The sequence below is a fragment of the Gopherus evgoodei genome, chromosome 5 (genome assembly GCF_007399415.2).
Source record: "Gopherus evgoodei ecotype Sinaloan lineage chromosome 5, rGopEvg1_v1.p, whole genome shotgun sequence".
NCBI lineage: Eukaryota > Metazoa > Chordata > Testudines > Testudinidae > Gopherus > Gopherus evgoodei.
In genome coordinates, this window is record NC_044326.1 from 111,741,720 (window position 1) to 111,863,615 (window position 121,896).

General features: G+C 41.7%; 1 protein-coding gene across 1 annotated transcript; it reads left to right on the top strand.

The window, feature by feature from the left end:
- The first annotated feature begins 19,113 nt into the window (after window positions 1–19,113).
- On the top strand, window positions 19,114–115,319 carry TET2 (tet methylcytosine dioxygenase 2). Its single transcript, XM_030564492.1, has 10 exons — window positions 19,114–19,405; window positions 76,713–80,121; window positions 82,019–82,109; window positions 97,203–97,296; window positions 98,619–98,827; window positions 100,402–100,552; window positions 103,076–103,165; window positions 104,538–104,675; window positions 106,491–106,851; window positions 110,604–115,319. The coding sequence occupies exons 2-10, from the start codon at window positions 76,758–76,760 to the stop codon at window positions 112,004–112,006; spliced, it is 5,901 nt and encodes a 1,966-aa protein (XP_030420352.1). The 5' UTR covers window positions 19,114–19,405; window positions 76,713–76,757; the 3' UTR covers window positions 112,007–115,319.
- The last annotated feature ends 6,577 nt before the right edge of the window (window positions 115,320–121,896 follow it).

Genomic DNA, 121,896 nt, shown 5'->3' on the forward strand with positions numbered 1-121,896 from the left:
TCATTTTTAAAAATTACAGTGACTTAAGAGTTATTTCTGACTGTGCCCAATAGCGATGCCAAGAGACATACTCAGTTCAAGACTGTGAAACTATGTAACACTTCTGACTGACTGAATACTAGAAACTCACATTCTTTTAATGCAAGTACAATTTTGGCAATAGAAGTGCATTTGAGTCTCGATCCAATGCCCAGTGAAATCAATGGGAGTACCCACATGAGCCCCATGTGGCTGAAAATGCAAGATTTAGGGTCCCATCCTACAGAGTGCTTGAACCCCTTTCATGGGATGGGGTGGGGGCATGGATCAGTGCTCATATCGCACACCCCGTCAGTACCTGTCCCAGGCCAGGGAAACTAATGATCCAACCAGTGGGCCAAATTCAATGATAAATCCTGGTCACGTGCCACCTGAGGCACATTGCACATACTATAAGAGGACGGGATGGTGAACTCCCTTAATTCTTATTAGATAGAGGTTAAAGGAAGGGGGTGCTCAGAAAGCACACCTCCCCTTCCTCTGCTAAAGCTGGTATAGTGCTCCCCTGACTTTTCCCTTCCTAGGCTTGGGAAGTTCCCCCTCTTTCTGCCTATTCACTGACAGGAGAATTGAACTGGGAGCAACAGATGGACCAGGTGATGTCTTCCTGAGGAATTAATGGGACTTATGGCCTTTCCCACTAGCAGATGGAGCAGCACTGGCGCCTTATGGGAGAAGAGCTGTCAAATCTGAGAGTCTTTCTTATCTGTCTTCTTTTCTGTCCCCCTGCTGGTTCCCCCAGTGAGTCCAGAGAGACAAAGAGGGAAAGCTCCCGCTCTCTCCTGATTTCAGCTGAAAAGGGAGACCATACAGCCATTCATCCACCACCCCGGCCCTAGCAGATTCAAGAGGATACAAAATGGTCCTGCCAATTCTTTCTCCCCTCTGGGCATTCCATTGTGTGTGTGTGTGTTGGGGGGGGAAGGTGGGGTGGCAATACAAAGATGTTCCCTTGCTCAACTTTACATCATTTGTGCAAATAGGCTATGAAACTATGGGCCTGCCTGGGACATGGACACCTTGCTGAGATATTTATTCCCTTATTTCCATTCTCTTTCCTGTGCCAAATCCTGCCTTGCAAAATGATCCAAAAGTCACTTTTCTGGTGGGAAAGGCCCTTAATTAAATAACACATCTGAAAATCAGCTGCAAATGTCCCATAACTGCTTGTCCAGCTGTGATTATCTTTAGGGAACACGAGAGAGACAAGATGGGTGAGGTAATATCTTTTAGTTTTAATGAACCAATTTCTGTTGGTGGAAGAGACAAGCTTTCAAGCACTACAGAGCCCTTCTGCAGGTCTGGGAAAAGAACTGGGAATACGGAATAGGGAATATGGCATTTATATCTGGCACATTTCTCACCATTACTCATCTGCTCCCCATTTTCAACCATATACTATTGTGGGAGCATATCCAAGAAAAATGAAGTGGAATAGACTGACATGGCTCTGCCTACTACCCAAACTCCTCTGCTCTCCATCCCCAGCAACTCCCTGCTCAGTTGCTCCTGAGGGAACGAGCTAGGATGCAGCCTCTACACTCCCCTGATGAAATCTCATAAGCTGTGAATTTAGGAAGCCTTGCTGAGGTACACAACAAGGTGGGAGGAAACTTTACTCCCTATTGCACCTTTACACAGCAGAGTCAAATAGGGCACAATATAACCCCATATCTTGTGTAGATTTTGCCCATTCAATAAGATCTTTATTACATATAACAGTGCTCCTGTTCCTATTTCAGTGACTCCTCTCTGTCCTTAGGAACCAGTATAGCTGTAATTCTGAACTCACACACACACAAACAAATAGAAAAGGATCAGGGGGAAAGACACATTAAATTTTGAATAAAGGCTACCAACTAATCAGCAATCAAAGGGCAGGTAGCACTGAGCCAAGAACTTGAATTAGAGTCTGATAAAAGAAAGTGTGCAGTGATATATTACCTATATGAAATATTGAACTAACATGTCAGCCTGACCACATTTGCTTGTATGCATTGTTTTCCTTTTTCCCATCACTTTGTTATTTGTCTCTTTGGGTTGTATGCAGGGCAGGAAATGTGTCTTCCTGGATATCTGTAAAGTGCAAAGCAGAACTGGGTACTGCTATCATACAGATAATAAATTATTAGAACGATAATATTATTTCCAGTGTCTTGTCCTTCAGAAGTGAAAACATAGCTCAGGTCCTGACACTGTCAGCTAGTGCTATTTGTGATGTGAATACCTCTATAAATGAAACTAGTCGCAGATCACCAATTCCTTTCCCATGGGCCATTAAACTGCTTACATGTGGTAACCACTTCAAAACTCTGCTGACCTGGAGACCTAGAAGTGAAAGGCTAGAGAGCCCATTGCCAATTTCTAGAGCCATCTTTTTCTATTTATTTTATGCTGGTATAGAATTTGCTTGCTGTAAGGTCTAGGGCTAAGGTGCCACTGTACGAAAGAGAGTGAAAAGACTGGGGTTGTTTATCTTAGAAAGGAGACAAATAAGAGGGAGATAAAAGTATATAAAATAATGCATGCTCTAGAGAAGATAGAATGGGAACTTCTGTTCTGCCTGCTCATAACACAAGGACAAGGGAACATTCAATTGAATTGAATGTTGGGAATTCAAAACTGATAAAAGGAAATTCTGTTTCACGCAATGTACAATTGAGCCATGGAACTCATTACCACATGAAGTCATTGAGGCCAAGAATTTAAACAGGATTCAAAAAGAGATTAGATATTTATATGGATAATGAGACTATCCAGAAACACAATTAATGGCAATAAAATTTTTGAAAGGGATATTAAACCTCATGCTTAGGTCTCAAACCAATCCCTAACTATCAGAGATCAACATGAGAACTAATGGGGGGGAGCAGATTATTTCACATCACCCTACTCTTATACCCTCCTCCAAAACATGGTTCCGATCACTGCTGGAAACAGGATACTGAACTGGATGGATGTGAGCCAATCTGGCAATTCCTACATTCCTACAATGGCACAGAATACAGAGGATGCGCCAGACCTGAGGTTATTAATACCTGAATGAAGAAAAAGATGGGAGGTTTTTAGATAATATGCTCTATCTCCCTCCTGCCCTGGCTACTGAGAGCATTCTGTATGTATTGGTGGTTACTGGAGTTTGATCATTTGCTTTTGCATGTTTCATTGCTCACCATTACCCAATTTTGTCAATCAGTTTTGTCAATCAATTTTGTCAGTCAATTTTGTCTTATTATTCCTATGGTCCTGTTAAATTGTGTCTGTTTCATGAAAGGAAGCATGACATTTCTGTGCAACTCTAGTGTAATAAGCTGCCTAACTGACTCTGGTATGGTTGTTACCAAGTATCTGTGGGTATTACATCTGCTTTACTGGCCATGGCCTATTTTCTGTATTGTGATTTTCATTTTTCATTAAATAAAATACCTCAATCACTGATACAAAACAAGACAATTTTTATTTCTTTATCCTTTCTGGGGTCAGATATGTTAAAACTAGAGGATAAAACCTCAGATCCAGCTTCCCTGCCCCCTGAACTCTGGAGAAGTTTGAACTCAGATCCAGTTCCAGACTTCATAGCTAACTGAGTTAAGTCACTATCTCAGGTCCAACACTCTGAGTTTTGAGGAAGTTCAGATCCAAATCCAGATATGAATGTTTTGTCCAATGTCCATTTTTAATTAAAACAAAGTAAAGATCTTGAGAGGGGGAAAAGTCATTTAAATACATGTTATATTTTAGATTTTGGTGACCTTGTTGTTCTCTATCATATTAAACAAAAATGGCTTTCACTCTCTCAGGTGTTTTTCAGGGGGAAAATAACTAAGAACTGTGTTTCTTATATTTCCTTATCTGCTCTCTAACTGCCCTGGAGGGATATAGCAACACCCAAGAATCACTTGTTTACCTGCTATTCAAGATCTCTCTTTTATTTAAGCTAAAAGTCTCATAAAATTCTCCCCTGGTAATATTCACCTCTTGCTAAATTCCCCACCCCTCTGTCCTTTTGTTAAACTACAATTAAACTCCCTCACCTGTCAGTCGTTTTCTCAGTTCAGTGAGCTTCTTATTAGTTTAATATTTTCACACTTGCTCTTGAAAATCCTGAATTCATCAATCTCCTTACTTGCCCTCCTGTGTTTTCTATACAGGAGCTTGAGCTGCTCCTAGGCAGCCTCTGATGAACCTGCTGGAAATGGACACTTTCTTTAGACAGGGTTGTTTCTTGTAGACAATCTATTAGAACAAATTATTAAACAAAAGCTCCCATGGAAACTAAAGGCAAAGCTTCCAATGACTTCAAAGGAAGTAAAATTGGGTCCAAAGTTTGTTCTTTCTTGCCATAAAAATCATAAACTAAAACAAAAACAACCCTCCACCAAAAGTCATTGTTAGTCACAATAGAGAGGGATTGGATGGGGTTGTTCTGACAGACTAACAATCTCTGCTTTAAAAAAAAATTAATATATACCCACAACTTACGCTAAAGATAATTTTCACTTTGGCTTGTGAGTATAAAACAATCATGCTGGAGGATTTAAGCAGTCTCCTTGGCTAACTATGGTTTCATTCTGTAAGATGGTGATACTACAAGCACACATCTTAGAATTAGTCTTACTTTCAGAGGGGCTCATGGCACATAATTCTGCACTCCGCTACATGAGTTTGACACTGAGGTAACTTCATTGATTACAATAGTTACAACTGTATAAAAATTGTGTGAATAAGTGGTGGATCAGTTCCAAAGTTCGGACACATGCAAACTCTCCCAGGTTCTGGTGTGTTTTGGATTTTGTCTTGACACATTATTAGAGATCGGAGCCAAAAACAATGTTTATTTCTAGACCTGGATCTGGTATATGCAAAAAGAAAGTTTGAAATAGAAATGCTCTGTTATAGAATGGAATATTGATGCTATGTCATAATGAGGTGATGCTTATGCATGAAGCTAAATTAGTTTAAGCAGAATACAAACAGGTTTAATTTTGTCTATATTGGGATTTTGAACCTAATGAAATAAATGATTTTAGTTCTAGCAGCGCAAGATTTCTAATGTAGACAAAACCAGAGAGAGCAAGAGAGAAAGGGGGAGAGGTGCTATCAACTCCTCTTTTCAGGTTTTTAATTCCGATTGCACAGGGAGAAAGGAAAAACAACCAACAAAATTCCCAGTAGTTTGTTAAAGGAATTATATTTGCATTTGAATTGATAATCTGGAGGTGAAAGGCAAAGCCCATTACCAATCCCTAGAGCCAGTCAGAGCTCCTTTTCCAGAGCTCCTATGTCTCTGGGCTCTACTCTCAAGACACCCTGCAAAACAAACAATAAAACTAACAAGAGGGCTTACAAAATCCCCACAGACTTATAGCTGAGATTTCTTCAAATGCCAGTAATTATCTGAAAAAACAACGCTGGAGATGTACCCCATCATAGGTCTCTCTGTCTCATTCATCTCTTCTTGCTTATCCTGTTCAGTTTTTCTTTTGCTAGCTGTTCTCTAACTCTGCTACAGGAACTAGTCTTCAAATCTGCCAGGAAGTCATAGGTTGTGTTGTAACTAGTGGCACGTGCCATATATTCTTGTCACTTCTCTCTAAATGTCAAGCCTTTTTATTTCCAGCCTTAGTACATGTGTGGCAAATTGTTTACTATGACCAACATTTAAATCCTGGGTCTTAATCTATATTTAGGGAACTAAATAAAAGTGACTTTCAGATGTGGTAGGCACCTGCAAGTCTTCACTGGGATTAGTAGGGGTTCAGTACCTCTGAAAATAAAGCCACTTTTTAGCTGGGTGTGTGAATATAGATTTAGGAGCCTAACTTTAGTCACCTAAGTTTGCAAATATGGCCATATGAGAACAATGCTAAATCACACCTTTGTTTTCTATTCGTATTTTCAATATTAGCATAAATCAATTTTCAAAGAAAACCACCTAGAACAAGTTAGGAAAGTAAGAGACTCTCAATATAGGACTGCTAAAAAAAGTCAGTTTTAGAACCGTAAGTCTTAACAGTTTCCCTTTTATTTTGCATCTGGCTGAAAAGTGACATTCAGGTTCAGAGAATAGAATGACACTTTAAAGTCCCACCATCAACACCACATACACATACACACAATTTGATTTAAATTAATATAGCTAAAGTATATGTAGGGGCTAACAGATATAAATGTCATACTGAAGTTCATATTCAAAACCCAAGTGCCATGGATCTCCCACTTAAATGCATCCTACTTCTCATGTATATTCCCATCTGTTTCTCACTGAGTTTGTTTATACAGCCATAGAGAACAAATATGCAATGTGTTATTTATTTTGTAGAGGCAGGAGAGTGCGGTGCAAAAAGCAAAGAAGGCATCCTGAATCAAACACCCACAACTCCTCAAGACTTCATCAGTACATCTAATAATGGAAAAGCCACACCCACATGACCATCATAAAAAAAGGCAATGACCGCTAATAAAGAGATTCCTGGAAAACAATGCTGAGTTATAAAGAAAGTATGAGCACCCATCCTAAAATACAGCAACCTTCTCTTCTGGCAATTGCACAAGTACTTCATTCAAGTAAAACCAGTGTGTCAATCTCTCCTCACAATGCATATGGGTCTGCTGATTGATAATGTTAAATTGAAGAGATGATGGGGTTAAGCCATGGTGAGAGCTGCCAGTTTCTCATGGCAAATTATGGAGAAAGTCATGGAGAAGTCATAGTGACAATAGTTCATGGAAATAATGGCAACATTCTGATAAATCAGATATGTATTATAGTACCTGAACTGTCTTTGCAGAACCAGAGTGCTATATTTTCCCCTTATATAGGGGCATGGCTGTCATTTCTTGCCCTATATTTGACTAAGATGCACCATAATGGTTGTCCAGTGCTGGGAAACTTCCACGTGTGTACACCAATAGGGTCCCTTATTTTCTTGCAACATTGTCACCAATCCCCTGCTCTCTAATAGCTTTCTAAATATTATTCCAAGATTACAGGAGTGGTGTAGAGACATGAAGCCAGGAGCAATCAAGACAGAAGCTAGATTGGGCATGATGCAAAGAGTAGAAGAGAACAAAGGAGGAGATGAGGACAAAGATGAAGGCAGTAGCTGAGTTATGGAAAGCTTTAAAGTTGAGGAGAAAGAGCCTGAATTTTAAAGAAGAAGGTTCCCAGTACCCAGTTCCCAGGAAGGTAGGAGACATGGTGAAAGTGGCACTAAAAGGAAGATGATCTTGGACATAGTTTTGAACTACAGGTTATGTTCTCAACACTGTGAATACAGTTGTTGGCCTTCTCATTTCCCCCAAGCACCTACTTCCTCACCCACACATCCATCAGTAAAAATTTCCAGATGTCAAAAATCATGGGCAGACTTTTAAATAGTCTAAAAATAATGCAGTTCATGACTGACACAACAAATTGATCCAATATCAGAGCCATTCAGTAGTAGTCACACACTAAGTTTCTCTCAAAGAGCCCTACAGACAAAAGGCCACTTATATTCAATGTACATCAAGAGAAGATGGGCCAGATCTGACATAAATCTATCCATGTGACACTTGCACTAGTTACATTGTGGGGCACTGATAACATGGATTCTGTAAAAGGTTCTTTAGAAGATCAGTGATTGTGTAGCTCGTCAGTGATGATTAATGTCTAAATGAACTGAACTGAAGGTGATATATGCCACTAACTTTTACTAGTGCAAGCTGTTGAGGATAGGCCATCATTAGGCCTCTTCAGGAGGGACAGAGTTTCTCATGGAACAACCTCTAGCAGCCCACTTCGTCGTCTGGGAGCAGATATTCTGGCAGCCTGCTCCACCTTTCTTTCATTAACTGCTTGCTCCTTACTCGGACAGCAAAGGTCCTTGCAAGATTCTAAGCGGTTCGAGGAAAAGGTAGTTCTCAGAAAGTCTGGAAGATTCCATGAGATTCTACAAAATTCTAGGAGGTTAGTGATAAATGAATCCACATACGGAATACCTGAAACATTTTACTTCAAACGTTCTATTTTCTCTTTTATCGCTACCAACAACGACAGCATCCTGAGCCCGACACTACCCAGGCCCGGCAGCCCCAGTGGTCACCTGGGTGTTCTGCACCTAACTCAGGTCTTGAGCATGGGTATGTCGCCTTCAGCTGCAGTGTAGATATACCCTCTGAGTAAAAGAGAGAGATAAAGGGGAGTGTGAGAATGTAAAGGCCTGCTGATTTGTATTTGTTAATTTTCTAGATTCCAGGGAATAAAATGATTAGATGACATAAGTGCTGGAACTCAGGGTGCTGGGGTTGCTGCCACACCCCCTGGCTTAAAGTGATTTCCATCATATACAGGATTTACAGTTTAGTTCAGTAGCTTTCAGCACGCCCCACTGTACGAATTATTCCAGCACTCCTGTTAGGTGAGACAGAACATGAGTATTTTCTGGTTAATTTAATCCTCCCTCCCTACTCAAACTCTTTATTATTCTAAATAACACATTAATAGACTCATGAACACAACAATGGCCATAGGCTGAGTAAGGGTATAAATACAATGAACAAAATTCAGTTCTGACATAAATCCTGTGCAACTTCACTGGAGTCAAAGGGGTTTGCACTGAAGTTTAAGAAGAGTAGAATTTGGTCTTGCATGCTGTATACAGTTAAAATAAGCCACGTTTTACATTAACATAGGATACAGTGTGACAAAGAATTCACTTCATATAACTCATTATCTCCTCTTACCTAAGTAACAAACAGATACACTAGGACCCACCCTGGAGCAGTCCACAGCATGACAGGCAGGTCTGCCTCAGTTTCCCCTTTCAGGTAACCCCAGGATTCTACACTGACTCTCTTGCTTGAATAATACGCCTCCTGGGAGCCACTTCACTACAAAACATATGCTAATCAACCCATAACAAGAGAACCAAAACATAGTCCCTATTACCTCCAGGGCACATAGTCCTTAAAACCCCACTCTTCCCAGCGGGAAACACCCCCAGCCTCTCTGCTGGGAGTGCATTCCCACCATCCTCTAGTGTTTTCCCCCACTTCTAGTCTATCTCCTTCCATTCTTTTGCCATGACAGCCACCCAAGACTTTCCAGCTGCAGTGCAATCCTGCTCTTCACAGCCTCTCTGCTGAGAGATCATCTTTACCAGGGAAACAGTGCCATAATGAGGGCAAGGTGAAAGAGGCACTTGCCTTGGGTGTGGAAGGTGAGGGGCACAGAAAGTCTCTCTTCGGCGGCAATTCGCCCGCAAGGCCTTCCCTCCGAGAGTGACTGAGGGACCCTCTGCCGAATTGCCACTGGTTGTCGGCAAGGGAGAAAGGTGGCATGTCCAGCTCTTCGGCAGAAATTCGGCGGTGGATCCCCCAGTCCCTCTCAGAGGGAAGGACCTGCTGCCGAAAGGAACCCACCACCGAAGAGCCAAACTTACTGCCCCCATCCCTTGCCTCGGGCACAAAAATCCCTAGTTACAGCTCTGCAGGGAAACATCCCTCACTCCCCATGGCCCTGGCACTGTTCCTCAGGATTCAGCTCTCCACCTCTAGAAATGTCTGTTGGTAAGACCCTTATTTGCTCCCAGTATTTCAGCCCTCTCCAAACCTGGAGTCCAGTTCTCCAGCTCAGAGTCAGCAGGTAACGCCTTCTGCTGCTGCAGTCACTGCCACCTTCAACCTGGGCTCTTCATCTCGTGTTGCTTTTCTTGCCTTCATCTTTCCCCCAGGAAATGCTTTCTGCCTCCTTCCAGAACTGCCTCCTGGTCTCACGCAGCTCATACCTGCCCCTGACTGAACCAATCTGCTTTGACTCACTAGGACTTCCTTTGTCTAGGTCTCTCTGTGATCCTTTATAACTTCACCCTCTTAACTGGACACTGCACATGGGACCATCTGTCCTGGACACTAGATCTAATTCATTTGCTGGTGCCAATCTCCCTTTGACAGCATCCTTTCAACAAATTAGAGCCTGGTTTGCTCACTAACATTTTGGAAGAGCCTGGGGAACTTTGGGCCTTGACTCGCAATTTGGATCTCTTTCAAACTGCTTTGACATCCTTCACAAACATTGCCATTCATAAAACAATAGAAATGAGAATGACACTGAGGGTTGGATCAGAGATTTACAAATAATACTACCTAGCACTTATAGAACACCTTTCATCAGCAAATCTCAAAGCAGGGCAGTATCATTACCCCCATTTTACTGATGGGAAAACTGAGCCACAAAAAGGAGAGACTTTCCCAAGGTCAGCCAGCAGCAAAGCTGAGAATAGGAGACAGCCATCTCACATCCCTGTTTAGCGCACCATTTACTAGGCCACACTTATTCACCTAATATGTACCTGCAATTACTTCAATTGTATAGGCAAATGTCATACTCAGACATGCAAATTGCCAATAATGCTTCTGATCTTCTGTGCATGCAGTTTTCCAGTTTGCACATATAACTATGGTAGCAGCTTGTCCAAACTGAGCATACACTCTCACAGTTGAGCACACAGTTTTAAAATGCTACCCTAAAAATTACTTGCCCAAGGCCACAGAATTATTAAATCTCAGTGCCACAATAGCCCACGGAACTTTCTAGTTTCTAGTCCTGTGCTCAGGCCATTAGACCACATTTTTTTCTGAAAAGTCACATTGTCAAATTCATTGTGTCCCAAAATGAATAAAAGATGTTCCTAACCACTACAACAGTGTATGTATAGATATTGCTTTTTCTGTAGGAATTACAAGAAGCCATACGTTTAATTATTTGCATTTCACACAACTGCAAGGATCAATTTTTTAGAAGAAAAAGATGGCTCAAAAAATAGGCCTAAAGAAAGGCAGAACAAACAATTTTTGAGCTAAGCGAATTTCAAGACCTAGTAAAATTGGGTGTCCTTTTTAAAAAAACAAAACCTTGTTTGAAAAATATTCATCACAATTTTTTTTATAACTTCAGGCTAGAACTTTATGCGCACACTGTAAAAGTTTAATGAGGAGGGAGTGTTTTCTTTAAAAATAACTTTTCCGAGACCTCCCGCATTTCTGCTGAGTTTAACATGCTCTTTAACTCTGCAAGCACTGCTGCCATCAGACAAAAGAAACAAGCAGGTCTGGCATCCTTCACAACAACTACTGATGTACTGTACAGAGGTCACTTACCCCACAAATATGTGGCATATGTTTTAGTCTTTTGTTCTTCAGGAATCAGCATTTGGAAGCTAGGAATGGATGCAAATACATTGCATCATGATTTCAATTTTCATTTTCAAGTCTAGGAACTGGCTACCAGTTGTGACTTTGTTTTGTTTTTCCTTCCTATCTAATTTGGCTTTTAAAAGGTCAGCCATCACCGTGCTATCTGAGCATTTTAATTGGAGCATTTTTCCCATTTTATAAGCGGAGATAGATCGACACATGCGTCAGATTTTCTGTGTGTAAATCCATTGAAGTCACTGGAATGACTCCAGGAGAGAATTTTGGCTCTATGTGCCTCCTATTAGGCTGCTAATAGAAGTCAAGAGATTTGCATTGTAAAGCAAGCTGCACTTGACAGCTGCACGTGTAATGGACAGCAGTAGATTTGAAAGCCAAAAGATAGCTGCTGTCTATCAACATGTGACAGGGGCACTGGGTCAGCCAGGAGGTCTGCAGGTCTAAAGGTAGTTTAGAACAGCAGAACTGAGCAGGGGATAGTGTGGGTTACATTTTGTGGAGAAAGAAAATGCTGCTGTTTCATCAGAAGCACTGATCCTGACTTTATCAAGTCTGTGAGGAACTCGATTATAACAGACTGCTGTAAAAGCAGTAAATTATCTTTTACACACACACAAATAAAAAAAGAGCAAAAGCAGTTAACCACACCTATAAGAGGAAGCATTTTAAGAATGCACCCATTTACTGAAACTAGCTTTGGGAGTAGGTCGTGTGTGCCTTGTCTTTTGCTTTTCTTTTGCCCTAACTGCATAGACAGAAAAATAAATCCAAATTCATTATGCAGAACCTGCTGTTTTCTTTGTAAACTTCAAGTTATCCATGTTTGCAGTTGCTTGCTAGCGTGGAGGAAAAGAGGGGATGTGTTCTCCTTTTTTTAAATCAACAAATGTCATAGTGGAAGTAAGGGGTGGGTGGGGGGAGAGAGTTGGCAAGAAAGGCCAGGCTTGTTTCCAAGCTGGGTGCGAGCCAGAGAAGATTTCAGGCCGACAAGAACCACCTGTTACAACAGAGAAGGACGTGGAAGAAGGTGGGGAGAGATTTCAAAGATGAAATGAAAAAGAGGTGACCTTAAGGATCATTTTACCAAACATAATGCAAACACCAAAGAACAATGCAGATAGAAATGCTTGAAGAAGAGCTCTATGTAAGCTTGAAAGCTTGTCTCTCAAGCAACAGAAGTTGGTCCAAATTACCTCACCCATCTTGCCTCCCTAATTTAAACTTGTAAATGTTGTATCTTCATTAGGCAAACTGAGAGATACAAAAGATACAGTCCTAGAACCACAACTGGTATAAAATCAGCTTAGCTCCATTGAATTCAATGAAGTGACACCAGTGTTCACCAGCTAGCCTGTAGCCTGTCAGATAGTTCTCTTCTTTGTATCATTTGCCTCATAAAGATAACAGGAAGGGGAAAACCTCTCTGTTTTATTAAATATGTAGAATTTAAACAGCCTGAAATACTGGTGTAAGACTGGTAGATGCTAGGCAAATGCAGCTTGCAGTGAAAGGACAAAACCTGCTGGCAAACAAAACGAAAAACTTCTATCTTCAGATAAACTAGTCTGCAGAGAGCCTCATTCTGATATCTATCACTAACATCAGTTTAAACTGTGTGAAACTCAACTGAAGTTAATTATCTCATACCACTATAAAACCAGTGTGAGAGGAGAATCCTGTCCAGGCTTTGAAAACAAAAAGATCTCACTGTCCAGGAAATTTTCTTTCCATACCACACAGAACTAAGAATTCTAGCTTTTTTTTTTTTTTTTTTGCTGGTTCTGGTTTGAAAAGAAAACTTTAAAAAAAGAAACTGACATACTGTTCTGACATGGTTTAAACAAACCATTTCAGTTTGATAACTATCATCATCATACTGCTTAGAAGCCCCAGTCATAGCCCAGGATTCCATTGCACTAGATGTTATACAAACACAGAACAAAAATGGTGATACATTGGACAAGTCCCTCCTTGTTATTAAGAAAAAAATTTCTTCATCATTCTTTTCTTTTCTTCTCTCTTTTACCTTTCACTACATACATTTTCACATTGCAGAAATGTTTTTAAAAATCAATTAAAGTACCAAGCAATGAGCTTGTGACAAGGGCTGGCTTTCAATAGATCACAGTGACAAAGCTGCTCTGCTACATATGAAACCCTGACCCAGAATCAGGTTGTCTATGAATGATTTAGCACCATATTCCCCATGAACATGTGGTGCACTGTGGGTGAGAGGCAGCTCCCTTCTATGCATGTTCCGGACCCCAGAGAACAAGCAATAAAATTATTTGTTATGTAATAATTTATTGCCAAAATAACCTCTAAATTGTTCTTCACTGAAATTACTGAGCCAGATCTTCTGTCCTGATAAATTCCTTGTGGATTTTTCCATGCTTATAGCCTAACAGGACAGATAAGGGCTTTCTGTCTACTATAGCTGGCTCTAAGCCACCCCTTTCTGTTCTCACTGGTGTGGTAAGCACCTCTGGATATGAGAGGGCTTGGCCAAGAATACTGCTTTATTCCAACAACCATTAGCTATGTAACAGCCCTTAGGGACCATGATTAGCCAGGATGGGTTAGAGCAACCCTGAGACCCCAAGATAAGGGGTGAAAAGGTGCCTTTCCTCTCCTTTGAGTCCTGCACTGGATATTGAGTAGCCAACCTGAGGATCTAGACCTCTATTTGAAAGCTAGGCCTTTATGGTGTGAACACTAAAGGCCTGATTGCAATCCTCACGTACAAATATAAGTAACTACTCACATGGAGTCCAAGTTCTCATGTGAGTAAAGTTGCTTACATGCATACGTGTTTGCAGGATTGAGCCCTGAAGTAACCAGTGACTTTTTATTTTTAAAAAGAAAATACTCAAGGGCCAAATTCCATTTTTGAGTACTCCTGTAGAAGCCCATTGATGTAAGTGGGATTACACAAGTGTAACCAAAGCAGAATTTAGCTCCAAGACTCAAGCAATCAGTGCACATGGAATCATTTCCTCTAGCAGAGAAAAATAAAGTCATCGTTTCAGAGTGCTCTAGTGAGTCTTGCTCACAAAGAAAGCAACCAAAGTCACTTGTGTAACCCAGTTACAGATTTTAGAGATGTGTGAAAGTGACTGGTTATCTAGCCCATGTCGCCAGAGGTCTAGTTTTCTCTGTTTTTTAATTATCTCCAGATCCATTGCTTCAGCACATGGACTGAAATGCTGAGAACACAGGATTTTTTGTTGAAGAGGCTAGGTACCATATAATCCATTATTATTATTGTGGTCACAAAATGTTTAAGTAGAAAGTCAGAGGAAGACTAAAGTTAAAGTTCTGTTTTGTGCAAAGTGACTGTCATGCTCTCTCTGCAGCTCACATGGCCAGAATAAACAGGAGGTGGGCATCGGCTAGTGGGGGGGGGGGAAATGATGACTCAATTACTTTTAAAGGTCGAGAACCAACCACATCAATATTCATAAAGCTCCTTTGACATCTGTTCTCATCTGGCATTATTTTGGAGGCTGTACAGTGGATGAGCAAGACTAGGACAGGGCTGCCCTAAAGACAAGGGCTTGGATAGTTCGCCTTGAGAGGTGGTTTTTTTGGTGGTGGTGGTAGTGTTGTTTAATGTTTTGCTCACTCCGCTGCACTGCAGCTATACTGTGGCGATGACTGTGGAGAAAGTCCTGTGTCAGCTCCCTCCTTCTGGCACTCAAAAAAGGCACATCACTTGCCGCAGAAGAATTTTCTTCTGTTGGCATTCTAGATCACGCATATACTCATGTTTTAATTAGGATTATCCCACTTTCACAATTCCTTGCCATCCTTATTTCATCTCAGCAAGAAATCCCTCCCCCAAATTTCCATATGCAATTCCCTTCCAGCACCCATTGGTCACAAGCATGAGCAGTGTGCTTGGTTTTAATAGGTGGCTAAAGGTCCTGCCACTTGGGACACAAGGGTGAGGAAATGAAAAGTGTGGTGCACGAGTGTGTACAAATATGTCCTTGGTGCAGTCCAGAAGTGAACCGGCTGCAAATTGCATAGCCGACTCAGGTTACAGGGAGGAGGAGACTGAGGGAGGTGGGGACTCGCAGGGCAGGGACCCAATAAAAAGGTCCGAAGGGCCATGGGTAAGGGGCAAGCAGGAACACCCTCCCACATATCCACTAAAGGAAAGCCAGAGAGGCAGGCAGTAAGGTTGCCCTCACCTCCTGGAGTACGCGCTAGTGAGTATGAGGGATGTAGTGTCCCATGCACCAACCAAGTGCCAGGGGGTCCCTTCAGCCCCATCCCCAGTGGTAGTCCAGGAGGTCTCTGATTCTGGTGGCTCCTGCCAGGGACTAACCTCTGGCACACCGAGGGGGACTCCACCACCTGCACACCAAGCTGAAGGTTGCGTGGCAGCGGCTCCATGAGGATATCTACTCCCTCAGTGACCACCATGGAGCTGGTCACTGAGACCAGCTTCCAAGTCAGGAGGAGGTCCTGGTAGAAGACCAGCAGCTTGGAGAGGACTCATGGAAAACTTCTCGGATGAAGAAAAAAGAGCTGCTGCTTATATCAGAGCCTCCAGGGGAAGACTCAATGTCCAGAGTATACAGCTGGCCTGACTGCACACAGCCTTGACGCAGCCCTCGTCCGAAGCTGACAGGTTTGGTCAGGGTCCAGTTGAGCTTGACCCAACACTCCACGGAAGCATATAGCACCTGGAGAAAACCCACAAATCGGGGTCTGAAGCCAAATGCCTACAGAGTGCCCAGGAGATATGAGTGGTTCACTCTGTCAAACACCTTCTTCTTGTCCAGGAACAGGAGGGCAAACAACAGACCATCTCTATTACCAAGCTCTAGGAGGTCCCAGAGCAGATAAAGGTTATCAAAGATGGTACGGCCTAGGACAGTGTAGGTCTGGTCAGGGTGAACCACATCTGCCAGCACGGATCCCAGCACAGCAGGATGGCCTTTGCTATAATGAGGAGTGAGGTGAAACATCATTTCCTAAGGCCACAGAGGTTCCCCTTCTTTGGCTGCAAGGCGAGCACAGCTCGCTTATATGACAGGGGAAGCACTCCACTCTCTAAAGATTTGGTCACCATGCCCAGTGACAACTTAGTTGATGAACATTAGATGAACTGCAGGTTGGGAGAGGCTAACCCTCAGCCTGCTCCCCCCCACCCAAGGATCTGCTCACTTCCCCCGCTGGAGCCCCCCATCCCCTTGGCCACCAGCTCCCTCATTCCCTGAGCCCAGGGTGGGCAGTCACCACTGGTCCCCCCCCCAAACACAGGGCTGGCAGCACCTGCACCTCCCCACTCAAGCGCTAAGCAGAGCAACCCAGGGCCGGGAGCCCCCCAGCATTGAGCGGCCCCAGCCATCCCAAGTCCCGGCCACTCTAGTCCTATCCCCAGCCCTAGCACACCACTTCCCTGAACAGAAGCAGCTGCTTGGGCTGGGGCCAAGGGGGAAAGGCAAGCAGGGCTTTGGGGAGGAGCATGGGCCATGCCAGGCTGTTTGGGGAGGCACTGCCTTCCCCAGCCTATGTGATGCACCACCCATGTTAGTGGACATGAGACGGAGGGCTTCTGAGAACTTGACCAGAGTGAGAGGTAGCTCCAGCCAAGCTGGTCCTGGTTGCCTGCGCTGACCATTGGGAATCTATGCCAGAGCACCCTGCAGGCATCAGCATCAGTCGGATCCAGGGAGAAAAGGCTGGTGCAGAAGGCCCTGGCTCTCCTGCGCATCTCCACAAGATCCGTGAGAAGGATGCAGTCCTCTGCCAAAAGGCAGTGACATGCTTCTTAGCCCCCCTCTTTTTCTCCAGGGCATGGAAGAAGCGGGAGCCACAATCCATCTCCCAAAGGAGACAGATGCAGGGTTGAACAAAAGGATGTAGGTGTAGTGCTTCATAGAAGGCTTGAGTAGCCAACTTTAATTTGTGTGATTTTAAAATCTAATAAAATGGCCATGAAACATTTTTCACTTTTTACTATTCACCCTCACAGTCTTCACCCTCACAGACTCACCCCTCATCAGTCCTGACCCCCTCCCCTGTAATTTGAACACCCCTGCTATTTCAATTCCTGGGGAAAACACTCTCCCCTTCCATGCCAAGTGGGAGGTGCTTGTGGGAGGTGCTGAGACCATGCTTTCCACTTGTTGCACTTCCCTGGGACAGGCACACCTCTCCCCAAGATGGTTTGACCAGCATGGGTGGGTCCAGGGGGCAAGGCTGATGGTATGGGGGGGGTGTCTGGGAGGCAAGGGTGGGACAACTGGGGGAAGGGGAATCTCCTCCTGGGGCGGGCCCTTTCCTGGTGACAGCTCTGCTGCCCTCTCCTCTGCAGGCCCTAACTGACTATGCACAGTGGTAGTGGGGCCTGCCTGCTCATCTGGGTGCAATGGGGGGGCTACCCCCAGGGGCTGAGCAGAAGCGACAATGAGCAAAGGAGAAGGAGAGGTGGTTACGGAGACCAAGGAGTCAGGGTTGCCAGTGGTAACGGGGCTGGCACCCTCCCAGATCTTGGGGGTTCCTAGAGCCCCTCCATGCTGGGTTCCAGATGTGCCCCATTGCCTGGCAGAGGAAACCTCAAGCCCACCTGAGGAATAATGTACCAAGTACTGGGCCCCCTGATGGCACCAGGAAGGATCCCTCGAGTTCCTTTCCATCACACACCACTGGCAGCAGCTGGATTTGCACCTGCTGGTGGAACAAGAGAGTGTGGCGGAGGGCAGGGTCCTTGCAGCCCAACGGGAGAGGGCTGATGACAGATAAAGGCTTCCCCAGGGAAGAAAGGAATGGCAATAGGGCAGCACTGTGGAGGAAGAGTGGGACAGAGGTGAAAACCTCCCTACACCCAGGTACTCCAGGGTTCAAGGGGAACATAGATGCCTCCATCATAAGGTCCTTCTTCTCCGCCTCTTGGGCAGTGGCTTCCAATGCCAGGAAGAAGACAACCTTCCCGTACATCTTGGAGGTTGCCACAATGGCTGTGGGCCCCACCACCCATGCCAATGCCCTCATGTAGGTCTCCATGTGGGACAAGGTGGACACCAGGAGGCAATGGACGCCATGCTTCCTGGTCTGGGTGGGAAAAGGGCCCCGGCCACCAAAAGATGGAACTAGGGCAGGGGCCGATGACAGGGCGGGCAGGACTGTGGCCACCTGGGCGTACGGTCTGGGGGCTGGAGGATAGGTGACCCCAGAGCTTGTGGAGGGAAAAGAGGGAACGGAAGCTGTGGCAGAAAGTGGGGCTGCTGCAGGGGGAGCAGGACCCGCTACGGGGGGCTTTGCCTTCCAGGTGGGGCTCTTGCCATCTTCTCCCCCTGGCCCTTTCTTCTGGCTGAGGAGCTCCCTTGAGTGTGATAGAGGTGGAAGCCATGGCAGCAGCGAAGTCCCTACCCATGACCGCCGCTGCCGGTGTCCTAGTGAGGGCGCTGGCAATGGACCCAGCAGCAGCCAAGTAGTAGCCACAAGGATGGATAGGAGAGAAAGCCGGGGAGGGGGGAATCTCCTATACTCTCCCGTCATCCAAGGAGAAGGGACAGAGATGGGGGAGCAGATAACCACTCCTCCCCATTGGGCTGCAGGCCGGGGAGGAGGGTGCCAACGGCGAGGGGGAATCATAGGGATGCCAAATAAGGCGTGGGGGGAGGGCAAGCGTGCCAGCTCCTCTGGCTGCACTGGGTTGCAAAGGGCCTGTCAACGAACAGGGGAATCAACAACAAAAAGAAGCGACACACACACACACAGCCACACACACCCCGAACCATCCAGGCCCTTCTCTTTTCGGACTCCACTCCACAGCTTCGGGGCAGCCCTGTCCTGTCCTGCCCGTCCATTGTACAGCCCCCCAAACATTGCCAGGCTTTGTGTGGGGAGCCTGGGAGGGAGTTGGAGCGCCCGAGCGAGCCAGGAGGTGTGGTGCCGCAGCAGCACCCACGGCGCGGTGGAGCCAGTTCACATGCGAGTCACGCCCGCTGCCGGGAGCCGGAGAACAGCAACACTGGGGCTTCACCAAGTGATGAGAACAGACGTCAAAGGGGCCTTATGAATATTGATGTGGAGGCTCGGGTTGCTTTCGTAAAGGAGCAGAAGGAAGCAAGATGGCTGCCCTTTAGGATTTGGTAGCAAGGGGAGCAGGCTGCATTTGCTGGATTGCCGCAAGGCTGAGGGACATAAAGAGGTCAGAGCGGTTATCTTAATGCCACGAAACTCTCCCTTTCCTTCAGCGGGGCTTGGCTAGCGTGCTGCTGGGGGCTGGGATGCCGGGCTCCGCTGCCTGATCTACAAGTAGAAAGAGGGGAACGAATTTTTTCTGAAGCTTCTCCAACATGGCTGACAAATATAGTTTTAAAAATGTTTAAAAACTAGTGAGCTGGTAGCTTTCCTCCGCTGGGCCGGGCTGGGCTGCTGCTCTCATCTCAAACTTTGCTTTTCAGCTCCTCTCAGCACCTCGGGCTGGCTGGTGTATTTATTTAGCTTTATAATGCAGGGAAGCGTGTTCATCATTTCTTTTTTTTCTTTAAAGACTTCATGATTCTTAGTATCAGTTGTTGCTGTTATTGCCCCACTTTCCTCCGTTTCAGTGGGTTTCCTTCTGTTCCTGCGCCGAGTCTGTCATCGCATTTTATTGTGTTCTTTAAAGAGCCCCGGGAGGTGCTTTAAAACTGCAGTGGATTCCTGTTTTCTTTTTCCACTTCAGGAGGATTTTTCTGATTGAATGTGATAGCTGGTGGGATTTTCTGCATCTAGCTTTCATGTATTGTTGTTTTATTTGATGCAAAAAGGGTGTCTGGTGCTATGGGGGAGAACGGGAGGAGCAGGAGAGGAATAGTTTCTTTGGACAAAAAGAAAACTCTTCCTTTCTGATAAAGACAGATCCGGTGCCTACAGCCTGGGCGTTCGGGCTAGTTTGGGGGAATATCTGTGAGAGAATTTGTACGTGGAAAGTCTGTTTTCTGGCTTTGTGCTTCTCATGAATCAGCTTTCATTTGGTTTGCTGGTGAGTGACAGACACACACAAAGGCAGGCGCAGTAAAGGGGGAGAAGAGGGGGGGGAAGGATTGTGGAGTTTAAGGACTACAAGGTCAGGGGCACTGAAGGAAAAAAAAACCCCAATCCTAGGGGAGAAAGAGAGAAATGGAGAAGAGATTTGTAGCAAGGCCTTCCTTTTTCTTGATGATCTTTGTCATCCTTGTTAAATCCTGTGATCTAGGTGACTTACACAATGTGACTAAAAAAAATGCTTTATAATGCATATTAGTTTTAAAATGCCTTTAGCCAGGTAAGGCATGTACCTACAGTCTGACTGGAAAAAAATCCAAAACATGATTTTCAAACCTGACATCACTGTATCCTGATATTGTGTTTTTATTAGCATTAAACTATTCCTCCAGCCTTTGCAGTCATTTTCATACCCTGGGTAAAAAGGAGGCTTTTTTGTATGCTCTTTGATTCTTGGAAATTCAGCTAGTCCTTGTTCTGCTTAGCTGTTTTCCTTTTCAAAGTGTGAAGTGGGGGGAGAAAAGTGATGTGGTATAGTAGGCTTCCACTGAAATGTTTCAACCAAAGGTCTCATTATGAGATTTTTTTCCACGATGGAGAGTATGCAAATGAACACTGTGATAGAACTACATGATAAGCAACTGAGAAAAGGAACAGTGAATTGCAGTGTGGCCGTATAATTTGTCTTTAAACCAGAAATGTAGGAATTTCAGAGATGAGTTATTAGCTTCAGTAAAAGCAGGTGAGTGGGTGTTGTTTACTGGATAATGAGGCCATTATATTTGCATTATAATGGCAGGTTGACTTACTGCAGTGGAAGGGATAACATGTATATTCATTTGTGTATTTGCATGTGTATTCCATAATGGCACTTGTATTGGAGGCTGTGAATTGCAAAATAGGGCATGTTTGTAAAAGAAATTCAACGGAGAGGTGTTAACAGTCAAGAGTCATGAATAAGTTTCAGTTAGAAGGTGATGTGGATGATCAAAAGGTGAAGAAACCCACACCACAAAGCATACACAACCCTTTTAAATTACACCCCAAAAAACTATTTGTTGAACATTTCACTTGTAAATCATTCTTCTACTTATCTTTGAGGAGTTAGGCAAATTTGCTTTAAACAGTGAGTGTCCATCACATGAGCTGCGTTGGCAGATTAAAGGGACACTTTACTCATGTCTCCAGAAGATAAGCACAGTTCATTGGCCAGTCCTTATGGCTACTTACAATGATCGTTCTATTTTTTTTAATGGGTATTTCCCCCTCTTAAATAACACCTATCACCTATCAGAAGTTACAACCCATTTTGTTATTTAGACATTACTATTTGTAAATCACGTCGCATGTATAACCCATCTAATGTCATAAAGAAACACTTCCTTTCAGCTCTTCCTTGCTCAGACCTGTAACATTTTAATGTGCTCTCTTCTCGTCTTGAAAGCTTTCTACCATTGTGGATTATTTCCCTTCACTTCTGTGTTACTAAAGTATCTAATTTTCAAAGGATTGCACAAATTTAAACATTCATATCCATAGAGTCTCGATAAATCTTAGTTGAGAGAGTTGGATTTATTCCTACTCCGTCAAGCAAATAAAGCTTTTCCCGTTATTTTGTGTAGTCTATTATAATAACATGCAGCAGCTACATACTAGAACTATTTAGTGTATCATATAGTTTATGCTGTTATTAACACTGTTACCTTTTACTTGTTCTATGGGAAAGTAACAGTTTGGAGCCAAATAGTTCTCCAATAGGCAATACATTGACTCTCTTCCTTAGTTGCTCAGGAAATATAACGTAGTACCAAAGAAACCCTGTCAGAGAAGTCCATGCAAAAGTTTAAATCCAGCAGCTGGGCTGGGGTAAATTTAGTGATTGGTTCATTGAATTAGTTCTTTATTTTCTTGTTCTTCATTGCATGTGAACAGTCTTTCAGTGGAAAACAATTTTGTTTGGAGAAGAGTTCCTCAGAATTATCTCAGTGGTTCCAAGGACCTCTGAGATTAGTTGTGTGTTACCCCTTTTAGAACCTTTCACATACTGAACTAATCATTAATAAATATTGGCAAGAAGGGGTGGAAGGGAAGGGAGGCATTTTCGTTACTTAGATTCATAAATCTGCCAAATTGTTGTTAGTAGTAAGACTTTTGAACTAGGACTTTGGCATTCTATTGGTTCCTGGCCAAGAGCCAAGGGAAATGGTATTGTTTTGATATAGTGGCATGGTCCTAGACTTTGGCATGTCAACATTGTTTAAAGAATAAGGAAAGGGTGCCTTCTGAGGCATTGTTATGATGGACAGATTTCCAAGAGCTCTCGTGTCACTGTTACTGCATTATGTAACAGAAATAGGTGGCCATAAATGTGTGGTTTCAGTGTGATGACTCCGGGCACTTTTACAGATCTGGAATTTTCAGCTGTCACAACTAGAAGGGGCTATTTTCCCTTAATCTGAGCAGTTGCTGTAAGACGTACTACAGCTTCTTGCACTCCTGGGATTTATCCCCCTACCTGATCATTTACAAATATTAGTGACATCTAAATGGTCCTAAAAACAAAGCATGTTTCAAAATAAATGTGCTCAGATTTTCAGTGGATGTTTTACTGGTAGTGCTAATGTTACCAAAATTTTCTGGGAGCTATGAGGAATGTTTCATGTTCAATTTTTTTCTAAATTATTTTTGTTTAAATGGTAGTAGAGTGGTTTTCCATGAGAGTGTCTAAATAGTCACTTTAAATAATTTGCTCAGTTAAACGCTAAGTGGTATATTTGTTTTTACAAAAGCAAAGAGGATCTCTTATTAAAGCATGTATTTTTCAAGCTGAAACTTTGGATGAGCTCAAATTCTGGCTTATCAAACTAACCCTCTTCCGCTGTCATTTGACTGCAACACAGTAGCATTAAGTGTGGTAGTAGCAGCAAAACCAGCAGCGAAACTTCTTGCAAGCCAGCTTTACAATTGGAACCCTAAAGTGGTTGAATAAAGTTGCCAAGTTTCAAGTAAAGTTGGTGGTTATCTTGGAAACTGCTGCAGAACACAACCACAAGCGATTTTGCCAAATAATATACAGTATTTACGTAGTCCAGCTCTCCAATTTGTTGTTAAGGCACTCTGCCAGCAATCAGTGTCGTGACATCATTTAGAAAGGCTGTGTGCTTGATCTGCTGATTCTGAAATGGAATGGGATGTACTATGATTCAAAAGGGGAGGGGAAATAAAAGACTATAGTCTGAACCAGAGATAAAGCATATGACTGCATCATGGCCGGAAGCCAAACAGGAATTATGTGTATCAATCATTTTCAGCATTATTCTGATCCTGTACAGTACATTACAGCAAACACCCACCTATCCATTTAACTTGTTTCTGGAAGAAATGTCCTTTTATACACTGAATGAATTTGGTGAGAACTGAACAAACCATCATGGCTTGATTTAGTATGTTTTTCAGATTATCAGTGAGTTCATATTTACCTAGTATATTGCAGACACAAAGAACTAAAATTAAAAAGTACTACGAATAATGGTCTTCTCAGTGGCCCATGTGGGTAGAGATCGGGTGAGAGATTGGATATCAGAAAGATGACCGCATTAAGTCAATTACCATAGTTCCAGGGAATTGCTCAATGCATACAGACATCTGAGGTCAAGTAAGGAGAATATGAACTTGAAATATCGACTGGGCTAATTCCAAGGGTAATCAAAGACCCGCTGACTAGAAATAAAGAGCTGTTCAGTTTCAGAAGATTGAACATGTGTCTTGTGGTGTGAGGATAGGCAAGTGAAGGAGGGCAGAGGAAATAAGTTTCTTAAAGTTTTGATTTGTTTCAAGACTTTCACCTCTAAAAACTCAGTTCAGGTCATTTGGAAAGAGAAGAGATGTTTGGCTCACATTTTAAAAAACTGCACTGATTTAAAAGAGAAAGAAAGCCCAACTAATCACTCATAATGAAGAATTTTAAACTTTAAACCCTTAAAATGCACTTAAGTCTGATGCTTTAAAGCTCCCTTTAACATACGGTTCTTTAACACAGACTTGGGTGTTCTGAGGCAACATCTAGATTTGTTCCTTTCAAAGTCTGGCACATACTTCTTTCCATGCATTTTCCAAAAACTTATCAATCCAAATAGACTTCAGGACCTTTTTGAAAAGTGTTCTGCGGGGATGTGAATTCGGAGTTAAAAATTCAGATGCTATGTTGTAGCAGTGTGTGGAATGGCCACCATGATGAGGCCTTCTGTAATGCGATAGTTTTTACTCATGCAAGTCCCAGCAAAGTCGAGACACAAGTAATAGTTTGCAGGATTGGGCCTTCAGTTTGATCTTAAATATAAAGAAAAATCATTTCATTTCCATTGCTCCATGTGCAACGTAACAGGCCTGTCATATGCTCAGGTTTAGCTGGAAATTAAAATTAAGCACCTTAAATGGTATTTCAGCATTTTCAGAAGTGTGTATTAATGTGTGCTTTAAGAGGGCACCTCCATGTACGGATACTATAAATGTAATGCATGGAAGGTGTGCTTATTTCGTAGACCTTGTTGAAGAGCAAAGAGATGAGTAAAATTTCCATAATGAGAGATAAATTAATGCTTTACCAGTTCTCCACTGCAGTGTCTTACACCTCCACTTACTGGAAAATCTTTCTGGATTTTTACTATCAAAAGCATAATTTTGCATATTAAGGCACTTCGGTCTTGGGTGGGTGCCTCAGAGGTGCCTAGCTAAAAAGTGAGCTGTGGAGGATGAGTTTACAAAAAAGTCTGCTGTGTATGGGAAGAGTATTCTGTGCTCTTCTTGTGTGATGTAAAACAAGAAGTGAGGCAGTGAGTGTGTTAGATAACTTTACAAAGTGGACTTTAATAAGGCGCTCAACAAGACAGTTTTCCACACATACAGGTCAGCCATCTTAAAGTTTTTCAAACAACTAAGTTGATGTAATCTAATTGTAAGAAAAAGTATCTTTCTTGTATAATACCACTACTAAGCTTGCATCATTTTAGAAACCAGCGTGAGACCTTGAAAACTTGTGCTTCACCAGAGAAACATCCTAGAGGACTCCTCAAGTTTAAACATGAATTTTTCATTGGCATGTAAGAAAAGGATAATTATCTCAACATTGCCTATGTATTCTTTACTGTGCACATGAAACACATTACACATACTATTACATTTTGGTTCTTAAGATTAAAATGACTTGTCCCCTTATAATGCTTAAGCACTCAAGAGTTCTGTCTGTCTTCCAAATGTTTTGGCATGCGACACTATAAGTAGAATAATGGATACTGGTTTAGCTTCAATATAATAACACTGATGTCACGGTTTTCCAGGTGGCTACATGTTTAAGGTCAGGATGATGACTCTCCATGTGGTTGTATGCACGTGGTTTTAGTGTTTACAAATGCTATCCCAGAATTCCTAGTAACTGCCATGGCATAGTTAGTTAGTGCAGACTAGAGGGAACGTCCTTGCTTCTCACAGGGAAATGATTGTGAATTTTGGGATCTGTGGGGGCAGAAGGGGGATGCAATAGGTTGGTTTTGGCTGAATTTTCTGCATTTTTGTTATGTTAGCGACTTTGTCAAATAATGCTTTTTCCCCCCCTTGTCCTGATTGCATTCATGCTCTGCAAGCACACTTGCTTGGGGTTGACTGATATTTAGATTCAGGAGGCAAGGCCAGCCTTAGGCCTATTCCACCAATTCCCCTGACTCGGGTCCCGTGCCTAAGAGGGCCCCGCGCCCAGTGAGAATCCCTTTCCTGGCTAGAGGCGCCTTTTTAATTTTTACTCACCCGGCGGCGCCCCAGGTCTTTGGCAGCTCTTCAGCGGCGGGTACTTCGCTCACTCTGGGTCTTTGGTGGCCCTTCGGCAGTGGGTCCTTCAGTGCCACCGAAGACCTGGATTGAGTGCAGGACCTGCCACCGAAGTGCCGCCGAGGTGAGTACAAGCGCCACGTGGTGTTGTTTTTTTTAAGTCATCCCTGGCAGGGCCCTGTCGAAACTGTTCGAATTGGGCCCCGCACTTCCTAAAGCCGGCCCTGTCAGGAGGGGTTAAATAAATGTTGTAAAGGTGTTTGATATGAGGCTACTTTTTTCCCCCTCTTCTTTGAAAATTCCATCACCAAAAGCTTTCACCACAAGCTGCTTTTAACAATACAAGGATCCCACAGTAACTTATATTTTCTTCCTTAATTTGGAATTACTCATTGCTTCTGAATACCGTAACAGTCCCATCTTTACCAAACAACAATGAAATCCTCAATCATACCAACTTTATAAATAAAATCAAATTTTTTGGAAGGAGTTATTACTTAATGAGACATGTTGACACACACAGAGGCGTTATTGTTGCGAAAGCGAATACCACTGTAAGGCAAGTTTCAGTTCTCAGTAAAGCATAAGAAGCTCTGTAGACATCTCCCTGTTTGCTCAACAAAAGAACAATGCCTTCAATCTGTTTCAAAGGAGGTGGTAATCATATTGTTGATTTGCCAGGCTGGTTACCGGAAGAGCAGATGAAAATAAATCTGTTGGAAGCACCCCAACTGACAATTTAGTTCATACTTCATTGTGAATTTGACAAAAAGTTGCCAAATAGGTTATGGTATAAGGAAGAGTAGAGAGGCATTTTGGCTACACCATGCATATTGTTAGACCTTTAGGAACCTCGGCCAAAAAGTATTATTCATCCTGAAAACATTAGCTCCAGGTTAAAGCAGGGTTTTAGTTTTTGCTGTCTGATAAAATTCTAAAGCCTTTACAACCACTTTCCACAGGCAAGTACTCGGGGAACGGCAATGCATATTGCATGCTTTGGGAAATGAATCCAGGGTACGTGGTTATTTTCTTGTGGACAGGAAAGCAATTGATGCTTGAACCTCAGCAGAATCCTTCTGCATATTTAGATTTCATCCAGATGTGTCTCGGTATTGCTGTCATAAAACAGACTGTGTATAATAATCCATGTGCCATGTTGTATGCATTTCTGCTGCTATTTAGTGACATGTCCTCATTTGTTTCATGCTGCTTCCATCTTGCATTAATTTAATTACAGTGGTTGTGCTTTACCATTACATACTGATGGGTTCTTTTTGATCTATCACTTTATTTCCTTGGTGCAGTTGTCTGCGTAGCATCCAACTTCTGGTTCTGTTTCATTCAGACTCTTCACAATGCCTTGTTTTCTTTTTGGAGTTTTTCTTGAGCCAAGATTAGTTTTGGAGCAGCTGACTAGAAAAGTAAGGAAGTCAGGAATAAAGGTTATGGAGGAGAGCAGATGTTTAAAAACGGTTCTTCTGAGCTTGCATTGCCTTTTTATTCCTCCTCTTGGGCCACTAGTTCAGAGAGAGGCAAAAAAGAATACACCATGTTAATACTGGGCCTGATCTTGATATTAGAGGGCATTGCCCTTGACTTTAAGGCCTAATCCAGTTCCATTATTACTGGTGTTCTTTCTCTAGTTAGCACCAGAGGTAGCAACTACTCCTGGATCACACCCCTTTTTCTTGCGCCTGCTACTTCTTTTTTTTTTTTTAATCTTTGTTTAATCTGTGTGTTCTTTCAGTACCCTTTCATTTTTGTTTGAAGTCTCATACTTTGAAGTTATACCATATTTATACTTGCCAGAGCACACACAGCTCTTTCAGCTGTTATGTAAGCAAAAAGAAAAGAATGAGTGCATATTTCTTCTTGTGTAAAAATTGCTTTACTTCCCTTTTGTGTGGCAATGACTACCATGAGGAAAATGTTCTGTTATTGCACTAAAACCAGAAGTTGCTCCCCTCCTTGCCACACCCCAAAAAAGAGTCACAGCATCATGACAGCTTGTAAGTTTTTTAAAATACATGCAGAATTTAGAGCGAATGCACTTCCACTCTTGAAAGGCAACCTGCAAAAGATTAAGATAAATTGGATTTTGCCTTTCCCTTAGTCCTTATTAGCATATTAAAGAAGGCTTGAAAAATGTTTCTTTAAATTAACTAAGTTTTTGTTTTGTTTTTCTTGCTATTTTTAAAAACTTCAGAAATTAAGATCTTGTCTGTCAAGAAAGCTAACGGAGTTATTGAAATGACAACATCAGGGAAAGTCAAGAAAGTGAAAGCTGAGTAAGTGAGAGGGAAAGGGGTTATAAATTAGGCCCTTTTTTAACACCTATTTAACTTGTATGACTAAGACATTTTGGGGAAAGGAAGTCTTTGTTAAATGTTCAGCACTCTGCCCATTAAGTTGATGTGTGCGAGCATTTCCTCTGAGACATCCAGGAGGTCAGCCACCAAAAATAGGAAAGATCAGACTTGCATTTCTCCTCTTTAGGAATATCAATGAGAGTGAACAAAATAAAACCCTTTGCAGGCCACCATACATCCTGAAAAGGTAAAAAGTTACAAAGTTGTGCCCTTCTTATTTGTATATCACCTTGGTCATAGTAAGGAAGATTATGGAGAGGGGAAGGGAATGAGGAAGAAGAGCAAATCATCAACAGCACCTAATGATGTCCATATAATGGGACAGGACACCTTCAACTTAACCGTACTTCTTTCTGAATCTTTTCTGCCTACAATTGCTACGAGTCACATCTGAGAACTGTAACTGAAAGAGATTAGAGGAAAAAGTGTATTTTTGTATTTCTCAGCACTCTGTGGCAGTTCTGCTGTCTCTTGTGTATAGTCAGGCTGTGATCCTGCATATTACTCTGTGCTAGCAAACCATGCTGCTTACATAGAACCCCATCGGCTCAAGAGGGGCTCCACAGTGACAAAAGGGCCTGTGCGCACAGAGCAGTTTGGAGAATTGAGGCATTATTTAGTCTTATATTCTTCAGCAATGGGGGCAGGGTGGGAGAAAAAATGTTACTTTGTTTTTGGTTAAAAAAGGGAGGAAATGTAGCTGTTAAACCATGAAAATGGGCAGAAGGATTCGGGGGCAGGTGTAGTAGCTGAAACTACTTGTAATACTTTTTAAAATTTTGACTAGATTTCAAGTTAATGATTTCCCTTTAAAAATACACCCTGTAGCTAATGAGGATTGTGAAGAAACTTTCCCTGTGCACAGGTTAGTCTATAACTACCTGCTGCAATTGTTTTTCAATTTTTTTTTTTTAATCTTCCTCTGGAGCATCTGGTATGGAATACTAAAGGGTCAGACACCAGATATAGGAGTAGATGGATCACTGGTGTAATTTGATAGTGGCAGTCTTGATGTTCTTAAATATAAGCAGAATGGATAGTGAATGACTATTTATCATTTGCATTCTAGTAGCACTTTGGACTCCAGTCAAGGACCAGGGGTCCTTATGCCTAGAGCCTTACCAGCATAAAATAAGGCAATCCCTGTCCCACTTAATGCAGCAAAGTAGATTGTCAAAAAGTAAGACGGTGCAGTAGTAGTAGCTTGCTTTCAGAACTCAACAACAGAAGCTGTGCTACAGAGGGAGACTTAGAAATCCCTTTCTTGAATAATTTTCAAAAACAAAGTAAAATTACTTGATGTTTGTAATACAGGAGGCCTAGAAATCCCAACCAACATCACAAAAGAAAGTTTCTGCCTTAAAATGCTACCTTATGAATTGACAAGAAAGACAAGAAGTGGGAGGAAGGGATACAATTTATAGGCAATGGTTGGGACTCAAGGTACAGATATGTTAAGGTGTTGATGCAAAGCGGCATTGAAGCCAGTGAGAGTCTTTCCATTTGCTTGAGTAATCTTTGGATCAAACTCACAATGGCTTACCCAAGTACACACAGGAAGTTTGTGGCAGAGGTGGAACAGAACCCTGAGTCCCAGTGCCTTAACCCTCTTTCCTGTCCAAGCAGACTTTAGCAGATAACTGGCTGCTCTTACTGAGATAACAGAAGTAGCAATGTTAGGAAATGGAAACTAGAAGCAGAAACAAATGGCTTTTCACTTATTTCCAAGGCAAATTTTTATTAGTGTTTTCCGTCTATGAACAAGTACAACCTCCTTTGGTGAACAAGTGCTGTAGTTTTAAGCTGGCACCACTCAAACAAAATGACACAAGTTGTATTTAAATATCGTTTTTCATTTGGTGGAAAGGGTCGCTGATGAATATTACTTGGGTAGCAAAATAGCTTCAGTTGAAATGGGAATAATGGATGGGGGGAGGGAGAGGAAAGGAAACTATCACAATTTCACTGCCAACACCAGTTCTTCTGCACACCTCTAACAAAAAAACGCTCTCACAATGAGCTAATTGGAGTTTAAAATAGCATGTTGTGTCAGCTAATTGCAGTGTATGGGAGCGGGGTGTATAGTATCAGCTCAATGAGCAAGGTACTCCGATCATTCCCATTAACCTTTAATGCCCTAAATCCTCCCATCAAGATGAGATCTCCCACAATCTGCAAACTGTTCCCATGAATTTGCTCAAAGCTACCATGTGAATGACAGTTTGACTTGGCTTATCAGTTTTAAGGCCAACTGGAGCTCATGAACCCTCACACAAATGTCATACATAGCAGTTGAGCTCATCAAAAGAGCAAGTTCCATTTGTTGTCAAAAATGTTCCCTGTTGCAGGAGGTAGCGTACATATATCTGGTTAGGAGTGAGAGGAGGGTTCTGTAACATAATTCTAAAAGCACTAATGGCCTTTAAATGTCATCTGTTATTTCTGAAACCTGAATCAAACAGGGTAAACTTTTTTCTCTCTCTTCATTCCACTGATCGTTTCACATTGATACTTGGCTCTTTCTTTAGTTTTTATTTGAGAATATCCCTGCTCTGTGAAATCTTGGTTAATCTAATCTGTAAACTTCAGTTTGCAGTGCATTTACTTGAGGCTGTACCAGGAATTATGGAATATTATAATTAATCTTGAAATGTACTCTAAAGCAAAATAAAAATGGTCTTGTTTCTTCAGGATTTAAACAGTTTTCATATAGAGACTGAGTTTCATACAGCTAGTGCTAGAAATGCTGTCCAAGGCAATGGTCACTAGAGTATAAGGAATTTTTTTTGGGGGGAGGGGTCATATTTAGGATTCCAGTTCTGCTGTCAACACCTTTGGAAAGGGATTGAGAGAAACACACTTAAACTTTTCTCTCCCTTTCTTCCACACCGTTTCTTCTCATTAAGAGTTTTCAGATCCAGTGAGACTCGAGTCACCACGTGGGTTGCGCGCACATGGCTGCACTGTTTACAAACATGGTCCTAGAATTCCCAGGGCTGTTATGTAACAGTCGGGAGAGTGCAATATTTCAAGCATCAGCTGTGTTCACTGAGATTACCAAAATCCATATTTCCAGTTCAGGTTTCCAATTACGGATAGCCACCATTGCAAATTACGGGGCTGACTGGTCAGGGTATTTCATGAACAAATTCTGTTCTAATCTCCCTTGTGTTACGATTAAGCGATATTCAGCACTAGAGCTTAGAATGAGGTCATCTGTGGTGAACTAAAAATAGAAGCTTTCTTGCTTGACAGAGAACTGGAGCTGGACAGCGTTAGTTGAACTTGCGTATGATAGCGAGTAAAATTATTTTCTGCTTGCCACAAAGGCTACTAGGAATTCCAGTAACATTTCACTATTTGGCAAGATTTCAAAAACATTCTAAAACCAATGGATACTTTTTCTCATTTCCATCTAATTAGCAAACTGGGGAGCGTTTTCTATTCAGGCTGAAGTGATGAGCCTCAGCACAATGTAAATAGTTTGACGCCGCTAATATTTGATGCTAACATTTGGCGCCACAATCTCATTATTGCTAGGGGAGAAATGCCATCATCTTGGTTTATTTTAGCAGGCCATTGGAATATAGCACACAAGAGGTTTAAATAGCTATATGTCACTGGATTAAATTGCCTCCTATAGCCTAGGCAGAAAAGACAAAGCACTCTTATTCCCAGTCACTCAGCTAAAATTGTATTGACTTTTTGCAGCTCTCCTTAGGAGTTCATGGTTCAAGGACTCATTTATCTACTGTACCTTGCATTAAGATAACAAGATATAACTACTCAGGATAAAAAAATTCACTTTTTGTACTCCCCCCCCTTGTTTTGGTTTGGGGCGTGATTTATTTATTTTTCTTCCTTTCCCTCACACCCACGGAAGCTTAAATGTCCTGGGAAGTGCAAACTCAGCAGGGATTAGTAACAGTTTAACTCTTTGTCCTATTCTCAGTTCTCATAGCAAAGGTCAACAGCAAATGAGATTCACAGCTGCACTTGAAACAGAATCACTATAGATGGACAGGGACACTGCTTATTTTCCCTCCTTTTCCTGCGGTATTTATTGGAACACATAGAGCACATGGTTAGGGCCCAAAAAACTTTCTTTGGGTGGTTGTAATTTCTAATCTTGTGTTAAGAGGAAATGAAAGACTTGTGACTTTTATTTGTACTGGTCATATCTATAGCTTCTTGCAACTTCTGCTGATAAACAGAAATAATTCAGAGGCTACTTCCTCAAACGCCTGAACTGTGGTCTTAATTTCAACAGCACAGAGCCAGCATTATACTACAGACTTGGTACCTGTGTTCTGTGTGTCCAAAGTTGATTTGCGAAAAGGACAGGAGTACTTGTGGCACTGGAAACTCTGGTTACGCACCCTTTCAAAATCATGAATGTTGGGGGATTTGGGGTAGTGTGGGGGGGGCATATTTTGTTATTTCAAAGGGCTGTATTACAGGGACCCGCAGGCTCAAAGTTTCATTGTCTTTCTGGGAGCAGAAATAAGTATTTCTTAGGTTTTCAAGGAAAATAATGAAATATTCAGCACTGTTAATTTGTTTACATCTGAGGAGGGGGCCTATCTTGACACAAACAAATGTAACATACATTCACATGTGCTGTATGGAAGCAAAAAAATCACTTTCCCCTTCAAATAACCTCCTGCTCTGCTTCACGCGGCTGCAATGGGAGTACACTGAAGAGAGAGTTAAAAAGAGTTAGTTGGCTTAGTTACATTAGTATTGGCGCCAGGGTTTACCTCTCAAGTAGGAGTTCCAGGTCATTCTGATGCCTCGCCACGTGGCCGCGCGCACATGGTTACAGTGTTTACAAACATGATCCCAGAATTCGTAAGGTCTGTTATGAAACAGCCAGCAAGTGCCATATCTCGCAAGCTATGGTGACCTGCATTGTGAGTGCTGGAGAGAATATTGAGACGCTTGTACAAAACACAAACTGGAGAATACATTGGGCGTTTGAGCAGATAATTTTACTTCTGAGTTGTTTGGAAATATCACTGGCATCAGAAGAGAATTTTCCACTGTAGATTTAAAATAGCAGGTATTAACTAGTACCAGTGAGCAAGTGTTTTAGCAATGCAGGGACAAAAGTGACTGTGTTCTTAAGCACTGTAATTTTGTTTCTTAATCAACCTAACTCAGAAAATATTTTAAAAAGACAAAGCAATGTAAAGCTACTGTCACACTCTCACTGCATTAAAAAAAATGAACCCTGTGTGATCTTGTGACCCCAGTCTCCCTGTTCCTTTTTATTCCTTATTAAAACATTTCCTCAGACATTTTGTGCATGTTCTGTAGAAAACTTCCTGCTTTAAAATTCAGTTGTGGAAAGATGAAAACTCTCAGTATTCTAAAGTAACGTACGTAGGTGTGCAGAATAGGAATACTGCTTAAGGACTCAACTGTAAGTTCACCAAGATGCTTGGGAAAAGGGTGCTGCATAGTCATGTTGCCCCAGGAACAAACCAAGAATCAGAATTAATTTCCTGCATGCTCCATATTCTGTTGCAGTGAAAGTTCACTGATATTTGGGTACATTAAATATGCCAAAGTTAACTTTAAAAAACTGTTTAAGTTCCATTAAGGCAGTAGTCTTGCTAGAAATTAGCAGTTCATTAGAAACTGCAAGCAAACCATCAGAAAATTAACTTTGACATAGATTCCACTGATGGGTTGGAGGATCTAGAAAATACATCATTTAGGAGAAGATGCTATTTTGTATCTGGAAAAAAGAAACATAAATGTGACAGATTGCCAGAGATGGACAGGCCTTTCCTGAAAATGCTGCTAAATTAACTGAAAACAATCCATGCCCTTTAATAAACCACTTCTTGATTTCAGTTTTGGAATTTAAACTATTTGTAAAAACCAATTATTTGATGAAGGACTTTCTTTTCCCCAAAGTAGTAAAGATTACTAGTTTCCTCTTCTGCTTAGTCATAAAAAATATATCAAATCTAGAATCAGATACAACTGGCTCACACCTTTTTGCATGCTTCCTACACTACATGACTCAAGTTAATGTCATTATGGTATTTAATAATAATTCTCCTTCTCCATTTTGAATTTACATAGTCCAGAGTGGTTAGGTGTTACTATCATCTAGAATAACAAACTGCATAATTATTGTAGGGTTTGCTTAGCCATAAATAATTCTACAAGTGTAGATTAATATGTACATATTTTAAAAATAAATTGAGGATCTAGTAAGAAGTTATAACTAAATCCGTATACTTTAAGAGTTACATGTTATGCTCTCTATATATTTGATTAACCCTTTATTATCTTTAAAAGGACATTAGTACTTACAAAAAGTGCCGGACTGAAAGCCCTAGAGAATTAATTCCTCAATAAAGATTCAGTACAATCTTCCTCACACCACCCTGTCAATATACCTCCAAACAGGGGCAGCTCCAGGCACCAGCACGCCAAGCACGTGCCTGGGGCGGCAAGCCTCAGGGGGCACTCTGCCAGTCGCTGCAAGGGTGGTAGGCAGGTTGCCTTCAGTGGCATGCCTGCGGAGGGTCTGCTGGTCCCGTGGCTTCAGCGGACCTCCTGCAGGCGTGCCGCCGAATCCGCGGGACCGGGGACCTCCCGCAGGCAAGCCACCAAAGGTAGCCTGCCTGCCGTGCTTGGGGCGGCAAAAAACCTAGGGCCGCCCCTGCCTCCAAATTACCGCTGGAAGAACCATTTATAAGTATGAGGGTAGTTCATTTTCTGTATGTTTTTCCCATTCATTTTCCGTATGTTTTTCCCATTCATTTTCAATCTCTTGCTTCCATGCGTGTTCAAACCTTGGCACTTCTGCTCTGTCTACCAACATCTGTATCAACTATGGTAATTTTTTATGTAGACACATGCCAGTACTGAACTAACCACTAATTCATTTCATATGGGCTACCAAATAGTTATCAGATAACTGCAGCAGGAGGAGAAATGCTCTGACTTGACCCTGGATGCACCCAGCCTCTTCATTTGGCTAACTTTAAATTGTATTCAGCATGTGAGAACAAAGGTATTTGCACTGGTTATTGATAGGGCCCTTCCAAATTCACTGTCTATTTTGGTCAGTTTCATGGCCATAGGATTTTTAACACTGTAAATTTCATGGTTTCAGATATTAAATCTGAACTGTCATAGTTCTGTAACCATGGGGGTCTCAACCAAAAAGGAGGTTCTCGGGGGAGAGGGGTCGCAAGGCTATTGTAGGGGGGGCCACGGTATTGCCATCATTAGTTCTGCATTGCTGCTGGTGGCGGCACTGCCTTTAGAGCAGGGCTCCCAACCAGCAGCTGCAGAGCTACCTGCAGCCGGGGGAGGTTCCCAAAGATGGGTCAGATCCAGCTCAAGATCAGAACATCCTTTCCCTCCCCATCCCGGCTGGGACCAGCATCTGGAGACAGGCACACGGTAAGAGTCCCCAGCCCTGCCCCTCCCCTACACTAGCCAGATTTCAGAGGTAAGACCAGGTTTCACAAGGGAGATCAGAATTCATGGTCCATGATACGTTTTTCACAGCTGTGAATTTGGTAGGGCCCTAATTACTGATGTCTTCTTACTGAAGGGTGTTGTAAGTGTTCTTTACACTATATATAGGAGATCTAGAAATTAGTTGCTCTTTTAAAAAAACAGCACTATTGAAAATGAATAACTCCTGTCTACCCATTTAAAGAATTCCTCATAGTCACTCTGCATGTATCACTGCACAGCACTTAGACGTTATTGTGAATCTCTAGCTATAGACAAATAGGATGGAAGGTAAAGTAGGGTGCTGGTATTAAAAACCTCTCAAATATAATAGTAGGTTTTTACTGTGCACATTCTGCACTAGAATTCTCATCAAGAGTAATACTGGAACATTTTTTTCCAGAAAAGCTGAAAGCATTCTGAAAATGCTCAGAAACCAAAAGACTTGTTTATATGAAACAAAAAGTTGCCTTTTACTCATTATTAGTGTTAATGACTCCCACAGTATTTTGTTTGCAGTGGAATTTCACACTTAACTTATAAGATCCACATAGGTAGAGGTGAGGTGAACATGCAGACTGTAATTAACATATCTGTAGTGCATATTTAACTTAGTGTTTTTTTTAAAAACCGATTCTGATGACACCAGAAACTTACCTGGTGACATTTTTCTCATAGTAATTTTCATTGTAAAAGAATATCTTTAAGTTGCTCCTTAAAGCAGGTGTAATCAAAGAGCTGTTACTGCTTATGAAAATTAACTTCTTTGCACTGGAGGTGGGAGGGGTGTGAAAGAGAGTGGTGTGAGGATTAGCTTTGAGTGGTAAAAAGTAAGTACTGATATTGTGTCAGTTTAGATGAATATCTCAAAATGCAGACTCTGTCATGGGTCTGTCATCTAGATAAAAAGGGTAAAGGAAATCCTGTCTAACAAGTTTAGCAAATGCCACACCTAAAGTCCAATTATGGCCTCAGATACACGGGCACAGTTCCTACTGAAGTGAATGAGTTGCACCCAGGTATCTGAGAGCAGAATTGGAACCCTCCTCTAATTTCTGTTACATGTAGAAAATCTGCTGGTTGATAGTCACGTGACTTGGAGAAAGCATTTCTTGACACAATAAATAATTAGATCTAGGAACAGTTGATTTTTGGAGCATGCCAGTGGAGGGGACACTGATATCATAACCTCCCAGAAGATCATGTTAAAATCCCACAGAGAGGTGAAGCAGACTTACGTATCTATCTTTTGGACCACCCACTGAATTCTACCCTTGAGAGACAGGAGTTATGGCCTTGTGGATGTGGTATGAGGTATGTCCACTAAAACCTGTGGAGCTTAGTGATTCACAAGAAGAAGCTGCTCCTCCATGGATCTGATGGAGAGCATCTACTTAATCCATGTTGCTCTTGGGTCGCCTTTACCCATTGTTCCCTCAACAGAACATGGGTTGTACCACTTGTACAGCCTATTTCCTCTTTCAGTGGACAGAACAAAGGAGAAATTATGCAATGAGCCTGACGGAGAGCTAATTAAAATATATGGAAAAAGACTTCTATAGATGGCAGACAGCTGTAGATCAGACCCTGCGGTCTGGGCAACACTACATTTTGATGGGTTTTTCTTGTAGTAGTTTGACTGTTATTGAAGAGAAGGGTGCCACAATCCTGCAAATCCCGCAAGAATCGATACAAAAGCATACCAGCAAACCAACCTGAACATTACTTATGTATTTGCATGAAGATTTGACCATGGGAAAACAGGGTTTGATTAAAACAGGATCTTTTTGAACTTCAAGGCTTATGACCTGAGAAACCACAAATTTGATTAGAACCAAACTTGGAGGAGTTCCCAAGGAAGATGCGAATAGTAAGAATTCCCCATGTATCAGTGCTGGGACCAATAATGAGGAAGATGGTGTGATTACTGAGTGAGGTGGCAAGATCTGCTGATGAGATACAATATTTAAGTTAGGAGTACAAGAAACTCCAGAAGCAGCTAAGAAAACATCAGACTGCATGAGAACAGATTAAGTCAATGTTGGCAAGTACAAAGAAGCGTATATTGGATGAAACTTTAAAGTATATGAAACGCTGAGTTCTGAATTTGTTGTAATCTGTGTTTTTTTCTGGGATTAAAACTAGACTGTAAACTCCTTGGGGAAAGGACCATGTATTTAAGTCTGTATGAGGCTGAGTACACTGTTGGCACTCAGTATATAATAAAAAATAACCTCTCAAGGAAAAAGATCTAGACACTACTTCAGATAGCTAAATGAAACCATCTTGCTCAATTTTTAGCAATGATCAAGCCCCCCCCCCCAGATGTGAGGTTGAATTAAGCAGAGGTTAGAGTACAATACTGAAATTATCACCATATTAATGTACTGATCTGTCTATATGTATTACTGACCTCTACTGGATGGAATTAGAACTGCTTGACAGTGCTGATGGCCATATACTACTAAAAGATTTTTCTTTAGCTCAAGTGGCAGAGGCCTGTGCTGCTGCAGTAGGAGGATATGAATTCTGTCCCCCTTGTTACCATGAAGTTCCAAGCTACCACAGAAAAGTCCGAGATGGCCATGTACATCATCACTTTGCATACCGTATACAAGTTTGGGTCACATCATTTCATAAAGTAGAGAGCAGAAATAGAAAAGATCAAGTAAAGGGCAATGAAAGCAACTGGGGGACGGAATGATATAGAAGAACAAGAGCAGATATAGTAGGATAGAAGTATATATGGCCAGCCAGGCATTTGCATTTACTCATTCCCATAGTATGCTATGAGAAAAAGAGAGGCCACTTGGTAAAATTAAAAAGGCAATACACTTCAACTGGATAAAAGGAAATGAATACAAACTAGTGCAATCACACAAGGAACTTGCTGTCACAGGATATTACTGAGGTAAGTCATTTAGTAGGTAAGTAGTGACATTAGTGGACATTTACATGAAATAAGAACAATCCCTGCCATTACACTAACCAGGATAAAAGTTATAGAGGTGTTCAGTTTTTATGCTTCAGGATGTAAGCTGATCTCTAGAAGTAATCAGAAAGAAAACAATATTGCTAACTTGATAGGTACATTAATGTGGGACCATATACCTTTCACTGAAGGATGTGCACTGTACAGACTATAACTAAATGGACAATAGTTCTGCTTCAATATAGCACTTCACATATACATGAGAAGTGTATCCCTGTGTGTCCAAGCCCCCAAAACATTCTCCACTTCAGTATTCAGAAAACTACTACTATGAAATCATGGTACATAAAATTGATTATGACAAAGAAATATATGCAAATGAATCACTCATTAAACTGTATTCTTCATTCATTTGGTGAGTATCTAAAAATTATGCTGAAGCTTTAGAGACATGACCTAGCATAGTCATCTATACTATTCTTTGGAACAAAGTCTAAAATTGTTTAACTTTTAAAGGCAACAAACAGCTTTTTTTTTTTTTAAAGAGAAAATTCAAGGAACAGGAAAGCTCTCTCCTCCAGCCCTTTGTTTCTAGTTTTAATATTTAATGAACATGTGATATTGTTTTAAAGCCAGTCCTGATGGTCTTGTGAAGTTAATATTTAAAGCAGATGGCTGCTGTGCTTTAATAAGATGGTTACTATAGAAACACAGCACTATGAAAGCAATACTTTCTACAGTGCTTGGTCTCCTCACTAAACAACTTAAATGCCCTTGATCTTTGTGAAGTGAGTGCATTCAGGACTAACACAGAAGGGAAAAGAAAGGTAGTATGCCTGTGCAGACTATTTATTTAACCTGGGACCCACTTACACTGAACTGGATAGTTAACATTTTTGTGGCTTACTGAGGAGCTGCTTGAAACTACACCAAATGTGAAAGTAGATAAGCAAAGACAGTTTAAAAAAGAAACTCACAAGAACCTTCATTCTATTAGGAAGTTTTCCTGAAAAATCTACAGGAAATATGGACAACTTCAAATTATCTTGTATTAGAGATGGATTGGAACCTGAATGAATGAATAATCCAGGCACCACAAGCTCTTAGAGTTTTCAGATCCAGTGTTTAGATGTGTAGCTATAAAACTGTGGTGCCTCTGCCTTTTATCGCACCTTTGCATATCTAAGGAACTTTGCCTATCATTGCGGAGTACAACCACCATATTCAGAATAGATGCAGCCTGTTACACGGGAATATACGCTGCACTCTCATGGAGACTTTGGTTTCATTTTTTCTTGTTTTTCTTCATCTAGAATAAAAGCTTAATTCAGACTGAACGCACCTGATTTCCTCTATGTGTAGAAAAATACCAGCACTCTTGGTGCTTTATTCCATTTTTCATATTAATATGTTGTGCTTACTGGTTTGACTTCCCTTTGGAGAATTAAAAAAATTGTAGCTGAGTTTTTACAGCTGTCTCTATCCCTCTAAATATCCCAGTAAATAAAAAATGAAGAGACGTAGTAATGTATTAGTACTGTAATAGAAACAGCAGGTCTTTTTTGAGTGGATAGGGAACTCTCTTGTGCAAAACCACACAGAAAAGTTACATCCTCATCTGGATGTGAGCAAATTTTTCTGGCTGCCTAGCGGATTGAAAAGTTGGGTGTCAGTTGCACTACAGTTGTAGCGCAGGAGATTAAGGTTTTATGAAAGATCACTCTTTCATAGAAAGAGTGATGAGAGGAAGGGAAGAAAGAATCAGAAGTCCATTGTAAGTGGTAAAAAACAAACAAAAAAAAACCAAAAAACCAAAAAAAAAAAAAAAAAAAAAAAAAAAAAAAAGTCCCATATGTACTCGATTATAAGCCAGTTCATTTATAAGCTGACATCCTCCCCCCAAGTGGTTAAGTAAAAATGGCAAATTTTTATGACCCATTTATAAACTGACCCTATAATTCAGGGGTTGGCAAACTTTGGTTCCCAGGTCATCAGGATAAGCCGCTGGCAGGCCAAAATGGTTTGTTTACCTCAAGCTTAGACATGAAGGTAAACCTAAGTAAACAAAATGTCTCCTTGCTCCCTCTGTTGGGGGAAAGGTCTGTGTCCCACCTCTCCCATCTCTTTACCCGTTCATAAGCTGACCCCCTTCTCTGATGCTTCCCTTTTTTACTAAAAACAAATTGGCTTATGAATGAGTATAGTACTCTAATTTTAACATCCCAAAAGAAATACATGAATCTGACTTACAAAGTTCCAGCAACAACAATTAAAAGAAATAGACACCCTTTCATAAAATCACGGCATCTTGCTAAAACTCATGAGCTGAGGTCCAATCTGCAGTAAATCCTGATCTACACTGAATAAAAGTTCCTAGAGGCTCACAGACCAGCTTTGCAATACTTTTGCGGCATCCCTTGTAGGTTTTAACCAATCGGTCCCCTCCACTCCTACATCACCCATTTGCCCTGTTTGTGTTTATTTTCCCTTTTCCCCATTAAAAACCGTCTTTTGCTTTACTTTAAAGTCTTCAGGAAACTGTCTGTAGTCTGTCTCATACAGTGTTGAGCACATTGTCATGAGATGCCCAATTAATATAACTCTTTCCCCAACTTCAAATTCACTCATTTAATTAGTTACTTCTATATGACAGTATCTGATTCCTTTATGATTTCCTGTTAGAACATAAAAAAAATTAGGAAGAAGAAAAACTTGTGACCCAAAATGCCTCTTCTTTTTGAGCCTAATCTGAATCCCAGCTTCCTGCTTTATCATTATCCTCAACTTCTGTCTCCAGAGACAAATCAAAGTGTTTCTTGGCCATACTTATATTCCTTGTTTTAATCATTTTACCTGGTAGCTTTATTTCATACACACGATCATGGAGTCCTGACTCCATTGCCTATTTATGCTATGTTTTAGATTAAATATCTTCATGTATCCCTCATCAGTTCAGTAAGATTTTTTCTGTGGTACAGAACTGCACACAGTTTTCCAGATGACATGTAACAAGTGCCACATGAAGTAATGGCATCACCTTTCTTGTTTATACATTATCCCTCTGCTAAGACAGCCAAATAAATAAATAAGAAGCAAACCAGAGAGGAGTTTATACTTCAGAATTGCAGCTGATATGGAAAAATCATTGAACACGATAAGGATTTGGAGTTAGTTTCAGTGTGTTCAGTAGAACATGCACATTTTCTGGACTAGTTAACTTGTCATGAGACTAACATAGTTTTGTCTCTTCTTCCCCTCACCCCGAATATAACATGTCTGTTTTTGTAACAGGAATATTTTTATCCATGACTGATAGTATGAAGGAACTTTTCCCAGCTGGGCTCAGGGTAGATGTATTATAGGCTATTTTAGGTAATTACATGGCAGCTCTCAAGAAAGAAGGCTTCATACAGGGCAAAGCTCAACAGGAGAAATCAGTCCCTAGTATTCTATCATAAGGACTCCTGGGAGACCATGTGGTCCAGTGGATAGTGCACTGGGTTCTATTTCAGACTGTGCCACTGAACTACTGTGATCACAAGCAAGTGGCCACATCTCTGTGCCTGTGGTTCCCCACCTGGCCTCTGTCTGCTTGTCCATTTAGAGTTGCAGTCTCTATGCTGAAGAACTTCTCTCTCAATATACATTTGTTCAATGCCTAGCACAATGAGGCCCTGTCTCAGCTGGTGCTCGTTTATGCTAAGCGGTGTGCGACCATGTAGTAAAAAACCAATTCCTGCCCTCAAAGAGTTTAAAATAGCTTTTATGGAAAAATACAACAAGTAGATGAATCAAACAGATGGCAGGAGCATGAGATAATGGAAAAAACACAAATTTGGCATATAAATGGAGATATACCTATCTCATAGAACTGGAAGGGACCCCGAAAGGTCATCAAGTCCAGCCCCCTGCCTTCACTAGCAGGACAAAGTACTGACTTTAGCCCCAGATCCCTAAGTGGCCTCCTCAAGGATTGAACTCACACCCTGGGTTTGGCAGGCCAATGCTCAAACCACTGAGAGCTATCCCTCTCCTCATGGTATGCAATAGTCACATGCTGCCTGTTGTAATATAAGTGGTCATTCACAATAGCATAAGTAGTAATGTAAATGTACAGTGATGACTGCTGGCAAATACTGACCTTGATGATCTCACATAGGTAGCTGAGATACTAGTGTTCCTTTCACAGGGCTATATTATGAATGTCTAACCACATATGTTCCCAATGCAGTCAGTGGAACCATGTATGGGATTAACTGATCACCAATGTGAACAAGGAATTCACAACACAACCCATAGTTATTATAGGAAATAACTGGGATCTCCGGTACCTGTTCATGATAAATGAAAACAGCAGTGCAACAGGCACAAGTGATAGCTGTTGGGAAATATTGATACTTAAATGGCAACCACAATATCTTAAGAACAGGGCAACATGAATGCTCTCTGCTGCTAACATTTTTTGGCATCTGACAATTCTGATACATTGATTTCTCTGAACAAATTTCTCAACTTTCAGGAAGTACATTCATGGCTTTAATAAGGCTAGGGGGCGTAGGTGGGAATTTACAGTCTATTTAACCTTCTACTTAATCTATGACGATGTGACCTATATGCACATCTGATTGAAATAAAGTGAAAGCAGAATGAATAGCCTCATTTATTTTCCAGACTACCATTGAATAACAAGCATGTGAGGTTTTTTGTTTTTATTCTGTGTATGGAAGTTGCAGAGTAAATTTTTAATAGACACAATTCTAGCGTCCAAAATTCTTATCGATGGATGCACTGAGATAGTAGAAGCAATAACTGTTGTAGGGTCCCACATCTAACCAGCATTGATTCAACACAAGTAACACACACCACAAAATTAACAAAAATAGCTCTCAACCACCCCAGTCTATGGGAGTCTTACATGAGTAAGGACTGCATGATTGGTTCCAAAAGTGCCATGACATTGTTACTGGCATTCTATATCCACCTTTACAATAAGCAATATAAATCCAATACAGTTTTCAAGGTAAATTGATACTGAGTGACATTCAACCCAGTTCAGAGGACTACCCACAAGGCCTATCCAATACTTAAGTCCCATTAAGTTATGATAGTGATACTTAAGTGCATAATCTTGTGCTGACCATCTGCACAGGGGTATACACCTCTACCCTGCTATAATGTGACCCAATATAGCGCGGTAGCAGCGGGGCTCCGGTGGCACTTTAAAGGGTCTGGGGCTCCGGCTGCTGCAGGGAGCCCAGGGCCTTTTAAATCACCACTGGAGCCCTGCCACCGCTATCCCGGGGTTGTGGCAGCAGGGCTTGGCCAGCGATTTAAAGGGCCCGGGTTCCCCACAGCGGCTGGACCCCGGAGCTCTTTAAATCACTGCTGCAGCCCTGCTGCCACTAACCCTGGGCTGTGGCAGTGGGGCTCCGCTGGTGATTTACAGGGCCTGTGGCTCCCTGCGGCCGGAGCCCCGGACTCTTTAAATCACTGCTGCAGCCCTGCCACCGCTATCCCGATATAACGGTGTTTCATCTATAATGTGGTAGGGATTTTTGGCTCCCCACGTTATATCGGGGTAGAAGTGTATTTCATCCTTTTTGCACATTTCTGGTGTAAAAATAGATTTTTTTTTAAAAACCTAATTTTTAGAACTGTGAGTAGCCTAACTGAAATTACATAGCAAGGCAGGCAGGATTTAGCCTTGTATTTATTGCTTGAGAAAAGTGTGAATATCAAGTCCTTAAATATGAACTGACATTGGACACACAGTCCTTGATAGGTTTACTAAAGCTGGTAGCCACTGCAGGCTGTGAGATTGGGGTCATCTTGCAAATTTAAAAGAATGGCTTTTGTGAGGGTTCACAAAGATCTGTATTCCAGAAAAGGATTTCCCTGTATGTCGAAAACAAAGGTCTGAAGTGATAGCTGGGAAGTTATGATACAAGGATTGTACCACAACACAATTTTTGACATCTTTGAGGAGCATGAATGTATCTCCTGTGAGCAATGTTCTAAATTACAGGGGTTATATTTTAATAGAGTGTGTCGACATCTATACATTTCTCAGAAGGGATGAAACTGCATGAAAGGACTCTCTCTCTCGCTTTTATTTTTTTTAATATTAAAAAAAGTAATCCTCTTAAAACACTCAGAAAATATGTGGTGCTTTCTTGGGCCTGACCCAAAGCCCACTGAAATTAATGGGACGACTCATTGATTTCAGCAGGCTTCAGATTCTGATTCAGCAAGTATGTGAATAGCCCCATCGATTTTTTTTTTTAATTTCTTTTATTTAGATACTCATATGCTTATAGTTAAGCATGTTTTTAGGTATCTTGCTGACTTAAAGCCTTAATAAGTAAAGTGTACACACGGCTCCAGTATGCTACTCAGTGAATCAAGGCTTCCGGTAATGCATATTTAAGGAGATAAAAATCCCTTAATGCCAAAACCAGTGTGTTCTCCCAGCCCCCTCAAATTTTGCCTCTGCTCTTATTCTGCCATGCGGTATGTCATGTAGTAGTATTACTATTTATCTGATAGGTCCAAATAGCGAGATGTTACTGTGACTCTTGTGAGCCAAAGTTTTTAAAGCCTCTTCTCTTCCCCGCCTCGCCCCAATCCACATCCCTTCAGGGAACCAGTGATATGAACAAGAATACTCAACAGTCTCCCAAGAATATACTTTTTTTGTTCTGAGTGCAAGGTTGGCTCATGCACATCAATTACATGTTACAAAAAATAACATTCACCTACGTTTAACTTTTGAAAGGAACAGAAAAATAAAATTACCATTTGCAATGTGCTGTTTACCCAAGTGGCAACCGTCAGGATAAACTTTTTAAAGCAAAATTAGAGAAAGTTGCCTGAGTAGGATGATGGGAGAGTAGTTTCGAGAGGGAGAGGAAGTCTTACTACTAAAGATAAAATTGACTTGCTGCCATGATGTGCAGTATGTGGGGGCGAGGACTATGGTCAGTAGTAGCACATATTTTTCCTATATAGTTAGTCATGGACCAAATTTAGTCCTGACTTAAGCAGGCCAAGTTGCTCCTCTTACACTGAGGCTGAATTCAGTCCCTTGTGAATGTGTTAACAACCCACTGAATTTTTTAGTCTTCAGAATACATGCTGCTACTTTTTATATTTAAGTAAACTTGAATCATATGTTTTAAAACGTGCTATAGCTTTTGGCATTGAAGCAATCATCTTGCATCATTTGATGTCAGATAATATATTGATAAGCAAGGCAAATGGCTGAAAACACTTGATTTAAAGTAAATAAATAAGTTAGTTTTTATTTTTTTAACATCTTGCCCTTCAATCCACATTGTCCTAATAGTGTTATCTTTAGGAAAAGATTAGATTGGCCTTTTGCTGTGCTGCTCTAGAGTCATAACTCTTCCAGCAGCAAAGAATCCTGTGGCACCTTATAAACTAACAGACGTTTTGGAGCATGAGCTTTCGTGGGTGAATACCCACTTCGTCGGATGCATGTAGTGGAAATTTCCAGGGGCAGGTATATATATATATATATATATATATATATATGCAAGCAAGCTAGAGATAACGAGGTTAGTTCAATCAGGGAGAATGAGGCCCTGTTCCAGCAGTTGAGGTATGAAAACCAAGGGAGGAGAAACTGGTTTTGTAGTTGGCAAGCCATTCACGGTCATTGTTTAATCCTGAGCTGATGGTGTCAAATTGCAGATGAACTGAAGCTCAGCAGTTTCTCTTTGAAGTCTGGTCCTGACGTTTTTTTGCTGCAGGATGGCCACCTTAAGATCTGCTATAGTGTGGCCAGGGAGGTTGAAGTGTTCTCCTACAGGTTTTTATATATTACCATTCCTAATATCTGGTTTGTGTCCATTTATCCTTTTCCGTAGAGACTGTCCAGTTTGGCCGATGTACATAGCAGAGGGGCATTGCTGGCATATGATGGCGTATTTTACATTGGTGGACGTGCAGGTGAATCAACCGGTGATGGTGTGGCTGATCTGGTTAGGTCCTGTGATGGTGTCGCTGGTGTAGGTATGTGGGCAGAGTTGGCATCGAGGTTTGTTGCATGGATTGGTTCCTGAGCTAAAGTTACTATGGTGCGGTGAGCAGTTACTGGTGAGAATATATTTCAGGTTGGCAGGTTGTCTGTGGACGAAGACTGGCCTGCCACCCAAGGCCTGTGAAAGTGTGGGATCATTGTCCAGGATGGGTTGTAGATCACCAGGGCCAGACATGTACCCAGAAGCCACCTACTGCAAGACAAACCCAAGAAAGAAACCAACAGGACTCCACTGGCCATCACATACAGTCCCCAGCTAAACCCCCTCCAACACATCATCAGGGATCTACCCCTCTGATACATAACTCCTTATTAGACATGATTTGAATGGTCAGTAAATTATTAGCATAAACCTCTAGAAGAGAACAGTGGGGAAAGTAGTAGAAACAACATGGGAAACTGAAAGATACAGGACCATAATTAAGAGTTGTACAAAAAGTAAAACTTGTCTCCCACAGATGTTTTAGATTAAATACCCAAATAAAAACAGCCTTTAATATAGATTTGGATACCTAGCTTTAGGCAGCCAGGTTTTGCCTGAGTTCTTAGAGAAACTGGGTCTCACTCTGGAATTACACCAGTACAAACCTGAGAACAGAGACTTCACCGGAGTTATTCCTAACCAACACTGGAGTTAGTGACTTCAGGACTCAGGCCCATCTTCTTTGCACACTGTACAATGCAGCTTTTTCAAACATGGTGAAACCGAGAACACCAACTATACCCTGTCCAAAACGTACACCTCAGAGTATACTATAGGCTGAAAGTGAATCTACCTTCCTGAGGGTTTTTTGCATGCTCGATAGTAATAGTTCATGATCTCTCTTTTTATTTACATATGTAAAATATGAGTAAATTCTCAAACTTATGAAAGTAACTAATAGAATTCCTCTCTCTGCCTACAATTCTGGTCAATCAGGCAGCTGCCCTGTGAATTTGCTTATGCTTTTGCTGGTCTTGACCTGGAGATAACTACCACTCATTCCTAGAGAGGCAGCAAATTCTCACACCCACTCAGTCATGACCATTGCCTGAGCAGAGACGGATGACGGTATCGAACTGCAACATTACATGTGGTGGTAGTTTGGTGATGGAAACTGAGCTAGGATTACCAAATTCATTTAATTTAGGACTTTAAATTACACTTGATTTCTGGTTCTAGGGTGAAAGGAGAATGCTTTATCCACTAATCCAGCCAGACCTACTCTTGGAGGATATCGGAATTGTGATAAGCCCTTCCTGGTTGTATTTGGGGTGGAAGGTGTTAAAATAAGGGCATTTCCTTCTTCAGGAAAAGGGTGCTTGAAACAAAGTTATTTTTAGTCTCTGTACACTATAAGAGTTGATATATGCAGCCTCTGACCTGCCTGCTGATAATGCATTACCTCATTTGCAGTGCCAGTGGTGATGTGCATGCCTCTGTCCTTGCTTGAACCTGACATGCAGAGCCACGTACAGTTGTCATGGTATTGTTTAGAGGATTGAACTACAGCCAAGGTCATTTTTATTTATGGTAACCCACTAAGAAAATCTGAGCACTAGGTTTCAGCATTAACAACAGTGACACAGTTACACCATTGTATTCCCAGCGTAACACTTTTGAAAAGCCTTGAGTTACTCCAGATTTCAGACAGGTATCACAGAGATCAGATTCTGGTGCAGTCGTACAGGAATGGAGCTATCCTGACTTACACCAGCTGAAGATCTGGCTGATTATCTTCATTTCTCACAATATTACCAGAAACTCCTAGCCAAGGTAAACAGGATGTTCACTTTGAGCAATCTCAGACTTCCTAGGAAGCTAGATATGAATTGGCACCTGTTGACTAGTCTTTTTCTCTGTTATATAGAATTTTAACCAGGGCCAGGACAGCTATGCATCCATCCACATGGTCAGACAAGCAACCATCTCCACAGATGGCACAATTGCCTTTCCATGAATTAGCTAATTATACATGCACTCTATAAAACTGATTGGCTCTTTTGATGGAAAATTTCCAGCCAATGCGTCATTTCTGTGCCATGCTCCACATCCACTGGCTGAAAGCCCTAGTCAGCTCTTCAACTAGGTCTGCCAGCCAACTGAAAGTGCAGTGACCTTACATTGACACAGATTCAGTCCCACTTGTGATGGAGGAGAATTGTATTTGCTTGTTGATCACGTTGAATAAGAAAGTCACATGGCCACTACACAACTGACCTGTTCTATGAATTCTCCTACACTGTCTTCATTAGGTTTGGAAATCGTATTGCCTTCAGTTATTATAGGCATTTGTATCATACCCATCATGGTAAAGTATCTGGTCACTCGGCACTTGGCTTACAATGAGGCAAACAACCACCAAGTACAGGGAGTGAATAATTCGCAACTCCCTTAGTGCCACAACTTCAAAAGGGTAGAGACAAGGAGGTCTTTAATATCTTTATGGTCTCCTTTCTTTACTGCAAACTTGGCTTCACCTTTTCCGTGCTCTGCTTGCATCCTACAGAGTGAAAAGTATCACTGCTTTATTTCAAAACCAACCTTCATAGGCTTTTGCCTCTACTGTATCTGTAACCTCTTTTCTTTTAAATCTAACCTTCCTTATTTTACATTCTCATTCATCCATTTCGCCCCTTTCAGGTCCCTTCTTTTGATCTTTCTTTTTTCTATGCCCAAAGAAGGCCTCACATCTGATTTCTCTAATCTAATTAAGACCTGCATTTATATCTAGAAATGTACAACTCCCTCCCCCTGCTTAATTGATTGCAGTTTGTTTGCTGGTATAGTTACTAGGTTTGATTGTGGATTCCTCTCCCCCACCTCCACCCCCAGTCTTCCACTCTCTGCATTTTGTGCTCCAGTATCTACCCTTTTTCCCATCACAGCCTTCTTTTTTTTTTTTAATCTTCAATTCCTATCATCAAACTTTGCAACCAACTTTTTTTCCAAAGCTGGTCAAATTACAATGATTCTCTTTGTAGATTAACATACTCCCAACTTCCTTTCCCCTTTTGACTTTGAGAACCTCATGTCTTTCACTTTAAAGCCTTTTAAATGTTTATCTGAGATAACCAATGATCACAATAATAAAATTCATACAAAAACAACTGTGTGTGAATGAAACCACATGAGCTCAGGAGATATATTTCTAAAATGCACTACTCTGGATCACTGTATTGCTCCGGTCAGCAATGCTACCATTGTATGACCAAACAATTGTGTTCTTTGGTTTCAACAAAACACTACAGTTGCTAATGTTAATGCTAGTGTAGATATATCCTAAAAGTTTCTTTCCTTACAACAAGAGGAAAACAGTCAATGCAAATTACCACCTCTGTCACACAAAGCAACCTGTTGGTTTTCACTGTTAGATCTGTCAGTCACAAAGAATAAGTTGCCACTGGCTCAGAAAGGCTTGTTTGTTTGCATGTGTTGTCTTTGCCACCCCCCATCTCACTGTACCCAAAGATTAGGGTCCTCCATTGCATTGTTACAATTGTAACATTTGAAGCAGCAGCTATGAAGTTACACTGCCTTTAACAAACCTACTTACAACCTTAATCCCCCTTTGTTTGACAAAGTCAAGAAGTCTTTGGAAGTATCAGCTAGCTTTGCACTTAACTACAACTTTCTCTGTGTTTCTCTCCCCACCCCCTCCAAATATTGTTCCCATATTTTGTCTTGTCTGTTCTCCTCTCCTTTTCTAGTGCTTGAAGAAGAAAATCACAGTTGTGGCACCGCCTTTTGGATAGTTTTCTACTCTTGGTATGTCTCTTAACCCTTTAATTCCAGTAAAAACTAGTGTCCTCTGACTTTATCATTCATAACACTACCAAGGGATGTTACTACCATTTTTCTAAGACTCACCCTTGTTTTAACTAGAAAACCATTTTTAAAATACATAAATTGTTGGCTGATTATTTAAGTTATCAATTGCATTCTAAAAAAATAAAACAAATTATTTATTAATGAAATTACTAGCATTATTATAAGTAGCTCCTGTGCATACACAGTATGGGGTTTTTTTTGTTTTTTTGTTTTTAACATTTTTAGCACTCAGATTACTTGTGCGTGTTCAGTATCCGTATTAAGTCAGTGCATTGCATTGGCTTTGAGAAAGCTGGTGATTGGGTTAGTGACGCAAGAGCGAAAAAGTTCTCTAGGTGATCTTTGATGCAATAGACTTGTGACAGCTCTGAAGGGAACCATCAAAGTCTACTGGTTTATTGATCTACTGACTCCCTGAATGGTCAGTGATACAAATATGATACACAATAATGGCTCCATTCTTTTGAAGAGCTGATTTTTACAATAACCCACTAATTGCCTGATTCAGGTTATAGAGCTGCTACCTTAAAAAAAAAATCTTGATTAGGTATTTATCCAGTAGAAACTACTAAACAACTGGGAAATTGAGGAAGTCTCAAAACATGCAATTTTCATAGAGTATTGTACCACCATAATAAACAGTAATATTTCATTCTAAATAATAACGTGATTTAAGACTACTCTAGTAAGAAACAAAATCCACTGTGACTGAAAAATCAAGGGCAATATTCTCACTAATAAAACTTAGCACAATCTGGGGGTTACTTTCTCCATAACAGAAATGCAGTCACTTCTGAGTTGGAATATGACCATGGTTTTGTGCAGAGTGGAAATGAATAGTAATTCATTATGCTGACCTGACCTTACTGTGGGCCCAGTACTGGCACCAACGGAAGATAACCACAGCTTGAGCAAAATATTAGATCCACTTCCTGCAGCACCTGGCTTTTTTTCTCCTAATTAGTCTGACTGTGCTCAACCTGTGATAGGGTGACCGGGTGTACCGATTTTTATAGGGACAGTCCTGATTTTGGGGGGGGGGGCGTTTCTTATATAGGTTTCTATAATCCCCCACCCTCATTCTGATTTTTCACATTTGCTATCTGGTCACCCTAACCTGCAAAAACTGATCTCATAGCTTAAAGTGGTATGGCTGCTGCCTTTTTCTTTTTAACAGTTTGACCTGAGTTTAGAACTGGTTGACATTTTTCATCCAAAATAGTTTTTCACTGGAAAATGCAGATTTGGGATGACTGAAACATTTTGTGAATTCATGTCTATTTAGGTTAATTGTTTCGGTTAAAGAAAAAAAATGAAACTGTTGAAATAATTTCTTGTGACTGTCCTAAATGAGTGTTTGAAGGGAGAACACAAAAATCTACCTGCAGTCCAGGGGCAAGTCATGGGAGTGCGGCAGAGTCCTTCTATAGCTACTATTTCAGATCATAGGCTGGAATAAGGCTGCTGCCTCTCCATACCCCACATGCAGGGGTTCCTGACTACAGAGTTGGCATAAGAGTGGTTCCCATGGTCTCTTTCTCAGCATATTCCTCTCTGGTGACCTGTTTAGACCACCTCTCTGGCATATGGAAGTGCACAGGCCTTCCTCTGAAAAGTGCCATCTGCCTGTGCTCCTCTCCAGCCCTGCCAGTTGAGGCTTTCACAATGAGCAAATTCATCTTCTCTGCATAGCATGCTAGTTAGCGTGTACTTGTTAAAAGATTTCAGTGTAATGGAATACAGAGCAGGCACAGGGCCTGATCTCACTTATAACAGTTCTACATCCCATGTGACTATGGCGTTACTCCTGATTTACACCAGAGTGAAATCATAATCAGTTCTGTAGCTCTTTATTGTACAGGACATAAATACCCACTATTGTATGCATGTATATATCTGAAGCGCCTCTCTGTTGCCCCATGATCTCAGATTAATGAGGAAATCTTTGCTTTTCCTCATTAACCAGTGGCCATTTCAGGGTTGCTTTCTTCTGCATATGATGGTTTTCCCCATTAAACAATCTAGTTATTTTTCATGAATTAAAATTCCCATTCTTTGCATGTTTCTGTGATTGCAGTATGATTATCTACAATGCAATTAAGTAGTATGTCCATTTGGCACTATTCATGCTTCTCAGGGGAATCATAATATGCAGTATACTTTCCACTCCCCTTCTGCAATGCATTCTAATTTCTAAAAACAGTGATCTGAGGGCACAAACCCTTAATATGTTGAACAAGAGAGTTCTAGGTGGTGTTGGGGTAAATTCTCCAAACTTTCTTGACAACTCTCCTGTGACTTACAGAAAGAGTCACGTTCTTCTAACATTGAAAAAGAAAGTTTTTATTATTCTAATTAACAATTATTATTCTGGATTTCCTTTGTTTTTCTCACCTTCTGGGTAAGGCTTCTGTCTAGAACCCACCCAAATTCCCTTGTTGCCTGGCTTCCTGTCCCAGTTTTAAAGAACCAGAACAAATCTTCACAGTAATGTTAGCTAAAATGACTACAGTTGGGAGGTAGCGTTTTATTTTTTCTTCAGATGCAGCTGCCCGTTAAAGGGTCCCTTCTTCACCCCATTCTTTCCTTTTGTTCACAAAGTAAACAAAGGAAAAAACTCTTGTGTTGACAGTGTTACCTTTCCTGAAGAGAGGAAGGAGGGGTCGAAAGATATTTGCTTTTTACCCTGCTATATACTGTTTGTCTTTGCACAAATGCTTACGAAATGACCAGTCTCTGCTGGCAAGCAGCATTCTCAATTAACATTTCCCTGTGGGCAGACCTAGGTCAGCCAGGATCTCTGGCTTGCAAAGGGATTTTTTTTTTCCTTGCTAGGGAAGGAGAGGAGGAGTTATGTGCTGTGGGTGTATCTAAGCGAGGCCAGTGACCAGCTGTTCAGTAAACTCTGGCTTGGCTTCTTTAGGACTGGAGTAGGATTTCACCGTAGCTGTATGGAGCAGGAGCAGTGGCAGCCTGGGAACATTGGGCAAGAAGCTCCTTCTAGCCAGAGCTCATGTTGTTGAAACAGGATGAGTTATGGACAAATAGGAATAGGAGGGAGGAAGGAAGGATTCAAGCCAAAACAGTGTGAATGTATCCCAGCACAATGAGCTGAAATACTTGGGTAGCTTTTGTCAATGACTGATGCTTCTTTGCAAGAGCTAATGCACCCACCAAGCCTCGGAGGGTTTCTCTCTCTTTCTCTTTAAAGGTTTCTTGAAAATGATGATGTTACTGCTTCTCACAATGGAGTCGATGCTTCCAGGCTCCAAAACACAGGTTACTTTACTGTTAACAGGTTCCAGCTTTGTGTCTCACAGTGAAATGATGTTTTGTGTTACTGAAGCTCCCAGAAGACCCTAGTGGCATTTTTTTCAGCATGTAAATTGTAAAATTAATGCAGAAGGTAGATTCTCTGTGTGGCAGCTGTTAGTTTTTTTAAACAAAAAAGGAAAAGATGTGTGATGATGATTCAATTAGGGACACAGGGCAGTCTGCCTGGTGACCAACTTTCCAAAGAATCGGACTTTCTGAGATGATTATGCTGGAAGGGCTTTAACTAATATTAACAGAGCAGAGGAGGCACCTCAATGTGCAGTTTTCATTGTTTTTCAATTCTTTGCACATACCCTCCTCCTCTCAGTTATGGCTCAGGTTTGCACCAGCATCATTCCTTGCCTCAACTCCATCATCCCGCCCCTTCCCCCCCCAAAAAAGTCATGCCGAAATCATCTGTGTGATAGTGGGACATAATAATAGTCTACTTTAAAAACTTTTATAGAAATGCAGATTATCTCAAAGTAACTAATAAACATGATTTTCCCAGCACCCCGACGAGATGCTTTGTATGCTAATTTTACAGATGGTAAAACTGAGGACCAGACAGATTAATTTGTGATCTATGCTATGAGGGCTATCCATTGCTGTGTGTCAGTAACTGGTGCCACATACATTTTAACTGCAAGTTTTGCAAATGTGAACAGACAAATCATGTTCAGCAGCATTTCCAGCTCCCTCCATTGCTGACAGCTGTGGTCAACAATGGGTAATTTTCCTAATATAGGCAAGTTTTACTATGTGACCTGCACAAGTCACTTAAGTTAGTGGAAGAAGCAGGAATAGAGAGAACCCAGGAGGATCTCGTTCTAGCTTGACTTTGAGAGCCTTATTCTAGCCAAAATCTTATCTTAGTTTTCGCTTCAGGAGCCAACAGACCTGCCACAATTTCAAAAGTCCAAGTTTTCTACCAACTCCTTCTGCCCAGGATATCCCATGGTTGTGTGACTTCATTTGGTGCTACAGGTGGTCTGAAGGCAGCGGGTTTGGGCCTCCAGTTGGTCTTGGGACATGTGAGCTTTTGGATCTAATCCACTGCCAAGTCCTACAGGGATGGAAGCAAGCTTCTGCCTTTTCCGGTGGAACAGTCTGGAAAAATTCTGCCAGGGGACTATCAAAGGGCCCCTCTCCCCTCACTTGGCACAGGGGGAAAATGTTTCCATATACAGCTCTTCACACAGCAACAGAGCCATCACTCTGATCACCCGCTCTCATTGCCTTCTTCTTCTTCCCCTCCATTTAATAGACCCTGAGGTAGGAGATAGGCTTGGCACAAAGCCATCTGCAAGAGGGAGTTTGAGAGATCAGTGCAGAATGGTGAAATAGATGGCAAGTTAAGAGTGTACACCTTGAGGAAGTACAGTGTGTTAGTGAAAAGAGAACAGACACCAAAGACTGAAACTGTCATTACTGTGCAGATCACAAAGCAAAAATAAATCAAACTTTGACTGTCCTGTCTACTTTCCTATTTATGCAACTTCCCGATGTTAATGACTAATGTCCTGTTACAAGTACATAGTTAGGCTTCCAAGAAAATCATTTTTAATTCTAACCCCAAAATCTGACCCCAAAAGGTCAGAGTCCAGCCCCCTGCCTTCACTAGCAGGACCAAGTACTGATTTTTGACCCAGATCTCTAAGTGGCTTGAGCCGGTTATGCATTGTGTTATTGAAACGGAACCCCTGGATACTGAACCCGGCCCTTGTTGCTGCCAACTCAGAGGGGCAGAAGGGTTATACCCCAGAAATTGTTTTTAAAAGCTTTCTCTTAGTTATTTCAGAGAATATAGGAAATCCTATGTCCAAGCTTCATCCCAAGAGGAACTTGAGGAGCCAGACCTCTTTATCATTAGGGCTTTTTCCCCTGAGATGAAAGTGTAAAAGGGAGATTTGGCTGCTCAAATTAAACAGACTTCCCTTCTTAGAGACCCTAACTACAGCCAACACTGCCTCTGAAATATGAGTGTATATATCTTCCTCTATGTCTTTAGTCCCCCTCCATCCTCAAAAAACCGTCCCTTTACTGTGGTCTCCAAGCTCCAGCTCCCCAAATTTCAGTCAGTATGTGCGGGAATACTACTGCCTGCAATCTTAAACCACAGAGCAAAATCTCTCACCATCCTACTTTTCTCTAAACTTCCCTTGAAATGAATGGGGAACAATAAAAGCTGCCTGCCTTATTTTTAAAGCCCTTCATCAACTTACCATCTGACCTTACTCCAGCGTTCCTTCTCATTCTCTCTATGTGCTCTTCTGTTCTTCCTTACAATCTAGCCGTTAGTGGAGGAGACCATTTTCTTTAACCTTCCTGTATCTCTCTGCCTCATCAAAGACTCTATCATGCAAGAGCCTGATCATTGTGGACCTACTAGCAAAGAACAAGTGTATGCTAAACTTTAAGCAGGCAAGTAGTCTCATTTAAGTCAAGGAGACCACTCGTGTTCTTAAGCATGTACTTAAGAGCACGTCTTCACTGGGAATGTTAAAGCGATGCCATGGCAGCACTTTAATGTGGCTTGAGTAGTTGCCGCACAGCGCTCTCTCCCAGTGCTCTTAAAAAAAAAAACCCATCTCCATGAGGGGCGCAGCTACCACCACTGGGAGCACGGCTCCCAGCGCAGGTACACTGTCTATACTGGCACGTTACAGCGCTGAAACTTGCAGCGCTCGGGGCGGGGGTGTTGTTTTCACACCTCTGAGCGAGAAAGTTGCAGTGCTGTAAAGTGCCAGTGTAGGCAAGCCCTAAGTTACTTCTGAGAGCATTCTGCACCAAAAATTTAAAAAATCTGGGACAAAAAAATTAAAAATTCTGTGCACGATATTTTAAAATTCTGCAAATTTTATTTGTCAAATAAATGTGAAGGCTCCAGCATGGCACTGGAGAGCACAGGCCACTGTCTTCATAGAGGTGGGAGATCACTGTGCAGCTTCCCGTGGACATGGACTCAGCGGTGAGGTTGCACCCAACCCTGACAAGGTGCAAGAATTGGGCCTGCCCCAGAAACACCGCAGAACCCTGCCCTTCTGTGCCAGGGGCATCAGGTGTGGGCAGGCAGGCTCAGCAAAGCAGGATCCAAGTGTGGAGGGGCTTAGTGGGGGGATCCAGGTGTGGGTTGAGAGGGTTCTGTGTGGGGCAGTCTGGGTGCGGGCAGCTCAGTGGGAGATCTGGATGCACAGGGACTTGGGGAGGTTCTGAGTGCAGTGGTAATGGGACTCTGCAACAGGATCCAGGTGAAGGTACTTGGGGCTCAGTGTGGGAGTCTGGGTGTTGCGGGATGCAGGGGGAGTTGGGCTTAGTGGGATGGGGATCCAGGTGCTGCTGGTTGGGGCTCGATGGGGCGGGGATCCAGGTGTGGGTGGCTTCTTGGGGTGGTCCAGGTACAGGAAGAGTGGGGCTCATTGGGGGTTCTGAGTACGGAGGGGTGAAGCTTGGTGGGTGGGTCTGGGGGGGTTCTGGATGTATGGGGGTTAAGCAGGTGAGGGAGCGGCTCCCTCTACAGGGATCCCTTGTCCTGCAACTGAGGAACAATGAGTGCAGGAAGCCAGGGGTGGGAGGAGAAGAGTTTTCAGAGCTTCCTACAGGTGGGGGAGAAATCTGGGGGTGGATCTGACCCAGCCTTGGATGCCATGCAGAGGAAGAGGAAGTCCCATCCTCCCCATCTGGGACTAGCAACTTAGCCCAGCACAAGGTAGGAGCCACCAGCCGGATCTTCCACAGTCCCGTCTCCTGCCTCACAGTGAGTTACCGCTCTGCTAGCTACCCTGGGCACTCGAACCATAGTGCTGGGGAGGGTTGCATGACCGCTCTTGTGGTTTTCCTTTGCTTCCTCATCAGAGAGTCATTTTTCTGCAGGGAAGCAAAGAAATCTGTGGGGGATAGAAATTCTGCACATGCGCAGTTGTGCAGAAACCCCAGGAGTGTTAAGTGCTTTGCTGGAGTAGGACCAGTTTTTTCAGTAACTTGCAGGATATAGTCCCAACTCATCATTTCATGTAATATTTTCAGCTGGAATTTATCTTTTCACTCTTCCCTTTTGTTATGAATACTAATTGTGTTTAAACTGTAAAGCATTTTGGGATTCTATTGGAATAAAGATTTTATATGAAAAGAAAGTTGTATGTACACTAGAAATGTCTGGCCCATAGATAGTACTCTTAAGTGACATTACAGCTTTATTATCTTTTCTTTGTAAAGTCGTAGGGCCTTTCTTTGATTTCATTGGGCTTTGGATTAGGCTCTCGATTTTAAATTGAATATGCGCATGTGATGCAATAAGATGGTAATAAAGTCTGATGGGATTTTGAGATTTATGTTCTGAAGTACCAGGTCAGGGAGCATGGAACTGTGACTGGAACACTGCACATATACTGAGCCATCAAGGTTCTTCAAGAAGAAGAAAATTACAGTCTCATATCAAATACATCTTATGATTTAATTTTTATTCTAAATTGTACCAAACTTGAAAGTTAATTATGAATGATAGACAGAATGTTGTATTAATTTTCTAATATGTGATCTATTTAGTAGCTTAAGTCTATCAAAACTTGTTTTCTAGATATCATGCAAAGGTCTTCATGGGGAAGGAGATCCATCTTTACGCTTAGTAAACTTCTGTCCTTTTTCAATTTGATGGCAATTTTTTCTTTATTCATATCTGGTGGATCCAGTCTACATTTTACTTTCTACTCTTTCTAAATCAGAAAAGTACAGTATAACCATAACATTATTTTTTTTTTTAAAAGAAACCTCACAAATTTATTTTCCCTAGGAAGGGAAATTTTTGTGCAAAGAATGCAAATAAAAATGGTCACACAATGAAAAGACTCAGTGTTGCTAAATTATAACCGCATGATAGTTAGAGACACCACAAATATAAAACAATGATACTGTTGCCTGATTGGGGGGGTGGCAGGAGAGTTAACCTGCTATTGTTACAGCTGACACCTCAGGTAACTATAATGATAAAGTCTCTGGGTAAAATCCTGACTCTATTGAAGTCAATGGGAGTTTTGCTAATGATTTCAACGGGGCCAGGATTTCGCTTTCTATCTTTCCAGTTTGTTCAATTAGCATATTTGATAGCACTTTGTTTATAGTCAGTTTCACTGCGCAGGATTTTCATACTACACCCAGCCGTTAAAACAGGACAGAAAAATGTAGTTGTGAACCACAAATGAGTAGGGAGTTTCAGGAGGAGGTACAGCACCTGAAACTATTTTCAATCCACTTCTAGAAATTAAATTGTTTTCAAGTTAATAGCTTTCATTTAAGATTTTCCTACACATAGAAAAGTTGCCGTTCCATTCACCAGGCCCATTATAATTGCTCTGTTTCATCTCTGAAATTCTGGATATAGATGACTATGGTTAGAACCATTGTCTTTAGTTTTGCCCCTACCACAATATGCATGTTTGTGTGGGTGGAACGTGCCGTTTCACATACATGACAAATAGAGTAGTTAGATGTACAGTTATCAATGTTTCATGCTACCACGATTCAATGTGCATGTTCAAATGCAGATGTTGTGCATATAAATGATTGTACATGCAAAATGTGTGTGTGTGCTAGCCTACAAGCTGGCTGATTGCAAAATGCCACATCCTGCTTAAGTTTAACTGGACTGTAAACAGGGATGGGGGTGGTGATATGGTTTTCTAGCCTTATGCTGGTTAGACAGCTCCCAGACCTATGAGTTCTTGAAACAGACTCTTACTATTTAGAATCCAGTAGTCACAATCCCAGTTCCCTGGTGTGAAATGCAAACGTTTGTCAAAGGAATTGGCTAAATTTGGCATTATGCTTTGCAGATTATCAACAATATCCAATGTGTATATATAAATTCTAATCCTAAAGGGACAACAGTTTGTAATGAACACTTCCAAAATTAGTATTACCTGAACTTTGTACTATATTATCCTGTAAACTAATAACACTATCAATTTGTATTAACTTCTGTAACCTATAAGAAACATAATTCTCCAAAGTTAACTATCTGATGGCCTGTTTTAGTTGGAACGTGACGTGCTGACCATGTGCTGGGGCATGCTGTTAATCCACAGAGCCATTCAGTAACCCCAGCATACTGCAAGATGGAGGAAGGTTTTCCAGTTACAGTTAGACCCAGTGTTACGGCCTTATACATCCTGCAGTTGGTGATTCAGGAAAGTAGTAATTCAAGTTAGGCCATCTTCAAAAGTAATAAGGTAGATTAGATGGGAGGAAAGTATTCTGGTGCAAGTCTGAAAGATAAGGGTTATCAATCCTGAGATGTGTAATGCTGTTCTGATATAGGCCTTGTCTACACAGGCAGCTGTGCATAAGGTATGTGTAACTACACGCCGTGGTGAAAAGCAGGCTGTATCCACACTGTGGCTACATGTGGCAGTGAAAGGCTCTGGCCGAAGGGAGGTAAAGTGGGGAAAAGGTTCCAGCTGGTCTCCCACCTCTGGAGCCTTTCCCCACTGTAAGGTGCTGGGGGAGCTTTTCCTTCCAGAGAGCACCTTTCCCTGCTGCTGGAAAGGCTCTGGCAGCAAGGAGGCAGTGGGAACCTACATTGCTAAAAACAGCAGTGTAGATTAGAGTAGGAATAATGTTCATTGTTAGTGCAAGGCTCTATGCCTGACTCTGTCATACAGTATAGTATTTCCTCAGTAAGTGCACGTCTCATGTGCACTCAGTACTTCCCGCTCTGCATTTCCCAGAGTTACGCAAGTGGCCATTCTGATGGCTCTGAGTGATACAGCAGCAGTGCTTCCCAGGGTATGGTAGCAGCATTGTGCACTAGTTAGAGAAAAATAATGAGATTGGGCTGCTGGGTTCTCATCTCAGCACTGTGCAACTCTGAGAAAGAGACAATCTTTTTCTGTGCCTTAGTTTACCAAATTAATAAAAGGACATAATGGCCACCACACAAGAGAGTTGAGGTTAAGTTAATGTTTGTAAAGTGCTCTGAGGTCTTTGGCTAAGAGGTGCTGTATATATACACAACATATTCTTTTCATAAATGAGTAAAACCACTCAAAATACAAGCTAAACCGTCACTGCGATCTTCATGAACTCAAGCATCTGTCTGTTTACAGCAACAGTAAAACTACAAACACACATTTGGACATAATTTATCATTGTCCTATGGCCCCTTTACTCTGACTGAAAGGGGCCATAATGCCAAACAATCTGGCTACTGAAGAGTTCTCTTATATACCTGCATGTGCAAGAACTGTCACAATGTCTACATGCCACTGACTCCCCCCCCCCCAATGAATCTCAGGATGCACAGATTATCCCTTTGAGTCTGGCGTGAAGTGGTTTCCATCATATACAGGGTTTACAGTTTGGTTCAATGGCTCTCAGCACCCCCACTGTACAAATTGTTCCAGCACCACAGCTTTGAGTTCTCCATTAACTTATGTGAATATCAGAATAACTAGCAATCTGGTAGCATTAACTGTGCATTAATGCAAAGGGATATCTACTGTTCATTTAAAAAAAAAAGCGGGGAAGTGTTTCTCCTTGTCTCCCCTTGCAGAGTACTAGATTAACTTGTGTGGGTGCTGTAGGAGCATCTCTCTTGTGAAACTTTAAAGTCCAGGTCCTTTGGTGATCAGTATTTTCAGCTCTGAAGGTTTATTGTCAGGGTTTATAATCTCCTTATCTCAGTTTGATATCTCTTGTTGTTTCTTACTATTGTGCCCTGTCTTGCTGAGCTTCAACAAAATAGAACATTCTCCTCCCACCCCACTTCCTTCCCCTCACCCCCATTTTTTTCATTTTAAATGTCCTTTCCCATCTTGTCTCTCCTTCTTTCCTAGTGCTACCTACAGTACTCCAGTACACTGATCTTCCTTCTCATTATGGGTGTAGCTTTTCATTGGTTGTGTATTGGAGAGGCTATTACTGATCAGATCTTCCCATCTTTTCTAATGGTTTCCTTTGTAACCCTGACATAGCATTTCAATATTCGTTCAGGTACAAGCTCTTCCATGCAAGGTCTGTATTTGTAGAATGCCTAGTAAAACGAGACTCCATTCCTGATTTGGCCTTTTATTTGCACATGTGAAATCAAAATAATGCAGCATCATACCAGTATCTGGGACTTGCCTGATTTCCTGCATACTGAAGCTTAAAAAATGAACACAGAGGAGCATCTCTTTTTATCATGAGATTTTTTTTTTACGAAGCTGCGTAACACTTTGCTCACTGTGGGGAATCCATCAATAAAGCAGTTCATCAGCACATACTATTAGAGAAAATAGATTAATTTCTAGCATAGCATGGATGATCATGTTCTTTACATTAACCCACTGATCCTGATGATGCTGGAGCTAGAGCTGCTGTATTTGAGTGTTGTTGGTTTTTACCTACCCCCAGGTAAGTTCTGTGGCATTTTATCTCAACAGCTGCACAGTCATTCATGCAGCGGGAGCAGGGGTAAAATTTGATCAGAAGAAAGTCATTGGCTGGGCTCGCAAAGGCCTTACACTCAAATTGATGGCACTTTTGTGTTTCTGTACATAACACGATAACTTTTGAATGCCACATCCAAACAATTCCAGAATTTCCAGGTGTGTTCTAGGTACTAATGGGCAGGTTCCTTTTGTTGGGGGAAAGTTAGAAAACTGAAAGGAGGAAAATGGGGGACAGATGACGCCCCTGGGTAGCACAACTACAGCTTCAGTCATTATCTGTATCCAACAACTGGTTGATGACCCCCATTACCACCCTCTGGCCTAACAATACTCTGATCTCTATGCATCCTCCCAACAGAGTTTAATATGTAGACACTGTGAATGTCTTTTCTTCCAGACAAATAATGATGATGGGGGAATGGGGGCACGCCTCTGATAGCGGGATGGGGGTACACACATAGCCCCTGAATTTGGGGGAGGAGAATGGGGATATTGGTAAGAAGGGAGAGGAGAGGGCACACATAGTCCTAACCATGAGGGGTTAAGGGGGGAGGAAGAGGAAATGGGAGACTCTGGAATCGTGAGGGAGGAAGTGTGGGATACACGGAATCTGGAAGACTGGGGAACCCTGTTATGTTGGGAGGGAGGGTACACAGATCACCCCTGCCAGGGGGGAGAGGTGTGAATAGGGAGGCACAGAGTCCCTAGCATGGGGAGGAGGAGGATCACTCAGAGCTGCTGGCATTGATGCAGGGAGGAAATATGGATCTTGGTATGGCAGGCGGGGAGTGAGAGACACACAGAACCTCTGAAAGAGATGATATTGGAGGGTGGCACATAGGAGACTTGGGGGTTGGAATTGAGCATGCAAGACTCTACAATCTGAGCAACCTCTTATTGCTTAGTTACCCAAAGTTCTTTAAACACTAGCTGTTGCTCAAAGACACTAATGTTTAATATAAAGCCAAGAAATCAAAGGCATAGAATGCAAGGTCTTGTTTTGCCTGGTTACCTTGGTGTAATGTAAGGCGGAAAAGGAGATTGTTGAAAAAAAGTGGATGTAGCTCTGTTTGAATTGGCCAGTAAATGTGTGTTAATTAAAAAAGAAAAGGCTAGAAACAAAATGTAGCATATTGGATCAGACAGAAACCAAGGCCCCAAACCTGCATTCTGATCCACAGAGGCAGACCCTTCCACTTGTGCAAATCCCCACTGATGTCAGTTGGGTTTTGTATGAACACAGGGGCCTAGTTTAATGCTTCCTACAACTTTGGAAAAGTTTTCATGTGGAGGCAGGGAGCGACACACTTCTTAGTGGTTTTACTCCTCTTTCTCCATTCCCTACTCCCCTTTTTGGTTTGGCTTATTATGATAGCACCTGGAGGCCTCTTGTGCTAAGCACTGTATATGCACATGGTGAGAGCCATTCATACAAGCCACAGGGGATGGTCCCCGTGCACTAGCTCCAGCCTGAGCCCAAATGTCTACGCTGCAATTTTACAGCCCTGCAGCCTGAACCCCATGAGCCCAGGCCAGCCCAAGGTGTTTAATTGTAGTGTAGACAGACCCTATGTGACTTTCTCAGGGTCACCCAGGAAGTCAGTGGCAGAGCCGGAAATTGAACTAATCTATCCCAGTCCAGTGCTTTCAACCACAAGACACTCTCTCCAATCAGAAATGAGAGAAAAAGACCATTTTTTCCCTTCCTATTCCATGTGTGTGTCTAACATGGCTACCATTGAGCCAAATCATAGCTGTAGACAAAGTTAAAATTTTCAAGAATGTTTTATAGAGACCCATTCAAGGCAATCTTCTCCTATGCAGTTGATCAAAAACAAAAAAACAAATAAAAAATACTACAAATGGAACTTAAATTGTTCTCTTTGTGTGGGACATCTCTGTGATATTTTCTCTCTTTTACTCAAAAGTAAGGAAATTGAACAAAAAAACAAAACCAACCCTGTTTGAATCAAGCTTATTCAGCACAGTAAATGTTTGAATTCTTCAACCCAAGTAGTCATGGAACATTTCAGTGTTTATGTTTTTTTCAAATAGTTAGCTATTCCTGTTAGTCTGCCTTTGCAAATGTGGTGCTCTGCCATGACAAACAGCAGCTAGGGAACAAGGCACTACACTGCACCAATTAAAAATAAAAAAATCTCTTTCTCCTCAGAAAACTGTCAGCAAATGAGGTTCCATGGGTCTGAGTAAGAGCAGCAGTTTTGGGGAAGGGGCTGTGGCAAGGGCTAAAGATAGCAGAATTTAAAGACTAGGACCCTGATTAGTAAAACATTTAAGCATGTTTAACTTGAAGTAAATGAGATTTAAGACCATGTTTAAGTGCTTTGCTGAAGAGGGGCCCAAATCCAGGTATCCTTAATGATAATTTCACCTATATGAAGTCTGTTGGTATCCTGTGTGAGTACTACAGGATTTGGCCTTAAATGTGACTGCTGAATAGCACAGAACACAGGAACCAGTCTAGTGAAGTTTGGTATTTTAATTAGTTACTGTACATTCAGCAGAGAAACAGGTATTCAGCCCACACCTGATATGCAGCCCACATAGTATTTATCAGTGAAATTCATGTATTTTGCATATCTGTATTCTTGATATGGGTAAGGAAAAAAATGAGGCCATTATTGTAAAAAACTCAAATCAGCTCAGTACTTTTTTTTATGTTTCTTGAGATAGAATACACGTGCTAAAGGATACAAAACTCATGTCGCTAACTTGTTATATAGTCAAGAAACACCTTTAACAAATTGCCATGAAAGAAAGTCGGATGGATGACCACATTAGTTTAAAATCAGCAGTGCAAGATTTTTTTCCCTGATATCCTCAATCCTGCTATGCACAATCAGTATAACTTCTTTTTTAAAATACAAGTGGACTTCATTATGTAAAATAACTTTTATGATAAGTTTATAAACAAACACAATTAACCAAACCAATAAATGCAGGACCATCACGATTCATACACCACAAACCAAATCAAGAACATGATCTTTTTGCAGGATAGATTTACACTTGTTTGGTCAGCAGTGGGATTGTGTCGTTGATCTCTCTGTGAAGTGCCATGCACACCTGTAGGGATGTGTTAAATATACATTCCCTTATACATATACCAACATGCTCACCAGTAATGGTTCCAAGCAGCATAACTTACAGCTGCACTGCTGCAGTGTTTCTGATCATTTCCTGTATTTTTGTATGGGTCAAAAAAGCCTGACACTGAATACTGCTTATACTTTAATGCAAATACATGATTCTTTTGTACAGCTGGTCTACAGAAATCTGCTGCACACATACTTTTTCACAGAAATGTATATTTCTCTTATTTTGAGCCTAGTAAACAACTATTGGGCTACAACTATGTAAATATTTATTAAGATCCCAAATCATTTGAGCATGTCCTTAAAAGTTAAAAAGAACCTCTGGGTGATGGACTAAGAAGTTCTGAAGAGAAATAATTGACAATGGCACATATGTATTTGCTTTTCATTGTAACATATCCCTTCTTTTTCATTGTCTTTTTGAATGGTATTGTCCTTTAGATAAGTTCATGGAGGATATGTCCATCAATAGCTATTAACCAAGATGGTCAGGAACACAATGCAGTTCTCCGGGTTTCCATAAACCTTTGATTTCCTGAAGCTGGGATTGGATGACAGGACGGATCACTCTGAAGCGTCCAGCTGTGGCCACTGTCAAAAGACAGGATATTGGGCTAGATGAACCAGTATAGTTCATTATGATGATCTCCATTTAAGGCCAGAAAATAGAGATCTCAGAGTCAGATCTAATCTTAAACCCCTACATTTAGAGCTTTAGCCTGCAGGTTGCTAAGCACTCCAAAAAGCAGCTCACCATTCTCACTCCTATTGACTTTAATGGGAGTTGAGGAGACTCCGCACTTTTTAGGGCCACTCTCTCTCACTAGTGTAGTGCCTAGCTCGACAGGCCCCCGAGCTGGTCTAGGCCTCCAGGAACTACCACGAGTAATAACTTCTATGAAGCATTCAGCACTTTGCAGAATTGTGCCCTTTAAAGTGAACCAGATTATTTTTCCCATTAAAATTTTTGATGCTGGTCTGATTTGCTTTGGTTCCCCATATACTGCTTTATTGCACGTTAATTGCATGTAGCCCAGGACAGATCTCACTCATTTTTAGTCTTCCATGTTTAGGCATAGCCAGCTTTCCAGAACATTTTCTTAGTCATCCATACCCATCATGATTTTTTAAGAATATTGGTTGAAATATGTTTTGGATTTCTTACATATCAATTTAACACAAACATTTGTGAGCTAGATGGGGGTTTTTATGATGGGTGGTCTGCTGGATTGTATAATGAGCAGATCAGCTCTTGCTGGCAATTTTCCCTCCCCCCACAGTGAAATTATTAGCTCATTTTGTCATAATCAACCTGGCTAGCCAGCATATTTTTAGGAAACCCAAAATCTAATGTCCCTTTATGCGTTTGACAGCAGTATGCATTTCAGTTTTAATGGCTACACTGAACATTTAGTATCCTGATGACTGTCTCTCCCCTCCCCCGTCTTTCCATTTTTTAAGAAAAAGCAGCTGTTCATTTTCCCAAAGGCTCTATTGAAGTTATATTACCAAATGCAGATTTTTTTTCTTTTGTGCTAAACCAGTTGTAAGTGTTGGAGCTTAAAGCCTGATTACTCTCCTCCCTGTCCCTACCTGCCTTTAAAAAAAAAACAAAAAAAAAACCCTACAAACCTGAAGTTTTGCTGCTGGCGTGATAAGGAACAGCTGTGGTTTGAAACTGCATACAATTACAGTTCTTTCAGGACTGGAACACAACAGCTTTAAGCACACACATGTACACACACACACACACACACACACTCCTTGCTGGAATTTCACTAATACACGCAAGACATTCCTTTAACTTCTTACTTTAGTCGAAGACCGTATTTATCAGACTTCAAGCTGGAAGCCCAGTCCTGCAAACACTTATGATAGTGCTTACAACCATGAGGAGTTCCACTAGGCCTTGCTGGTGGTATTTGTATATTTAAATAAGAAAAAAACAAAGTTCATCTGCTGCCCTTTCATGGAGGAGCAAAGAGGGATGGATGGATGAAGTAATTTAATTAATATTTATTTGCTTTTTTCTTTTGACTTATAATTACTTTATAAACTCAAGATATTTCTCCATGCTCAGACTTTTCAGCTAGAAGAATCATAAGAGTTTAATTCAAACTCAGCACAACACTCAAGTCTCTACCAAAGATAGATTAGATAAATTGACCTCAATGTCCTGAAACAAATAGCACTACTGCTTAAAAATGGTGAGCTTTGTAATTCACACTGCTTCTTTGTGCACCAGAATGATGTCCACGTCCCAGAGAATAATCAATTAGTGAAATAGCATTTTGTGACTCCTGGGCAGAATATAAAGCAAACTTTGTAGAAAACTGACAAAAGTTTGTGTAGCTGTGCTTTGTTTTAATTTAAAATTTGATATATGCTTTTTTAAATATCCCAAAATGTCTTAAGTCCTTCACTAGTACTTCAGCCATTTAAAATTCTCTTAAATCCATGTGGGCTGTTGGAGGCCGTGGAAGATTATGAGCTGAATTGAGTTGGCAGTGAATGGCAGCCTGCCAGAATGAAGAAAAGCTGACTGTTTTCAAAGCTTTGAAAGTATTTTAAAAGGATTGCCAGAGAGGAGAACTGAAGTTCCCTATAGAACCATATCAATATCACCGTTACGAGGATCTACCGTTGGAGCCTAAAAGCCTTAATTAGACTTAAAACACAGTCTGCTATTTTTCTTCTCTTTTAGTTAGTTCTCTATCTCTTCATGCTGCCTCTTGCCATAAAGAGTACATTTTAACATGGGAAAGAATGTGTTTTGAATCATAGGAAATTGAAGGAAGGCCGAAATGTCAGCTCATTCTGGGATTCTAACCCATAACCTTTGTCGACACAGTAGTGCTGAATTTTTATGCTGTTCTAGAAATCGGTGGCTTGAGTGAAGCTTAACTTTAAGACGATACCTTTAAATAGACCTCCTGTCCATAAAGACTACTCTTTTTCCTGGTTCACCACTAAGGCAGTTTCCATAAAGAGACCAGCCACCTGTCTCCCTCCAACTTTTTTCCTAAAACCATTCTAACCAAATGTTTCAGTTTGGCTTCTCAGTGTCAGTTTTTTGCTAAACTGTTGCAGAGGTTTAAAAGGCAATGAAAATAAAACAAGTTGTATGTACTGGAGTAAGCTGAGTGCAAGGGAGAACTAAAAAAATTGTCAGAAGCATTCTGGTGTCCATGGCTTTAACTCCAAACTTTGATTAGTACAATGTCTTAGGTAATGGCCTTCCAGAAAAATAAAAATAAAATGAGGCTCCAGCTCCTGGAAGAGGGAAAAGAAATTATTGCCAGAATGTTAACCTCAGAAAACAAGGTTTCCATCCATATTCGTACAGTCCTGAGAGAATAACATTGTGGCTTCTTGTTAAATATTGATGTAACTTGAAAATTGGTTCTTTTGACTTATAATTAGTGCACAAGTTGGGATTTATGCTGTTTTCTTTGAGATTAGTTGATGCCTGAGATCTTCTTAAACTAGTGTATTGGCTTGTTCAAAAATAAGATTAAGACTTGGGACCAAATTCTCTTTTCCAATCCATATTATAGTCTCCAGAAGCTGAAAATGTCATGTAATTGAATGGATAACAATATCCATACCAAATATTTGCTTCTACGGTGTTTTGCTGTCCTCCAAAAATGCTGTACCACAGTTCCACATGTCCTCTGCGTTTCTGGTGGCAGAGCTCCACGAGAGGGTGTGTTTTCCTAAACTGTTTATATTTTACTGTTTGAAAAAAAGGGTGGATCTGGAAACAATTTAGCAAGCATCAATTACAATTGACTTGGGAAGGGATACGTTATTCCTTAGTGATTCCTCAGATGCATAGTTACTATAGAACTTTCTGCTAAATAAGTGGTGCAAATATAAAATCTAAAACAAGGCAATTAGATGAATTTTGATAGTCCATAAGGGATTTGGGACCCAGAAATCCATGGATAGAATATGCTGAATCACATGTTTGTGTATGTATATTCATTCTGTTGCCTCAATGAGAGAGATAAATATTGGTATTTTTAATTATTTTGAGTTCCAAAGCCCATTGGAGTCAATGAAAATCTCAGGGGTTCTGCAGGCTTCTTTTCTATCACACTGTTTGTTTGTTGTGCACATGAGACCACTGAGGAGATAGCAAGATGATTTGCACTGCGATGCCATCAATATATGGATGGCATGAGGCTTATAACTAATCTAGATGATGTGATGTATCTGTTTTTCCAAGTGCTTAACTGAGATGGGAACTTAAATGAAAATGTTGCTCAATCGAGAGAAGTCAAGAGTGATGCTAGTAGGTTGGGGTATGTTGGTGACTTCTTGAGGGCGTGGAAGGACTGGTGCCTGCCCATATTTCTTTTGGGGAAGTTGTCAAAGAGCTTCATTGCTTGGTGAATTTGGATCTGACTGCTTTTGGATTCTCAGCGGGTGCTGGTGGTCAAAAGCACCCCTTTTTCATCTGTTAAGGCAACTGTGGTCATTTCTTCAGGCATAGAATTTATCCATGCCATCGTTGCTTATAGATTACAATAATCCATTATGATGTACATAGGACTACTCAAGGACTACACAGAAGTTCAAACTGTGGCTGCTGGACTGTTTGGCTGCTTCAGGGATAATTTTGTAGCAAGACTCTGAAAATTGCATTAGCTTATCTACCAGATGCAATTCAGGAAAAAACTCTCATTGGCTTCAAGAGCTTTTCGCCCAAGTAAAGCCTTCAGGATTTAGCCCATGGTTTGTAATGGTTTATGATGTTACAGAGAAGGGCTGTTTTGAGCTTTTTCCCTTTCTTTGCTGAAATTCAGAAATTGTTACTTCTGTAGCTTCTTTCAACCAGAAGACTCTCAAAGTGCTTTACAAGCTAGATAGAGGCATGAGGTTGCCCACCACTGAAATTCAGCCACTTCTGGGGTAGGATAGGCTACTGTTTAATTGTGCACAGTAACACTAAACAAGTTAAGTCAGGAAGTGAGCCTACTATTGTATTCAATTGATATTAGAAGGGGAATTAAAGTAGGCAGAATTTAATTATCCAAACTGGAATTTGGCCAGGGCACCTAGATAAACAGAAACTCTTATAGAAACTTCCATGGGAATTTAATGACTGCAAATGATTTAGACCTCTATTTCATCCAAATGTGTATAGCAGTACAGTGACCCAAGCATCATGTTGGGGCAGGGCAGTAGTTTAGTATTGACATAGAAGGGACTGTCAGACCATTGCTATCATCTGTAGTTCCTTCACTTTTACTTTGTGTTCTCCCATTCAGCTACTGACCAAGTCCAACCCCATTTATGTTGGAGATCACAGCCCAAGGAGGTCTGGCTGCATAAATATACTGTGAATGGCTGGGCTATCAGCAAGACACCTTGGAGAAGATGAAGTATGTTCTCTGCTCTGTTTCTAGTTGATACGGATGGGCTATAGTACCACCCATCTTAATTCTGTCAGCCAGCAAGTGTTCATGGACATCCTAACAGAGAACAGTTACTGCTCTTCCTAACTGGAGTCTGGCCAGCCCTTGTGGAAGTGCCAAAGGAGATGGGAACTCACCTCAATTTTCTTCCTACTCCTCCTGCACTAGATGTATGTACAGGGGCTGGTTAGAATCTGATCATGGATGTTTACTCAAGCAAACTTGTTTGCATTCACAAAGTCCCTAGCTAGCACATCATAAAATCATAGAATATCAGGGTTGTAAGGGACCTCAGGAGGTCATCTAGTCCAATCCCCTGCTCAAAGCAGGACCAATTCCCAACTAAATCATCCCAGCCAGGGCTTTGTCAAGCCTGACCTTAAAAACCTCTGAGGAAGAAGATTCCACCACCTCCCTAGGTAATGCATTCCAGTGCTTCACCACCCTCCTAGTGAAAAAGTTTTTCCTAATATCCAACCTAAACCTCCCTCACTGCAACTTGAGACCATTACTCCTTGTTTTGTCATCTGGTACCACTGAGAACAGTCTAGATCCATCCTGTTTGGAACCCTCTTTCAGGTTGTTAAAGCAGCTATCAAATCTCCCCTCATTCTTCTCTTCTGCAGACTAAACAATCCCAGTTCCCTCAGCCTCTCCTCATAAGGTCATGTGCTCCAGCCCCCTAATCATTTTTGTTGCCCTCCGCTGGACTCTTTCCAATTTTTCCAGATCCTTCTTGTAATGTGGGGCCCAAAACTGGACACAGTACTCTAGATGAGGCCTCATCATTGTCAAATAGAGGGGAATGGTCACGTCCCTCGATCTGCTGGCAGTGCCCCTACTTATACAGCCCAAAATGCCGTTAGCCTTCTTGGCAACAAGGGAACACTGTTGACTCATATCCAGCTTCTCGTCCACTGTAACCCCTAGGTCTTTTTCTGCAGAACTGCTTCCTAGCCATTCGGTCCCTAGTCTGTAGCAGTGCATGGGTTTCTTCCGTCCCAAGTGCAGGACTCTGCACTTGTCCTTGTTGAACCCCGTCAGGTTTCTTTTGGCTCAATCCTCTAATTTGTCTAGGTCCCTCTGTATCCTATCCCTACCCTCCAGCATATCTACCACTCCTCCCAGTTTAGTGTCATCTGCAAACTTGCTGAGAGTGCAGTCCATGCCATCCTCCAGATCATTAATGAAGATTTTGAACAAAACCAGCCCCAGGACCGACCCTTGGGGCACTCCACTTGAAACCGGCTGCCAGCTAGACATGGAGCCATTGATCACCACCTGTTGAGCCGGACGATCTAGCCAGCTTTCTATCCACCTTATAGTCCATTCATCCAGCCCATAGTTCTTTAACTTGCTGGCAAGAATTCTGTGGGAGACAGTATCAAAAGCTTTGCTAAAGTCAAGGAATGACATATCCACTGCTTTCCCCTCATCCACAGACCCAGTTATCTTGTCATAGAAGGCAGTTAGGTATGACTGGCCCTTGGTGAATCCATGCTGGCTGTTCCTGATCACTTTCCTCTCCTCTCAGTGCTTCAGAATTGATTCCTTGAGGACCTACTCCATGATTTTTCCAGGGACTGAGGTGAGGCTTACTGGCACAATACAAATAGTTAATAAAATATGAACCTCAGGAATTGGCTCAAAATAGAGAAGTTATCAAAAGAGAGTAAATCAAGATAATTAAGGTTACTTTTGGAGGGAAAAAAAAGTTTTTCCTGTCATCTAATTGTACATGAGGGACTCTTATGTATTCTGTGCTCAAGAAGATTGCAGGAGCACTCCAAAGAGGCACTTACACATCTTTTGAAAAACAAAACCAAGCCAACAATAATATACTTCTAACTCTTTATCTCTCATTTGTGCCCCGTATGGGGCAAGAAATACATGTATGTCCCTGGGTACTTCAAGAAGTCAAACAGTGGTGGACAGAATTACAACTTGGTGGAATGTGAGATGCTGATCCATTTCCACAGTAATGTGCTATTTTTAAGTCATGCATCATGGCATCTTCAAAGAGGCCAGTCATAATTATGATGGATTAGACTGCAGAGTCAGTCCTAGATGCAGTAATTGTTTCACAGATGCTGCTGATGTGACTTGAATGTCTAATAAATTATGGCTGGGAAAAAATAAGTAGAACTGCTAAGTGTATTGGCTCAAACAACTGTTACTGGAAGCGAAAAAATAAACTATCCTTAGTAAAGGTGAGTTTTCTTTAAAAGAAAAGTAATTCACCCCACCACAAACAATTCTATTCAACAGTAGCATCTAAAGCAAATGCCTGGTGTACTAGCTGAAATAAATACCAGAGGTATGCCATTGCTTGGTATTTCCTAACTTTAAATTGCATTACAAAAAATTAGTGTGATTTGTCTGAGCACCTTTTATGGTTTGTAATAAGCTGAGACTCAGGAGGATTGTGAATAACTGAGTTTAGACATGGGGAATCAAGAGTAAGGCAAAGTAACCCCAATCCTACAGTTATTCTGAAGAAAGGAAGCTTTTTAAAGGCTTTTTAAACCAGTGAGTTCATACTACGCTTTGAAGAGTCAAATGGTTTAATCCTGCTTTGGAATGCCTTCACCACCTCCTTTTATGCTGGAGCCAATCAGAATCCAAGGGACTGGTTGATTTGTAGTGTGAGGATTTTGAGAAGCCTGTGAAGAGTGCATGTATTTTTTGTCATATAGTAAGGAAGGAAATACGTGGCTTTCAAGGATCATGAGTTTCCCTGCAGAGGAGCAGGCACACTTTGCACGGAGGTTTGTATGCCGAGCTTAGATATAAGCCACACACTTCTCAAGTAGTAAGGCTCTTTTATCCATCAACAAAACACAGAGCAAAAGGAGCTTTTGAAAACTTGTAACAAGAGTTAAACTTTACCCTCTGTGATAAAGTAGAATTCAACCACCAGTGTTAAAATACTGATATGCTTTGAGGACCATGGAGAGGATTCCCCTGGCTCAGTCACACAAACTAATACCTTGTTTTCATAGAAATAAAAAATAATCTGATAGGACAGTGTCAATTACTGTTCTTTGTACTTTGCTCAGAATACTATGTCATTTAGCAGCTTAAACACTCATCTTTCACCTCTGGGAGTTGTTGTTCAGCTGCAAGCTAAGGTATCAAAAGAGAGCAGGTAGGGAATGGAAAGGAAGGAATTTCAGGTTAGGGTTAATGTCTCTTTCTTGAACCCCCTTGGGAGGGAACGTAATTCTGCAGCATCCTTTACTTTGCATTTTTGCTTCAAAGAACTATATGGAATGAGGGGAACTTAGAAAGTTTCCGTGATGTGCCAGTATAACAATGATATCTATTATGCTTTGGAATAGTCTCCCCAGGAAAGTTACAAATGCCTTTTCACCTGGGACTTTTAAAGCTAGCCAGGCCAAGATGCTGGAATATATACTGTACACAGAAGAATCCTGCTTTATTAGGGGGGCAGACTAGAAATGATCTTCTCCATCTCTAGTTTCTGTTTTTCAAATTACTTTTTATAAACTGACTTTGTTAGAGGTGGGGTTTGGGAAGCAACGTGACCGTAGCATATTTTTGTTGTATGAAGAATAATCCGAGCACACGGAAAATAGGGTTGAAAGCACATTTAAGAACAAATGGGGGGGGGGGTGGTTATCGTATGTCCAGCTGTCCTGTTTTGACTAGCATGCACCTGTGATGTTTCGATTGTCCCTATTTTGAAGTCAGCACCCTGAACAAAAAGGGAATCCCAGTAATCTTATATATGCTATCAATTCTGCTTATAGTAATTTTACATGGCCCCAAGAGCAATTCTTATTTAAGAGCTTTTCTGAATTCTATTACTCACTTGAGCTTAGTAAGGCAATAATACTCTGGAATTCAGTGCATATTGTATAAATTAGGTGTAATTTGATATTGTAAAAAAAATTAGAGAAGGATAAATAATCCTGTTCTGTGCTCTTGGAGGCAAGTCTACTGTGATAGGAGAAATTTTCAAATGTAATAGTCCTCTCTGTGGAGTGGTAATATCAGCCACTTGTGAGGCTCAAGCTTGCTTAGCAGTCCAAGCAAGTATGAATTAATAATAGAGAGCCCTTCATATTCCCTTTCTATGCAAACTAGAAATAATGTCTTCATTGCAAAAATTTGCCCGAGTCAAAATTTTTACCTTAGATTCATTTGTATCTCTATTACATTATGTATTTATTATTTGCTTCATTTTCCTAACTTTCCCAATATGAAATCCTTCTAACATCTGCAAGGTGCTCGGCCAGTCTGTCTTCTGTCATTTGGGCTGTTGGTGGAGAACGAGAAAACCAACAAAGAACAAATTATGGAGAGAATGCAACAACAGCTTTCTCTACTTTTTCTGTCATTCTGAACCTTCAGTTGATTTGCCTAATCAGAATTGGACGGGTGGAATTTGTTGACTACACCCTGGCAGCACTTTTATCCAATGTGAAACCTTTTTATATAAATACAAGGTAAATATTTTTTTGAATATTAAGATATTTATTGAAGAGAAGGATTTCCAAACGACCCAACTCAAATCCAAGATACACAGATTTAGGCTTTGCTGCGAAACAAAAACAAAAATACAATTCTAAAGGCAGACTCGCAGGCTGCATTCATAATGTCAAGCAAGAACAGTCTGTTGCAGATGAATACCATGATTTTATTTTTTTTCCCTTAAATAAATGCATTATGGTAATGTTACTATTGTAACAATAAGGAATGAGTGTAGGGATTCCAGTAGAGAGTAGTCAGTTTTTGTTTTATTTTCTCATGCGTGTATTTTGCTAAGGGTGAGATCTTTGGAAAACCAACTTTAAATGACCTTGTCAAACAGCTGACAAGTAAAAGGGCGGGTGTGCCTCTCTAACCAGCAAGCTTGGTGGCAATAATCCTTCAGATCAGACAAAAGAGGCTTGGCGTACTATAATCAAACAACAGGATTAGCTCTAAGTCTGGGAACTACAGTTTCTGCATGATTTTCCACCTTACTTGGAAGAAAAATCATTACAGAAAAGTACAGGCGAAGAATATGCAAGCAGTAAATACTTACATTTTCATTAAAATGATTATTAATCATGCAAGAGATTTAGCGTTAAGATAAGTATATTTCTGTTTGAACAGCATTTTCTCATCCCCAGTTTATTTTTGCATGCCCTTTTCTATACTAATCTGAGTTTCTCACCTGTGCATCCATTGTTAGGAACTTACTTAGGGCTGAAAATGTTCTTATCAAATTTGAAAACACACTTGAACTAATCGTGTGCTGAACTTTAGAAAGCATGTCAAATTAAAATGTGAACTAAGACAGTATGTTGCTATAAGGTACAGTGGTTTAACGTTAACAAACCAAGCATTTTTCCTGCATTTTAAAAGCAAGTCCGTCTAGTTCAGTTTCACTCTGCTTGCATACCACCACCAGCGTCACATTTTCATGCCCAATGATATTGTTTCAGTTCAAGTTTCATCCTTGATTTATTAAAAATAAATTATACTGCAGCATAAATAAATGATACTTTATAATAACAAAGTCCAATGCTATTGAAAACACCCTCAGAAAACATTGGGTTTGATTAAACAGGGAGAGACCACTGTATCGTGGCATGCTGTGCCTAGGTAGGTCAGGAGGGCAGATGCTCAAATATTGTGTCTGGTCAGTGATTTGATCTGTATCAAATAAAACTAAACTTACACCCGTTTCCCTCTCTTTTTCTCTTTCAGATACGTTAAAAGGGCAGCCTTGTGGATGGCCCCGGAGCAGGCCAGATGGAACAGGATAGAACCAACCATGTTGATGGCAATAGATTGAGCCCATTTTTAATACCACATCCTTCTCATGTTTGCCAGGTGGAGCCTTTGTCTGTGAAGCTGCAGAATGGAAGTTCACTAACAGAGAGAACCCATGCTGAAGTAAATGGTGACCATAAGTGGCTACTTTTTAAGAACAGCTATGGAATACCTCGCGTGAAGGGAAACCCAAATAACCGTACCAGCCCTGACCTCCTACAGGAAAAGAGAGTGTATTCCAAGTATATGCAAAATGGTGGGATAAAACGCACTTTTAGTGAGCCTTCTCTATATGGCCTTCATCAGAACAAGAAAATTAAACAAGATGAAGAGGTAAATGGCAAAAAAGATGAGCCAGGGGAAAACAATGAAAAACCAACTGTCTCCAATTCATGCAATGAGAAGGAATCTCTGAGTTTTACTGGACAAGAAAATGCAGCTTCTGATTTTATACAGTCTTCAAGATACAACTGTGATGGTTCAGAAAATCCTGAAGATCTCCAGATTCAGAATGAGCAAGAGAGGGAAAACATTAATTGCCACAACAAGAACATTGTCTTACTACTTAAGAACAAGGCAGTGCCAATGCCTAATGGTGCTACAGTTTCTGCCTCTTCCATGGAAAACATGCATGGTGAACTCCTGGAAAAAACACTGTCTCAATATTATCCAGACCATGTTTCCATTGCAATGCAGAAAAACACATCTCACATAAATGCCATTAACAGTCAGGCTACTAATAAGTTGTCCTATGAGACAACACATTCATCCCATACCTCAGGGCAGATCATTTCCCCACAGACCTCAAACTCTGAGCTGCCTCAAGTGCCAGCTGTAGTGGCTACTGAGGTCTACAATATGGAAGACTCCAGTAAACCACCTGTATTACCAGGTAGCTATTCACTTCAGAAATCAGAACTACAGCTACAGCAACAGAACCCAGGCTATGATACACAACAGTTACCTATAGGAAACGGTAGTGTTCATGGAAATATGGGGCGGGCACCCAACCAAGATCTCTCACTAAGTTCCAGCAGTAATCTGCATGCTCACAACAATAGCCTGGAGCGGGTTTCAGAGCAAGCAGAAAAAAATGGTGCTTTGTTTAAAAAAATGGTGCACAACTCAATGTCTAATAAGGGTTCCTTCACTCCTCCTCCAGCTTCTGCTCCTCCCTCAGCTCCAGAAATGAACAGCACTCTGTCCATTGCTGTTACAGAAGGACATCACCCCTATGACAACAGAAATGTTGAAACTCTTTCTATAGAAGTGAAGAGTGAAAGGCAGCAGGCGGAACTGATGTCCAAGAGTCCTGACCTTGCCCAGCAACAACCTAACTCTCAACAGAAGCCTCCACAGAAGCCTGAGGTGTCACAACAGGGTGGCAGTGAAAGTGATCTGCCAGTTGCCATGATGACCTCCATTCAACAATGCACAGAAGAAATAAAGCCAACGTCAGAACCTCACATCCAAGATCTGCAGGTAGTTGGGAACAATGGAGAGTTGCAGCAACACTATCAGCAGCCCCTGGGACAAAAAGAACACGAGATCCCTCCTAAGAAAGGAAAAGACCAAGCGAAGCAGCAGCCTCAACATTATCCAAAACCAGGTTGGATAGAATTGATTTCCACTCATTTCCACCATAGAGACTCCCCACAGAAGCCCGGTGAGGCTTTATTGAGGTCAATTCTCCAGTTCCAGCCAAATCCAATGGAACAGATGCATTCAAATCAGTATACTGGGAATTCTGATGCATTAAAAGAGCCTTCAGGACAATCCCATAGCCAGAAAATAATACAACAGGAACAAATGCCTCAACCGTGCAAAAGCGAGGCAGCACAACTGCAAGTCCATCCTATCGCTGACCAGCAGCTGCAGTCCCAAAAGCACTCTCCCCAGCCACAGCTCACAAAGATGAATTCTCTGGTGAAGTCCTGCGTGCAGCAACACCATATGCAACAGCAACTTCATTTCCAAGCAAGACAAGAACAACAAACTGAGCAGCCTTTGGCAGCCCTGTTAAAACAGCAGCACTTAAATCCCCAGACAACAGAGAATGAACAATTCTTACATTCAAACATTTTACAACAGATGTTGCAAAAACAGGCACAGCAGACACAACTGTCACACAGTCCACAGTTAACCCCCAACCACCACCACCAGCAAGGCCTGCAAAGGAAAAGCAAAGAACTGTCTCAGACCTTTTCCCATTCCCAAAGTGACAATGAACAGCAAATAGATGGGGCATCCTACAGTCAGCTTAAACGAGAAGAATGTTTTCAAACCGAGAATAAGTATATAAAACCAACTGAGTTCCCTCATAACCCTCAGCTTGGACTAGAGCAGGAACAAAGTAGCAACAGTAAAACTTCAGTTTACAATCAGATTCTGAAAACAAATACTAATCTGCAGCATCCTGGCCGTAAGCACTTGGTTTCTGAGAAGAAGGAAAACACCATAAATGCTGAACTCTTTGGAGTAAACAAAATGCAGGACTTGCAACATATGCAATTTTATCCAAATAGTATGACCCCAAAGCAAGAGGTGCATCATTGCTTTCAAAAACAAGAGCAACAATCTCAACAGGCTTCAGTTATACAGCGACCACTCCAACAACCAGAGAGATGTGGTGGGAATTTGAAACAAGATATGTCCAGCCAGCAAGCTACACCAATTCAGCAAAGGTACTTACCACACAGCCAACAAACTCTCCTACAAGACCAGAAAGGGTGTCACCTTCATGCTCAACCCCACAAGGATTTTCAAAACCATGCTGCTCTCAGGTGGCATCTCTTACAAAAGCAAGAGCAGCAAATACACCAACAACTCAAACCTGAAATTTGTCCCAGTGTGATGCGCAAGCCTATAAAAGTTGAGGCTGGCTCAAAGTCTAATATCTGCATGCATCTATCAACCGGACAGCTGGAAAACAAAACATGGAAAAAAACAATTAAACAAGAGAATCAGCACTTCAGTTGTGAGAACATGCAACAAAAGAGTATCATTGAGACAATGGAACAGCAGCTGAAACAGATTCAGGTCAAATCACTGTTTGATCACAAAGCTCTTACTATCAAATCACCTAAGCATGTGAAAGTTGAAACAGCAGGTCCTATCACTATCCTATCAAGAAATTCTATTGCTGCAGAATTTGACAGCCACACCTCAGCCTTAGATCAACAAGCAATTCCTTCTGCTGAAAAAACCCCAACTAAAAGAACAGCTGGATCTGTTCTAAATAATTTTTTAGAGTCACCTTCCAAGTTATTGGATACTCCTGTAAAAAATTTATTGGACACACCTGTCAAAACCCAATATGATTTCCCATCATGCAATTGTGTTGGTAAGTGACAAGAAATGTACTAAAATTACATTGTTAATTCACAATTCGGAAGGTGGCTTTCAAAGTTGTTGGGGTTTTGTTTGGTTTGGTTTTTTGTTTGGTTTTATTTTGGGTTGATTTTTGAGAATGCCAGCCATTAGCAAGGGAGAGTTTCAGTTTCTTTCCAGCAACAGTAGTTTTTATACTAAAATTAGAGCACCACCATATGTTTCTTACAAAGCAGTTATCTGTCTGGTTTGTGTGCTAGTATTAATGTATGGCATACAAATCTAATATACAGTAGATTCTTCAATCTGTTTCTCTCTTTATATCCAGTCTCCTTCAGACACAGGCATATATTATGCAAACACATCTGATAAAAAGATCAGCTTCACTATTTAATTTGATGCAGTATTATTTAAGTCAAGGTTGGAGATATTGTTTGTATGAAATATGTCTTGGGGCCAAAACCTGGGTTCCTCACTCCATTTTTACTCAGATACACGGTCAAATTACTGAGCCTTTGACTAAGGGCTGACTGAAAACAGAGGGTTGGATTTTGCATAACCCTTTACATAGATGCCTTCTTCCTTTCTTCCCTTCCACTCCCCTGGTAATGAACAGTGTCAGGGCCAAGCAGAATTTCAGTCACTGTGCTTTAGGAAGTACAGGGATGTTCCATTTCTGCTCTCCTCCACGAGGCTGCAAAGAGGCAAGACCATGGATCCCCTCCCACTCTGCACAAAGCAGGACTGGCACTGTAGGAAGAACAGAAGTGTAGTAGCTGGCATGTTCCTCCTTTTCATTCTGCCACACACTGTTTTGTGTGGAGAAATGAGTCTCCACGCTGCCTCTTACTATGGGCACATTTTGAAGTCATTTTTCTGGAGAAATGATTCTTTGCTGTGTTGGACTGAGACAAAATGTACAGTTCCTCATTGTGAAGACAAATAGCTTTATTGTGACCGCTCTGATTTATATGTATATACACATATGTACACAGAGAGAGAGAGAGAGCCTGCCCCAGGGTATAAAGTTGAAAATATAGTTCTCTACAAATGCAAAGTTGATCTTATTTTGAGTTGAATCTCAGGAAAACTTAACACGAGGGCGAAGGGAGAAGGTACTGTAATGCATTACCATACTGCAAGGGGAAATACAAAACTGGAAGCTGGTTTCTTGTTTCTACTTGCCATACTTTGAGAAGCCTTGTAGAAATGGAATGGGGAAATCAAAACTCTGCATTTGTAGTTTTAACTTGTCGTTGTTACTTACAGTGTAGATCGCCCTGCATTTTCACATAATGGATATATTAAGATAATTTCTCCAATGTATTCAACACAAAGAGGCTTTTCTTCAACATCTACCCAGTCTACCCCACCCCTTTTTCAGCTAATACAGCAATTGTGAACTTAACAAGAAGAGTCCGCTCTCCACTCAAGCTGTGTTTAACTTTAGGGGCCACATTTTCAAGCTTTAGGTGTATAAGTTACACATACATGCAAAAAACAGATACGTGATAGCCCCCTGAAATGATGTTTGCCAAAGTGACCACAAAAGTCCTCCCTTCTAAATACTGGGGTGAGAAATCACTGTCAAGTAACTACTGGGAAATGCTAATTTTTAATTTCACTGTAACTGCAAATATAAAACAAGCATTTATGCTTGCAAAAGGTACAGTGGCGTGCAATATCTACTTGCACACACTGTCACCCATTGTACATGTGTAAATTCATGTTTTGCAAATACACTTGGGCATAATCTGTGGGCCTACCTTAGACATGTATGTGTGAAAGTTTGGCCCCCAAAAATTCATAACAGAGTCCTACCTGGCCAGCTGTGGGTAAGCTTTGCAATGCAATTTCTTATATTAAATAATTATGCTTTAAGGCAATAACCTTGATTTTATTTTAAACAGAGCAAATTATTGAAAAAGACGAAGGTCCTTTCTATACCCATCTAGGAGCCGGTCCTAACGTGGCAGCTATTAGAGAAATCATGGAAGAAAGGTAATTAGGGCAAAGGCACAGGACAGATTAACATTTATCCTTTTGTGTATGTCAGAATTTTTCCAGTCTTTGCACATAAAGTAGTAAACAATTGCAAATGGAGTAATTATTTGTAGGCTTAGCTACTCCAGTGTTACCAGCTTTACATACTGTGCTATTCACCAGAGAGTCACAATATTTGACAGGGCTAATAGTCTGCTGGCTGGCACAGGCTGCCCACTTTGAGACAGATGCCAGCAAACCCAAGCGGGGACAAGTATTCATAAGCCTGCCAAGCAAGTGTTGGCTATGGCTGCAAAAGCAGGCATAGACCTAGTATTCCCAGTGGGGGATGCACATGCCAAGATAGGAAGAAGATGGAGGGATGAGAGCACTGAAAAGCAAACTTCAAGCAAAATGTTATATACAAAAATACTTAAAATGGCTTAATCCTACTCACTTTCTTCCTGCAGTGTGTTCAGTTATAATAATGGGAGCAAAGTAAGATTTGGTCCTGACACTCAATAAGCAATTCTTTAGCAAAACATCTTCCCTTCCATTATATGAAGAGAGCATTATTCAGATTGATAGAATAAATTCTTGTTCGAGTGCTTGCTCATATCCATTCCAGTTGGTGTGCGCGCGCCGCGTGCACATTCGTCGGAGATTTTTACCCTAGCAACACTCGGTGGGCCTGCAGGGCACCCCCTGGAGTGGCGCCGCTGTGGTGCCGGATATATACCCCTGCCGGCTCCTCTGCTCCTCAGTTCCTTCTTACCGCCCGTGTCAGTCATTGGAACAGTGCAGTGCAGTTGCCTGACCTCCACCTCCTTAGCGATTCTCTCGTTTTTCTTCTAATTGTGTATATAGTTCAATTTCTTACAAGTATAGTTAGTGTTAGTCATTAGTTCTGTAATAGTTGTTGTAGATAGTTTGGGGGATTCAGGGATTAGTCCCGTCCCTTTCCCCGGTACCGGGGCCCATGCCCGGCTCACCGGGCTTCAAACCATGCTCGGCCTGCTATAGGCCAATGCCCACAGGAGACCCGCACGACTCCTGTCTTAGGTGCTTGGGTGAGTCTCATCTTACAGACAAGTGCTGCATCTGTAAGGCATTCAAGCCCTGGACTAAAAAAGAGCGGGACATTCGCCTAAAGCAACTCCTGATGGAGGCGGCTTTGACTCCCCAGTCATCGGCACCGGCAGCGGCACCGGGAACAAGTACCTCCTCGGCACTGGAGCACATGCCATCGGTGAAGACTCCACGACATCAGCCTTCATCTGCCCAAGCTCCCACCCGGCACCGCTCGCTGTCACCTAGGAGCAAGAAGCATAAGCCTCCTGCGGCGACTGTATCCACACCGCAGTCCGAGCGCTTAACCAAGTCGGATCGCCCGGCACCGTCATCTGCCACGGCACTGATGTCCTCCGCACCGTTGATTCCGGCCTCGCAAGGGCCGTCGAGTCCGATGCTTACCAGCTCCCCGGCACGCGCCGTGGTTGAGCTTACCATGCCATCCACGCTGGAGACATTCTCCACAGCACGAGACTTGATCGCCATGACGGAGCCTGAGCTGCCTCGACTCCCGGCACCACCGGTGCGGGTCCCTCAGTCTATTGGCAAGCCGTCCCTTTTGAGACCTTCTTCGCCCGGCACCACAGAGCTTCGCCGGTCCCGGTCCAGATCCCGAAGGTGCTCCCGGTCCCGCCGTCGATCCCGATCCCGTGGCCGCTCGCAGTCTCGGTACCGTTCTCCATCGAGGTACTGGTCGTACTCGCGGTACCGCTCGAGATCCCGGTCGCCGTCCAGATACTACCGGCACCAATCCAGATCTAGACACTCGCGGCACCGGGCCTCTCGCAGCCGATCTCAGCACGGCGATTCCAGGTACCGGTCGACCTCCCGGCACCATGCTGGTCGCAGGTCCCGGTCCCACTCCCGGCACCATCACGACTCTCGGTACCGTTCTCCGGCACCGCATAGAGACGGTTCGAATGGATGCAGAGACACTCACCAAACGGTTTCCGCCCCTCCGTGGCCATCTCGCCATCCGTCGATCTCCTCTCATGCAGAATCTGCATCATACGGGGATTCGGATAATCACCAGGGCCCTCATCAGTGGCCTTTTTGGACACCTTGGGCCTACCATCAGAACCAAGGTGATCCGCAAGTTCCACCACGGTCCGCCCCTTCTGAACATCGGGCACCAGAATCCACTGTGAGCAGACCTCCCCCGGCAGGTACGGAGGAACCCACAGCCCATGTACCAGATCCACAGGATCCGCAGGACATCCCCCAGGACCAGGAACTCCAAGACCCGCTGGTTCCCGGGGATTCATCCTCTTCGTCACCGGATGAAGCAGTGGCGGGGACGGCTACATCTGGTCCATCCCCCATTGACCTCAGGTCACACCAGGACCTCCTGCGTCGCGTCGCCCTCAACATTAACTTACCCTTTGAGGAAGTTCCTGAGGTAGACGACCCGGTTGTCAGTATATTATCAGCGGAAGCTCCAACCAGGGTTGCCCTTCCCTTCATCCGCTCAATACAGGCGCGAGCGGATACCATCTGGCAATCCCCGGCATCAGTGCCACCCACAGCCAAGGGGGTTGAACGCAAATATATGGTACCATCCAAGGGGTACGAGTACCTGTATGTGCACCCTCCTCCTTGTTCGTTGGTAGTCCAGTCCGTCAACGAACGGGAGCGCCATGGCCAGCAAGCCCCTGCGCCTAAATCAAGGGAGGCCAGGCACATGGATTTGCTGGGTAGGAAGATCTATTCGGCGGGAGGCCTCCAACTCAGGGTGGCGAACCAACAAGCCCTCCTGAGTCGGTACAGTTATAACACCTGGGAGGCAGTAGGGAAGTTTGTAGAGCTCATCCCACAGGACTCCCACCAGGAATTCACAGCTCTCCTGGAGGAAGGGAAGAAAGTGGCGCGGACCTCCCTCCAAGCCTCACTAGATGCTGCTGACTCGACGGCTAGAACCATCGCATCAGGGATGCCATGCGGCGTATATCGTGGCTGCAGGCGTCAGGGCTACCACCTGAACTCCAGTATACGATACAGGACCTACCCTTTGATGGCCAGGGCCTCTTCTCCCAGAAGACGGACCCTCGCCTCCAGAGTCTGAAGGACAATCGCGTAATTATGCATTCGCTGGGAATGCATACGCCACAGACTCAGAGGCGACCTTTCCGACCGCAGCCCCAGCACTCCTACCCCCCACTTCGTCCAAGGCAGGACTTCTCCAGAAGGCGAGGTCGTACCTCTCGCAGACGACAGTCTGGACCACAGGGGGGTAACAACTCCGGTCCTACCAAGCCACCGGCGGGACCGAAGCCAAACTTTTGAGGGTGCGCCCGAGAGCACCGTACCAATTGCCTCCCAGGATCCTTTTCAGTTCGCCAACCGCCTTGCTGCATTCCTCCCTGCATGGTCCCAGCTGACTTCGGACCGCTGGGTCCTCCGCACGGTGGAGTATGGCTACCGTCTTCAGTTTATTTCGACCCCTCCTTCCCATCCTCCCTCCTCGTCCCTCTTCAGGGACCCCTCTCACGAGCAACTCCTTCTGCAGGAGGTGTCCAAGCTCCTTGCCATGGGAGCTATAGAGGAGGTTCCAGAGGAATTGAAGGGCAAGGGGTTCTATTCCAGATATTTCCTAATTCCCAAGTCGAAAGGAGGCCTTCGGTCTATCCTGGACCTGCGAGGACTGAACAAATTCATGAGAAAGTTCAAGTTCCGCATGGTGTCCCTGGGTACCATCATCCTTTCCCTGGATCCCGGAGATTGGTACGCTGCTCTCGACATGAGAGACGCATACTTCCACATCGCGATCTACCCTCCGCACAGAAGGTACCTACACTTTGTGGTGAATCGTCAACATTATCAATTCACAGTCCTTCCCTTTGATCTTTCCTTGGCCCGTCAGGTATTCACGAAATGTATGGCGGTAGTCACCGCCTCCCTCCGCTGTCGTCGAGTGCATGTCTTCCCATACCTCAACGACTGGCTCATTCGAGGGACCTCCAAGGCTCAGGTCACCACCCACGTGAATGTCATCAAGGACCTATTCACCCGTTTAGGCCTGATTATCAACCTGGACAAATCCACTCTGCTTCCTACGCAGAGGATAGAATTCATAGGGGCCTTGCTGGACTCCAATATTGCAACAGCCAGCCTACCCCCACACCGCTTTCAGACTTTGGTCTGCCTCATACAGAGGCTACAAAGCTTCCCAACCACCTCTGTCCACGCCTGTCTCATCCTCATGGGGCACATGGCTGCGTGCACTTTCGTGACGAGGCACGCAAGACTGCGCATGCATCCTCTTCAGACTTGGCTCGCCTCAGCCTATCGTCCTCGCAGAGATGCTATAGACATGGTAATTACGGTTCCACCAAGCGTTCTGGGCTCCCTCAACTGGTGGCTGACGCCCTCCCTGGTGTGTGCCGGTCGTCCGTTCCACCCAGCACAGCCCTCGGTGTCTCTGACAACAGACACTTCCTCTCTTGACTGGGGTGCTCACTTAGGGCACCTTCGTACTCAAGGCCTTTGGTCCTCTCAGGAGCTGGGGCTTCACATCAATGTCCGAGAGCTGAGAGCGGTCCGACTGGCATGTCAGTCTTTACAGACAACACAACGGCCATGTATTACATAAATAAGCAAGGAGGGACACGGTCTTCCCCTCTCTGTCTAGAGGCGATGCGACTGTGGGACTTCTGTATAGCCCACTCGATAAAACTGGTAGCCTCCTTTTTCCCGGGAGTCCGGAACTCTCTCGGGGATCACCTGAGCAGATCCTTCCTGTCCCACAAATGGTCCATCCGCCCGGACGTCCTCCTTTCAGTATTCCGGAAGTGGGGCTTTCCCCAGATAGACCTCTTCACCTCCAGGGAGAACAGGAAATGCCAGGTGTTCTGCTCCCTGCAGGGTCGCTCCCCAGGCTCCCTCTCGGACGCCTGCCTGATCCACTGGGGAGGTCGTCTACTTTATGCCTTTCCGCCCTTTCCCCTCGTTCACAGAGTCCTGCTCAAGCTCCGCAGAGACAGGGCCAGGCTAATCCTGATCGCTCTTGCGTGGCCGAGGCAGCACTGGTATACCATGCTGCTCGACCTATCTCGGGTGAACCCTATATCTCTGCCGCTCTACTCGGACCTGATAACGCAGGACTTCGGCAGATTTCACTACCCGAACCTGCAGTCCCTCCACCTGACAGCATGGCTGCTGTCTGGCTAAACCAATTTGAGTTGCGCTGTTCCACCCCGGTGCAACAGGTTCTCCTGGGAAGCAGGAAGCCTTCCACGCATGCGACGTATCTCGCTAAGTGGAAGCGCTTCTCCCATTGGTGCGCCCAGCGTAACCTTGCTCCTGCAGGTGTATCAGTCCCCATTATCTTAGACTACTTATGGTACCTCAAGGAGCAGGGCCTGGCACTTTCTTCGATAAGGGTGCATCTAGCCGCGATTTCCACCTTCCATCCTGGGGAATCCGGCAGTTCGATCTTCTCCCACCCGGTAGTTTCCAGGTTCCTTAAGGGCTTGGAGCGACTCTATCCTCCGGTTAAGCGCCCTTCTCCTACCTGGAATCTCAACCTTGTTCTGGCTAGGCTTATGGCCCCTCCCTTTGAGCCGTTAGCCACTTGTTCACTGCTGTACCTGTCCTGGAAGACGGCCTTCCTAGTTACTATAACATCGGCCAGACGAGTATCGGAGCTTCGTGCCCTGATGGTGGACCCCCCGTACACGATCTTCCACGAGGACAAGGTACAGCTGCAACCACACCCGGCTTTCTTCCCCAAGGTGGTCTCCGCCTTCCACATCAATCAAGACATTTTTCTACCGGTCTTCTTCCCGAAGTCGCACGCATCATGCCGGGAACAACAGCTGCATACCCTGCTATCTGCTGGGCTCTTGCCTTTTACATTCAGAGAACCAAACCATTCAGATGCTCGCCTCAGCTATTTATAGCGGTCGCGGAGCATATGAAAGGCATGCCTATTTCTTCCCAGAGGCTATCATCATGGGTGACGTCCTGTATCCGGACGTGCCATGACTTGGCCCACGTCCCGATCGGCCATCTCACTGCCCACTCTACTCAAGCTCATGCCTCGTCCACCACTTTCCTGGCCCAGGTTCCTATCCAGGAAATATGTCGCGCTGCTACCTGGTCTTCAGTCCACACTTTCGAATCCCACTATGCACTGGTCGAGCAATCTAGAGATGATGCCGCCTTTGGCTCAGCGATCTTACATTCCGCAATGTCTCGCTCTGACCCCACCGCCTAGGTAAGGCTTGGGAGTCACCTAACTGGAATGGATATGAGCAAGCACTCGAAGAAGAAAAGACGGTTACTTACCTTGTAACTGTTGTTCTTTGAGATGTGTTGCTCATATCCATTCCATACCCGCCCTCCTTCCCCACTGTCGGAGTAGCCGGCAAGAGGGAACTGAGGAGTGGAGGGGCCGGCAGGGGTATATATCCGGCACCATAGCAGCGCCACTCCATGGGGCGCCCTGCCGGCCCACCGAGTGTTGCTAGGGTAAAAATCTCCGACAAACATGCACGCGGCGCGTGCACACCTAACTGGAATGGATATGAGCAACACATCTCGAAGAACAACAGTTACAAGGTAAGTAACCGTCTTTTATATATCACGGGATACTACGTTACTAGCATTCTCCAGATTACCAGCAATACAAATGCTTAGGATATATATATAATAGTTATGTAGAGATGTGCGTCGTTTATATATTACATAAATGTAAAACACTGCTAACATTAATAAGTGGAGAACTCCAGCATACAACAGTAAGGTTCTGCTGCCACTTGAATATTGCCATACTGCACAACCCATATGTGCAGAGACACTATGTGCCAAATCCTGAGGTCCTCACTCTGCTCTCTCTCTGTTTTTACTTACTCCATACCCAGGCTTTTTGAAGTTTGCTTGAGTAAGGACTGTAGGATTTGAACCTGATCTACTGGGGCCAGATTGAAGCTAGCAGGTCCACAGGGGAGTGGTACAGTATAAGGAACTTCTTTCCCCTTCAATTCTTGTGCAGGGATGGCCCCAGCTGCAGACCTTGCACTAGCCCAAGTACTTCTGTCTAACATGGTAAGCAGCATTAGCAACTCTAACAAGAGAGTGTGATGCTGTCTGGTTCATGCCAGGATCCCAGTCCTCACTTGAAAACTGACAAATACATAGCTGACATCAGTCTGGCTCACTGGTGCGTTAGTATTGTTAAAATAGGTATTAGAATTATAAAAATGTGATTACTGTTTAGACTGTATTGAATGTTTGTAAGTTCCTGCATGCATTAATCATCATTAATTATAACATCTGTGTCCTATATTGTAAGGTAATATTTGAATGATGTATCATAAGCCTCTGTGATTGTGTATATCATCAGACAAGAGAGTTGTTAACTAATATAAAGTGCTGATCTCCAACAGAAGGTGTTGCATCATGGCCAACAAGGAAGGCCTCTCAACACCAGACAAACTATTGTGGAACATTAAAGAGGACAAAAAACTTTGTCCCCGGCCAATGAAGATGCACATCCAGTGCCTCCCATCAGCTGAGTTTGCAGCTGAAAGGGCAAGGGGAGAGGGAATAAAAACCCCTAACAAGAAGGCATGATATCTTTATGCTACTTGGACTCTAGAGGACAAGGATGACTGGGCATAAGAAAAAAGATCCCCAGTGCTTAGTCTAGGTTAACCCTAAAAGACATCTAGAGCTTGCTTATTATAGAAGCTTCTATTACTTTTTGAAAGTTAAGATTGGAACTCATTTGTGTCTATGTGCTATAACCTTGTAAATAACTTTCTTGTTTCCTTTCCTATTTAATACGTTTTTAGACAGTTTACTATAGGATTGGCTATAAGCATTGTCTGTGGTATAAGATCTAAATTGTGATTGATCTGGGGTAAGTGACTGGTCATTTGGGACTCAGAGTAATCTCTGGTGTAAGGGACCATCTGTCACAAAGGCAGCTCACCTGGGTGGCAAGACAGATCAGAGTACCCAAGGGGACTGTCTCTGACTCCATGTTAAGGCTGTTATAGTGCCTGAGGAGTTCACACTTGATAACTGGTTGGTGAAATCTGAGTAAGGCACTCACAACCAATTTGGGATTTGTGCCCTGTTCCCTAACAGTCTGCCCTGTGATTAGTACTCACATTCTTGAGCCACTGCAGAACAGCTTGTCACTGGCATAGTTGTGACAGGATTCACATACCACAGGTCAATTAAGGTTATAGATCTTAACCCCAGTGCTACTAAAAGTTTTAAATTGATACTGAAAGTTCTAAAAGATAAAGAATAGACACGAGTGAACCACAGTCATATGATGGTCTTGTGAGAAAAGAACTTGAACAGTTACATTTGGAGAGTGGACCATCCTATAAAAAGGCAGCCCCACTTCAGGAGCTAAGAACTTTGCTCATAATTTTTGACCAGACACCAGGGGAAGAAGAGGTGGTGGAGCCCTAGGACCCTCCTACCTGAGATGCCACAGAGGAGACCTCGACAGAGAAACTGGCCCAATTGACTGGAGAGCCCAGGAAGAACTCAAGCATGAGAGACTGATAGCAGAACTGCCAATCAGGGAGGCCCAGGCAGCTGGAGAGAGAGCCCATTTTAATCTGATGGAAGTTCAAGCAATGCAGCTCAAAATATTGGAGCACAAAAAAAGCTTCTCCATGCAGTGAGTACACCCCACCACCACCACCATGCAAGGGAGTGGGAGAAAGTCCACCCAACTTATAAAGAAACTGACTGTATACAAGAGTTCCTGTCCACCTTTGAGAGACTATGTGGGATGCACTATATCCCAGCAGAGAAACAGATGTCTGTCCTCTTAACCAGATTAACTGGGAAAGCCAGACAAGTTTTTAATGATATGGAGGAGAGTAATGCCATGGTGTATATAAAATTTAAAGAAAAAGTATTGAAAAGATTTAGGATTACCCCTGAAACCTATCAGTTGAAGTATAGAAACCTCAGAATGTTTGACAATGTCAGTCATCTTGAATATGTACATAAAATGTGTAAATTATATGAGAAAATGGAAAATGGAGGTTGTAGCCTTGGGAGGTGCCAGGATAATGGCCACTTGTGATGATGAGGAATGCTGAAGGTGAATATGGAAAACTGATCTGATGGCTCAGAAGCAATTGTTATGGGTAGTTACAGATGTGAGAAAGGCAGCCATCTGTGATAAATAGCCAATCACAGTTTTCGAGGCTGAAGAAATTGCTGATAAATATGTTGCATTAAGGGCCCATGGCGAGTGCAAATCCCAGTGGAAGGCAAATCAGGAGATTGAAAATAAATGTAACCCAAACTTTGATTTAAAAAAAGCAACAACAAGGGAACCCAGGGACCAAAAGGGAAATCAAGTAGTCTGCCATCACTATGGGGCTCCCCGCCATATAAAATCATATTGCCTAAAACTTAAGGTGACCTCACAATCCACACCCCCACTTGCCACAGTGAGTGACACTACCTTGGCTCAGAGGCAGCAATAGAGCAGGAGAAAATAATTCTGAACGATATTAGGACTGAATCTTGGGAAGGTAGTTCAGAATTTATGTAAAATGCTAAACAGAAATGGCATAGATTGTAAGGGCTGGAGGGACACAGAGCCCTCATTTTGGTCAAGGAAAGTTTAATAAGGGAGAAAGACAGACTTCCTGATAAGAGTTTAAATATATTAAGCTTTGGCTGAATGTTCTGTACCTTTGGCCAAGGTCTACCTTAAGTTTGAGGATTTTAAAGGAGATATTATTGTGGGCATTAGGACTCTACTTCCCACTAATATTGTAATAGGTAGTGATACCTTAGCCATGTCTAATCAGGTCAATGTTTTAACTTGCAGCCAGAAAGAGTATCGCTGTATTTCACCTGGCATATCTACGGATAGCTGGAAGGGTGCAAGGGGGAAGGAAATGCCCCCAGTCCTTTATAAGCTGTGAGTAACAGTCTCTCCCCAGAGATTCCATGGCTTTGCCAGAGTCTGCTCTTAACTTAAGTGAAACACAAAAGGAATTTATTGAGGCTCAAGAGGCTGATCCTTCCCTGCACCAGGAGAAGAGTGCAGCTCAGAATAATATCCTGATGGGGAAGGAAAGGGTAGATTTTTTCTAGAAGGAGGTTTGTTGTAGAGGGAGGGTTCCATAAGGAAAAAGAGGCACCACGGTGAAGTTTGCAAGCAGGTGCTTGTGTTTGATAAGTACAGGACAGCGTGGCTGCAGGTAGTTCCTGATTGCCCCATTGTTGTACACTTAGGGGTGAAGGGAACTTGTGATAGTCTCCAACAGAATTTTTATTAGCCTCACGTGTGAGACGGTAAAAAAGTACTGTAAGAGTTGTGTCATATCTCAGAAGCATAAGAGGTTAAATGGATTCTGCAAGGCACCATGGCAGCCATTGCCCATCATTAAGGAGGTGTTTGCCAAAGTGTTAGTAGACATTGTGGGACCCCTACCCAGACCTTCCAGGAATGGAGAGAAATGTATACTGGCTATGGTGGATTCTGCCACCAGGTACCTGAAATGAGAGCTCTATCTAATGTACAAGCGGTTGTGGCTACTGTCCTAATGACCAGTTATAGCAGGGTAGGTTTTCCCAGGGAAATCTTGTCAAATTGTGTTGCAAATTTCATGCGTGTCGTTTTCAGAAAGTTACAAGAGTTGTGTGGAGTGAGGCATATAAAGGCCACCACAGCCATCCAGAAACTAATGTGGTGGTAGAAAGATTCCGTAGGATATTGAAGTCTCTGATGAGGATGTGTGGTACCCAGCGAGAGAATGACTGAGATGTTTGCTCCCTTATTTGTTGTTTGTGTACCCCAAGAGTCTACATGGTTTTCCCTTTTTGAGCTCCTTGATGAGAGACGGGTGAGGGGACCTCTAGATTTAATTCAGGACTCTGGGAGGGTAGTACAGAGGAGTTAGGAAAGGCTGTCTGGGAGTATGCCACTCATTCTAAAGACAATTTAATGCCTATGATGGACTTAGTGCATCAGAACCTTGAAGGGAGTCAGATGTCTCAGAAAGCTTGGTATGACAGGCATGCTAAAGAAAGTCTTTTGATATAGGTGATTTGGTATTGATTCCTGGGAGGGACCTTTTGAGGTAAAAGAGAGAGGGAATGAGGTCACTTATGATGTAATGAAACCCCATGGCAGGGAAGCTGTGCAAACAGTACATGTCAATAGATTGAAGGCTCACAGACAGAGAATATGATTTGTTATACTTCTGAGGGAACATTTTCTTCGCCTGTAATGGATATGGTCATGGAAAGTAACAAAGAGACTACTCTGGAGAGCACTGAGATTTGAGAGGGTTTGAACCCAGCCAAAAGCGGGAGATATTGGTTCTCTTGAAATACCACAGGCAGGGGCATTCATTTTCCAACCTCCTGGGTTTAATTTAAAAAATAATGCACTCTACTGAAACTACAGCGCCCTGCCCTGCTCCTAGCAGAGCCTATGCTAACAGTGAAATGCAAAGGCAAATTCAGGAGGAATTGTAGAGCATGGTAGACCTAGGAATGATCACTAAATCAAAAAGTCCCTGGGTGTCTCCTATTGTGATGGTACCTAAAAGGGATAAATCACATGATTTTGTTGGGATTTTAGAAATGTACACACCATCACCCAACCTGATCCCTACCCCAACCCTGGATAGAGGACCAGTAGAGACATCCAAGTTTATTCTTCCTATCAGCTGAGTTTTCAACTCAAAGCGCAAGTGAAGGGAGTAAAACCCCCTAACAAGAAGGAACTGTATCTTTATGCTGCTTGGACTCTGGAAGACAAGGATGACTGGGCATAAGAAAAAAGATCTCCCTGGGTTAGCCCTAAGGGGCGTCTAGAGCGTGTTTATTATAGAAACTTCTATTACTTTTTGACAGTTAAGATTGGAACTCATTTGTGTAAATATACATTTACCTTCTTTAACCTTGTAAACAACTTTCTTGTTTCCTTTTCCTTGTTAATAAATCTTTAGATAGTTTATTATAGGATTGGCTACAAGCATTTTCTTTGGTGTGAGATATAAAGTGTAACTGATCTGGGGTAAGTGACCAGTCTTTTAGGATTGGGGGTTGCCTGAATATTGCTGTGACCTTTGGTGTACGAGTTAATCTGTCAAAAAGGCAGGCTCACCTGGGTGGCAAGACAGATCGGAGTACCCAAGGGGACTGTCTCTGACTCCATGTGAAGGCTATTATAGTGCCTGAGGGGTTCACACTCAATAATTGGTTGGTGAAATCTGAGTAAGGAACTTGCAACCAATTTGAGGTTTGTGCCCTGTTCCTTGACAGTCTGCCCCATGGTTAGTACTCATGCTCTTGAGCCACTGCAGGGCAGTTTGATAGGATGGGTGGCCCATATCCCACACTCCTCGCTGCACAGGGGAGCACGCACCTACAGAAGGCGGTACAGGCCGCACCTGGGATGCAGTACGTTTGTAACTTCACAGCATTCCCAGCTCAGGGCTTTAGTTCTACCATTTAGGCCTTAATATTTACATTTAAATCAGTAAAACAGAAAATCCTACATAGGAGACTTTGGCAGCGTTATAGAAGAAACTTTAATTTTTCAAACGTTTTGACTTTTGAGGGCTTGATTTCACAATTTATTGTATTCACTTTTTTGCATTTAAATTTCTGCTGTTTTGGCATCAGGAGAAGATCTAGAGGTATTTTGATTGACAACCCTCATACCCTCAGCTGGCTTCACCAGAAAAGCTCAAACATGACATGAACAGAAGCAGGCTGGGAATCTTTTCTATTGTAGGAGCTGTGTGGTTCAAGATAGCTTCGTAGTTCCTCAGCCATTTGGCTCTTACAGCTAATACTGCATCCCTAAGTCAACCTTCCTTTTAAACACACACTGAAATAGCTATACAAATGTTCTAAAACACATATATCCAACTGCTGAGTTTAAACATACTATAACATTGACATTACTGAACTGGCTTTCAACACACTTGGCTTTATTTTTAAGCCTTTAGATCTACAAAACAAGCTATGTCTGGAATTTCTAGTTATGTGAGAACAAATGTCTTGCGTGAATCCATGGAAACGTGTGTTTATCTTTTCCCTCATCCATCCTCTACACTGCTCACATAACTCAAAACTATCAGCTCCTATTTTGCAACTTAAGGAAAGAGGTCAGAAGAGATAAAAAGTATATCTTATCTTCACTGTATAACTTACTGTTGTGAGAATAATATTATAGAAACATATTGCAGTGCAACCTGATTAGCTAATTGATAGGAAAAATGGTTTTATAAAGAATTAAAACTGTTTTGCACATGTTTAATTTTTTTTAAAAACAGCTGTACATTAACATCTTAGCCTTTAACTAGGAAAAAGGCGACATACTAATTGCCTTTACCACGTGTAGTCCAACATGATTGGGATTTTACCTATATAATTACCCGGGGTAGTATGGAATTGCAACTCCACAGCACCACATCTAGGAATTATTCCTTTTTCCCCTTCTTTTACTGATGAAGAAAATTTAATACAAACATTTGTATTTAATTTGAACACAAATAAGAAAAGCAAAACTGAACATTCCAATAGCGGAGTTACCTTGCCCACACAACACATTTGTAATGCTTTCTATTACTAGTTAGAATATTACATATATAGTAGAATGTGATCTGGGCCAAATGCTACCCTCATTTATGTCCATACAACACGACTGATGTTAACAGAGTTGCACAAGTAGTCCACCCAAAAACAGGATTTGGCCCAGTTATGAAATGTGGCTAAATTAATGTTGCATTTACTGAGAGCTGTTCAAATTTGCAACTAAGTGGGCTATTTCAATTTTAGTACATTATTGTGTTGTGCAGAAGGGCACCACAACATCAGCAGCGGCTTTAAGCAAATGCTTCTGGGGGACACGGAAGGAGGAGTGTGTTTAGAAATGACAACAGATCTCACAGTTTTTATAGATGCAGTGATTGTTCTGCACAGAGCAGGCTTCAAACTGCCGGCTGGTTCATTGCAGGGGGGAGCGCGTGGACAGCTGACTATGTCCCCTTTGGGCTATGCTACTGCCTGTGGTTCTTACACACTCACAACTTTGGACCAGGTTCCACTCCAAAAGTGTAATTACTCCTGATTTACATCAAGATAAGTGAGAATCAAACCAGATCTCCAAATCTGCAAAGGTTTACAGACACATTATCAAAGACATTATTTTAGTGTATCCTTTAGCCCTGCTTAGGTATAGAAGGCAGGCATAATCCTTATCTATACTTAATACTAAATGCAACAAGTGACTAGGAATGGATGATAATCTATGATTATGTCTTAAAATAATTGATTTGTGACTTTTTGCTAACTTATGCTGTGTCTAAAGCAGAAATCAGTATAGAAAGTGAGTTAATGAAGGGTCGGTGCTTCCCTTTAGGCGGTCGTCTAGGATGCCAGGATTTGGGACAGCGGCAATTCGGCAGCAGGGGGTTCTTCCGCACTCTGGGTCATTGGCAGCAATTCTGCGGCGGGTCCTTCACTCGCTCTGAGACCCGCCACTGAAGTGCCCCGAAGACTGGGAGCGCGGAAGGATTCCCCCACTGCAGAATTGCCACCAACGACCAGGAGTGTGGAAGGACCTCCGCCTAGGATGCCAAAAACCCTAGCGCTGCTCCTGAGTGAATGTAACTATTGCATCCCAACTATTCCATGACGATAAACTGAAAAAATGACTACCTACAGTTAAAAATAAAAAGGCAGGGGGCTAAAATACCTGTCAAATGTGTGTTTCCAAATGATCAAATACAGCAAATTCGCTACAGAAAGGAGCTATCTGATTTGAAAAATTTAGCACAGATGGACAGTTTTAGTCCTTTATGACCAACTAAATACATTTTACAAAATGGCCTCTTTCACCATAGCAACATATTATTGTACTGATATGAATAAGACTGAAACATTATGATTCACCCCTTCTTGCTTAGAGCTAAGAGGTTTATTTCTTAAGATAAGATGAAGAACTGTGCTCAAATTTTAAGTATTTGTGCAGACCTCATTCAAATTCAACTGCTTATTGTATTTTTTTTATTTGCTTGTTTGTTTAAGATTTGGACAGAAGGGTAAAGCTATAAGGATTGAGAGGGTCATCTATACTGGAAAAGAAGGCAAAAGTTCTCAGGGATGTCCTATTGCTAAATGGGTAAGAGTGATATCTACATGTCCTTAATAATCTAGTTCAGTTTGATCATTCATTCATGTATTTATTTTAGTTGAAGTAGAATTAAAAGAGCTAAGTACCAACAATATCTCAGTCGGCCCACTTGTCCACTCTGAGCCATTTTCTGCCCTCACACCTTTGCAGTTCTTTCAGCTGACTTGCATGCGTGTGAGTGAAAGCAAAATTTGGCCTAGAGTTATGAAAAAGAAGATACATTCTCTTAAGAGCCAGAATATTAGACACGCTTCTTACTGTTACATTTAGCGTAGAAATAATTAAGAGATGCAACAGCACTACTACAATGTTTTGAAAATACACTCTCTGATCAACAGAGGCAGCACGCTGTTTTAGTAAACTTTCTCTGCTCTGGCATGATCATTACTGAGTACTTCGGGCTGGTTAATAGGAAAAAAGATGAGGACAAATTGATGTCTTTTTAATGATAGTCTTTTTGTATGCCAGACTGTACCCTCTGGTAGAAATACCCACAGTAATATGGGCACTGAGAAGCAGGAACTGTCTTTCTACTTTGTTTGAACTTCACCTACCAATCACGTGTGCGTGCTGCCATAATGTTTACACATGATAATTAATAATAAGGGCACATGAGGTCACAACACACAGAGGCTGACCTCAAGTTTGCAATTTGTCATCTGGGCACAGCAGGAATCAGGGGAGAGAAATGAGGGCAGGCTCGTCTGTGAAGCTTTTCTAATCTCTTCCCCCAATCTGTGTGGCTCTTGCAAAAGAGAGGCCTAAATTATTCACTGTTGCTTTAGGGAGGATTTATTTGTGTACAGATATCTACTGCCATCTCTGCAGAGGGAAATACCATGGAGAGTATCTAGCTTTTCCTGCCCCCTCTACTACAGCAGTGCTCTGTTCTGCCATAATACCCTCCTGGCTCAGAGAATAAAGGATATATTCTGCAAAGGTGGCATTGCACCTACCCCAGCTCTTCTGTGCTCTTCGGACAGGATCTATCTCATCTAGACTCCCTCTGTTTCAGGAAACAGAAGGGAACGATCCTGGCCCTTATCAATATACTACTCAATGGAGGCAAGAATCTGTGTGTCAGGGTACGTCTTCACTACCAGCCGTATCGGCAGGTAGCAATCGATTTCTCGGGGATCGATATATCGCGTCTCATCGATTTCCCCCCCTAGTGTAGACCAGCCCTCAGAAGCATCAAGGGGGAAAATGTTTATTGGCAAATGTAACTTTTTACCATTACTGTTAAGGTTTCATGTTCTCTTGCTTCTCATTAAGAAATGCCTTTTTTGGGGGGGGGGATGGTGTTGCAGGTAGTTCGTAGAAGTAGTGACGAAGAAAAGCTGCTTTGCTTGGTACGGGAACGAGCTGGCCATACCTGTGAAACTGCAGTGATAGTGATCCTTATCCTGGTATGGGAGGGGATTTCCCTGAGTCTGGCAGACAAACTGTATTCTGAACTCACCGACACTCTAAGGAAGTATGGCACACTCACAAACCGACGGTGTGCCCTGAATGAAGAGTAAGTGAAACAAATCATATTCTCCTTCCCCTTGAGTATGCAATCAAACTACAGCCAAAAGGGCTGTTCTCAAACAAACACAAATTCCACTTAAGTCTTGGATCTGATTTTCCCCTCACTGGTTTTCTACTGGTGTCACTATTGACCTCACTGGAGTGACGCTTGATATAGGCTGGCGTAAATGAGAACACAAGAGGGCTCATTACTTCAGTGGTAATTGTACTTGTCCTTGTCTGATAGAGAGCAGAATTTGACTCACAAAAGTTTATCTAGATCCAGTAGGGCAAATTCTGTGTTGGATTTCACCCCATGTAACACCGGTAAAGTCATGGCAGGGGGGAGGATTTTAGTTCAGAAGCTGCAAGATGTGTACATCTTGAATTAGCCAATTCAAGTTACATATTCAGGGCTTGAAGCAGGGGCGGCTCTAGACATTTCATGGCCCCAAGCACGGGGGGTACTCTGCCAGTCGCTGGTCCCGCGGCTCCGGTGGACCTCCCACAGGCGTGCCTGCAGGAGGTCCACCGGAGCCGCGGAACCAGCAAACCCTCCGCAGGCATGCTGCCAAAGGCAGCCTGCCTGCCACCCTCCCAGTGACCAGCAGAGCGCCCCCCGCGGCATGCCATCCCAAGCACGCGCTTGGCATGCTGGGGCCTGGAGCCGCTCCTGGCTTGAAGAAACTTCTCTTGAGAGCAAGCTACTTTTGAGATTTGGAAAACCTACTGTCCTTGTGTGGGAGACAAATTAAGCATCATTACCGTCAATGAAGACCTCTTTCTGCACTCACAATTAAAATATCTCAATATAAAACAGACATTCAATATATGTGCTTTCCCATATAGGCTCACAAGAGTGCATAAGGAGATTGAGCTGTGTGATTTATATATAAGATTAAGTTGTGTGGCTACAGTTTTTAATGACAGTTCATTTTAAATCTCCCCTCACCCACAAAAAAATTAGATAAGTGAGCACAAATTCTCTCAAGGCTTCATCTAAACAGAGAAGCACTTTAAAAAGCTTAGTGGCTAACAAAACCTTGATAGTCTGTCAAAATATTTAATGATTTGTAACATCTTTGTTTGAGTCAACTATTTTACAGCTAAGAAATTGTACAGCTTGTTCTCCTTTGCCTCGTTCTCCCTTTGATGGCTATACACAGAAAGAAACTCCATTCAGAACAAGGCTTACTTTATTACAAATATTCTGTTCTCTCTTTTTGGTAGCATGGGCATGGCTTTGTTTCAGGAACTTAGTCCTATCCCAGTTGGCAAACAGCAGTGAGTTAACTAGTTTTTCCTAGAAAGTCAAGAGGCCATTTATTTGACAAAGCTTTATCTTATGAGGCTAAAACCTGGGCCAGGCTATTCAAGCACAGAAAGCCAAAAAGAAGCAAAAATCCTGCACTAATGGTGGGCAAATAAGGAGAAATGCCACACGAAAGAACTCTACTCCCATATACATGAACATGTACACAGTTGACATGAATTGCATGAACTTTCAAGCATGCAGACTTTTACCCATGTATGGCTCTACATGCTGTTGATAGCCTCATAAATGTTTCTCTTATTCCTTAGACGGACTTGTGCATGTCAAGGGCTGGACCCTGAGACTTGTGGTGCTTCTTTTTCCTTTGGTTGCTCCTGGAGCATGTACTACAATGGGTGCAAGTTTGCCAGAAGCAAGGTCCCAAGGAAGTTTAAGCTGCTGGGGGATGATCCAAAAGAGGTTGGTGTTAATTTTAAAGTTAAGTTTGCCTCATTGTATAAAATGTTTCTGTTCTTGTGGAGTTGAGGTACAATAGACACAGGGATAGAATCTAATTTGAAATCCACCCACACAGGGAAATTAAGTAGGTGTCAGTCAAAATGGATTTACCCCTCCCACTGAGCCAGCTTAATTGACTGCCAAAATGTTGACAGCAGGTCAAAACTATGAGACATGAAACAATATATGTAGGTTTTGTGAAAGGGCACACCCAGAAGAGTTGTGGCTATATCAGGCCCACAGACAAGCTTTGCGCATACAGTTTCCACAATGGCAGAATACAGGATGTACTAGGTTGAGGCATATAACTTTTTGCAGCTCCGAGCTGGACTAAATTGCATGGAGACAGTATGAGGGAGCTGTGAGATACAGTGGGAGTGAAAGAATGAAAGGACTGGGAGGACTCATTCAGTGGATGCTGCTGCCTCGCCGACAGTGTAGGAAAGGTTTCCAGAGTGGCCTCTAAGATGCTGTAAGTACTGGACCCAGAACTGCATGCTGATCATATCAAAGCATGTCATGGAGCTCTGCAGCCATGCCTGTAGCTGGGGAACAAGTTGACTTTGAAGTTCTGACTCCAGTGGGTTCTAGATACCCTCAGCTAACAGGCCTACTAATTGTTAATGGGCTGCCTTTCTGTGGAGGGTTCTACTCTCTGATTGCCTGGCTTACTTTTTTGGCACATACAAGTGCAAATGTGTCCCCTACGGTGGGGCTTGTCTGCTGATGGATGGGCCACATAACATACTAAAAGCTGGGGCCATTTTATGCAAAACCCATAATATTTAGCATTTCAGACATATAGTCCATGACTTATCATGTAATTAGAGAGCTGGTCACATTTTTTGGATTCTCAAAATTTTATGAAAAAGGCAAGAATTTTGATAACATTTATCATGGAATTTTTTTACGTTTTTTTAAACTATCTGTTCATGTGACATTTTTATGCCTTTGTACTATATCTAGCAGGCATCATATGGTCTGTGGGTTATATTAGCACACTTGATATTCTATTAAAAATGTTAGCATCACTGAGACAGTTGTAACTTTTGACACTCTTTTTCCCTCTATTATAAAATTAAACCCTGGAGGTTTTTTCACCTTCCCCTGCAGCGTGGGGCATGGGTCACTTGCTGGTGGATTCTCTGCAGCTTGAGGTCTTCAAACCACAATTTGAAGACTTCAATAGCTCAGGCATAGGTTAGGGGTTTGTTATAGAAGTGGATGGGTAGGGTTCTGTCGCCTGCTTTGTGCAGGGGGTCGGACTAGATGATCACATTGGTCCCTTCTGACCCTAGAATCTATGAATCTATGAAAATACCTATGCTCGATGAGACCGCAACAAAGAAAGTGTGATATGTATCACACGTGGGATCTACACAAAGACTCAAAGAAAAAGTGACATTTCATGAGTTGTAACTTGTAGGCTGGAAAGGAAAGCAACGTAAAGGTTCCAGGCTTTGATAGCAACCAAAAAAAGGGACACAGTGAAAAGTTTTTGATAATGTCATACTGTGATTTTGGATTCCTGTGAACCCAGAACTCAAGATTGAAACTAGCAGGTCAAACTTTTTTAACCAAGTTAGTGCATACCAAAACTGATAGATTTTTCACAGCTTTTCACATGCTTTCATGAACATACAAATTCCCCAAATGATTACATTTCTCTGTGTAAATCTGCTGCTCTTTTTAAAAATTTGGAATGAGGCCTGTATTTTCAATGTAAGAAACAGATCTGAAATTAGAATTCTGGGCATGAGAAAATAGTGGAGCAACTTCAATTTATTAGAGTACTTCATGTTTTTAAGAGCCTTTCATTTTGAAAGATTGTATCTCTCTTAAAAACAAAAAGTAAGTGTTCATTTGTATCCCAAATTGTTCTACACTAGCCACACCCACAACTCTTGATTGCTCAAAAACTGTCATTTTTTCAAAGTCTGAAGTATTCCAATAATTTTAAATTGCTACATAGAGAGATAATTTCATTGTGTTGAAGTGTTATGATTTCAGTATGTAAAACTCTCAAATTAGATGGATTAAATTGATGCTGATTGGACATTCTGTTATTTTTTCTTTTCTTTTTTTTTCTCTCAAGGTTTTTAAAGAGGAGATTTTTTTTATTTTTCAAAAAACTGTAATAACTAGTCATATCGTGCTTGTGTTTAACCTTTACATAGTAGGGTACATCTTTTCTTATAAATCAGGTGAGCGTTATATGATGCCTCCTCATAAGGATCATAGAAGCTCATTTCTGGACATACATTGTGCTTTTAAAAACAATAAAAGGGATCACTATAACTGAGATTTATAGGTGCAGTTATCTCAGCAAGAATTACAAGGCATTTACAATGCATATTAGTCATTTATACCAGTCATCTCTGTGGTATCATAGTGTCCAGTATCTTCTAAAGATGGTAGATTGCATTTATAGTAATATGGGTGGTTAGGTGATAATAGGTTTAAAATTATTTCATTTGATAACAGGAAGAAAAGCTAGAGTCCAATTTGCAAAACCTATCAACTCTGATGGCACCTACCTACAAGAAACTTGCACCAGATGCATATAACAACCAGGTAGGTCAAAAAGAGTTGGCAAAGTTACTAAAATAATCTGATCTTTGCTTTACTTTGCCAATGCATGTTCTTTGCTGTAAGTTATTGTTTACAGTTTGTGCCAATATTGCTCTTATGTTAGACTAAATCTTGCTCACTCAATACATTATATAACATTTAACACACTAGCAAACGCTTTGCTGCTGTGATTGATAAGGTCCTTAAGGTTTCCAGATTCAGCATTATTCACTGGCTAAGTTGACAGATGTTCCATTTTCCTGATTTACTTCAATCCAAACCTGTCTCTGCATGTTTTGTTCCAGGGCAAATCCATAATTGGATTTTCCAATTTAGATCCCGCAGAAATTCTGCAAGAACATCTCATGCACCTTCAGCCCGATGGAATCTGAACATGATTCCTGTCTTTGTAATGGCCTTGAACCAGAACCCTAATCTCACTCTAATCAGATTTGAATCCAAATCTCTGCCTCTTGTTTCAGATTGCACAGGTTCACATCTCTCAAACTTTGCTTTGGTTTTCAGATTTGAATGAAATAAATATCTCAAATTAAAAATAAAAATAATCACCAAACTAGCCAGGTTCTTCCTAGTGTGGAAGCCAAACCTCAAATTTCACATTTTAATGCCAACCCATAAATTTACTCAAAATAGAGCCTATGTTCACCTGAAAGGTTCATGAATCTTAGTGAAGTTTTTGACAGCTTCTAACTCTCTAATAAAATGTGAAACCAAGAATTGTGTGTGACTTGTGGTTTCAGTGTGAACATTTCACACTGAAAATTAGTCATGAAAACACAGTAGAAAATATTGTGCTGATTATCAGTTATCTATTTTTGAGCACCATCTTGCTTGCTGTTATATCAAATATAGTGGAAGACTGTCAATGTGCCAAGAAATTACAATCTAATGGTCATATTCTGCACTGACTTCTCTATACAGCCCATTGGAAGTCAGTTTTCCAAGGAAATGCACTTTTCCTAAGTAGTTCAACATTTCTGGGCCTGTGTTTATAACTTAACAACATGCCAGACATTCAAACTGTATACTGTACTTTATCATCTGGAGAAACTAGCCAATGCCAGGAAAATGAAAAGTGATCTTGAAAGAGAAGTATTGTCAGCTAAATACACAAATATAATAATGGCAGAAGCATGGATTTTGAACAAGGCAACATGGAAATGAGTAGCAAGAAAAGAAATAGGAGCTTGTATTCTCATTTTTAGTACCGTAAAGTAATTTCTTGGAATTGTTCACCTCTAAAGAACTATACTCTGCCATTGCCAAGATATTAGGAGGCTAAGGTATTCAGTAGTAATTCTGTGTAATGGGCTGTCCAGATAAGTTTCAGTGATTACTTGACTTCTGTTTCCAGATTGAGTATGAACACAGAGCACCAGAGTGCCGTCTTGGTTTAAAAGAAGGTCGTCCATTCTCAGGGGTCACTGCCTGCCTGGATTTTTGTGCTCATGCTCACAGAGACTTGCACAATATGCAGAATGGGAGTACATTGGTAAGTCAGTGCTGCATAAAGCTGCCTTGTTTCAGCACTGATTTCTTATATTTAATTCATTATCTAAATTTCTATTAATCTTGCACATAAAGCTAACTTCTAAAAGAAGAAACATTCATCAGTAGCTGGAGCTAAAATGTGCAATCCCTACAGGATTTTTCATTTAAATGAGACTTTAGAGAAAGATCTAAAGTAGATTTGGCTGAAAAACATCAGTGGCACCGTTTTCCACTGGAAAATGTAGTTTGAAATTGAAACAGTTAGTGAAATCAGTTTGATTTTGCCAAAATTCCATTTCGGAGGAAAAAAGGGGGCGTGGTATTTACAATGATGCTAAAAGTTCATATTTTGACATTTTGGGAGTGAAATATTGTGATATTTCCTCTCAAAATGACTTTTCACTTTGAATTTTTAACATTTTGTATTACATTATAAATTTCAACTTTATTTCATATTGTATTATAACCAAAAGATTTTGATGTTGAAAGACTTAATTCCTTCAAATTTATTTTGCAGAAAATTCAAAATTTTCAGCTTTAATTTCAAATCAGAATAAAAACAAATGTCAAAATCCTCTCAAACATCATTTCTGTTCTTTGGCCAGTACTAAATAAAACCCTTGCTCTTGTCCCACAAAACTCTGCTACTCTCCAGAACTCAACACTGAAAAATATAGCTGAACAAGACTTGCTGGCTTCATTGAATAGGAGAGTTTATGGCTTATGTCTATCTATTGCTTGCTGTCAGTGAAAATATGCAACAACAACAAAATGTGACTAGCTTGCTGTAATTTGAAGTAACTGCATCAGTGCCCATAAGCAGGTGCTATTCTCACCACTGTCTGAGCAGAACATCCAAATATTTTACAGAGTCTAAACTTACTCCCTTCCTGGGGCTTGACTTTCTTCAAAACCATATTAACAAAATATACACTTCCATCTGAGTTTTCTCCCCAAGACTGGCTGGTTTTCCTGCAGATCTTTCTATCTTCCAGCTTCTCATTCCCTTTGAGAGATCCTCCATCACCTCTTATATCCTGGATAGAGTTCACAAGATGTGCCTACTGCTGTGTCTCTGCAGCAGTTCCTTGAAACTGTATCTGGCATTCAAACATCTAATGTGAGGTTGACTCAATGAAGGAGCCTGCATTCCAGTACAAGGCCCTAGAGTCTGCCGTACCATTATGCTGCCCTTGGAATTTTAGGGTGGTCTTTGAAAGTATATGTAATGTCATGGGATTTTTTTTTAATAGTAAACAGCATTGCTAATATGTAGCTAGCTATCGGGCCACAACCTAAAAAAAAAAATCTTGCTGGCTGTAGAGTTCCAGGGAGCCTAGCATTTCAGTTCCCTGACCGTGGGCCCAAGAATTCACTTAACTTTTGGGAACACATAGCTATCCTGCCTACTTCCAGGTGGAATATGGAGTGTGAGGAAAATACACATTTTGTATAAAGTGTCCCTTAATATTGCCAAACATGGCGGGGGGAGTGCGGAGGAGGAAAGTTGCACGCTTGGATGCTGAATCTAGAAGCAAAAAAGAAGTTAAAGTCTAAACAATTCCTTTCCCCCCTCCCCCCCCCCGAAAAAAAGGGCAGGAGTTAGCATTCAGTTGATAACTACATTGGATGCTCTATTTGGCATTATGTTGGTTATGTCATGAGCCTTGCAATCTGATGTTAGTGGTCAACTACCTGCCATTAGAGAGTTATCTGAGCTGACAATGTAATGCAAAATAGGCCAAAACTCCACAGAGTTTTCTGTTCTTCTCATGCTGATTTCTGATAATTTTTCTACCATACCTTTTGTGGACAGGTGTGCACACTAACCAGAGAAGACAATCGTGAAATTGGCCAAATACCAGAAGATGAGCAGCTGCATGTACTCCCATTATACAAAGTCTCTGATGTTGATGAATTTGGAAGTACTGAGGGCCAAGAACAGAAAAAGAAGAATGGCAGCATCCAAGTCCTTAGCTCCTTTAGGCGCAAAGTAAGGATGCTGGCAGAGCCTGTTAAGACATGCAGGCAAAAGAAGTTAGAAGCCAAGAAAGCGGCAGCAGAAAAGCTTTCCTCCTTGGAGAATAGCTCTAGCAAAACTGAAAAAGATAAGTCTGCAGCAGCACGCCACAAACAAGCCAGCTCGGAGGCTGCAGGTCATGCAAAACAGTTAGCAGGTAAATGCAGGAATCTTCTATTAGTCAGTACACTTGTTAATAACAGTAATTAATCATATGAAGGCAATTTATAAAGAGCCTTGAGAAAACCATGAGATCCTGAAAGAGGGTGAGAGGCAGACCAACTGAAAGTCTCTGGTAAAGATAAAGGGGGGAAGGGGAAACAGGAGTGATATCATTGTAGGAGTCTATTATAGATAGGCTTGGCAGAATTTGATTTTTATTTTTTTCAAATTTTGACTATTAATTTTTGTTTAAGTTTTTTTGTTTTAACAGTTTTTACTGTTGTTGGAAATTAAGGGAGGCATAGATTTGGGCCTGGGGTTTGGGCAGAACTGACAGCGGGGCTGCAGGGGGTTCTTTACATGACCAAGGGGCTCAATACACTGGGGAGCAAGACATGGTGGAGGCTGCAGTCCTGGCCTGGCAGAGCAGAGACCCCCAGCCAGGATTGCAATGAACTGGACAAGCCCACAGGCACGGCGTACTGATGAAAATTTCCTGCCCGAGGATGGCTCGAACACTCCTGGATGGTGGGTGAGTGAGTGAGCGAGTCCATGACAGCGGAGCTGCAAATGGCTCACTGCACTGATACAGGACTGGTGACGCCCAATCCCTGCAGGCACAAGCAGGGGAGACTGCATTCCCACCAATGCGGATCAATATTTTTTTCCATCCATTTCAATGTGTCAAGTGAAATCAATGTTTACCATCATAGACTGATTTATATTAAATCCTGCCACGCCTAACTATGGGCCACCAAGTCAAGAGGAGGAAGAGGCATTCCTAGAACAAATAAAGGAACTCTCCAAAACACAAGGCCTGGTAGTAATGGGGGACTTTAACAACAAAAGTCTGAGTAGTTAAAGTAACACAGCAAAACAGAAAATGAAATGTATTGGGATAACTTTTGGTTTCAGAAGTTGGAGGAATTAACCAAGAACACAGCCATTTTAGACTTGGTTTTGACTAACAGTGAGGAATTTGGTTGTGAATCTGAAGGCTGAAGGCAATTTGGGTGAAAATGAAGTGATAGCTCTTATCATTATGATTCCAAGGAAACTAAGAGCAGCAAAAGGACAATGGACATCAAAAAAGCTAAATTTAACAAACTCAGAGAACTGGAAAAGAAGAGCCTATAGAAAGAAAATCTAAACGAAAAAGTAGTTCGGGAGAACTTGGCAATTTCTCTGAGAGACAATATTAGAAGTGCAACAGCAAAGTATTCTGATGCAAAGAGAGATAGGAAGAATAGTAAAAGACCAACATGTCTATTAGGAGCTTTTTAATTACCTGAAAATAAAAAAAGAATCCTACAAAAACTGGAAACATAGATGAATTACTAACAAGGAGTACAAAAAAAATAACACAAACCTGTACCTTCAAAATCAGAAAGGCTGAGGCATAAAATGAATAACATCTAGCCAGGGACATGAAAGGCAATAGGAAGAGGATCTATAAATATATTAGCAGTATGAGAGAGACAAAGGAAAGTGTAGGTATTCTAATTAGGGAAAGAAGCGCTAATAATGGAAGACATCAAGAAGGCTGATATGTTTAATGCCTGTTTTGCTTCCATCTTTACTAAAGTAGTAAATTGTGACTAAAGTAGCAAATTAATATTAATAAGGGGAAAGAAATGCAAGCCAGAATAGGGAAAGAACAGGTTAAAGAATATTTAGATAAGTTAGATGTATTCAAGGTAGCCTGGCCTAATGAAATTCATCCTATGGTACTTAAGGAACTAGCTGAAGCAATTTCTGAACCATTAACAGTTATCGTTGAGAACCTATGGAGGATGGATGAGGTCCAAGAGGACTGGAGAAGGGCAAACATAGCATTTATCTTCAAGGGCAGCTCCAGGCACCAGCACTCCAGGCGCGTGCTTGGGGCGGCAAGCCACGAGGGGCGCTCTGCCGGTTGCTGTGAGGGCGGCAGTCATGCCGCCGAATCTGCAGGACCAGGAACCTCCCACAGGCAAGCCGCCAAAGGCAGCCTGCCTGCCGTGCTTGGGGTGGCAAAATACCTAGAGCCACCCCTGTCTATCTTTAAAAGGGCTAACAGAGAGGGATTATTGACCAGTCAGTGTAACTGATATCAGGAAAGATACTAGAACAATTGTCAAACAATCAGTTTGTAAGCACCTAGAGGATAATAAGGTGGTAAGTAATAGACAACATGGATTTGTCAAGAACAAATCATATCATACCAACCTAATTTCCTTCTTTGATAAGGCAACTGGCCTAGTGGATGGAGGAAAGCAGTAGATATGATTGTGATGTTGCACTCCATATGATTTCATGAAAATATGCTAATGAGTGTGAATAGAATGTAACTGGAATATGCTTCATGCAAAAGGTCTCTTGTAAGGTATCATTACAAAGCCTATAATCTACTGAGTGTGATCATCCAGTTTGTATGAATGTATCGTTCTTGTATCTGAAACTAGGAATATTAAGTATAACTCTGAGGTCCTATTGTAATTATGCAAAGCGTGGGCCATTAATGGTGGTTTAAAATCTTGATGGCTCACATCAACTAGGACAATTGACTGTAGATGGCTCTGTTTACTTGCAAGAAGTAATGAAAGCTTGGGATCTCACCGGACATGTGACCATGTCATCTGGTACTGGAATTCATCTTAAACCTGGTGATTTTCCATTTAGAAAGTCGGGTAGGGACCCAAAGAGACAAAAGATTCCTGCCTTGTGCCAAAGGTATATATGGGGGTGGAACAGAACAAAGGGGGCTGCAGTCATGAGAAATCCCCTAACTAGCACCTGAGCTGAAACATGGACTGTACCAGGGGAAAGGATTGAGCCCAGACTAGAAAGGAGTCTAGTCTGTGAAAGAAGCTTATTAGCCATCTTGGCGGTGGGGGGTGAGGTTTCATCTGTAATCAGTTTCTTACTGTATTAGGCTTAGACTTGCGTGTTTTGGTTATTTTTTGCTTGGTAATTTATTTTGTTCTGTCTGTTATTACTCGGAACCACTTAAATCCTACTTTTTACTTATTAATAAACCCAGAGCAAGTAATTAATACGTGGGGGAGCAAACAGCTGTGCATATCTCTCTATCAGTGTTATAGAGGGTGAACAATTTATGAGTTTACCCAGTATAAGCTTTATACAGAGTAAAATGGGTTTATTTGGGGTTTGGTCCCCACTGGGAGCTGGGTATCTGGGTGCTGGAGAAAGGAGCACTCCTTAAGCTGTTTTCAGCTAAGCCTGCAGCTTGTGGGGAACGTGGTTCAGACCTGGATCTGTGTTTGCATCAGGCTAGTGCAGGGATCGGCAACCTCTGGCATGCAGCCCGAAAGTGCAAGCACCCTGGTGGGCCGGGCCAGCTTGTTTACCTGCTGTGTCCACAGGTTCAGCTGATCGCAGATCCCACTGGCTGTGATTCACCGCTCCAGGCCAATGGCAGCGACGGGAAGCAGCATAGGCTGAAGGATGTGCTGGCTGCACTTTTGGAAAGATGTAGACAAATTTTGAAAATTTAGCCCTTATATTTTATGCATTTGACTCTTCTCTAGGACAGGTCACATTATGACTTTTGTTCCAAGTTTTCACATATCATCTTGCCAGAAACTTGGAAAAGTAGAAGTGTTTAGTCAACTGTAAGAGAAATTGTATTTGTGTTTCTAGAAAGGGATCCTTCTGTTAATCTATGTAGGAAATTTAATGGAAATTGCTTTGGTGTTTTCATCTAGAGACAATGTAAAATTTTTTGTTTTGTTTTCCCATCTGCAGATCTTTTAGGTCTTTCAGGACCAGCCATGCTACAACAACATCAACATCAACAGCGTACTCTCGCTACCAGCCCTCAGTCAAACCCTGTCAGCTCTTACTCTGGTTCAGGTCCTGCCAACCTTTACATGAGGCTGCCTAATCCAGCCAATGCTCATCCAAGCTCTTCATACACTTCAGATCTCTATGGAGGGTCCAACCCCATAAACCTTTATAGAACCTCATCACAACCTTCAGGGTCTTATTTGAATTCTTCCAGTCCTATGAACCCTTATTCAGGATCACTAAGTCAAAATAATCAATATCCACCTTACCAATGCAATGGAAACATGCCTATGGATAACTGCCCCTCTTACTTGGGTTCCTATCCTTCACAATCTCAACACTTGGACTTATATAGGTATCAGAGCCAAGACCCTTTACCTAAGCTAAGTCTGCCACCCATTCATACACTATACCAGCATAGACTTGGGAATAACCAGAGTTTTGGTTCCAAGTACTTGAATTATGGAAACCAAAATATGCAGGTAGACTCTTTTAATAATTGCACCAATAGACCAAATGTACACCATGCAGGGTCTTTTTCCCCTTACTCCACCCTTGAGGCTGACAGCCACTTTATGGATGTTGCCTCAAGATTAAAATGTAATTTTAGTAATCCAAGTGTGGACTATACTTCCATGAATAAAAATGGTGAACATCCCCTACATCCACCTTCACATCTAACACGTGATTACCACTCAGCTTCAAGTATATTCAGTGGTCCTCCTCATTCACTACATCTCCAAAATAAGGATAGTGAAATGACTTCACACACAGCTAATGGGTTGTCTAATATGCTTCCAGATCTTAACCACGATAGGACTACTCCCCAACATGGTTTAAGTAAAACTGATAGTCTGAATCCAGAAAAAGCAGAGGATCCCGATGATGTCTGGTCAGATAGTGAGCACAGCTTTCTGGATGCAGATATTGGAGGAGTGGCAGTTGCCCCATCTCATGGGTCAATTCTCATTGAATGTGCAAAACGGGAGCTCCATGCAACGACCCCCTTGAAAAATCCCAACAGGAACCATCCCACCAGGATATCACTTGTCTTCTATCAACATAAGAGTATGAATGAGCCAAAACATGGTCTGGCTCTGTGGGAGGCAAAGATGGCTGAGAAGGCAAGAGAAAAAGAAGAGGAGTGTGAAAAGTATGGTCCCGATTACGTGCCTCAAAAATCTTATGGCAAAAAATCAAAGCGGGAGCCTACTGAATCACACGAACCCTCAGAACCAACATATGTGCGCTTCATCAAGTCTCTTGCACAAAGGACTATGTCAGTCACCACAAACTCCACAGTGACTACATCTCCATATGCCTTTACACGGGTTACAGGGCCTTACAACAGATATATATAACTTCACACCTTTGTTGGTTACCTCATTTTAAAAAACAAGTTGTCAATCAAATAGTTCTCATTTAGGTTGCAGGGAGGGATGGGCAGGGAAAGAAACAGTATTTTCATTAAACTTGTCAGTGGAAAAACCTCAGCACACCAGCAAAAAGAGGTAATCTTACCATCACACTTATTTTCCACCGACTTGTAAGTGGTCACAGATGCCATGTGGAAACAAGACCAAAGCATCCTATGCAAAAAAACAAAACAACAACAAAAAATGTTCCACAATTTACATTTAAAAACACTGGCTCCATTATTGGAAGAGAGAATCTGCAAATGTAACTTTTTTCCTTACAGTTTTGCACATCTGTGACCACTTTTAATAATATCGACTTTGCATAGTCATGGAACAGGAACAAAAAATTAAAATACTGTTAGTATTACAACAGCAGGAATCTTAAAATACCATCTGGTGCTGAATCTATGATGTACTGAAATACTGGAATTATGGCTTTTTAACATGCAGTTTTTACTGTAATCTTAATAGTCTTGATTTTATTTAACAAAATAGATACATATAGAACATAATGAATAGACAGCAAAACACTGAATTTGTTTGGATATTCTAAAACATGGTGCTATCTAAGAAAATGGTGTCTTTATTATAACCGTTGAACAGTTAATGCCTTTATAATAGATTAAAATGTTAATGGTGTATTCAAATATCCTTGAACAACAGGGGGACCTTTTCATTCATGTTTGTATCAAATTTGCCTGTTACTAAAACATGCTTACTTTTTAACATATGGGAATTAAAGACCTCTGGATTTTGCTCATCCAGTCAAGTCCTGGTTAAGGGACAATAATATATATAGAGATATTTTTTTTAAATAGTGTTTCAGAAGCACTTTGTCTACCTAAGCTTGGCAACTTGAACAGTGCTAAGGTACTAAGACATTAAAAGAAAGAAAGAACGTTTACCTTGATTTTAAAATGCAAAGATTTTTTTTTAAAGCTTTTAAATACTTTTGGCTTTAGCCATACATCTGCTGGTGGGCTACATATCCATTTTTAATAAGTCAGTTACAGTAGAAATGGGGTTTACTGGATACAAGGGAATGCTTTAGTACACAACACACATTTTACTGGTGCTCATCTCTCACAGCTATACTGTAACAGTTTTTTACAATTATTATGACAAGTTTATTGCTCAAATGAGTACAGTTTTAAGGACAGAATTTTATATTAACCACAGGTAATAATTAGCAGCATGTGAGATTCAAAAACTAGTTAGCTTAGGTTTCTGCTATTTCTAAAAGAGCTGTATGCTCTTCAGATAACTGAATGGCAGATTGTTTTTGTGTTGATAATTATGTAAATTGTGGTGTATGTCATTTCTCAGTGCAAGTGTCCTCTTTTCCAGGAAGATTGAGCAGACTGATGCCTACATAAAATTAATGAAGAAGGGTTAGTTCTGTGTGATTCCATTGATTAAATGGAGGGGAAAAGGCAGCTGGCTTGCTATGGTGGTTTTAAATCATTAATTTCTATTAAAAAAAAAAAGCAAAAGTTGTATAGTAAATTAAATTGTAAACAAAACCTTTTTTAATGCAATGATTTAGTATTTTAGTACTGTAAAAATTATATATACATATATATATGTATATACACACACACACACAAACATATATATATTTGGGTTTCAAGCTGAATTCACATCATGGTGCTACTCAGCCTGCTACAAATATATCATAATGTGAGCTAAAAATACATTAAAAGATTTGAGTGATGTTCCTACTTGTCATATACCTCAACACTAGTTTGGCAATAGGATATTGAACTGAGAGTGAAAGTTTATGATATTATATACCACCTCCCCCGCGCCTCATAGCCTTTGAAAAAATTACCTTTTTTCTCAGTACTTGATATTTTAGCAAGTATAACTTGAACTTCAACCTTTTTTTTTTTTCCTAAAAATTCAGGGATATTTCAGCTCATGTTCTCCTTATGCCAACATGTCACCTGTGTGTATGTAAAGCTGTTGTAGGTTAATAAATATATTATTCTTGTGGGTTTTGTTTTATTTTTTTCAGGGATTTAACTCTTCTCTTTTGAATCCCTCTTCTACTTTTACTTGTATATGTATTGATGTAACAAACTAATTTTGTAAATTTGTTAGCTCTTTTTATTGTAATGAAAGTGTTTAAAAGTTTTAGACTTGTTTTGCCTATTTCAAACAAAGAAAGAAAGTAGAATGCACTGAGCTAATTAAAGGGAAAATTGTAAGGCAGAGGTTTGGCAAGTGACCGTTTGCTAGAGTGTTTCAAATCACTCTCTAAACAAGGCTTCTGGGATACTGTAATGAATAAAATAATTTTTTTTAAAAAGGTACAGTCTGTATGAGGGCTTCCCTAAACAAGCAAACCTCCATCACTTAGCTGTTTGTTGTGCAATATACTGTAAGATTGATCTAAAGATGTTATCTAGCAGAATTACAACCTAATTCTATTCAATAAAAGGAGGCCTTTTGGTTTTATTGGTCAAATATTTATATTCTGGCAATTTTTGAAATTCTTAGTATGTGGCTTTACCACTATAAATACAAAAAAAGTTTTAAAATGTTTGTTTTCATTGAAACAGGAGTTTCAAGTTTTTTAAACCTTAACTATAATTTCCTTATGTATTAGGTTAATTAAATCATTGTAAAATTTAATCTCTTGATTTTTTTTTATTTGAATCATACCCATCATGCCATCCATAGCTGGTATTTGGTTAATATACCATTCACTGTCATTTGCCAAACTGCTGGCAAACAATAGCAGGAAGCTTAGTTGGGGATTCAATTATGTAGTGTAAATACCTGAACTGTAATTTAGGTGTACAGAGCCCTGCCTCAGAATGAATGAAAAAGCAGACATAAAATTGCGTGTATAGGATTATCAGGTTGACTATAGCCATACTTGAAGATGCTTCTGAGTGGTGTCAACTTTACTTGAATGAATTTTTCATCTTGATTGACGCACAGTGGTGTAAAGTTCACTTCTAAAGCTAGTGGTTAACTTGTGTAGGAAACGTTAGCAGTTTGACACTAAGGTAATGAACTTCTGTGTGTGTTTTCCATGCTTATGTTCTACCTTTTTTTTTTTTAACTTTAGTTTCACTCATTTTTTATGAAATGTTTGAAAGTCTATAAAAATCTGAGGATGGTTATAAATACTGTAAGTATTGTAATGTAATGAATGCAGGTTATTTGAAAGCTGTTTATTATTATATCATTCCTGATAACGCTGAGATGTGGGTGTTTTTAATAAAATTTATATTTATTTAATGCACTCAAAGTCTATCTTCCAGAAACTTGTCTTTCATGATGAATAATTTTTCCCAAGCACATACAGCCAACAGGAGAATGTATACAGTTCTGGTTTGCTCAGGGCAAGGAAGAGGTCAGTAAACTGTAAAGGATTTGAAGAAGTCAAAGAAAAATGATTAAAGGGCTGCAGAAATTTGGAGAAACTAGAGTTAAATAGGTATTGCTTTGCTAAACACAGCTTAGGGGAAAACAACAAATACTTAAAGTTTGAAGCCACAAAAGAAAGTTGATTATTTAGGGTGGGTTAAGAAGGATGGTCTGTCTAACTACTCCTGATACAGTTGAGTACCAGAAAGTTTAGGCTGAACATGGGGAAAAATCTAATGGTCTCACTGTTTAAAATGTAAAATATTACACTCTGAAACTGTCTGAATGTTCTGCAAGCTGCATGACTTCAGTTGTTTAGAGGCTTGACGAACACAATGGCCCAGAACAGCAATTTATGCAAATCAGCATAGTTCCATTGGCTTCCACTATACTGGCTTCACTGACACTGTTTAGGAGCTGGCTAAGAAAATTAAAATGAGGGAATAATCTCACTGACTTTATTGGTATAAGAACATAATTATGGCCATACTGAGTCTGACCAATGGTCCATCTAGTCGAGTGGCCAGCACCAGATACTTCAGAAGGAATGAACAGGACAGTTTATCGAGTGATTCATCCCATTATCCAGTCCCACCTTCTGGCAGTCAGAGGTTTAAGATACACCCAGGACATGGGGTTGCAATATTGACTAATACATTCATTGAGGATAGGTCCATCAACAGCTATATAATTCTTTTTAGAAGCCAGTTATACCTTTGGCAATGGCAATGAGTTCCACAGATTGTGCATTGTGTGAAAAAGTACTTCCTTATGTTTGTTTTAAACCTGATGCCTATTAATTTCACTGGGAGGCCCCTGGTCCTTGAATTACATGAAGGGGGAAATAATACTTACGCACTTTCTCCACACCATTCATGATTTTATAGAGCTCTATAATACACCCCTGTGATGGGATCCCTGGGGTGCAGCCTGGGACTGTGGGACTGCTGAACCCTCTTAACGCTCCAGCCTGGGCTGTCTCTCACAATGCTTTTGCTGGTGACAAGCAGCAAACCCCTCCAGGTGCTATTATCACAGCACAACCACATGTGGAGCCCTACAGCCATCTACATTGCACGAATGCTCTCAAAACCACACATGAATCACATTGCCAAAGGCACCAGCCAAATCCCCCCAGTTGCCAGCCTGGTACCTCAGACATATACCATTTTGCACTGTTCAAGACCCTTTCTTGAGCAATGCAGGTTTATTAATTGGTTCACCACTTCATCAATGGAAAGTGGATATACACCAGCCTTTGTAACCCTGCGCAGCTTTACCACACATTTTGGGCAAACTCATTGGTAAAAGATGAACTTTTTTTTACCGTTTATTAATTACAAAAGATAGTTTATAAGTGGTAGACAAAAACACACAGTGGTTACCAAAAACATACATATATATATATATATATAAGCACACAATCTAAACCTTAACCCTTATCACACTAGACCAACAGTTCTCAAACTGTGGATCATGATCCCAGGGTTGGCTTAGATTTGCTGGGGCCCACAGCTGAAGCCAAAGCACAAGTCCCACTGCCCGAAGCTGAAATCAAAGCCTGAGGGTTTCAGCCCTGTGCACTGGGACTCAAGTTACAGGCCCCCTGCCTGGGGCTGAAGCCCTTCCTTGGGCTTCAGCTTGGCCCCCTTCCCACCACACCCAAGGCAGTGGGGCTCAGGCTTTGGTGCCGTCTCTTGGGATCATGTAGTAATTTTTATTGCCAGAAGGGGGGTCACAGTGCAGTGAAGTTTGAGAACGCCTGCACTAGACAATATTTAGCTCAAGCAATGTTCTCACCCCACTGGCTCTTACAGTCCTTAATATACAGGTTTCTCCCTTAAACCTGGGCCAGTCTCCTCTGTTGATATCATCAGTCTTCTGAGCGTACTTGTTGCTTACAGGATAGGTCGAGGAAGGACAAAAGGCCAAGCATGGGGCCCCTGTGTTCTGTTTTATACCTTTAGTCCACATGCTTGGAGAACACAAGTCCAGGCATATATGGTGGGTATTGCTGAGTCACCAGGCAAGACTGAGCAATTCCCCTGGTGTGGCCTTGTGCAACTGAGTCATTGCATTGTAGCTCCCTTGCTGGGCAATGGCTGTTAATGGTTGCTTGACACCTGCCCAGGTGTGGATTATTCTGCCTGGTTATTGTCTTTGGGGAGCTAGTATCTGGATGCTTGCCAAACCCACAGCATTTTCACTGCTGTTGTTACCCATGCATGCTGGATTCAAGCTAGTTTGAAAAGCCACCTATCTCCTTACACGAGGCCCTGAATCAGCAAAACACTTAAACACAAGCTTTGTCCCATTGTATTCTACTTGAAGAAGCTTTTTGTGTGTGTAAAATAAGGAAGGTGGTGTGGTATTTCAGGCCTTTACTCCAAGTAGAATTGCTTTTTCCTCAAATTCACATAGAGCAACATTGTTAAAATGATTTAGGGTGCCATACTTTATACTAATCTAAAGCTAAAGCACTGCTTTGCACCTAAAATGTTCTGAACTGCTTTAGATTTAGATCAAGCAGAAAACATATATTAGGGTGCCTGGATGAACTTCAAATGCTCATGAAGCTATAAGCCAATTCCCTATGAAACTGGCTAATGCTATAGCTCTTTGTAATGTCTACAAAACAAGACAAATTAGAACAGGATTTCTTCTGACATATCTGAGTTACACATATGCAAAACTGAGGAGTGACTCTTGGGGTGGGTTTTTTTTTTTTTAATGTATACAAATAGATTTCAAAAGCAATTACAGTGATTTTGCTCAAATGTCTGAGATTAAATCCAGCTTGGAAATATCAGTCACAAAGAAAGTTATGACCTATTAAAAGTGAAAACCTTCATCTCAGTATGCATTACCCACCATTAATTTAAGACATACATTAGGAAATATTTAAAAAACAAAACCTTTTATCTACATGCACCACAAAGTGGGAAAATTAAACTCTGGATTCAAATGTGTCGTTTGTGTCTTGGGCCTATCTATATATAATAAAGATACACACACCACCTTTTATTCACGTCTTGAACTCAGTGGGATCATTCAGATGAGGAGACGTATTTAAGGGTTTGCAGAACTTGGGGGCCTTCGTTTCGTCTGTGCTTATGCTATGCATATCAGCTTGTCTTGCTGAAGTTTACTTTAATTCAAACAGTGCAGAGGTTAAAAATGATACATTTCAGTTTTCAAGTTGTCTGTTCTTTAACTGACATGGCTAAGAACTTTGCCTAAAAAATATGCAGCTGAATTTTCTTTTAAACTCAATTACTTTTCCTTATGTAGCAACTAATCATTTTGTTCTTTGAGACATACAGCAGTTGACAACTTTGTCTCAGAAAGAGTGGCCTGACAATTTTATTTTTCCAAGAGCCAATTGACAGTTTTCTCCATCACTCACCACCAGATATTTTGTTTTTCAACTGAGCTCATGTATTTAAGCAAGTCTTCACTTTTGGTCTGTGATTTTTTTCGCTAACTTTGTTTTGTTAAGATAAATATTGTGAAACTAATTAACTGCTTGTGATGGTTCAACAGAATTAATTAAAGTTTATGTTCTGCCTAACAGTGACCTGCATAGGGAAATTAAGTTGAGATTGTATAAAAGAGGCCTGAGCAGGTTTGCTGTTGGTGAGTTTTTCAATTTTTTCCCCTCCTTTCAAAAAAAAAAACCCAACCCCCAAACAAAGAAAACTCCCCAGTTGTTATGAAACATGGACAAAGAGATGTCTTTATTAAAGATCCACCACCATCATCTTATGCTACCCTTCGGTTAAGGAGAGAGAATTCAGTTCACATATATATTGAGCTCTCCAAAGAGTATTACAGAAAAAACAGATGTGACATTTCTGATATTAAAGGTAATAAGCAATAATAATAACTATAAATACAACAATTTATAAATTTATTTATAAATAATTTTATAAACAATTTATTAATTTATAAATAAAATAAACATATCAGCCCTTGTTTACACATCATGATAAGAACATAATGATCCAGAAGAGGTCATAAATCCCTTCATGAAGCTCTCTTCTAAAAACATGACACTTTTCAATTTAATTAGCATTGGATTCAAACAGATTATAGACTTTAAGATCAACAGGTACCACCATGATTGTCTAGTCTGACCTCCTGAACATCGCAGGCCACAAAACCTCTCTTTGAGTTCAACTTTTTGCACCTTCTACTGTGTTTTAATTTAAAATATCCTGTCTCTCTCTTTTAAAGAACTAATTTCTAATAGACTCATAGTCAAAGTCAGTCCTATAGCCACCTGGGCTTCACTAGCTATAACGAGGTAAAAACTACTTGTGTCTTGTCTCCACTAGAATTTTGCAGTGAATGAGCTATTTCAATGTGAAACACCCACTTCTTTTTTGTAGTCAAGACATAGCCTCAAGCTCCTAAATCACTTGACAGCTTTTTGGAAATATTAGCCAATGTCTAACAGGCAGTTGCTGGTTGGTTGGTTGGTTTTTTGGAGGAAGAGTTCTTTTATTTCGCACTTTTTTCAATTATTGGAACCCCATTGCATTTAAGTGTTGAATAATTTGCCTCCTTCATTTTTGTACTCTCATTCCGATTATCTGTAAAAACGACTGCACCATTATCTTTCTATATGTAAGCTTTAGTGCAGAACATTTCAATAGAGAGATTTAGCTGGAGGAAATAGCTTAAGGGCTTAAAGCATGGTTCTGCTCTGAAAAATGACTATAAAAGTGGTATCATGGGGTTCTCAGTTTGTCCTTGAATTATATCTGCATCCCACTTGCTTAGTTTACAAGTAGAAATGTGTTTCTTCCTAACCTGAGTCTGGTTTGGTGTTTTCCTTCTGATTCACCTGCATGGGACTCCATAGGGGAAATTATCTCCTCAAGACACCTATGCAAGCCAAGGTGCCTTTAGTGGCTTTGCACAGGTGTAACTGAATAAAACTATAAAACTCTGTTGCTGTACAAAAAGGAATAGAATCCAAACCTCTTTGCTGTGTTGTCTCTTCAGTTTCACTAGCAGGAATAAAATATATTTTTGTCACTCCAGTCAACAGATGTGATTGCGACCACATAAGGGAAGTAGATCTGTTGTATAAGAAGATCTCATTTTTTCTATATTCATTTTGTGAGGTAGAACCTCAGCCTCAAGTTTCAAATACCCAGATTCCTTGAAAACAAAAGTTCAGATCCCAGTAGTGTTGACTCAGTCCTTCATCCAAGTTAAAAGAATTTCATGTGGGTTTTGCAGGAAAGACCTTTAAAACCTAGGCCCTCTCTGCTCTGCATGTAATTTAAAGAAGCCATGGTTCTTTTAATCCCACTGGCCTTGACCAAATCTCTCTCCCTGTCTTCCCCCCTACACCTTGCTATGCGGGTATTAATTGGCTACCATCATTCACACAGGAGAGTGCATTTTAGAGGACCTTTAGGATTATAATTTGTGGCAATTGGAAGGTGCTAAGCATTCACTCACCAATGTACATACTTCAGGTAAAGAAGAAATTACACTGAGATATAGGGAGCAGTCAGATTTAGGCACAGGCTGGGAATCAGAAAATTCTGAATTCTAGTCTTTACTTTCACACTGACCCCACCAGTGGCTTTGGATAAGGCATTTAACTTCTCTGTCTCAGGATTCCCTGGCTCTTGTGAAGATTAACTGGATAACAACTATAAAGTGCCCTGGCCATGAAAAGAGTGCTACATATTAGGTCCTTCTGAAGCCTTAAGCACAAACACCAACTGATGGAACCAAGGATCTAATGTTAGGATCGTAGATAGTTGTAATGATCAACCTCCACTGCTGTGGTGCCTGTCTAATGGTAACAATAGAGGGGACAAAAAAAATTAAAATTGGATTTCAAAAGGCTTTCTATGGTGTACTGCAGTATAGATACTCTCAACAGTACGAACTCTAGACATCAAAGAAAAAAAGACAAAGTTGTGTTTCTGCCAGATGACTGCTTAAAGGACACTATGAACTGCTTGCAGATTTGTAATCTTCATTTTCAGCTGACTGAGCTTTTGTTGAGTTGGTAGCATCAGTAGGGTGACCAGATGTCCTGATATTATAGAGACAGTCCCAATTTGGGGGGCTCTTTCTTATATAGGCACCTATTACCCCTCACCCCGTCCCGATTTTTTACACTTGCTATCTCATCACCCTAGGCATCACATACTTTTCAGTGTTCACAGACAGCGTCACAGTTGCTGTGATATCATGTTACATTCAGAACAAAGCCTGAAGATTTAAAATGCATTTTTAGTAACAAAGAACATGCTTTAAAAATAGCCAGCTTATTTAGCTCTCTCCTTCTCTATTGTCTGCAACTTCTTACAGTGCATGAAAACAGCATTGCTTCCACTGCCATGCTAATTATTGCTATTTCACAAATATTGCTTTGTCACCACCACCACCTGTTCCTAATTGAACTTGAAATTAAGTAGGTA

What these genes read in the sequence shown, in the direction of transcription:
- TET2 (XM_030564492.1), top strand. Translation starts at nt 76,758, where the DNA reads ATGGAACAGGATAGAACCAACCATGTTGATGGCAATAGATTGAGCCCA. An exon ending in GATGTCCTATTGCTAAATGG is followed by an intron (nt 97,297 to 98,618) that starts GTAAGAGTGATA and finishes ATGGTGTTGCAG; the next exon opens with GTAGTTCGTAGAAGTAGTGA. An exon ending in TGGGGGATGATCCAAAAGAG is followed by an intron (nt 100,553 to 103,075) that starts GTTGGTGTTAAT and finishes ATTTGATAACAG; the next exon opens with GAAGAAAAGCTAGAGTCCAA.